General features: G+C 48.2%; 1 protein-coding gene, 1 long non-coding RNA gene and 1 pseudogene across 3 annotated transcripts; 1 reads left to right on the top strand and 2 right to left on the bottom strand.

Moving 5' to 3' along the window:
- Window positions 1-26417: 26417 nt before the first annotated feature.
- On the bottom strand, window positions 26418-29844 carry LOC119443770 (uncharacterized). Of its 2 annotated transcripts, XR_005190267.2 has the most exons (4): window positions 29749-29835; window positions 28451-28653; window positions 27901-28061; window positions 26418-26648 (listed from the first exon to the last, which is right to left on the bottom strand). It is a non-coding gene; the product is annotated as an uncharacterized LOC119443770 (long non-coding RNA). The 2 variants fall into 2 exon arrangements; XR_007465863.1 differs by having other exon boundaries at window positions 28451-29844.
- A 5896-nt stretch (window positions 29845-35740) lies between these two features.
- LOC119445349 (uncharacterized) lies at window positions 35741-39609 on the top strand (annotated as a pseudogene).
- A 6019-nt stretch (window positions 39610-45628) lies between these two features.
- On the bottom strand, window positions 45629-85336 carry LOC119445348 (protein RCC2 homolog). The gene is made up of 7 exons (XM_037709658.2): window positions 84961-85336; window positions 84795-84900; window positions 75779-75910; window positions 74365-74867; window positions 63115-63295; window positions 57835-58013; window positions 45629-46268 (listed from the first exon to the last, which is right to left on the bottom strand). Exons 1-7 carry the CDS (start codon window positions 85282-85284, stop codon window positions 46095-46097), a joined length of 1599 nt encoding a protein of 532 aa, XP_037565586.1. The 5' UTR covers window positions 85285-85336; the 3' UTR covers window positions 45629-46094.
- Between the last annotated feature and the right edge of the window lie 58843 nt (window positions 85337-144179).

Here is a 144179-nt window from a genome sequence, read left to right as displayed (position 1 = left end):
GCCGCGTTCCAAGACCAACGTCAAGAGTATTTTTTTTCTCCGGTCGACACGAATACAACCGAAAAAGCAAGTGTGCATGCGTTTCGGGCCTAATAGTTGATTCTTTTATGCAAGCATTGAAGCTGACGGATTTCAGAATAATTAGATAATGAGTTATACGCTAATTAATTTTTTTACTGAAACTCGCACAAAACAGCACATTGCTTCGTCTTCTTTCTTGGAATGTAATAGTGAGCGTCTCGAAATGATGCCATGCGCATTTGACGCATTTGCAGACAGTGCATCATAATTCGTGTCTGAAGGGGATGAATTTATTCACAAGACATTTACAGAAGTGTCATGAAACATAGGTCTGTCAATGATCTAGTAGGAAGTGAAATGTCCGCCGTTTTCTAGCACCTTATTGATGCGTGTGGGCATCGACTCGTACAAAGATTCAGTAATCTCCGGTCGACCGCGCAGGCTTTCCCATTCTTGTGCGATCGCTTGCCACAGCGTATCGGCCGTGCGGCCGCGGTTGGCTCGTGTGGACAGCCGTTTCTTCAACACGCCCCAGACATTTTCTATGGGATTCAAGTCGGCGCCACATGGAGGCCACTCAAGCTGGCAAACAGCATGTTCTTCTAGCAATGACTGGACGATACGTGCTTTATGGATCGGGCTGCGGTCGTGTTGAAAAAAATAGCAGCCGTCGCTGAAGGGACCGTCCAGCGCATACGGAACGAGGTGTCTAGTGATGACGTCGCAGTACCGTGACGCAGTGAAGGGCCCTTCCAGACGCACAAGGGGACCAAGGCCATCTTTGCTGATTGCTCCTCACACGCTCACGGAACACCGTCCACTGGATAGAACACTCTGTGTGTAATTAGGCAGATATCTGCAAGAAATAGCATACAATTGGGTTCCAGCGGCGCGTCTAAAAATGTTGTGATTCCTCTTGCGTATGAACTTTATAATGCTGTTATAGAGTTGCAATAGAAAACGTGCAAACATCATTAGATAGTACTGAAAGACCCACTGGCAGCTTTTAATTAGCTTCAGAGTAAGTAGTACTATGAAACAATCGTTAATGTTTTCAACATAATACCACTACAGAAAAATCTCGTAATGTCCAAAAGCTCATTTTACGTGAAACATGTGATGCAGAATTAGCTTCGTGAATTAACTGCCAATACACTGTAAACACACCTGCAGTTTAGTGGACGCCAAACCCGCTTCCGTTGGTCCCAGCGCGTGGAAAAAGTTGACTCGTCGCTAAAGATGACATCGCCCCATTTCTGTGTTGTCCAATCTTTCATTGCTGTAGCGAACATGAGTCGTTCTTGTAGCTGGCTGTCTGAGAGGCAGGGCTTCTGTGCTGCTACGAAAGACTGCAGGCCAAGCTCACTCAGCCTTCTTCTTACAGTCTCAGACGATACCGTGAGCGAGAGCGCTTCTCGGATATCCTCTGCACTTTGAAAAGGATAAGCCACGATGGCGGCCGTAATCAGGCGGTCCTCTTCCTCAGTCGTGGCCCTTGGACGCCCACTGCGCTCCATATCTGTGAATCTGTCATCGTCGCGGAAAGCTTGAATAATCCTATTCACGGCAGTCCGGCTCCTGTTGGTTCGGCGGCAGATTTCGCGCTGAGGTATTCTCTCTATAAATAAACGCACAATGTGCCTTCTTTCGTCAAGTGGAACACGCAGCGGCATCTTTCCAAATAGGCAATCACCACGTGGCCTGAAGCAAGTCTACTACGTTTTCAGCGACTGATGCGAAGATGCGCCTATGTGTGAAAGAACATTTTCTATGCATCCGCTTTTTCTTTATTTTTGATGACAGTGAAACACCTCCCTACCCTTTCTCTCAAGACGCAGAAGCAGCAACACTCATTGGACCAAGATGCTGCCAACCAAAGTGCGCCAATAAACGTCGCGTAAAAAAATCGTCGCAGCGCTTCGTCAAACTTATCTACCCACTGGCACACCAGTCGACAAAGGTTGCAGTGATTGCTCCGATACTGCTATCAAGCCAGATATGTGGCGGTCTTATCGCAGACAGCGCTCTGCGTCAACACAACGAACTAACAATGTCATGCACGGGAATAAAAAATTAACAGGCAGGCGAGTACCAAGAGGGCTCATATCCGGGAGAGCGCCCCTGTCGCCGCTAGGTGGCGTACCGCTAGGTGGCGCGGATAGGCAGTCTGGCACGCGCTCGCGTGGTGCGCAAACTTTTGTGGTTGACTGTACGTCACGGTTGCCACTCCTCGCGATCCTGGCATTTTCTCCGGCCAGGATAATGTCGACGTTGATGACTGGCTCGGCATGTATGAGCACGTTAGCCGAAACAACCACTGGGAACCTACCATAATGCTAGCAAATGTCCTCTTCTACTTGGGCGGAACACCTCGTGTCTGGTTCCGGACACACGAGGAGGAGTTCTCTAGCTGGGACGCTTTCAAGCAGAAGATCCGCGAGCTCTTTTGAAATCCGACCGGTCGGCAGCTGGCTGCAAGAAAAGAGCTTGCTACCCGAGTACAGTCTTCCACTGAATTGTATGTCTCGGACTTACAAAACGTGCTTGCTCTTTGCCGGAAAGTCGACGAGAACATGGTCGAAGTTGACAAGGTAGGCCACGTTCTCAAAGGGATCGCGGATGACGCGTTCAACTTGTTGATCTTAAACAATTTGTCCACCGTCGACGTCATTGTCAAGGAATTCCACCTCTTTGAACTCGCCAAAAGCCGCCGCCTCATTCCACAGTTCTCCCGGCTCCCTAACACGGCTGCGACGTCGTCCTGCGTCGCCCTTACCGCTTCACCCCCCTCCAATGAGATCGTCACACGTATTGTTCGCCGCGAGCTCGAGGCTGCAAGTGCTGCCCTGTTCCATCTACGCCCAGTTGACCCCACCATTGACGAACCAGCCCCAGCGATCTCCCTTATTCAGGAAGTTGTGCGGCTAGAATTTGCCAACCTCGGTTTTCCTGCTGCCTACTCCATCTCCCGACCTGAGCCCGACTGGTGCTGACAACTGCGCCTCACAGCGATCTGTATTTCCCTCCCAGATACTGCAACGCTACAGCGTGGAGAACTCCAGACGACAAGCCTATTTGCTTCCATTGGCACCGCATTGGCCACGTCGCTCGTCACTGCCGCACCTCCTGGGCATCGCCGTACTTGAGATACTTTTACCCGTCTCCTCGCCCATATATCGACACGCTCCCCGCTACTCGCCTCGCCGTATGCCTTCTACCACTGACGTATTCGTCGATGACAGTCGTCCCGCTCGCTGGCCGTGACCTCAACGCCGTCAGTCCCCGCCGCCGCAGCCACGCCGATATTCGTCGCCGACCAATTATGGACCCTCCCGGACGGAAAACTATACCATGCAGTTCCTGGGGGAAGCGCTGCATTCGTCGTGTCAAAATCCTCCGTTGACGCTCCCAACGAACCAGAACTTACTTGATGTCCACGCCGACGGTGTCCCTTTGACGGCGTTAATAGATACTGGAGCCCAGGTGTCCATAATGAGTAATAACCTCCGTCGTCGACTGAAGAAGGTTTTCAAGCCTGCTACTACGCGAGCCGTACGTGTCGCCGATGGCAGCACTGTTGCCGTCACTGGAATGTGTACTTCCCGGATAAGTATCGCCGACCGGCGCGTTCCAGTTCTTTTTACAGTGCTGACCAATTGTCCCCATGACCTAATCCTTGGACTCGACTTTCTTACGGCGCATTCAGCTTTGATCGACTGTTCTACCGGTACTCTTCGCCTCGAACTTCCTCTACTCGCCCATATTCGTGCTGAACTGCCGAACAAATTCAGTACGAACACCTTCGTCCGCGTGCTGCCTAAAACCTTCACTTTCATCGATTTGCTATCATCTCTCCCTGTTCCCGATGGTGATTACGTCGCTACACCTATTCCTGATGTCCTTTTGATGCGCGATATCACTGTGTCCCACTCTGTCGTAACCGTCGCCGATAACCAGACATGCCTCCCTGTCGTCAATTTTGGACTAACAAAGCAAATTCTATCCCAAGGCATATCAGTTGCAACGCTGCGTGCTATCGGAGATGACCACGTCACGGCCTTTTCAGTAGACGGCTGCTCCGATTCTTCGCCATGTCCACAGGATGCTATTTGCCTTTACGCAACCTTAAGTCCCATGATTGCTGTGGACCTATTGCCTGAACAATCAGCAGCTCTGTGTCGCCTTTTGGTTTCCTACAAAGATATCTTCGACCTCAACAATGGACAATTGGGCCAGACTTCAGTTGTTAAGCATCACATTAATACTGGTGATGCCAGCCCTATTCATCGCCGGCCATATCGAGTTTCTGTTTCAGAGCGTAAGGTTATTCAAGATGAAGTGCACAAGATGCTTGCCAAAGGCAGTTGAACCCTCGTTCAGCCCTTGGGTGTGGCCCGTTGTGCTTGTTAAAAAGAAAGACGGCACGTGGCGATTCTGCATAGATTATGATCATCTAAACTGAATTACCAAAAAAAGACCTCGCATTGACTACGCCCTCGATTGTTTCCACGGTGCCAACTACTTCTCATCAATAGACCTTCGGCCTGGTTATTGGTAAATTTCTGTGGATGAAAGGGACCGAGAGAAGGCCGCGTTTCTCACACCTGATGGTCTATATCAATTCAAAGTTATGCCATTCGGTCTATGCAACGCGACAGCCACATTCGAGCGTATGATGGACTCTTTGCTTCAAGGGTTAAAGTGGTCAACATGCCTTTGCTACCTAGACGACGTTCTCGTATTTTCGCCTACATTTGAGAGAGAGAGAGAGAGAGAGATAGAGAGCGAAAAGTCATAAGGGAAAGGCAGGGAGGTTAACCAGGCTGAGCCCGGTAGGCTACCCTACCGGGCTCAGCCTGGTTAACCTTGAGACACACCTTGAGTGCTTATCAGCTGTTCTTCAAGTCTTCCGCGAGGCTGGGCTTCAACTAAATTCCTCGAAGTGTCACTTCGATCGTCGGTAGATTACAGTCCTGGGCCACCTCGTCGACGCTTCCGGTATTCAACCAGACCCGGAGAAAATTCTTGCAGTCACGTCTTTTCCTGTACCTCAGTCTGTCAAAGATGTCCGAAGTTTTGTAGGACTCTGCTCCTACTTCCGAGGGTTCGTTAAAGACTTCGCTGCGATTGCCCGACCACTTACTGATCTTCTGAAGGAGGACGTGCTGTTTACGTGGGGTCCCGCTCAAACTGCCGCGTTTGCCCACCTGACCAACATTCTCACCACGCCACCTATTCTGTCCTACTTTGACCCGTCCTCTCCTACAGAGGTCCGAACCGATGCCAGTAGTCACGGTATCGGAGCCGTCTTAGCTCAATGCCAACAGGGACGTGATAGTGTTATCGCCTACGCTAGCCGCCTCCTCAAAGCAGCGGAGCGAAACTATTCGATTACACACCATGAATGCCTGGCTCTCGTTTGGGCGCTTTCTAAATTCCGCCCGTACTTGTATGACACGCATTTCTCTGTAATCAAGGACCCCCACGCGCTCGGCTGGCTTTCCTCACTCAAGGATCCTACCGGCCGGCTTGGTCGCTGGGCTCTCCTGCTACAAGAATATTCCTATGCGGTAATCTACAAGTCGGGCCGCCTACATAAAGACGCTAGCCAGTGGACGAACCGCCTGCCTACCCTGACACCGATGCCGAGGCTTTCGTTTTCTCGGCTTCTCAGCTACTACCCGTCGCCGACGAGCAACGCCGTGATGCCACATTGCGCGCCATCATAGATCGCTTGGAATCTTCGCCCTCTGATTCGTCCCTTCACTTGTTTGTTCTCCCGGATGGTGTGTTATACCAATACAACGTCCGCCCCGACGGTCGTGCCCTACTCCTCGTCATTCCTTGGCACATCCGGTCAGCTGTTCTCCAAGAACTCCACGACTTACCAACAGCAGGTCACCTCGGTGTCTCCCGCACCTGCGACCGTATTCGCCGACGATTCTTTTGGCCAAGCCTTGCCCGCTCCTTCCGGAAATATGTTGCGGCGTGGGATAAATACCAGTGCCGAAAAACACCATCGACGCTCCCTGCCGGGTGCCTTCAACCACTCGACATTCCTTCGGAGCCGTTCTTTCGCGTTGGCTTGGACTTACTTGGCCCTTTCCCTCTATCAACGTCTGGCAACAAGTGGGTCGTAATGGCGATAGATTACGCCACGCGCTACGCCATCACCAGAGCGCTTCCAACAAGCTGCGCCACAGATGTCGCCAATTTTCTTTAACGCGACGTGATTCTGCAGCACGGAGCTCCACACCAACTGCTCAGTGACCGTGGTCGGACATTCCTTTCTAAAGTCATCGCCGGCATTCTGTAGTCCTGCTCAACTAGGCACAAGCTGACTACGTCTTACCATCCACAGACTAATGGTCTCATGGAGCGTCTCAATCGAACCCTTACATTTATGCTTGCAAAGTATGTCTCGTCTGACCATACTGATTGGGACCCTGCCCTACCGTATGTCACATTTGCATATAACTCTTCGCGTCACGACACTGCCGGCTAGTCCCCGTTCTTTCTGTTGTTTGGTCGAGAACCCACATTGCTACTGGACACATCCCTTCCAACCGCCGCCGCACAGACCAGCGAATATGCACTTGACGCCATCAACAGGGCAGCCCAAGCTCGCGAAATTTCCCGCGCTCGCCTTCTGACCTCCCAAGAGAACCAACGGCGTTTGTACGATCGACATCACAGAGACGTTCACTTTTCTCCTGGATCTCTGGTACACCTGTGGTCACCAACTCGTCATGTTAGCCTGTCAGAAAAACTCCTGCCTCGGTACACAGGCCCATATCGAGTGCTGCGTGCCGTGACTCCAGTTACGTATGAAATCGCCCCAGTCAATACCAGTGCCTCATATGCCCCGACTTCCACTGACGTTGTGCCTGTCGCACGCGTAAAACCGTATTACCCTCCTGTTATCACTGATATTTAGACACACCGGGACGGTGCTTCTGCCGCCGGGGATAATGATACATGCATATTGCGTGTTTCGTCTGGAGGATGCGCGCGGGCGCCCAGACGAAGAAGACGAACTGCTCTTTGCTCTCGCGCTGTCGGCTGAACTGGCCAGCGCTGCAGCTATCCTTTGCAAATATACTTGTAAATAGTCTCTAGTACTGAATCCTTCGTTCGCGTAACAATATAAACAAGGTGACTGGTTTATTTCATCGAGGACACCACAAGCGCCACACATAACGCATAATAATAGAGAGAAAACGATAGTTCAGCAACTATTTGTAAAGCTCCTAATTCTTCCAGAAACGTTAACGTTGCACGACACATTACACATAACACGCCCCAGATTTTCGCCAGTATGTAGCCTGTGGGACGTAGAGACATTCTAGAGACATTTCTAGAGACATTCGGGAACATTGCGGATAGCAGCGGCATAATGCATTCGAGCACTCCATTAACTTCATCTCTCGTTATTACAATGTTGACTTTTTGAACACAAGTTTACCTACGCATGCATGCTGGCTATACTGCCCCCCCCCCTTTTTTTTTATTGCGATAGGACACTCCAAGCGCATTTTTGAGGTCGCCGTGATTTTCCGCATAAAGTTCAACAGCTACAAAATCGTCGCCGCGCACCGTACGCTGTGAGCGCGAGTGAAAGCGTGCGAGGGTAAGCCGGCAGCCGCCGCTTAATCTAGCGCACGCGGGAGAGGAAGGCGGCCGGAAGCACGTGGTCTTCGTTTGCGCGCGAAGCACGGGCAGGAGGCGACGGAGATGGTGGTGGGGGAGATGCGTTGTGCCTTTGCGGCTGCTGCTCACGGAGCTGCCGCGCGGGCGCTGTAGCTTGAAAGCGATCTACGATGTGGCTGAAGTGTGCGCCGCGGAAGTCTCATCTTCAAAGCGATCTGCGATGGGACAAAGTGCATGCACTGAGTGCCGGTAGCTTCGTATGCGCTGTGCTTTCGACGTTTAGTTCGCGTTGAAGCGAGAGCTAGCGCAAAGGTCAATTTGCTCGCTGCCGCTGGCGCGCTTTCTCACTCCAACGTTTTTACGTCTTTCCGCGGTCATCGAGCGAGATGTGTTCATATTTATCTGTCCGCGCGTGACACCGTGCTTGTTTATTTAGTTAGTAAGCGAATATTCGCATCTTTATTCGGGCGATAAAACTACTATCCTTACTTCGTATAGCTGTCTACTAATTTGCTATCGCAATCGACGCTTCGCCTTTGGGGCGAAACTGCTGTTAAAGCTGGAGGGAAAAAGAGTGTTTCACATGCAAGCAAAAACGCTCGCGATTCCTGTCGCCGCGGCGCAGAAACCTGTTTCGAGCGGCGGCGGCGACGCTAGCAGCTGTAGCGGGGAGGTTCGGGCAAGTTATAATTTCATCGCGGCGGCGGGAACCGATCCAGTTAGGAACCGATCAGCTCCGCTGTGTCTTTAGCCTTGCGCCACTAGTTCAAGCTACCCAGATTTTTTTAACAATTTATTCTCGGCCGCAGGTATATGACGATGGGGAAAGTGTGTTCCTAAACGCACTTGTAAGGCTTGCATGCGTAATTTTCTCTAAAGGCCACCACTCACGCACTCTGACCATTACCGGAACATTTTCTTCCCTTATTTTTACCAAATACCAAACACGTAGCTCGTTTAGTTCGCCGAGGTCTTCATGTAAACGTATCGTGCGCAGTGGAACGCATGAAAATAGGCAGAAAGTGATCGAATGCTACCCCATCTCTACATACATCGCCTCACCCGATAATTCCTGCAAAGGAATCGTCACGGGTCCTGACGCAGGGACTACACCAACTGAACTTTTAGACCACCTGCTGGCACCTGGGGTGGAAATCCTCCATGCTCGCATGATGGGGCAAACACCCACAGCCATCATTACAATTGATGGTCTCAAGGTACCGCGCTACGTGAGGTATTATGGAGCCGAGTACTGATGCTACATATAAACACCCCGAGAGCCCAGGTCTGCGGCATCTACCTCACAGTAGGCCACCGTGCGGTCGTCTGCCCCCTGCCAAGCATCAAGCGCTGCACCACATGTGGGACTGAAAACCCATCCAACACTGAGCCTCACCAGTGCCAGCCGCGGTGCATGACGTGCAAAGGCGATCACCGGACAACCGATCCCAGCTGTCCAAGCCGGGCACGAAAGCCAAGCAACAAGAAGCGAGTGCGCCGGGAACTCGAGAAACAAAAACGGCAACAGAATTATCCTCCGGCCCAATCGAGAAGGTGACGAAGCCGATCCCGGTCCCCATCCCGATCCCCATCTCGGGCGCGATCCCCGACATTTGTCCTTGCCGACAGTTCCAAGAACAGCGAGCGGGGACAACGATCATCTTCCTCATCACCACCGTCGTCACCACCACCGGCCAAGAAGAAGCCGTCACCAGTACCGCAACAGCTACCATCAGCAGCATCTGGAGGGCAAGCCGGACCTAAAGGGGTAAGTTGGGCGGAGGGCCCGCCACCTTCACTGCACAAATCTCCCTCAACCTCATCCGAACCTCATTGCTTACCCCAGCCACAATCCCAACAACAGGCGCCTCGCGTCAAGATCCCTCCTGAGTCTGTAACTGCAATGTGCCGCGACCTACAGCATGAGCTTCGACGAGAATGACAACGAGCTATACAGGACATGCGAGAAAGCATCCTCACGGAGATTAAGGAAATGATTCGAGCCGCCTTCGTCGACTTCCAAACCACGGTGCTGAAACCAATGCTTCGTGAAATTACCAATGAACTCAAGCAAAGCGTGCGAGAGCTCACGGCACAACCCCTTCTCTCTAAATCATCCTCCTCATCCTCACTAGTCGCATGCGCTACACCAACGTCAGCACCGTCACTAACGACAAGCGAGCGCGCTCGCGCATACGTTCGCCCAGCCCAACTACAGAATGATGGCTCCTAGAATGCAATTGCAAAATAGAACGGCGGGACTGACGCTGTGGCAGTGGAATTGCAGGGGGTACCTATCTAAACGGGGCTCACTGCAACAGTACGTTGCCGCGGCGTCAGAACCGCCGGACATCATACTTCTACAAGAGCCGGGCGCCACACTTGCTCCTATCAGTGGCTACGAGGCCGTAAGGGGCTCGCATGAGGCGAAAGTGTGTGCGCTCGTGTCCAGGAGTACATATGCCCAAATACTCTCACGTCAGATATCCCTGATCAAATCACCGAGATTGTCCCCACGGACGTGCGACAATATAGCCTGTAAATCTTAAATGCGTACCGTGCACCTCGTGCTCGGGGGGAGAATTTCCAATATCTACTCGCGGAACTCATCAAGATGGGCCCACAATCGGTAGTGTGCAGAGACTTCAATGCCGCACACCTGCCCTGGGGGTATCGCAGTACACACCTGCGGGCACCCGACTTTGGGACATCACACATAATCACCGGCTCACCCTCATAACAGATCATACCCAGCCTAGTAGCCAGGGAACCAGTGTCGAGAGAGACACTTGCCCGGATCTTACATTCACGAGAGGGCTCCAGGGCGAGTGGCTGAACACTGGCGAGAAGCTGGGTAGCGATCATCACATTCTCGTCATCCGCATCGTTCTCACGAGTTACAAACGTCCTAAAAAATATCACAGCATATCCACGAGGTGAACTATGGTGAGGTGGGCGAAGCTCCGGAGGTTATGGGTGATACCGTTAATCCTCCGAGAAGTTCGCCCGATAAAATCATCATGCAAACACGTGAGGTACGGTGAAGAAAACTTTTATTGAGATTTCAAGTTACCTTTATATATTACGCACTTGTGGTCGGAGAAGTGCACAGCTAGGGGTTCGAGTACCGGTTTAAGGGGAATGCCATCTCCCCGCACCGCGGGATCCTGCCGACGAGCACGAGCCGCAGCGGCCATCCGCGCCCGCCGCTGCGCATTGTCCATGCTCCACCAACGATCCGACACGTACGGCGAAGATCCAAGAAATGAGAGAGGCGCTCGCTCCCCGCGCATTCCCGCGCAGCCCGCGCAGCAGCCAATCGGAGTGCAGCGGCACTTCCAGCGCCATCTAGTGTCGATTCACACAAGCGCCATATTGCACACACTTCTATTGGACCAACGCCATCTACGAAATGAGACGAGAAATGGTGATGACGACACAGATTGTGTACAGCGCCATCTAGAATATCGTCCCTGAACTGCAGTTTGTATGTACTTCTATGAGACAGCGCCATCTATTGCATTATACGGGAGATACTGCCGTTTACTGCCGGGAGATACGCCGGACAACGGAGACGTGACAAGGTTAGACTAAGAGGAGCTACGCCCCTACAAAAACATTCACTTTCAAATTGGACCAAACTCCGCAAAATTCGCAAAGATCGAGCCACAGGAGATTAAAGCCCCCAAAATTACGCCAGCTGGCTCAGTGATTTACGTAAGAATTTTAATAAAACCACTAGCCGCATAACCGCCACGACGAAGACCTCTCAGGTTGACCCGCATCTCCTACATCTGTGGGACGCGCGCCTAGGTCTCACGAAACGGTGGAAGCGGCAAAAGCTCAATCGGAAATTGCGCCTCAGAATATCCCAAATCACGATGGTAGCCCAGGAATACGCAGACCAGCTGACCAGTGCTAACTGGCATACCTATTGCGGTAAGCTAAGTGGCACGCTTGGCACCACGAGGACCTGGGCCATCCTTCGGTCACTAATGGATCCGAGAAACACAAAATCCCATAATAACCAGTAGCTGCAAATACTCCTCCACCAGTACGGAGGAGACGGAGACAAGCTCCTAAAGAACCTTGAACAAAGGCACATCTTCCATGGCCCTCAGCCAAGCTATCCGGACTATCTGTATACAGAAGAAAATGATCCATTGGGCACTGACTTAACTCGCCAAGAAATCAAAGCTGCACTCGTAGACATTCACAGGAACACGGCACCCGGTGAGTACAGGATACGATACACTCTACTGCAAAATCTCCCGGATGAGGACCTGGAAATGCTCTGCGCTATGTACAATCAGCACTAGCACGCCGGTACTCTCTCTCTGGAATGGCGACCTGCCGAAATAAATTCCATGCTCAAGCCCGGGAAACCACTCTCCATCGAAAATTTACAGCCGATTTCCCTTACATCGTGTATTGGAAGGCTGCTTGAGTATGTAATCCTAAAAAGGCTGTAACCTTTCTTGGAGATGCAAAATTTCTTCTCCCACACACAGTTTGGATTTCGCCCCCATTTGTCCACTCATAATGTTCTTCAAATCAAAGAGGATCTCGTTCACCCCCCCCCCCATCAGGGCGCAAACAAGAGCTCTTTTGGCACTTGATGTCAAGGGAGCTTTCGATAACGTTTCCCATGATGTCATCCTTGATAACGTGGCCACTCCCACTGCGGCTCCCGCATGTACAATTGCGTACGAGCCTTTCTCAAGGACGGCGTAGCCACAGTGGGAATGGGTCCATACCGATCATCAGACGTTGAAATTACCGGAGTGGGCACACCGCAGGGGTCGGTGCTCTCGCCGACGTTATTCAACATAAATATGGCGAGGCTACCTCGGTTCCTGGAGGAAGTGGAGGGGCTATGCCACGCGATATATGTGGATGACCTCACTCTTTGGAAGAGCACCAGCTCGGACGGATTAATTCAGGACTGCCTACTGAGGGCGGTGGATATAGTGCAGGCGTACCTCACAAATGGAAACCTCGAATGTGCACCACATAAGTCAGAATTAATAATGATGCGATCCAGAAACATCTCCAAAATGCCAAGCCCAGGTATTGAAGTCACAATTGAAGGTAAACCAATTCCGACTGCACAGAGGGCCGAGTCCTTGGTTATCACCTCCAATCGAATGCCAAATCTCACTTTACGGTAGATCTCCTTGGACGACAGTGCAAGCAAATCATAGGTATGATGAGGCGCGTCAGTGACCGCCACTTGTGACTTCAGGAAGTCGACATGCTATGGTTGGTCAAGGCATGCATTATCAGCCGTCTAACCTACCACCTTCCATATCACAACCTGACCCTAACCCAGACCAACCGCATAAACACCATCATTAGAATAGCCGTTAAACAAGCGCTCGAAATTCCTCTCTATGCTTCTACGGAACGAACACTTGCTCTAGGGGCACACAACACCATCGAGGAACACATCGAAGCACACAGAATGGCACAACTCGAGCGATTAAGACTGACGTCCACAGGCAGGCATTTGCTTTCAAGGCTGGGCTACCCACAGCATTCACCCTCTACGCCAGAGCAAGTCTCCGTCCCCTCAAACATCGGAACCTTACTCACCATAGCACCGATACTAAGCAATAAGCATCCAGAGTATCATAATTGTCGCCGGAATGCACGTGTATACCTTTGGAAGTTCCTCAACGCCCAACCGGAGGGCACCGCCTATTACACCTACGCTGCCGAGAAAAACAAGTGTCGGTGGTGGTGGAGGATCAGGGTGATATCGTATCCTCGTGCAGCGTCCAAACCGAGGCTACGCTCACGGGGGAGACGGTGGCCATAGCACTCGCCATCAACCACATCGTCACTCACAGGAAAAGATCACCGAAACACGACCATATCATAATAGCAGACTCGCAAAACGCATGTCCAGCCTACCTCAGGGGTCATATACCCCAGGAAGCTAATCAAACTCTCACCAGCGTACGCAAACTCCCCGCAGCTCCAGATACCTCAATACCACGCATCAGGCTGATTTGGACACCTGGTCATGCCTCACTGTCAGGCAATGACGGCGCTCATGCGGCTGCCCCAGAGCTAACCTGCCGGGCCCCTGGCAGTGAGGCGACCAACCCAGATCAAGCCTCCCGCAATTTGCCCAACGCATACCCTGACACTCTACACTATTAGAGACTAGGGCGCTTGCGATATCATCCTCCACCCAAATCCTTCTCCCGGAATAAACCAACTCGTTTCCTGACCTCCTCCTCAACAAGTTCTCCCCAACGTTATACCCCACCACCTGCCCAGGCGGCGGTGCACCACCGAAGACGTTCCACGTCACGATTGAGTGCCAAAAACTACCAACCTATATCCCATTTTAAAATCCCCCAACCAACATATGCGCAGTGGGAGGCGATCCTCCGTCGCTCTGAGCCTCAGGTATGGCTGGCCCTGATTCGACGAGCAAGAGCGTGTGGCGGCAGCCATTGGGGCCCTGGACTAAGGGCCCCAACCACATTCACCCTTTCACTTTATAATAAAGTTTATTTCTTCTTCTTCCCCTTGCCGTAGCTTAATAGTGCGATGGTGCCGTGTCGAAGTGCAGAAGGAACGCAAGAATACGCCGAGAGCCCAAGAAACCAGGCTACATTTTAAAAAAATCACCGCCCCTTCAACTCCGTGAAGTTGGTCGAAAAGCGAAGCTGTGTATACACGGACTGTAATTACACCATCCAAGTCAAACTTCGCAAGCGGTCTATATTGTAAATATTTTGTTTCACCATTATTTCACCTCATTTTCGCGTTTGCGAGCTTCGCAGGGTGACTATGCTTTAAAAAAAAGTAGCAGTTTCGCCCGAAAGGCGAAACATCAATTGCGATAGCAAATTTGTAGAGAGCTTACGGAGTAAGGATAGTAGTTTTATCGGCTGCATAAACTTGGACACATTCGCTGACTAACTGAATAAGCATGGTGTCAGCGCGCAGAAGCAAACATGAATAGAACACACTCGATGACCACAGACAACCGCTGTCAAAAATTGGAGGACGCTTAAGCTATCGGGCCCCGTTCGCATCGCATTTTATTGCGATAGCAATTATATGGACACTTCAAAGCAGATTTCTGCCGTCGGCGTCACCGTCGCCGTCGCCGTGAGGTTCCGTATGACGTCAACGGCGATGAAATCGTCGCCGCGCTCCGGAAGCTGTATGTGCGAGTGAAATGGCGCGAGGGACGCGCGCTTTCACGGGGAGCAAACGCACGTCGGAGAGCAAACGCGCGTTCTGCGCCGTGCTCCCTGAAGGGCTGCAGAATTAAGCGTCTCTTTCCTCCTTTCCATATATAAAGAGCAAACGCAACTTTTTCCGTCGCGCGAAAGGCTGTGGGGGGACGGGAGGGAGGGAGGGGAGGCGACGTTTAGCTGCGGCACAAATACGTATTTATATAAAAAACGCCACGCGCGTTCGGTGCGAACGCGGGCAAAACGCCGACGGCGTCGACAACAGTTCTGCGCGTTGCTGGCTGCTGCTGCATGAAACTACTATCCTTACTCCGTATTTTACTACTATCCTTACTCTACTAATTTGCTATCGCAATTGGTGCTTCGCCTTTCGGGTGAAACTGCGACAAATTTTTTTCTTTATGAGTAGGCTTCACTGCAACACAGAACGTGGGAAAGCCGGCTTACAAAGACCAAGCTTATACCAATGCCCTTAGCTAGAGCCAGCTTCATTTTTAAACAGAAATGCATTGCTGGGAAGAAGTTTTTCCAGGGGCAATATAGTCTTCTTATATGAAAATGTGAAGGCCCTAAGACCTTTTTTTATTATTTTACTAATTGTTTGCTATTGCCCCGACGCGCGCGCGTGTCCCAATTTGACCTGCCGAGGATGCGAGCGCCAACTGGATAGGATCTTCGCAAGTAAGCTACCCGAGAGCGCTGCTGCTTGTATGGTGTAAATGCTGGAAAGGGGGTTTGAGTTTCCTCGTAGCATAATTTTGTTTCCTCGTACGTGGGACGTGGGATACGGAGATCGACGCTTCTCCGTGCCTCATCAAAATAAAGTTTTCTCTCTCTCTCTCTCTCTCTTCCTCGTACATTCAAATTACAATCCGACGCCACCATGTCTGTAGGTTGTGGTTAAGTCGTATACTTTATCATTTTTCTGACGGATTTTACTCTGAGAAATTCAATTTTTGTTCACTAACACCTTGCGCCACGCGGGGGGCCTGCGCGGTCGGGGTGGTTCGGGATTATTTTCTCCGCCGCGGACGCCGGCGCTTACGCCGACGCCGGAATTTCTGTGACACGGGGCCCTTAATGTCGCGTTAAAACGCTGGCGTGAGCAAGCGCGGCTGCAGTAGCGAGCGAAGGTTACTGTGGTCTGTCGCTTCAACGGAAACTGAGCGGCGAAAGCACAGCGCATACAAAGATAAGAGCCGTGTGGAGATCGCCTTGAAGATAGGGCGCGCGCGACAGCCGCAGCCGCGCAAAGTACAAGTACGCAGTTGGTGGCAGAGTAGAAGCTGCGCACCCTCCCTCCCGCGCTGCCTTCCCGCTTTCCTCCTTTCGCGTGGCTGTCACGGAGCGCCATATTTTCGAATGGTTTGGACGCTGATTAACGTTTTATAAACTGCGCAAGAAAACGAAGACACAAGAAGGAAAACACACACGACACCACGAGCGCAGTGTTTTCCTTCTTCGTGTCTTCGTTTTCTTGCGCAGTTTATAAAACGTCTAAAAGCTATGAACCAACTAGCCCACCAGAACGTCCTACTGCTGATTAACGACACGCCGAATTACGAGCGTCAAAAAAACGTGGGCTCCTGACTGTGCAGCGTATAATATATTCGACATTGACACGCCGAATTACGGGCGTCAAAAGCGTCGTGGCCGCTCGGGCTGCCATCTCGATTCCAGACGCGACACGCCGATTACGGACCCAGAAGTGTGCGTGTACGTCTGCGTGGTATGCCGGGTTCCACCTTGGCCCTTGACATTGGGAGAGAGGAGAATCTGCGGTTCTTCGTCCATGGTGAAAGGGGCTCGGCCAAGATTGTTGGGAGCAAAGAGCCCTGATTTCGGAGAACTCTACATAGCGGCAGTTTCCCTACATAGGGAACTAGGGAAAGGAGAGGCTATTTAAGCGCAGGTTTTGGGCCCTGCTGATTAGTCTAGAAGCTGAACCTATGCGCTGCTGAGAAGCCGTTGGGGGGCTAGTGCCGTCCAGTATCGCCTGGGCCGCCTGGCCACGTCGGAACTCCGAGGAACTTGTTGACGTACGAGACGTCAAACCAGCGTCTGAAACGAAGCTCACGGTAGTCCACCTCAAGTTAGCTCAACCTGCTTGAGGGAAGTCGTCAGATCTAGACTCCCGGGAAACCCAGCTCAGCAATCGCATCCACCTCGACAAGATCGGACCGCCAGCATTCTTCGGGAAAGCTTTGTGCACCGACTTCACGGTTTATGGACTTGCTGCTGCTGCCCGGCCATGCGTATGACATCGTTGGTTTTCTTTTGAACTTTGATTTCCTTTGAACTTTGTTTAGTGAATTACTGTTAAGTGTTACTCTTGTATATTTGATCCGCGCCATGTTTCATTTGTGTATCTACTGTTAATTGCTCGTAGTTATTTGTCTTCATCCTTGTGTATATTAAGTTCAGGTGTGTTAGTCTGTCATGTGTTTTTTTATTATTCTATTTTATTAATTTGTGTATATTTATCAGCCGATAAATCTCTTGTTTTTTTTTCTGTTTACTCCCGACTCTGACTCTTTTCACTGTGCTCGCTTGCGTACGGAACCAGCTTGTCTACCCCGTCGATCGACTTCGCGCCGACGACAAATCGGGGACAGCTGTGACAGTGGCAGATTGAGTCGCCAGTTCCCCTTGCGCCCGGTCGCAAGATACGCATTCGGTGCCGCAGCTAAACGTTGTCTCCCTTCCCTCCCATCCCCCCACTGCCTTTCGCGCGACGGGAGACGTCGCGTTTGCTCCGCCATGCATTCGCTCTCTGTGAAAGCGCGCGTCCCTCGCACACACGGTGCGCGGCGACGATTTTATCGTCCTTGCCCTTAATATGTACCCTTAATACGGAACCGCACAGCGACGACGACGGCAGAAATCCGCTTGGAGTGTCCATATAATTGCTATCGCAATAAAAACATGCGGCCTGCCGCGTCATGCCGGCTGCAATGGGAGCGATCGTCCGAGCCGTAGTTGCATTCGCGGCCGCTTGCCTGGCCCGAACGGCGGTACTTGCGGGGGATGGGACGTGTCGGCATCTACAAGCGACGGCGTTCCTCAAGCTTTTTCTACGACGGAGTCGCCATCTGTCAGAAGCGCCTCGCTTGCGTAGTATGAGGGATAACGCAGCGCGCTCCTCATAGGTTTGGCTGCCGGCGCTCAATAAGAACCCCATGCGGGAACCCTCCTGGCCATTTCCGTAAGTACTCTCCAAACGAGAGAAGTTTTTTGCTCTCAAAATAATAATCATAGGGCAAACAGAAAGCGCAGAATGCTTTACAGACGCTCTCTCTTTGCCGAATATATACGTACAGTGACCTCCCTCTGCGCGCGCTCGCCGCGATGTAGTTCCCCGGACCGGCTTATTGTGTGAAAGGTATAGGCAATCGCTGAGAGTAAACTATGTCAAATATGTTCTTATAGTGAGCTGTCTGTATAACCAAATAGCAGAATGAAGCCTCAATGCAGTGATCGAATGGGTTCGAACCGACCGGTTGCACGTCTGCATGCACGTCCACGCACAATATTTCGCTTTCGCTGCGAGTGCGTTTTAGCACCGTGCCGTGAGCTTCAGGCCGAAGCATATTAGCATATGACAGTACACATGCAACCACTATTGCGTGGACGCTATCAGAGCTAGCTGTTGAAAAATAATTTCGTTATAACTGTAGGGACCTAATGGACGCTATACGGCGACTCGTGATGTGCCATCGCGAAAATTCAATTATTTTTTTTTTTCTTTTTTCATCTTGCAACAGTCCAACGCGCTCAGCGTCTGTCGCCACTTTTTCTTCTTGTCACATCGAAGTGGTCGGCAGCAAATGTGCGGCCTTAGGTCCCCTGTATCTGCTTTTTGAACGTCGCTATATTGGAAATGACAAATAAAACTTCAGTACTAAAAGTTACAGCTTGAGTTCTATTGTGAAGAAACATTAGGAAGAACTCGGAAGCAATATTTTTTTTTTTTGAATTTGTTTAGAGAGTAACTAGTGTATGCAATGCAGTCCTGTACAAATGGTTGGGGGCCAGAGACCGCATTTTGTTAAGTTTTCACTGGTTGTCCGGATGATCTCGTTTTGTTCTCGCAACTTGTCGGCATGTTCTCGTTTTGAGTGCCCGGATAACGGCCTTGGCTTTTGGCTCAAGGTCATTGAAGGTCGCCGACAACGCGAGCTAAAAGCATTTCATGCTTAAAATCTTCTCACCTTCTTAAAACTCAGCAGGGCAAGTGGGCGAAGTACAGCCGTGCATTTCAGAAGGAATGGGATAAGGACCCCTCTTTCAAAGGTTAATTTTACTTTATGTGCATCTTTGGTTTTAAAAGCGTCTCGTGCTGCATAGTTTTGGAATGGAGTAAGCTTCTTACTCCATTCCAAATTTCCGAAGTTTATCCTGCACTCGAAGGCAACTATTGCATCTGCGAAGCATAAAGTCATTCAAAATTTAAAATACTGCAGTTCATAATGAGGATGTTTTAAGGTAGCGTCAAGGTGGCAATTAAAACTATCGACTTTGCAATGGGGACGAGAAAGAATATGGCGCAAGATAACGGTTTTGAGAAGTCGAGGAGGAAGAAGGGAGAATAAACAGTAATGGCGACCGTAACACTACATATCCTGGTGTTGTTACAAAGTTACAAAGAGGCACTAGCCGGCCGTTTTAATGGCTCTGCGGTACTTCCATTCATGCATCGAGACACAAAACGGAGAAGGCTGTTCCTCTTCGGGTTAGGGTCGGTGAGCGACGCGGACGTCCCCCGCGTGCGCCGATCCACGCTTCGCGAGACCGTCTCGCGTGGCTAGGAGCAGGACACCGGTATGGACGAACACGGATCGTTCGAACGCGCCACCGTTCGCGTGACCGTACACGTGAGCAGGGGCGGATCCAGGTTTTTTCTGAGGGGGGGTCAGCTTCTGTCAATGATGATGATGATGATGACAGTAGCATTTCTTATTTACCGAAATTCACCGTTTCTGCTTACGATAAACAAGCGTTTTATACGGCTAGCGCAACGCCTTAGCACACCGTGGTGGCTCAGTCAGCTCAGGCGTTGTGCTGCTGAGCACGAGATCGCGGCCGCGGCGGCCGCATTTCGATGGAGGCGAAATGCAAGAACGCCTGTGTGCTTGCCTTGTAGTGCTCGTTAAAGAATCCCAGGTGGTGAAAATTAATCCGGAGCCTTCCACTACGGCGTGCCTCATAATCAGAACTGGATTTGGTGCGTAAAACCCCAGAAAGAGGAAGAAGACCTGTAGCGAAGACAGGTATATCGGTTTCTCCAAGCTTATAGGAAAACGACGTTACCCAATACAGCCATGTGCTTGGCAGCTGTGCCTGATAATAGAGGGTGTTCAAAACTAAGCTTTATGCTTTTCTTAAAATTAGGCACTGGGAGGCACGCGAAGACCACCTGTTCAAATAAGTTATGTGGCCAGGGGTGCAGTAAGTGAGATGGTAATTATCGCTGTGAACAGCCCAGTTAACTAAAATTGAACAATTATTTTGTCGACTGCAGTAAGTGGGTATGCTTGTATTGAAAACTTAGAGGCAGTCGCGTTTCTACACAGTATCAGTGAGAAGAATTATTCTAGCGTGTTCGTGCTCCGAGATATCCGACTCCAAATTTCAATTGTCGTACTGCGCAGAGCTATCGAGTCGACGCGAGAACGGTTTATGCTTTGCGTAACCTCCTGCCACCACCTGACGACTGCACGGCCAGCATCGCTCATGAGCAGGGCCTCCAGCTTGCTGACACCTTACCTGACGGTTACCACCCTGGTGTTGGAGTTGAGCTGCTTATTGGGGCGGATCATTATTGGGACATAACAGGAAATGTAAAGCGCCTCTGTAAGAATCCCGTGGCATTTGAACATTTTTAGAACATTTCATTTCATTTTATTACCTTAAAGACCCCATGGAAGGGGTATTACATAAGTGGCGGGCACATACATAAAAGAAATTGAAAGCCATATTTTATTACAATGCAAGGCAATTTGTTACGGTGTTCAAAAATGTGGAGGGACAAGTTATGACTGTGATTTCATTAGAAAGGCCGTTCCAGTCTGTTGCTGCACGAAAAAAGAATGAAGACGAAAAAGTGACGGCGCGCAATTGTTGCGGGTGACTGGTGCGACTGGAGATGCGTGCCGGGGGTGTTAAGACCCTCAATGACAACCGTGAACACGCTACTAAGAAGCGAGAGCGGAGGCGGGGGCGCCTAACAATTACCTTCAATGACAACCGCGAAGACGCTACCGAGAAGCAAGCGAGAGCCGACGGGGGCCATTAACGACACCGTTCGAGCAAGTTAATTGTGATTACCACCGTGTCACCGACCCGACGGTGGCCACTCTCCACGGCGCGTGCCTGACTCACGCCATTTTACTGTGTTTCTTTACTTCTCCCTATCCACTTTCCTTTCCCCACTCTAGTCATTTACTACTGCAAATAAACCAGTCTCGAAACGGATCCCGAAGAGTGAACTTCTTCCTTCGTGGCTCCTGCGCGCACGGCCGACGCCGTCCAGCTAAGTTAACGCGCAGCATAAGTTAGCAGTCGTTCAAAGGCGACAGTGATTAGATTCAGTCCATCGGCGCGAGTATTCATCACAGGGGGGAGAATATATGGTGGCTTGCCGAGCGAGCTGTAAAAAAACTTGTGAAAAAGACTAAGACTAGCAATGTGGCGACGAGATGCAAGCAATGATAAACCGGATTCTGTTTTCAGTGCCGATATGCTGACTTCGTAAGAGTACTTAGAATGAATAAATCTTGCAACTCGATTTTGAAGCGATTCAAGTTGATGATGAGATATACTTGATGCGGGTTCCAAATGGGGGATGCGTATTCTAGTTTCGTCCTGACGAGAGACTGATAGGCTAGTAATTTTACATTTTGAGGGGCGTGGCGCAAATGGCGTTTTAAAAAACCGAGCGTTTTGTTAGCAGATGAAATGATGTTCGCAATGTGCGTTGCCCAGGTTAAATCACTACAAAGGGTTACTCCGAGATATTTGTAGGAAGGAACTAGTTCAAGGTAGGCGCCAGCAATTTGGTACGAGAAAACAAGTGGATTTTTACGGCGGTGGAAGGAGACAGTTTTACATTTATTACGGTTTAGTTCCATTAGCCTAATGTTGCACCATTCTTGCACACTTCCCAGGTCGTTCTCGAGTAGTAGCGCACCCAAGTTCTCTGCCAGGGGGGAGTTGACAGTTTGCCAATACCATCTAAACAGCACTAATTTCAATTTCTTCACGGGAAATTGTCAAAAAATGTGCTTTTTGCGTACTACGCCTCTTACATCCTATAGTTGCAGTACTCAAAGGCGCAAGGAAAGAAAAGGGGTTATACAAAAGGGTGGGTTAACTCGGCCTTCAGGGGGGGGGGGGGGGGGTTACAACCCCCGAACCCCCCCGTCGGTGCGCCACTGTTCTGGAGAGACGTGTTATCGGATACATTAATTTTACAATAAATTACGCAATCATCTGCAAACATACGGATTTTAGAAGATATATGTACATGCGTTGGTAAGTCATTAATGTAAATTAGAAATAGAAGTGGACCAAGGACGCCTTGAGCTATGCCTTGAGGGACGCCTGAGGTTACGGGGATAGAATTAGATATTTGATTGATGGGTGAAGTGTTGTCGTAAGATTTGTGCATGACAACATCAAACTTAAAGCGGCAGTATGAAATATTCGTTAGCATAGCTAAAAAGGTTTCTGCTGTTAATGGCACGTGTAGATGCTGCTCTTGATTTCAATAAAACATACAACACTTGGAAATCAGCTGTCAATTTATTTGCGTAGCCCAGGCAAGGACCATGCCCGGTCGTTCAGTCACCATTACGCACGCGCACTGCCCTCCGGCTTCTCCGCTCGCGCCATTATCTTGGCATGGCAGCTGCCGCCATCTTTACAGGCTGCGCGGTCGCGTGTTACGACAGCGGTTAGGGGTTCTTCGATTTTTTTTTTTTTCGCCAGCCATGAGGGGAAGGGGGACAGTTATCTTTGCCAATGCCTCCGCCCCGTTGTCAGACTAAACGGCGCACGCAACAGCCGCGTCACATCAGGGAGGAGCTTTGCGCCGATCCTCATTCTCTTGCATGTGTAATCACGCGAACGAGAATTAAAATTTGGAGTTGGATATCTCGGAGCACAGAAATATGCGAGAATTCTTTTAAGTGAAACTGTGTAGAAACACGACTGCCTCTAACTTTTGAATACAAACATGCACACTTACTGCAGTCAATAAAAAGTTAATTATTCAATTTCAGTTAATTCGGCTGCTGACAGCAATAATTATCATCTCACTTTGTCCCCCTGGCCACATAACTTATTTGCGCAGGTGGTCTTCACGTGTATCTCAGTGCCTAAATTTAAGAAAACCATAAAGCTTAATTTTATACACCCGGTATATCTAGCCTGTATTGTTTCTTAAAATAAAATTTGGGATGATCTGTTGCAGGTTCGCTATAAATGCGTAAGCACGGGTCCGTCATTGGAGCTCTGTTGGGACACCTTGATTTGCTTAAGGAGATTCTTTGTGTTCGGCTGAGACACCTTCGTTTGCATTGGAGCTCCAACGCGGCAACCACTACGCTGGTTGTTTACGATATGCGAATCACCGCGTATGAAGACTCGCGACGCCACCTACAAGAAGAACGATTTGGCGTAGTAGCCGAGCGCGTGAGCCAGCGTCTTCATGTTTTGTTTCCCACGCGACGTCATCCTTTTACACAAGGCGCGCATCTGCTCCCGTTTCTCTAACCACGCGACGCCATCCTAGGCCCGCGCGCTGGCGTTGGCCGCCGTTGCCGCTGCTCGAGGCTTCGCCCCGCTCCGCGAGAACGCCCACTCAGATAAAAGGATCCGGCGGCTTTGAGCCTCCTATGCTTAATGTACGACAATAAAACTGCGAAGTTACAATGAAAAACTTGTAGCGTACGAACGGTACTGTGCTCGTACTGGATATTGTCAACGTGTAACATGTGATCACAATGAGTGCCTGATGAACTGCTTAAGGTCACGGATCACTCTCTCGGTCATTCCATTTGGCTGCGGGTGATATGGATCACAGCGTCGTAGCGTACGTAACACCACGGCTCTCTGCCCACTGCTGGAGCTTCTTGCTTAGGAATGCGGGTCCACTGTCAGATATTACAACTTTCAGCTGTGAAAACATTGCTCGATCAAGAAGGGCCATAACACTGTTAGCGTCTTCTCCTCTATAGGTCGCGCTGCTACGTACCATTCTTGTGCGCCGATCTATTGCAACCAGAAAAGATTGCGTCTTGCGAACTCAAGGACTCTTCAGTTCAGCAAAGTGTAAGTGCACAACTTCAAAAAGGTTTCTCGGAATGATGCGACAAGAATAGTTCGTCGGGTCGCGGCCGGTACTTGGCCTTGTTAACTTAATTGACACAAGTGGCACGACTTGACGTAGTGTTCGATGTCCTTTTTCATATTTTTCCATGTGAACCCTTGAAGAAGTTTATTATACATCCACCAGAAGCCGTCATGCATCATCAGATTCAGGGAGTGGGGTCTCACACGTGCTCTTAATTGGGTCAAAGGAACGACAACACAGTAGTGCAAACAGTCAGAAGGGCATTTATTGCACCTTTCGTACACTAATGCATGCTAGCCGAATTGCTACGTATGAAACATTCACATGAGCGCGCGACAAATCAAGGAAGTCCGACTCACCGCTACCGGATAGCGAGCGAATATGTTCGCCCCCCATGCTATGAAACCATCGCCCAGTCGCTCACGTGTACGGTCACGCGAACGGTGGCGCGTTCGAACGATCCGTGTTCGTCCATGTATACCGGTGCCCTGCTCCTAGCCACGGGAGACGGTCTCGCGAAGCGTGCATCGGCGCACGCGCGCGGGACGTCCGCATCGCTCACCGACCCCAACCCGAGAACAGCCGTCTCCCTTATGTGCCCGCCGACAGTGTCTCTGGGGTTCACTGCTGCCGTCCGTTGGTCACAGCACCAGATAGGCAGATTCGACGGCACGACTTCAGCCCAGGACTCCGGAAACGGCGACGCCGAAGCCGGCACGAGCAAGCGTCGCTCAAGCCGACGCGCCCTGCTGACGAGAACCGCAGTAGCCGTTGGTGACTGCCGGCTCTTTTCCCAGCCGTCGAGGGTTGCGAGCCGGACATAGGCGGCCGCCGAAGTCGCTGCGCCGAACTGGCCACAGACATCTCGATCATTGCCTGGGGTAGCTCGATTGTAGTCCGGGGCAGCAGCGCAGATGATGTGCAGGTGACAGTTAACCAGGGGTGACTCGATCCGCTCACGCTGCGTACACTCAGCGCACTCGACAAACACTAAATTTAAAGTAGTGCAAGGGAGAGAATTCTGCATGCGCATCGCCCACGTGGTACGATGTTCAATTCGGCTAGCAAAATTTCGGGCGTCTATTCAGAGGCTAACCCAGGTAGCACAAACCCATCTAGAAGACGTCTACATTTGGGCTTGTTCAAGCCAGGAGGTTGTCTACTATCCGGCTTCTACAAGCCAAGTAATAGCCTTAGAACTCCACAAGCACTCCTGAAGCCAAGCTAATGCTCCCTCCGTATTCGTCTTGGGGAAGTCTTGGCAAGCTGTTCGTTAGACTATCTGTAGAACTTTTGTATAAAGGATTATTTTGCTTGCCGGAGAAATTATGCAATCCACCTTGCAAAAAAAAAGGTTAACTAATGCATATGTTAACCATGCACTAATGCAGATCGCTGGTCCTGATATGCTTTTCTTCTAACCAGTCTTGCGATTCAGGATTTCTAGGAAATGTAGATATATTGAATGTGACTGGCTTTAACTTCAAAACTAAAACACACCAAAGCTACTAAGCTGAAAAAGTTCAGTATAATGGTCTAAATTCATGCTTTTGCAAAGGCATAAATATTAAAAGGAGCCACATAGATTTCACAGTTTGTAATAAAATCTGTGAAGGTATAATGTTGAGAGGCCATGTGCGACATGCAATTTCTAGTGCTGTACACTTGCAAAGTGTATTAATGTTCTTGCAAGTCTATTCATTTCGGAAGAATGTTATTTCAGTGCATAAATGACATTGTTGGCATATGTATGTATACATGTTTGCATGTCACAGATGGGCTCTCACTATTATACCTTGACAGATTTCATTACCAAACTATGGAATCTATGCAGCCTTTAATATTTATGCCTTTGGAAAAGTATGCATTTAGCACATAATACTGAACTTTTTTCAGCTTAGTAGCTTTGCGTGCTTTTATTTTGAAGTTAAAGCCAGTCGCACTCAATATATGTACATTTCCTAGAAATCCTGAATCGCACCACTGGTTCCAAGAAAACAATAGCAGTACCAGTGATCTGCAGTAGCACACAATTAATTTGGGTATACTGCTAACACAAGCAAAATTCATGCAGCACACAAGGGTGTTGAATGAGGCACATTGAAAAGACATCTTGTAAAATGCCTCTTCTATAGCCAGCATTTCATAACAATGTTTAAGTGGCAGCAAAATTAGCAAAAAACAAAATTTTATTCTTGCAAATTATGTACATGTGTTGTCCTGCTTTGATTGTGACTAAATATATACATAGGAAATGAATGGCATGTAATGCCGTGCACTGATTGACTAGACTGCATATATTATGGATTGCATGTCTAGAAAAACTGAACCCACATCTTAACAGAACTAAGGAGGAAGAAAGGCATGTCAGCTGGCGGCAGGTCCAGTATCCTTTGAAGCATCTGCGCCAGTCAAAAAAAGGGAAAAAAGACCAGACTCATTTATAGTAAGGCCAGTAAAAGCCAAATGCTTAGCATAAACATGACTAAGAAATAATCTATACATATTAGAAAAGTTTGCGAATACACTTTGTTTTCTCTCGGTGACTACTGTTAAGGGCATGTAATGCGCACACCACTTTTAAACATTATAGGACTGATGCACTCATGATGCATAGTTATACTTGTTTTAAGCGTGGCCTTTCAGTGGCTGTCCTCACAAGACTGAACAATGGCATAAAAGAAACAAATACAACACATAAAAAACTGCTTAAAATCTGCAGGCATAAGCATAGTGCCAGAAGACAGGCATAATTCATTCTATAATTTAAAATGCCTTTTCACATTCACCTAAAGCATCTCCAGTGTCCTTTTGCTGCCTGGAAGTAAATATTTATATCTTTCTTTTACACTGCATCATGTAAGCAAGTGGCCCTGAACGCCAACTCTACTTGGGGTTCCCAGAATTTATTGTCTAAAGTAAAATTCTTCAGAATGTATACAAGTTTCCCTATGGCCACAGTAAAGCATGATGTCACAACATCATGCATAGATGGTCGTTGGAAGTTATCTGGTGATTGAGAACAGACTGATATAAGTAGAGTTTAGAATGCCAAGACAAAATGTTAATCCCATACCATGCACTTCTGATATAGAACCAACAGTCGATTTTAATAAGATGTAAACATGCTACATGATGCTGACTCAGTTAAAAACGTAAGTATATCTTAAATTTCTATATAAAAACTACCTGAACACTAAGCTTAATGTAACGTGCTGGCTTTTTATCCGCTCGCAAACTGCAATTCTTCAACCAGACAGTTGCTGCTTGGCGAATGGCATCGGTCATCACATTTTCCCACGTGGTATTGCTATGAATAGCTTCTGGAATACCAAACCATCTAGTCAAACAGTGCAAGTAGCACGTGTACACGGTATCAGCAGTTGTGGCTGATATCCGAACCATTGCTACATACGAACAGATCTGCAACTCATAAATAAGATTTGTGGAACATAAGTTCTATGGAACTGCAAGGGGGAGGAAGGCTTATAAAAGAAAAAGATGTCCACCCGACTTAGCTACACTGGATGGATGATATTTTTTTCAAATGTGTTCCCATGTTTTTATTAATTTTTTTCATTCAAAACAGCATGTATTTTGCGAGTAAGAGTCACTGCACTTATGCCCAGTCAAACAGCAGCCCTCTAAACTTACCTTCCATGACACTGTAGACATGCACGTCACTGAAGCTCTTTTTCCGCCGCTGGCCTAGAGTCTAGCTTAAGTTTCCACCCAAACTGTCTGAAAATCGTGGGTAGGATGCCCGCAGTAAAGCTTCTTAAGTACCAGCCCCCCATAACAGAGAGCCGTTGTGTCTGAAAAAAAAATTTGGAAGAGAACAAAAGGGATTCAAAGCCGAAAACACCAAATATACACACTGTGGATATTACAGTGGCTGCATGAAGGCGGGTATGAAATCCCCAGAAAAGGTAAGGCAGAACAGCAAATGACACTAGATGATTATGCATTCCAGAGAAATTACTGCAGCAATATTTACACACAAAAACTGCCAAGATGTAAACAGCCATAGTATAAAAAAGTATTAACTGAAACTACTGCGTATACAACTCAAAAACATGAAGCCACACAATTTGAATAAAACAATGAAATCAATTTAACATGCATATAAAAGGCATTAGTTACACCTGGCACGAGTTATTATAAAAATGTGCTCATGTAGTCAATTCATAAAGCTTTTACTTACAAGGTGTCATCAGCATGCAGGATTGGAGCTCTGCTCGGATTCTAATGTGGTCACGGTTTCTTTGTTCACCAAAGGCAGCTTGTAATCAGCCACTGCCATTCTGCCAGTTTTGTTGGGAACACCGAGAGCTGCTAGGAGCCTTTCATCTTGACGTCTTATAGTCTTCCCATGTCTGTTATTAGTACGTGAATGTCTGAAAGCACCTAAAAAAGATAGACAAGAGCCATGCACACTTTGACAGCTTGGACGGTAGCTAATAACATGTTGCAGGCCGCAACTTCTACATGCATGAGTATACTCCTATATAGCTGCACATGTTCGATCCTGCTCTGCTCGTTGTAAGTACTTCAAGTCCCATCCAAGCTTTTGGTAACTAGTGCCATCATTCCCTATCTGAGGTGCAACCTGGCTCAAGATTCTTATGTCACCGTGGTTGGTATTCTTTGCTGAAATCATGGCCTCACTGCACTACGGGTAGCATTCATCCATAGAAGTGCTTGCATTGGGCAGGCTGTCATACTTTGCTGTTCAAGGCCTTGGGTACTACAAAAATGAATCAAAGCGTATCTTATACAATGGGCAACAAGGGAGTTCGCACAAAGTCTCATTTTGTTTTTGTGCGCCGCTTTGCTTTTGGATAACGTAGGTACAGCGCAACAATTTTTGGAAGGAAACAATTAGACAGGAAAACGCTGGTACAGCGTACTACATAACGCAGGTATAGCGTTGTTTCCTGTCTCCGTTTCCTTACAAAAGTTGTTGCGCTGTACCTACGTTATTCAGTATTTACCAACTCGCCCAAATCAAGCTGTTGTTGCTTTGCATTTGTTCTTCACAAACTGAATGCAGCGGACGTATATAAAACGCACGTGCTTACATCTCGACGCAATCAGTCGGGGACGCAGATATATTATTCGCATAGTGATGCAGTTCTAAGACCATCAACGAAGTAATATAAGTCAATAAGCGGCATAGCTCGCGTTTATATAATTACAGCACCAGCTTAAAAAATTCGCAACTTTCGACCACGAGGAAACTAGGCGGCGACTCCGCGAGAAGTGGTTCCCGATGTAACAATTTTAGCACGGTCAGTCGATGCTAACTGCCGTGAATGATCCCACACCAACCAAAATGTAATCCCAACCTGAGGAGCTTATATATAGTGTCCGTGACATCGGACGTGCCGCGAGGAAATTCGAAACAACAGCCGTTGCATGAGAAACAATCAACCAAGAGGGTCATGGTGCTACAATCGTGTGACAGAGCTTTCAAAAGAGAGAAAAACTTTAACCACTTACCAAAACGAAGCTGAGCCATCAACGCAGGAACACACAGAGAATACGATGTGCACACGAAACCGACCCGTTGAATCCTTTGCAAAGTGCGGGCGCGCGGCCGTGCGTGACACGGCAAGCGCGAACGGAGACAATGCACGGCAGCATGGCAGGCGCGGGAGCTAGCGTTGGAAGCGGCCAAGCCATAGTAGCGCACCAACTGTTGCGCCGCACCATTTGTTTTGTTCACGTGAACTTATAAGTTCACGTGATATAGTTCACGTGAACAAAACTCGCTTTCTTGAGTCGAACGAGTAATTTCAATTCGTGTGAGGCAAACTAATGAGGGAAACAATGTGCGACACCTCAACACTACGGTTCACCAGGTTGTGTCGCTCAACGTGTGACAGGTGGCTTTGTAAAGCCTTAGGCCTAATTAATGCGTCGCTACCCTGACAACCGGCATCTAATAAAAAAAGAACATCACCGAAAATGTGCACAACAGGCAGCCGCGAGGAGACGTTAGCTCTGTGAGGTAGTCCTACCCCGCTCGGTGCACACAGCATCCGAGTTGACGGCGCCCGCCGTCCCAGACGGTGTAGGAGCGCCCGGTGCCAGGCTGCAATACCAGTCAGCCCGTAGCGGCACCCGTGGCCCGCGGCCACCCGGGTCCCTGAGCCGCGACTTCCGAAGTCAAAGAGATAGAAGAAGCTATTTACATAAGAAATTCGGACCACCCACGAGGCTTCCGTACTTACTCGCTTCAGGCTTGCCAATGTTCCGCGGGCGCTAGGCCTCGCTCTCCCAGGATGCAGACCACGTGGCTCTCGTACCGACGAGCGTACTTCAACAAAACACTCGCGAAAAGGCTTAGCATGCTGAAATGTTCAAACACGCTACAGCAACCGCCGCCTCGCTCAAGAAAGCACGCCGCCGACACTAGCGATCAAAATCCACGCTAGGACTACGCTTCGGTTGAAACATCTCGAACCGAGCAAAACAGTTAATATTATCGTCCGATGCCCCAAGAGGCCCCACGTTGGGCGCCAGATGTGGGGTCTCACATGTGCTCTTGGGACAAAGGAACGACAACACAGTAGTGCAAACAATCAAAAGGGCATTTATTGCACCTTTCATACACTAATGCACACTAGTCGAATTACAACCAATAGAACATTCACACGGGCGCGCGACAAATCAAGGAAGTTTGACTCATCGCGACCCGATAGCGAGCGAATACGTTCGCCCCATGCTATGACACCATCGCCTAGTCGTTCACGTGTATTGTCACGCGAACGGGGCACGCTCGAACGATCCGTGTCCTGCTCTTAGCCTCGCGCGAAGCGTTCGTGCGTGTTGGCCGCCGATCCCAAGCCCCAGAAGCGCCCTCGACCTTTTTCTCCCCAAGTCACCCCGCCGTTCGGCGGCGTTAGCATCGTGACACTCGCGCCATCTCCCGCAATGCGCCGCAACCACCACGACCACCGCCGGGCTTAGCCACGCGGAGAAGCCGGACTACAGGATACATGCGGGGAAAACAACATCAGGGGACGCGTGAGAGTCGCGCATCCCCACAAGAGAGAGCATTACTGTTGGACAAAGACGCCGTAAGGTCAAGAATTTATTTGGACAGCAACATGAACATAATAGACAAACGATTCAGTGGCTTCGCAAAGGGAACCTGGGTGCAATCAAGGCATGCCATTGGCTAGTGATACACTGGCACATGTGAACAGTGACCGCGGACATCAGATATGCGGTGCACAGTAACAGAGTAACAACCATGCCCGTAGCCATAAATTTTGTAGCGAGAGCTACATTGGCCGTATTCTCGCCGTGTCGCTGTGGCCGCACCGCGAGCTGAGCCGTTGCCTAGCAACCGCTCAGAGGAGCCCGTGAAACCGTGTTGCAACAACAGAGGAGGAGCCGGCGTTGCATCGTATATATATAGAAGGGGCGGCTCGGTGTGATTCGTCGGCAGATATGGAAAGTGAGTCAGAGAGACTGAAAGAAGCCAGGCTTCGTCGTCGGAATGAAACCAAGAGGAGGCAGCGAGCCGAGGAGATGGAGGAAGAACGAGCCGCACGCCTCGAGAAGCGTCGTAAGTACGAAGCGGCCAGGCGAGTAGATTCAGATGAGGATAGCACCCGAAACGTGTTCAAGTCACTAGACACAACCCCTTATCCTCCCACCTCACTGACCATCGGGCCGTCTTTGTGGCAATTGAGAAACAACAAGATGAAGACTTTCAAAATAAATGCTTACACTTTACAAATGTCTAGTCTTTAATGTAACCATAACTTAACGAAAGGTAACAACCAAACCTAAACACTCACGACGTGCGAAGCTAAACGATAAAGATGTAACCGTAGAGAGAACCAAGCTAAACAATAACATTCATTGTACCTCTCGCTACGCACACCCAGGCATAACTGAGTTAAGCCACAGCCAAATCTTTTTTCGGGGGGCTGAAGCCCTTGACTATTTGGGGAAAGCACCTATTTTGCAGTAATTGTTTTCGATAAAGCACGGAAAGATCAACATTTTGGGGGGGGGGGGCGCTTGGGCCCCTAGGCCTCCCCCCCCCCCCCCTTGGCTACGGGACTGAATGTAACAACACTTGATAATCATTGCACCGATACAACACCTCCCATCTGACAAGATCAGTATCTGTCATACGTCAAACGATTTTGCTTCTACTTATCACGTGCACTGGGCCTCGGTAGCACAGGTGAACCAGAATCACTCTGTTCCGATGATGAACTTTGGTCTTCACGTGAGAGTGCACAACCATCACTACAATCCAACACTGGCCGGGTTGAGGCGGTTGCAGGGAAACGCTCACTTTCTAGCAGGTCACTTGCAAGTGGTAATGGTACATAATTTTCTTTCACAACAGCAGGCTTCAAGCAAGAATGTCGCAAATGGTCCGCATGCACAAACCGCGTTTGTCCATCCACCATGCACCACAAGGTGATTGCCGATTTCACATTCACGACCTTGCCTGGTCGCCACTTTACTTGTTCCCCCCATACTGAATGCACAAACACACTATCCCCAACAGAAAATACTCTAGGTGAATGCCTCCACAATCCTCTTCAATTTGGCACTTACTGCATCATGTAGATTTGGTTTCAATAATGACAACCTTGTGCTCAGCTTCCTCAAGAAGAGCTCAGCTGGTGTTTGGCCGGCGAATGTATGCGGCATTGTTCTATAAGCGAACAGGAAATTATTGATTCTGTGCTGTAGTGACCTGGAACTTTTATTCCTCTGATCTTCTAGCAAGTGCTTTAACAGCGACGGCTTTACTGTTCGGACAGCGTGTTATGTTGAACCGTTCGACTGAGGACGATATGGCGGAGTAAGCGTGTGCTTAACCCCATCTGCCAAAAGAAACTGCAAACTCTTTTGCACGAAACTGTGGCCCGTTATCTGTGACTACTTCAGTCGGTAAGCCATGACTTGTGAATGAGCGTACTGTTTTGATCGTGCTTTGCGTGGTCGCTGGCGTCACAATTCTTATTTCCAACCACTTGGAATAGGAATCTACTGCTAAAAGCAACATCTCGTTTTCTTTTTGAGCAAAGTCTAGATGTACCCCCTCCCAACGTTAACAGAAGTTCTAGTAACGTTGCCCTCTCCCAACTGCTTGTGCACCACTTCCAAGATGAAAGCGGTGCCAGTGGACCCACAGATTTTGTGCCTTCACAAATTAAACACTGCTTCACAGTTTGTTCCAGGCAGTTGCCTATCTGTGGCCACCAAACCATTGACCTTGCAAGTGCCTTCATCTTTGCGATGCCATTGTGGTGCTCATGCAACAAACACATAACTTCACTTTGAAGGGCCTGTGGTATCACAACTCTGTTGTTCCACACCACACAACCGCAATCCACTGAAAGTTCAAATCGTCTCACGAAGAAAGGCTGATAAGGAACTCAACAATATGCGGCCATCCGTGCCATACCATTTCACGAACAGCACTGAGAATTGCATCTTTCACAGTTTCACGCTCGATATCTTCGGCAGTTAAGGGTAGTTTATTGACAGGCGAAAAATAAAAGATTTCTTCTGTCTCGTCACTGGCTTCTGGCAGTGGAAGGCGTGACAAGCCGTCTGCATTGGCTATCTTTGTTCCTGGTCTGTGCAAAATGCGAAAGCTGTAGTTTGCAAAAAAGAATTCCCCAACAATGCACCTGAGCTGCAGCTACAGCATTTGTGTGGTGCTTTGCCTCAAAAATGACAGTGAGTGACTGATGATCAGTGATTACATTGAAACCGTGCCCATATAGATATTTATGAAATTTAGTTACTCCAAAAACAACTGCAAGAGCTTCTTTTTCTACCTGTACATAGTTATGCTCGGTAGGAGTCATTGTTCGTGATGTGAACACTATCGGTCGCTCTACGCCTCAACCACGTGCCACAGCACTGCGCCTAGACCATAAGCAGAAGCGTCAAATGTCAGCTATATTTCCTTTCTCACATCGTACAGTTCCAAGTTCACGGATCAAATTCTTACAACTGAAACATGCATCACACTGGCTCGACCATTTCCATGTGCTACCCTTGCGCAACAGTTGGTGGAAAGGTTTTAGCACATTTGCTAGATCTGGCAGAAACTTGCGTAGTTTACTAGGCCCAAAAATGCCTTTAGCTGGGTAACATTACCTGGTTTTGGCGCTTCTCGAATCGCCTTTACCTTTTCCACTGTTAATTGGGTGCACGCCGCGCTTGTCCCGCTCGTGTCCCAAGTAGTAAACATTTTCTTGGAAAAATTTGCATTTTCCTGCATTTACACGAATTCCATGCTTACTAAGTGCTTGTAGCACTTGCTCGGAACGGTGATAGCACTCCGTCAGGTTTTTACCTGCAATCAACACGTCGTCCAGGTAACAGGCAGTGCCAGGGATGCTTCGTAAAACCTGGTCCATTACAGCCTGAAACATTGCGGGCGCGCTTGCCACTCCGTACGGCAATCGTCTGAACCTGAAAAGTTCCAGGTCCGTATTCACCGTGAGCAGTTCCTGGGCCTGCTCATCCAGCTCAATTAGCAGGTACGCTTTTGACAAATCCAGCAAAGTGAACACGGTTCCTCCCACCATTGACACGAATATATCCTCTGGTAGAGGCAGCGGATAGTGGTAGAGTTCAATACCCCGATTGACTGTGACTCTGTAATCCCCACATATCCTAATCTCTTTTCCTGTTTTCTTAGGCACGTTCACTAGCGGTGTAGCCCAAGTACTATGCCCGATTCTGTACACCACACCAGCTTTCTCAAGCTCACGCAATTCATTCTCCACTTGTTCGTGCAAAGCCCATGGTCTCGTCTTACAAGAGGTTGGCTGAGCATCACTTTTCATTTGGATGCTACCACTGAATCCTTAGATAGCACCATAGCCTGGCTCAAACACATCACCATACAGCTGTTTTAACGTCTTCTCGGCTTCCGTTGCTACCATCTTCCTGCCATCCTGCACGTTATCCACGTCACGCTGCAACTGCTGTACCGCATTGTGCAGGTCAAGTTTTAGCGTCGTTATCCAATCGCGACCTAAAAGCGCCATTATACGAGCTTCATTTTCTTGCTTTGCCATTATAATAGGCAGATCGTAGCTTCAGTTCTGATAAGAAACAATGACGTTCGCTGCACCTTTCACTTTGAGTGCAGTGCCATTGTATAGCCCTAGATGCACATCGTCTTCGGAACGTGGGTAATTTGGAAAATTTTCATCGAAGTCTCTTTCAGACTTTATAGTAATAGCGGCTCCCATGTCTAATTCCATCGGAATATCCTTGCCAATTACTTTTACTTAAAGCACAATAGGCGGAGAACTATGAATGCTGTTTGTCGTACAAACTGTAAGCAAGTCGGTTGCCGGCAAGTTCTCCTCAACTTTGTGCACAACCTTTGTTTTTCACATTTTCGCTACATGACCTGGCTTCTAGCATTTGAAGCACATTTGAAAAAAGTACAACTCATTGGCGCGTGCAGTGCGCTACATCTATGACAGACGCGAACAGTGCCTTTCCCACGTTGCTTCCTTGGACCATCCTGGGGGCCACGCTGCTCGTTGCCAGCGGTCTTCGTCGCATGTCGCCTGCCTTGCTTGGTGGGTGTTGTATTCAGTTTCGTTATTAATTTGAATTCTTTATTCCCCAGGGGGCGCTTTTGTTCTTCGTTATATATATGGTTGTATGTTTTGAATGAACGGTTTTAGTACATCGGGACGGCTAGAGTCTGACCCCCACCTTCGAAAATACCACACTAGCGACGAGGATGTTTTGAACGTACCCCCAGTCCCGCGGCACCTTCCGGATCTGCCCACCATGAGCTTCACCGGGCTTGCTCTGCCAATGTTTTTATGTCCGACACCCAGCTGTCCATCATTGCCATGGGAGCAGATGTTCAACGTGTACTTGCTGGCATCCGGAGCCGCTGCATTATTCTTTTGCATTGTTTAAGAGCAGAGGGCCAGCGTATTTATCAGACGTTACTTGCAGGGACCAGCGCCGCAGCACCGGCAGTGCCAAGTGCCGCAACACTCGCCAATGACAAGTCTGCCGTGACCCCTCCTGACGAATACGACACTGCACTCGCCACATTATGGCACCAGTTTACGACATTGTCCAACGTTATTGTCGAGCGTCATCGCTTTCACCGCCGCAGCCACAGCACAAGTGAGTCCGTTCATGACTTTGTTGCCGCTCTACGGGAGATAGCGTCACATTGTTCGTTTACCTCGCAAGATGATGCTCTTCGGGATCAATTCGTTGTCGGCGTAGCTTCCAATTGCGTATGTGAGCGGTTACTGCTCGAGGGTTCCACACTTTCGTTCGAGAATTCACTTCGAATTGCACTTCAGTTTGAGCAGGTGGCTGAAGAGATAAAGGAGCTTTCTGCTTCAGTCGAGGCAATTTCATTGCGGCAGCGTCATAAACCATCCTCGCATTCTTCGCAAAAAAGAAATTCACAGCCGGCAGCCCCTTTTCAGCATAATTTAACGAGGAGCGCGGGTGGCTCACGTGGGCTGCAGTGGAACCGCCCCCCTGAGCGGAACCAAGAACAGAGTAGCCACTCTGGTTCACATTGTTTCCGATGCAGCTCGCGGGACCACTTCGCATCAGCGTCGCGGTGCCAAGCGCATGGCAAGACTTGATCGTTTTGCGGTCGCAAGGGCCACTTTCAAAGGGTATGCAAGCGCAAATGAACTCAAATGCAAGGCCGGGTCCGTGAAGTTGAATTTCATAAAGATGTTTCGTCATCTAGCAGTGCTGAGCAAGTCTTGACTGTGCAGTAGCGGAAATCCTAGTCAAGTGCAAGTCGCGAACGTCACCTTGACATTCCTTGTTGATTCAGGGTCGTCTGTTTCAATCCTGTCGGAGCAAGAATTCAGTCGATATTTTCAGAGCGTTCCACTCCTGCCTCTCCGCATGTCACTCTGTTTGACTACTCTCAACGGCCGATTACCGTGCTAGGTTGTTTCCAGGCAGACGTTCGGCCGCACAGCGTCACTACGTTTTTATGTTGTTCACTGAGGAACTTGTCTGATCGGTCTTGACAGCATTAAAGCCTTGAATCTTTGCACTGCGGGTTCTGCTTTCAAGTGCTTATACACGTCCTTTTCTCCGCTGCCGACTGTCATTGACCCGCTGTCCTGTTCCATTTCGACACTGTCAGGCGCGCAGCCCCGTAACAAAGATCTTCCGCCAGCCTTAGCACAAGTCCAGTTCACTTTTCAGTCCCGAGTTGGGTCTTGCTAAGGGGTTCACGCATCGCATCAAAACGCAGCAAGGTGTGCAGCCTGTAACTTCCAAGCTTCGCCATCTGCCATATCCTCTGCGGTCACCAGCATCAAATGAGCTTCAGAGGTTGCTAAGCCTTGACATCATCGAGAGACTTGATGTTTCTGAATGGGTGTCCCCCATTGTTGTTGTTGCCAAAAAAGATGGTAGCATCAGGATATGTGTAGACCTTCAAGAGCCGAACAAAGCTATTGTTCCTGACAGTTTCCTGCTGCCCCACACAGAGGAGCTTCTTCACGTTTTGGTAGGCGCTGCACATTTGTCAAAACTTGACTTCCGCTTACCATTAGGTTCTCTTGTACCCTGACAGCAGGGATCTGACAGCTTTCATCACTCATGATAAGCTTTTCCGTTTTAAAAGAGTTCGCTTTTGGTTGATTTCTGCCCCAACGGCATTTCAGAAGATGATGGCGACAATCCATGACCGCTGCCCTGGCATGTTGTTCTACATTGATGATGTGATCATTTTTGGAAAGACCGCAAAACACCTTTCAAACTTAGAGACAGTGCTGCAAAAAATCAAGACTGCAGGTCTGCAACTAAATAACACGTCTCTCCGACATTCCAGAACTTGCGTTTCTAGGGCACAAGGTCACCACACGTGGTATCTCGCCACTTCCAGAGAAGGTAGACTCCATAGTTAACACACCAGTGCCAAGTGATGTTGCCGCCCTCTGTTCTTTCATGGGTCTCGTAGAATACTATTCGAAGTTTGTTTCACACTTGGCATAAGTGGTCGAGCATATGAGAGTCTTACTTTGCAAAAATGAGCCGTTCATCTGGTCAGCCGAAGCAGGCAGCAGTTTTAGGAGGGTCAAGAAAATGCTTTTGTCGTGTACAGTCCTCCAGATGTTCATCACTTCCACTCATTGTGTCAACCAACGCGTCCGACTGTGGGCTAGGAGCAGTCCTGGAGCAACAAAGTGGCCAAGAGCTCCGCACAGTCGCTTTCGCATCTTGTACACTGTTGCCTGTGGAGAGAAAATATTCAGTCGGTGAACGAGAAGCACTTGCATGTAGTAGTTGGGCATGTGAGTGGTGGCACACGTACCTTTGGGGTCGCCATTTCACAATTCGAACAGACCACCAGGCACTGGTGTCCTTGCTGTCGTCACAAGGACGTGGAAGACGCCCACTCCGAATTGCACGCTGGAGTGCACGACTGCTTTGCTACAATTTCACTGTTGAATACCGCAAGGGGTCCACAAACACTGTAGCAGATGCACTTCCTCGGCTGCCAGCACCTACCTCGGAGGCAGAGATTGCTAAGGAGTAAGAAATAGTCTCGTTCATTGAGCCAGCCTGTGTGACAAAGGAGAAGTTCAGGCAGGCCGTTCTCGACGATGGTTGCCTGGAAACCATCAAGTCATTCGTGCTGAGTTCCTGACCGCCAAAGAAGTCCATACCAGAAGAGGTGAAACCATTCTACCCTATTCGAGAAGAACTTTCTGTTGTTGACAACCTGCTACTGCGTGCAGAGTGCCTCGTTCCATCCTACCTCGCGGCTCTGATCATTGGCACCGAGCACGAGACACATCCGGGTATCACGCGCACTAAGGCGCGACTGCGTGAGCGGTTCTGGTGGCCACGAATAGATCAGCAAGTGGAAACGGCAGGAAAAACTGCCACTTCTGCCTGGAGGCAGATAAGTCCGCCAGCACATGACCAGCACCGTTGCAACCTGTTGAATGGCCCGAGCGACCGTGGCAGAAGCTTGGCCTAGACATTGTTGGTCCTTTGGATCCTTTGCAAATCTGCTCACAACAGCAGATTTGCTGCAACGCTTGTTGACTACCATTCTTAATGGCCAGAGGTACATTTTTGCAGTGAAGTGTCCACAAGCACCGCGAAATACTTTTTAACAAGTGTTTTTGCCCGTGAAGGCTACCCAGAAGAGATTGTTTGTGACAATGGTCCTCAGTTCACATAGCGTGAATTCATCACCTTCCTGCAAAACAGAGGCATCCGTCTTTCGCATTCTTCGATATACTACCCCCAAGCAAATGGGCAAATAGAACGGTTCAATCGCACATTGAAAAACTTCATTCAAGTCGCACTCCTCGAAAGACGACCACTCCGGTAAGCACTTTCTCGGCTGCCAGCACCTACCTCGGTGTACTCAGCATGCCACCACCGGGGTCGCGCCAGCAGTTCTGCTGCATGGTAGAATGCCCCCAGGCGCGGATCCAGGGGGCATGTCCGGATGTCCTGACCCCCCCCCTCAGATTTCTGCATCGCCCCCTCGCTGACAGGGGGATGACCCTGTCGAAAAAAAAAAATATGGCCACCAGCATTCTTCAAAAGTATTTTTCGCGAGTACCAGTGGTATCAGCCTTGTAGAAGTAAAGCTAGCTCGCTCACAAGTACAGTTGTATTCCGTAGGAGTGTGGTGTCGCGAAGTTGCCGTAGTTATTTTTTCTCATGAACACCTTGGACCTCCTGGCGCCTGCCGTGCCTTACTCGTCCCGTCGGTGGCGTCGAATGAACGAGGGGACGTCCCTTTTGCCAAACATGCCGAGGTCCGCTCGAGCGCCTTCGCGCCTGATTAACTTAGTTTCCCTTTGGGGTGTCAACGGTTGCCTCATTGGCTGTCATCGGTTCCGCGACCAACCTGCTTAATGAAAGAGATCTCTTGCTGAATGAAGTGTTCATATATAAATAATAACAACCAACAGCTAAACTAAGAACTACGCATAGGCAACTTTTTTTAACTGTAGTACTCATTGTGATCACAGTTACAAGTTTACAATATCCAGTACGAGCACAGTGCCGTTCGTACGCTACAAGTTTTTCATTGTAACTTCGCAGTTTTATTGTCGTACATTAAGCATAGGAGGCTCAAGCCCGCCGGATCCGTTTATCTGAGTGGGCGTTTTCGCGGAGCGGGGCGAAGCCTCGAGCCGCGGCTGCGAAGTCGGGGAGCGTGACGTCAGCGGCCAACGCCAGCGCGCGGGCCTAGGATGGCGTCGCGTGGTTAGAGAAATGGGAGCAGATGCGCGCCTTGTGTAAAAGGATGACGTCGCGTGGGAAACAAAACATGAAGACGCTGGCTCGCGCTCTCGCCTACTACGCCACATCGTTATTCTTGTAGGTGGCGTCGTGAGTCTTCATACGCGGTGATTTGCATATCGTAAACAACCAGCGTAGTGGTTGCTGCGTTGGAGCGGAGCGTTACGCCCGTATTCAAGAACGTTCCTCTAGACAACACACCACCACGACTCAAGAGAGAAGATGGCACCGCCATCCCTCCACAGAAGTGGTCACTGAGCTTCATGATCATTCACGGGAATTCATGAGAATTGTCGCGTCTTTATTCTCCATTATTCTGCGCAGTACGACAATTGAAATTTGGAGTCTGATATCTCGGAGCACGGACACGCTAGAATAATTCTTCCGACTGATAGTGTGTAGAAACTCGACTGTCTCTTTTTCAATGCAAACATACCCACTTACTGCAGTCAACAAAAAAATTGTCCAATTTTAGTTAATGGGCTGCTCACAGCGATAATTATCATCTCACTTTGTGCCCCCCTAACCATATAACTTATTTGCAGAGGTGGTTTTCGCGTGCCTCCCAGTGCCTAACTTTAAGAAAACCATAAAGCTTAGTTTTGAACACCCTGTATTATCAGGCGCAGCCGCCAAGCACATGGCTGTATTGGGTAACGTCCTTTTCCTATAAGCTCGGAGAAACCGATACCTGGCTTCGCTACAGGTCTTCTTCCTCTTTCTGGGGTTTTATGTGCCAAAACTAGTTCTGATTATGAGGCACGCCGTAGTGGAAGGCTCCGGATTAATTTTGACCACCTGGGGTTCTTTAACCTGCACTACAACGCAAGAACACGGCGTTTTTGCATTTCGCCTCCATTGAAATGCGGCCGCCGCGGCCGGTATTTGATCCCGCGATCTCGTGCTCAACGCCCGAGCTGACTGAGCCACCACGGTGTGCTAAGGCGTTGCGCTAGCCGTATAAAACGCTTGTTTATCGTAAGCAGAAACGGTGAATTTCGGTAAATAAGAAAGGCTACTATCATCATCATCATCATTGACAGAAGCTGACCCCCCCCTCAGAAAAAACCTGGATCCGCCCCTCAATGCCCCGAACGAGGCTGGATGTCGTGGGTTTCTCAGCACCAGCATTTGCGAAAGACCCAGCCAAGGAGTTGGCACGACTACGACGAAGGGTCTGGCGTCAACAGCAGAGCAGCAAGCACTACACGGTCAAAGGGGGGGCTGCCAAGAAGACGAAGATAGCCGTAGGCGACTTTGTCCGTATCAAAAAACCGTCCGTTCGTTTCAAGGGAGACTGCTCCTTTTCTTCACCAACTAAAGTGATCGAGAGGAGGGGACCAGCCTCTTTCCGACTTAAAGACGGCCGTACATGGAATGCCTCCAACCTTTCCAGGGTTCCGGGAAGGGGCACCTGTGAACCAGTGCCATGCTGCAGCCTGCCACGCCGCAGCCGGGGTCTCCTGGCGTACTGCAGCCTGCCACGCTGCAGCCTGCTGTGCTACAGCCGCCTTTCCCCAAGGGGCAGGCGCGGTCTCCTGGCATACTGCAGCAGCAGTCAACGAGCCAGTCGCCATCGGCGACAGTGCGACGTCCAAAGCGGCCGACCCGAGAGCGCCGGCCACCGGCCTCGCTCCAAGACTATCAGACCAACTAGTTGGCGGTTGTCGTGTACATAGTCTGTAAATATGTGTAAATAAGTACAGTGTGCATGCCTTAAGGTTTCCCTTGCTAATACTTACTAACAACTAATCACTAAAAATAAGGGGGGTAGTATGTTGTATTCAGTCTTGTTATTAATTTGAATTCTTTATTCCCCAGGGGGCGCTTCTGTTCTTTGTTATATATATGGTTGTATGTACTGAATAAACGGTTTTTCTACATCGGGACGGCTGGAGTCCGACTCCCACCTTCGAAAATACCACAGTGGGTTCACGATGCCAGTAGACGTCGGCAGAACTGGCGGTTGACCCTTCCGGTAGCATTTCGCGGGTGTCTTTCTGAGCCGTCTCCAAAGCGGTGGCGATTTGGCAGACTCGCTCCTAGGTGACTTCGTTGTCCGACAGGGCAAGAAGATGGCATCAAATTGAATCCGTACGGATTCCAGCAATCAGTCGATCCCGGAGCGCTTCTTCCAAAAATGTTCAAAACGAGCACATCGCAGCCAGTCTTTTCAGGTCGATGATGAACTGTATCAGTAATGCAGTGATTTGGGCTTGTTGGTATGACATCGTGAGGCTTATAGCATTTGAAAAGACAAGGACGAATGAAGAGGTAACGCACACAGGCGCTAGCTTGCAACAATATTTATTTCGAGTAAAGGACCCACACATATATACAACTGTTTCGCATACATCATCATACATGCGCCGTTTACAAAAAATACTTTACACACCATTATGCAGATAAGCTAGCTCTTTGCGGGAAAGGGCAATCGATGGTTGTGAAATACAGTCAGACACAGAAAACTGTGTCAGACTTTTGTGCGGTTCTTGTTTTCGCTGGTAAAAGTGATACCGTTCGGTAACCACTGACCGTTTTGGAGCATAATGCTTTCGGAGAGCTTCTGTAGCTTCTTCGTACTTGACCTCCGTTGTTTTTTTTTTGGCAGCAGCAGGCTACGCAGAGTCATGTGCGCCTTTTCACCGAGGATTGTTAAGAAGACTTGCAACTTCCTACTTGCATCTATTCCGTTGACGGTTGCATACAGGTCGAACCTTTCCAGGTAGACGTCAATATTGCCAGAGTCTAGGCAGAACTCGGCCAAAGATCCCAAGGTGGTGGTCATCACTGATGTCCTCGCTTGCCGTGGCGGCGGCATTGTTTCTGGTCTCGGTCATTGCCTCCGCACGAATGATCCCACCCTCGTCACCATGTTGGACAAAGACGCCATAAGGTCAAGTATTTATTTAGACAGCAACTTGAACATAACAGACAAACAATTGTGACTTTTCCTTATAAAGGTAGCCTGGGTGCAATCGAGGCATGCCATTGGCTAGCGATACACTAGCACATGTGAACAGTGACCGTGGACATCAGATATGCAGTACACAGTAACAACACTTGATAATCGTTGCACTGATACAACAATTACGTCACGCAGCCAGCCTTGGCAAGCGAACGCTCCATGAACTTGAAGCCAGTCCATTTGCTCAGTGGTGGCCCAGCAAGTGACCTCTTGCGTCAAGATCACAGAGAATCGAGATTTGCCAACACGTTTGGTGCCCGGTAGTTTTTAATCGATGCGCGCTCGGCTGCTCTGCCTGTATGTCTGGTCACATTTTTCTCTGAAGGCTTGTTACGCTTCAGTCATTTTCTGCAAGGCATATTTTCCGCACATTGGGCAACTGTGAGAAGTTCACAATGCAACGTCAGCACATTTAGGCTACAGGTATACTTCGGCCGAAGTAAGCAGACTTGCGAGCAGTAATAAGCAATATGTATTCGTCACATTTTTGGCCAAGGCCTTGCCCATGTGTATTTTGCCCTGTTATGCGAGCATTATTGATTTGCATTGTCGCTGAATCATTGGCAATTCGCATTCGCCACATACCGAAATAAAGAGGTGTGGATGAAATAGAGTACCTTCTTTCGTACCTGGCGCATTAACATTTCCGTGTTGGTGCTCCGATTCTTTTTTCGGTTTTCTTCAAATGCGAAGGCGAGTTGCACTTGCTACGTACATGCTGCGTATCTGCTGTTAAGATTTTTTTTTTAAGCGAAGCTTTACGTCTAGGCGAAATCGCCCGTGTACAGAAAACTATCATCATCAGCATTGGATCGAGTGTCGTCTTCCGCAGCTGGCTCGTTGGCGCCCATTGGGTTGCGCTCGTGCCACTGCTCCTGCGTTCGTCGTTTTCTTCCACAGCTGGCTGCTTCTATGCTCACCATTCCAGCATAGAATTTCACTTCTGTCATCGCAATGGGGAGGCCGCGTTTAGGGGGTATGAGCCATTCATTGTCTTACGTAACAGAGATTTAATTTTGAAGCATTTTAATTTCGAAGAATCGCAAGTGGCAATGTCGGGCAAATGCTGCTACCACACCGCCGAGCAAACTCGGGACATCGAACGCGACAACGGCAGACAGTCAGTGACGTTCTCTCCGTCGCAGCCAAACGTGTGTGTAACCTCATCAAGAAACACAAAGACTTAATCAATAATTGAGAAATACTTTAATGAACCCTCGGGATTAACCCAGTGATAAACACAGGGGCCACACATTTCAGCTTTGCTGGTTAAGCATCTTCCAGAGTAGAAGGGCTGATGAATTTTTTTGTTTAGATCTTTCAACATGGTGCCCAGGCCTTTAAGGTTACGATGAAAACAAGGTGCAGGGGAGCTGCAACATCAGATCTTACACTTTTTAGCCTAGCTTTTGGTTGCCTCAAGACGGAACTGTGGGTTGTGCTGAATAGCTTTTTTTTCTCCCTCTCGGACCGTGGCATATTTGTGCAATGTGTACAATGAGAAGTCATGATCAGGCTGCAAGAACACTTTCTGCTAAAGTCGTGCTTACCCAAGCAAAATTGGCCGAGTGCCGACCATCGGGCAGTGCTTGGCAGATCGCTAGGAGCCGATCACGTCAGCATGAAGAGCTTGGGTCGTAAAAAGGCCGACTTATGTTGCCAACCTCGTCGGTGCTGGCCTGGATGAAAAGGGCTGCACAATGCCGAGCGTGAAAGTATTGGCTGGCCAGATACTTCTGCTTCACTCTGGCCCGACGCTGCTGGCCGATCATGTAGGATACCCCGCTGCCTAGTTGTAGCCTGAAAGAAGTCGCCAACTTCATGTGCACCTGAGGGGGAGGGGATTGGGAAGCAAAAGAATAGAGAGAAGCAAGTCGTCTCAACCGCCTGTGGCAGTTGGGTCAGGCAGCACTCATGGCGAAGGAACCGGCAAGAGGCGGGTGCGTAGATGGTTGCTGTTTGGGGGAACTATTGGTGGACGGATGCGTTCAGTGGCTGCTTCATCGGTGCAGCGAAACCAAGCGTTTTGCTAGGCCCTTTCTACAAGCCTATGTTTGAGAGTAATCTCAAACAGTGGTTCACTGCGGCTGTGACAAGAAAAGAAAGCGAACAATGTGCTTTGAAAATTGTCTTTTATTATCAAAACATAAAATCTATTGTCCTGAGATCATACAATGAGGTCATGTTGCACAAACATGATGAGTGGCCAATCACGTTACGTGGCTATAAGCCAGTCACACACATTGACTAAAACAAAACTTTCTGTACAGTTTGCAAAACGGCAATGGGGAAAAAGAAGCAACAAAAATGGCAGGAGATTCTCACACAACCAGAAGGCAATTCAGGGCAGCTTATTGCTCACAACTTTGGCTACCTTAGGCACAAGCCATGACGCCTTTGCTTCCCACCCGATGCTCCCCCAGTTACAATGCCAATGTGAGTATTTGCTGGAAGCATGGTGGAATCGGAAAGCAAGCGAATGATTGGCCGCTGATCGTGTCGGGTGCCGGGGATACATGTGATGCCAGTGGTGGTGTATGTACAGCAGCAGCAGGAGGGTGTGAGCAGCAGCCGCCACTCCTCAAGGCTGGAACTCGGGCAGGCGGCGGATGCGGGCACGCTCCTCCTCGCTGTCGTCCCTCGCGATGAACACCGAGTGGCCCAGGCCACAGGCCACAGTGTGCACATGGATGCCCTCCAGCAGGCGCACCTCCTGGGGCGTCGTCGAGGATTTCTGCCTACCCTCGCCATAGCCCTGCGCCAGCAGACACTCGAGTGAATTTCACTTTTGCATCAAGGCCCACCTCAGCTATGAGAAAATGCAAAATGTAAAGGAAGATACGACCTTTACAGTGCAGACCGCATATAACGTAAGTCGCCAGAGTCGCGAATATCTGCACTATAAGCGGTACCGCACTATAACCAAAGCAACAACTTTCAAGGCCTGCACATACATGTGCACCGAGCCGCCATGCGTATGCGACAGTCGAGGAATGCAGCTAAAACGTTTGCATTCAATTTACAGTCGAATCTCGTTAATTCGAACCAAATCACGCGGCGTTGCAAAGACCGGCATTGCTCCGGCACCGCCATTGCTCCGGCACCGCCATAGAGTAAAAGCTTAGGAGAGAACCCTCAATGTCGCGCGCGAACGAAAAAAAAAAAAAAAAAAAAAAAAACGCGGCGGAATTTTCAACTTCTACAAAAGGCAAGGTCGCCGATTCTGCGTTGCACCGGAACATGCGTGTATGTGCAGACGTCTTAGCCACGCTACCGTAACCACGTGTAGTAAATGGCAGCGAAACCTTCTTCCTCCTTTATGCTTCCTCTACTTTCTAGTCACATGTTGACCTTGCACGCTGCGGCTACGGCGCGGAGGGAAGCAGTGGCGCTGTCCCAGGGCGGCCATCGAAACTACCCACGCCGGTAAACGCCCGCTTCCCGATAACGACAGAAACCGAAACTTCGGGAAGCTGGCGCCGGGCTGGCTGTAGCGGCGGCGGGCGTGCACGTTGACAGTCGAAAGTGAGGGAGCTATGAGGGAGGGCGAGGGGAGTCACCGAAGCGGCGGAGTTGCCGAGGCGAAATCCGCATCCCTGCCGCCCTCCTCCCTCACATTCCACGGTCTCCGCGTGCGCCCTTTGCCGTGTTCTGACAGCGTCGCCCGCTCCCTCAAGTTTCGTTTACTGCCGTTATCGTGAAGCGAGCGTTGGCCAGCGTTGGCAGTTTCGTGGCCCTCGCTATGCGCGCCGTGATATTTCACGACTCGCACTCAACATTCTGGTTCCAGCCTCACTGCCTGTTTGTTCGCACCACGTGCCCTTATCTCCTCCCCTTCGTCTCTCTTTCTTCCTCGAGCACTTTGGAGCGCTCGTTTGAGGGGAGCGTTCGCAGTCTCCGCTGACTTCCGTACTCCAGGATATAGTGCAGTCTGAAAAGACTGCACTATAAGCGGTTACTTTATAAGTGGTCTATACTGTATATATCCGGATCACTGAATACATACGCACAGCTTCAAACACGTTTTGTTCTTGCACGCCGACGCACTATCAGAACAGTGAACATTATGCCCCACAAGAAACAAAACTGAATGCACACACACACAAACACTTATGAAGATGCCAGGTAACCGCTGGAAAAGGACGATTCCTTTGGTACAATTTGATCAACATTAGTTCGGCATACTCCTGGGCCGTTTCACACATCTTTATTGCTTAGACAAGCCGGTGGGGCACAAACAAAAGCTGCTCACAAGCAGTAACTGCTCGCCTTGTTTGTCCTTTTTTTGTGTCATGCATAGCTTCATCTATTTGCACGATCAACTGTTCACTTTGTCATTAGCAAAAAATGTTTTTGACGACTTCTCTGGGAGTTTGTTCGCTTCGGTGTTCTGTGGTTTGATTTCTTCGTACTCCTGGCACTGCTCCAAGGCTCCGTTGCCGTGTCTTGGGTAGTGCTCATTAAACGAGTTAACGCCTTGGTGTGGATTTGCACAGTGTTCATGCCCATGTATCGGCAAAGTACAAACTCGACATCTGTATCAATGACATCTGTTTTTTCTTTTTTTTAAAAAACAAGGTTACATAATATTGCTTTCACGATGCAATGTCTCTGTGTGTATCGCCGTACTCTGCAAATAATAAAGTACCGGTAATTTGAAGCAATTCTCCCGATTTTCTACAACCTGACGTCACTATGTCGCATGCTACACTTCATTGCGTCATTACCATTCTGTGCGACTGCCTACTCAATTTTCCCAAATCAGCTGTGTTAACGTTGGTATTTTCCTAAATGTTTTGGGACATGCGCTGGGTACATGTAGACAAAATGCCTGCATTATTAGTCATTGCTGAAATAAATGAAATGCTTTTCAAATGGCATCTCAACGAGGTGGGTGCAACGAGGGTATTGCTTCTGCCACTTGACCTGTTTTAAAAATATCCGAGGTCTTAACCCTTTCAGGCACCAATTATGATCTTCAGAATCGTAAAAAGTGCACAGCTGCAGAAGAGTTTAGGGATTTTCAATTCATTGGCGGGTTTTGTCAAGTTTCGCTTTGCATGGACTCTATGCGAAAACTCCCTGCAAGAACATCACTTAAGAGAATATCAACTATTTCTTGTCTAGCAGGTGCCCAGCCACTCGAATATAATACCTGGTGAAAACATTGTGAAAACCATGAAAGAAGTTGTGGGAATCCTCGGGTCCCATAACCGCCGCACGGGCAGCGAACGTCGCGTCAAGCGCATGCGTGACAGGGAGAGTTGGGAGAGGGGAAACTTTCCTTTCGCGGCATGGAGGAAGGAAAAACACTAGGAGGGAGCGTCACGTGACAATCTTGAAGCCTAGTCAAAAAAAATATAGAGGAATGGGATGATGGGAAATAGGCCCTCACGTGATAGGCAAGCGGTAGATTTTACTCGGCTCGCTTGGGTGGCTTCGATTTCGTCTGCTGCGGGGGTTTCGGAATATGCGCACATACTCGGCGTGGCAAACGCGCGCCGAGGTTAATGAAGGAATTCGAGTGTGTGAAGCAGTTGAGTCTCGCCACCTAATTAGCAGACAGGCGCCAAGGCTGTTGCGAACGAAGGCGTCGGTTAACCGGCATTGCGCCGAACAACCCGGGAGGACCACCTCAAGGACGACTGGTTGCGTTTCGGTGTGATTTCAGGGAAACGAGGGAACCTTTCGCCCTGCAAACGTGTGAAGGCAACCAAGCCGCCCTTCCGACGACGATTCGTTGCGTTTGACGACGTCTTCAGGAAAACAATGATGCCTTTCGCCCCCGCAAAATGTGCACGCGATTAAGCGAGCGTACAGGGTCCGAAGCGACTGTCCGTGCGGGAAAAAATGCGTCCCGTCTTGTGCCCAAGGATGGACTGGCGAGCCGGAGACTCCGAACATATTTAGGGCCGTGCCGGCCCGTAGCGCAGTCGACACTGTTGTTCGAGATCTGCTCAAAGTCTTCGGCCTCTTAGCAGACCGGCGAGAACTCCCGTAAGCAGTAGGCGCACCTGCGTGATGAAGTGTTTTGTGCCAGGATGCTCTAATCGAACAGAAAATCGGCGCGATGGCCTGTCCTTCCATAGGTAAGCACAATGAACGTTTCTTTTATTTATGAAAATGGAACTGCAATATTCGCGATCGTTAGTGACTACGTGCTCGTGTGAATTATAACTGACGAAATAGTGGTGCAATACTATTCAAGCCATTTTTTTTCCAACTTTGTCATAATTCCCACTAAGTGTTAAACATTTATTTCTCTTTAAATTACTTTTACAGCTAGCGTACACTCCTAAAAAGGTACGATGTGAAACTATTTATTGTCGAAGAATTACATTTCCTGCTATAAAAATTATTATTGACTGAATTTGTATGTATTTCTTGTGGCTGAAAACAATCAAAATTGCAATAAAACTAATTAATTCAAGAAACCATGAACGATTAGTCTTCACATAACATACCAAGTTTTGCAATAGTTGCCAAGAACAACAATTTTGTAGAGAATATTCTGCTCGTAGTAACTCGGCTTGTACGTGAGTGCAAAGTTCAAACATCATGTTGCAAAGTTCAATCACTCCCCATGTTGAGGCTAAATATCATTTTCTTTTTTTTTTCAGAAGATATGATGTTGGTTGACATATTTTAAACAACAGGTAAATAACAGTTGAGATGAAATAACACAGTTTTACTTTAAATTACAGGAGTGAACATCATTTTCATTCATTTATTAGTAGTACCCTGAAGGCCTAGAGGCATTACAGAGGGGGCATTACATTACATTATGTATGTGTTACAGCTATATCTTTGATATTTTTGTGTGAAACATGCACTGCAAAGTTACTACAGCTCCATTTCCCCCGAGATTCAATTAGCTGTATGTGTATTTTACAAGCACACTTAGATCAAAGATAGTTTTCTACACAAGGGGATGCGGTGTGTAGAGAAAGCATGCACAGATCATGTGAGGTCTTTTGCATGACTCTGCAAAGGTTGTGTAAATGCAATTCCACAGCAAATGTTATTGTTGGACCTTAAAAATATCTGGTGGGTTATTCTTTAACTGCAGACGCTTGCAAAGGACGATGCGACAGCAATGAGTCAACCTTAAAGTGAAGCAGCTACATCCACGGGAACATAACAGCATCAAGTTGAGCCAGTAAGTTGGTGCACAGCTGTATGCAGCCATAATGCATGTTTCCAGTTTGATCATACCTTTTTCATGACTGTGGTAGATGTCCCCCACCATTCCTGAAGTGAAATATGCTTTTCTTATATTCAGGCAGGTCTCTCTCAAGCCACTATGGATATGGACATCTCTGAGGGCTAGTCTGATTGATGTGCTAGCAGAGGGTACTGCTACATCTGCTAGCGCGTCCTTGACTGATTCAGACATCGCTGATGAGCCTTCCGAAATCCAACATGTCCTGGCATGTTTGATTGTCGTAATGATCACAGAACTTGCTTAAGACATTTTCTCACATGTGTGCCTTGGTTGATTCATGTTCTGATCTGCTTTGCAAAAATCTGGTGTTTCCCTTTAATATATATTTTGGATTTCACCTTTAAAGTAATTATTTAAGTTTCAAAAATGAATATGAGACTGTCATACAGCTTTTTGTAAGATGTTTTTGACAGATTTAAAAGATCTATTAGTAATGCTCAGAATGAAGAGAAAGATAGAACTGTTCAACCTATCATTGGCCCTTTTTTGACACAGGTGACAAGCATACTGCATTCAAATTTCATTGTTAACACTGGCAAAAGCAAGTGCTAATGAATGAAAGCCCTATATGCTACATCATAATCTCATTTTAGTCAATCTAGGATAAGTACAAGATAAGGAAAATAAAACAAACTGCTGCAAAGCAGTGTTATGTAAGATGAAAAACCACTTTTTTTTTCAGTAAAGTTGGAATAAGGAAAACACACTCCTTCTCTGAATTATACTTCAGCCATGTCCTCTCATTACACACATAATTAACACCCTTGCTAGGCTCCAACATTTACAACAGTAATAAAATTTATAGCATGCAAACTGTGCTGGTAAGCTTTATCAACATTTTTTGGGACAGTAGATAAAAAATACAGTATATAGCCACAGCCACTGATCTCCCTAACAATGTCCTGCTTGCTGGTCATTATTGTGCTTAAATTTTAAATGAAGCCAATGGTGTCGCTATTAGTCCCAGGTTTTAGCTTCAACTGTGCATCTGGTGTTTCGTTTGCACGGTCAGCAATTTCAAGTTATGTTGCAGTAAGCAGTCCCTCCTCATTGCACTTGGTGTATTTTGTCCAGTCTCCCAGGCCAAGGCCCTCCAGGACGCTCAAGGGTGAAGCTTCTGCAGCACTGCCTACACACAACCCAGCGACACCTCGAACAGCAAGGCATACTATGGTGAGGATAATACTCGACCACTACAATTCTTACATACTTGTTTCCTTAGGTAACTGCAAGTGAAGTGGCATATATTTTCGTGGCAACTGTTTAATAGCTCAAGCATAATGAATGTCACTCAGTGAACTGCACTTGGACACTAACATTTATGATCATGGCAACCATCTAATTAAATACTGAAACATTCATATTTGTTCGCAGCAGTACGAGTTTCCTCAGCGTTTGCATTAAACACCAATTATCGGCCAATAATCCTTTTTCAATTTTTCTTTTCCATTCAAATGACACAATAACTAGACGACCAACAGGTTTTTCACAATTTTCTATGCTCTTTATATGTTCGATCGGTCACAATCAGCCGTGATATATGAGCTCAGTATATTTTGCCCACTTAAACTAAAAGGCTTCTTTAAAACATCTCTCATTGAACTATGCTACATTGGCCTCTTCTGTGTTAGTTGTTTTGTACTTCTACCTTTCCTGCCTGGGCCCAGATGGGCCTGCAGTATTTAGCAAATAAATAAACAAACAAAATTAAGTGGCACTAGCAAGCTCGTGTGGATGGCAGTTTTATGCCCCCACAGTTTTTAAGTTCACAAAAGTGTAAACGGAAACCGTCGTGAGCAATGTAATGACCTAAAATTAAGCATTATATTCTTCATAGCTTGCACAAGAGTGTATGCCACAACAATTCATTTGTTCTGCGTACGTGCTTTGTGTCATGTTGGTCGCTCATGCACCTGTTACAGCGCGTGATATTTTGCAGCCACAGCCAGCAGAAGACGCACCTGAAAAGGCCTTTTTGAGGCATGAAGTATGGCGTTACACAATTACAAACTGCGACCAAGAAGAAGATGAAGACTCTACGACAATCCCATCAACAGCTTTTTCAAAAGGTTGCTCATCTCGAAAATGTCATAGAAGATTTATCTGACAATCGCATTCTAGGAAATGAGGATGTCGCCATATTGCAGAGTCTTGGTGGGGCAAAAAAAGACTTGCTCATGCGTCAACTGCCACATAAATCTGGTGCCAGCAATGTCACCCGCTTACTCGCCAGAGCTCAGGCCATTTGCACTGACTTTGCATTTTTATTCCCCTAGAGCATACAGATATGTACGAGCTGTTTTCAACACATGCCTCCCGCATCCAAAGACACTGTAAATGATATCAACCCATTGATAGGGCTGCTGACTTTTCAAAAGAGGCAATGACTGCATTGGCTATCAAGGTAAAGCACGGCTCTCCACATTATGCAATGTGGTTGTGGATGAGATGGCCATTCAAAGAAGTAGTGTGGGATGGGAAAAGCTTCCATGGATATGTTGACATGGGCATTGATGTCAATGATGACAGCTTTCCAGTTGCCTAAGATGCATTTGTGTTAATGCTCGTTGCAATCAATGGCAGATGGAAGCTGCCGATTGGCTACTTTCTAGTGCATGGCCTTGGTGGTGAGCAGAGGCGCAATTTGGTGCTGCTAGCTTCACTCACGAAAAAGGTGCACACATTGTGAGTTTGACCTGCGATGGCGCTGCAGCGAATTTGTCATCGCTGCACAGCCTTGGCTGCAAGATGGACCTGACTGAGCTGGATGCTTCTTTTCCGCATCCAGTGACAAAAAAAAGCTTCTCTTTGCCATGTTGGATCCCTGTCACATGTTGAAGCTACTGCGGCACACCCTGGTTGATAAAAAGGCTATTGTGATACGAACAAACAGTTTATATTGTTGAAACACATTGATGAGCTGCATGAAATCCAGTACACAGAGGGCCTACATTTGGCAAACAAACTTAGACAAGCACATATTACCTGGAAAAGCCAGCCCATGAAAGTCTCATTGTTGGCTCAAACATTTAGTCAATCGGTAGCAGATGCTCTTGGTGACTGCAGAGCTCAAAAAAATTCAAAATTTTCAAATTCCTTGCCAACAGAAGAGTTTATCAGACATGTCAACAATGCATTTGACATTATAATTCAAGACATCCAAGGCAAGAAGAATAGAAAGGACCGCTGTGTCCTGAAAATGTGGCTCCTGTCACTGCATATGTCAAAGAACTTATGGCCTACTTTTGCTCGCTTAGGGAGTCTGCAGCTGGTAAACTAATCACAGGGACCAACCAAAAGACAGGCTTCATTTGCTTTGTGGTGTGCTTAGACAACCGTCCATACAACCACTTGGTTACAGAAAATGACCTATTGGCATATCTTCTGACTTCCAAGCTCAGTCAGGACCACCTTGAGTTACTTTTTTGCTGCAATAAAATCATTTGGGGGCTGCAATGACAACCCAACAGCAAAGCAGTTTGCAGCAGCATTGAATCGTCTGATAGTTTGTAATGAGGTCAAGGACATTGATGGCGGAAATTGCTTTCTATTGGAACACATCGAAATTCTCTTTGTACGCTCCTCTGAAAAAACCATACTCCATCGATGTAATTAACCTCACTGCTCCTCAGAGAAGCCCTGCAGCCAGTGAACCACTCACAGAAGCAATTTTACAGGATCATGGTTACTCTGCTGACCCAGGCAATGTGTCTGAGCTTGGGTGCCTGCGGCTCGCAGTACTGGAAGAATTGCTGCACAAGTTTTCTCGTGGGTGAATTATGTTCATGATGGCCCACACAATTAATTCCTTTATCCATCAACTTCAGCTGTCCCACCAGGTTTTATGTTAAGGCATTTATTTGTTTTTTGAGTGACTTTGTAAAGTGCATATATTGTTCAAGAGCGTTGTATGCAGATGTCAAACTTTTATAGAGGGAAAATGTGATACCTTATTGTAAATTCTGCAAGTACATGTTTGTTGTCTTGCTGAATGCTGTAGTTTGAATCACCTGTATGCAAATTATGCTTAAACAATTGTTCTGTTCAGCCCAAGCTAAACAGTGTGGACAATGACGGTAGGTTAGCTGGCCTACCTTTCACTAGAGTAAATTGTGTGATGACATGGACATGCTGTGAATGCTCTCAATGGATTATGTGTAAGCTAAGTATACTCTTGAGGATGACAATGTTTTTTTTTTAAATGTTTATCCTGTATGTCTTTTACCTGACCTTTGTGGAAATTTGCCACTGTCACCTGGAATACCGTTGGTTTTACTATTTTTTAAATAATTTAATGTGCTCACTCTGGTCATTTGCTTTACAATAGCCTTTTATGATGCCAGATTCACTGTAACCACAAACATTTGGTGTATACCACTCAATGAGTGTTTTAAATACCGTGAAATATTCATTCATTTGAGGTTCACAACGTAATAGAGCCGTCGCCTCTTAATATTGCGGTGTGTTGGCTCAGCTTCGACGGCGCTAATTTTTTTGTAGGTATGTGATACAGCATAAGCTTTGCTGTACATTTTACTTGAACCAAAATGCATTGTATTTTAATGTTGACATACTTAGTTTGTGGGTCTGACCTCACATCAATTCTTTCAACTTTGACTTTGTGAACTACCACTCTTTTTTTTTTTAGATTTCTGCATATGTATTGCTTACTTTTCTGACAAGCACAATCACCGAAGCCTTTCGATATTTGTGAGGACAGCGCAGATATAAATATTATACAATTATAGCCCTGTATTAAGCAAAACTGCAGCTACATTCAAGGACAGCTGATCCCATTGACCAGTTTTATTAAAGGTATCAATACTACGTGTGATAGTTTACTTTGTATAACATTATTATACAAATGCCCTGTGGCATAATACTGATACCGAAGAGCAGTGGCACAATAAGTTTTCCTACTTGCTGTTTATAATTTTCCTTCGTGTATTATCTTTGCAATGTACTTCATTTAAATTATAAATGTGGCTTCCTTCTGTATTTGTGTGAAATCTTCTGGCTTCTATAGGTACAATAAACACTGAATAAAGAATGAAACAATTACTGTTGTCATAAAAATGTGCTTTCCATAGTACAAGTACACCAGCAACACAATGAATCCACAAGTGCAAATGAATGCTGCCATTTTTCCCTTGCCGCTATGTATTCAGTTTTCATGCCGTTTCACACTAGCAGAGGAAGAAGGGTCCCCCTGGCAGTGTTTGATTCTAGGACATAATTATGCTGTGGGGCTATACTCGCATTCGGAAACAGCTGAATAAACTCTAGATAATGCACAAATCCCGTCCATTTGCTTTATTATATAACGAAAATTGATCCCCGAGGCGCGTCTCAGCAGCGTCGTTGCACCACAGAATCTTGCAAAATAGTACACGTAAATCTGAATAAACGGCGATTACTTCGGCGTTTAGAATGCAGGCTAATGCTATTTATTTCTCTCAAAATGAAACACGCCCACGAGAGCCTTTTATTAAGCGAAAATGCGACAAAAAAGTGTCCTTCAAAACATCTCGTTTCTTCCTAGGTGTAAGACAGCGTGACAAAAATTATTTCTCTCAAAATAAAACACACACGTACACCAGCCTTTTATTAAGCGAAAATGCGACAAAAAAAAAAAAAAAGTCATCAAGACATCTCGTTTCTTTCTAGGTGCAAGACAGTGGGACGAAAAATTAGCAAGATAATACGCACCACAGCTTAAGGTGCACAACGGCTGATTTGACGAAACTTGAGTACGTAGGAAAAATAGACCACACTCGGGCGTCTGGACGGGTTTCGAGCCGCGAGCGCTGGCAACTCCACTAATCGCGGTGGTAAGCGCAAGTGACGCTTCGAAAATTTTCTGTCTTCATGAGTCAGACGCCCCAGTCTTACTCCACGTTTCAAGGCATCGCATTTGAAGCGAAGAACGACGCGCGCAGTAGCAGAAAACCACCACCCGCATACGGGCCTCCAAGCCAGTGACGACAAGCGCCACTAAAAGTTACCACGTACCAAACAATCACGAATGTTCCGGCAACCTTGTGGGCCTTTTCCACCCCAACGACGCGCGCAGTAGCAGAAAACCACCACCCGCATACGGGCCTCCAAGCCAGTGACGACAAGCGCCACTAAAAGTTACCACGTACCAAACAATCACGAATGTTCCGGCAACCTTGTGGGCCTTTTCCACCCCATAAGGCACCGCGCACGGGGCCCCTGAGGGAGGGGTGGCTTCAGAGGAGGTTGGCTTGCCGAGGCTAGCGGAATCACGTGACGCTCCCTCCTAGCATTTTTTACCTCCATGTTCCGCGGGCGGCGCGCGGGAATCGCAAGCGCTATCAGCGCCACCGGGTGGGTCACGTGAGATCTCGCTGATATCGCCCGGGTCTCTTTGGTCTCTAGCAAGCGGCGACGGCGGAAGTCTCCGCCGTCGCTCCCGTATTCCCGCGCGTGGTTAGTCAACCGCGTTCTTGACGCGGCAAACGCCGCGGCCGTCCGTATTCCCCAGTTGGTATGTCGGAAGCCCTTCTTTACCTAGTGTATTATTCTCTTCGAGGGAACCCTCAGCGAAACTACAGCTAGCTGGCCTGCTCGAAGTGTTAGTTGCAGTCGTAATAAATGCTTTCCGAGTGTACACGTGGTTGTCGTCTATTGTTTCCTTGAGCTTGTACCGGACCGCGGTTGATGCGCAGGCATGCGCCAACCGCGGGGCTCAGTATGTCGAGGCAGAGGGCCGTTGGCATCCCCACCATATCCCGACAAAGTGAACCCGCCACATACAGACATACATCGAACATGAACACCCAGCCGTCTACCTTCCCACTCATTTTACTAGAACATCTTGCACAAGTTATTAAAATTTGCAGCGCAATTCTAATCAGAAGTGTTTCAAGATGTACTCGACACATTTTAAATACCATTACTTTTCACCAATGATTTTGCTGTTGATGCACTAATCTTGTCGTACACAATTGTGTACACAGCACCTCAAAGGGTTAAATGCCTACTCTGACTTGTGAGGTCTTCAATGATGTAAGAGCTTATACCGTATACTGCTGACATCAGGTGACAGCACTGCATATGGGACCAGACGTACCAACTCGCCGTAGGTGGGGTGTGGCCCCCACGAGATGACGCTCTCATCAGCCAGCACCACGATGCTCTTGTTGGAACAGCCTATGCCCCGGACGTGCCAGCCCGTCAGGTCCTGGATGGGCTTGGGGTACATGGTCGCCTCGCCACCATGGTTGTTCATGCCCCAGAAATAGAGCACCCCTGCAAGGCCAACAACCATCACAACTAGCAGTGTGGGGGCCTGTTGCAGGCTATTCCATACATATAACAATGAAAGCTACCGTGCCAGGTACAACCGTGAACAAAAGTATACAGACCACAAAGCTCGGTTGGTTTGTAATGAAGATGCACATTCAGAAACTAACGAGTGCACTGAAAAGTCTGCAATAGCAAGTTTCAACCGCAGTCCTGAATTTCAAGTTACATTTACAGGCAGGGAAGAAAATCAGCTTTATCCTGGAATCCCTGGTCCATACACATTTTCTCCAAGGAGTACGTCAATATCAGCATGCCTTTATGATTACAGTGCATGGACATTTGTTTCCCAACAACCTTCTGGGTGTGCACGCAGCTAACACTTCCCACGTGTGTCTTACTTTATGCACTTGTGGCACTGCTGCGGTGACCTCAGTCAACAGTTCTATACGTGTGCACTTTCTGGAGAAGCAAGTGAAAGGTAAAACATTGAAAATTGCCGTGTTGGACAAAGGAAGCTTTGCTAAGCTGTTGAATTTTCCCATCAGAGATGACAACCTTTATCCACTGCCCATGGCAGCCCTACACAGAGCCATGAAATAAAACCCCGAAAAGATGCCTACGGATTATATCAATGAGCAAGCTGTTTCAAGCATGCCGCAGCCCACGTTGCATTCTTCCTTAAGGGCCTTGTGGTATGAAAGCCACGAAAAGAGTTTGCCAATGTGGTCTGTGGGTGAAATCAAAAAGTGCTTTAGGGATTTAGTCGCTAAGAGATAAGCAGAGGAAATGCTAATGCAGTGAACTAATATTTTTGGTGAAACCTGCACAACATACACGGAGGAAGTGCTCTAGTTGTGCGAGGCTCCTGACCCTCCGACAATGGAAGAGGACAAGGAAGAATTGCTGAGGACAGTTCCTTATCAGGACCACTGTCTCAGTGTTTGTATGTGTGCCTACTAGTGTGCTGCCCCTAGAACAACAATGGCCAAGCAACTCCTTGGCATGTCATTTAGCAATGCCACACATTTCAACCCCTGAAAGATCGGCTGCCTGGCGAACTTCGCCAGTGCCCCTCCATCCGACAACCACTCAGCATGCAATGTGTGAAGGTAGCTTCCTCTCTCGGGCGCACTAACATCTTATGACCCCTCCACCACCACAACCTCTTGCAACTTTGCACCACGTCCAAGAATGCCAGCCCCAGCTATTGACGCACATCCCTGCTAACAGCTCCGCAACGGTTACTTGTAGAGACCACCTGCCATTTCTCAAGAATGAAATTGGTTACTATCCTCCTGCCCCGAGTGCCCCATCCGTTTCCACCACTGCAGCTTTGTGGTCACACACCCAGTTCTGCCCTCATCCCTGTCGCGTTCCACCTACACATTAGCTTAGGTAGCAATCAGCACAGATGCAAATAAACGCAGCCTGTCGCGACTGCACAGCTCGCCACTGTCAAACTGCTTCACACACGCTTATATTTTCCAACATAGTGCAGTAGCAAACCAGCCTGTATCGAAACTGCACCATGCCCCACATGTCTGCTACAATATGGCATTTAAATGGCCAATATTGTCATTCGTTGACAACGAGAGTGGACCAGGGAGACAAGTCGCTCTCAGCTTGCAGAACTTCTCGATTTTCACTCGCGAGCATGAATTACAAGAGGGGGGGGGCAATTGCGTTTTTGGCCAAAAAACAAATATCCAGATTATAGCAGTTTCAGGTTCCTTTACTATCTGAGAATGTGCCAATAAACTTTTATCCTCATCAGCGCAGTAGAATTGCTCAAAATAGTGTTTTTTCACAAGCCAGTGACTCCTTGCAAACAAAAATGTACAAATTTCCAGCAGCTCCGCCGCGCCCGCGGACTCACGGCGGTGCACTGTACACAGCTGCACGGGCAAGGAGGAATACCGCGCGCTGATTGATGCTCGCAATGATAAGAATCACGCACAAGGTGAAAAGAAGGCAGCGATGGTGTTTTTTTTTTTTTTTTGGTAGCTGCCGCAACTTTTAAAAGGGTTAATTTAAAGACTGGAAATAGTTCAATGTCAAGCGGCTAGGTTTATTCTAGCACGATATTCTCGCACAGATTCTGTCTCCGAAATGCTCAGTTTGCTCAACTTGGCTACGCTTGCTGAACACAGGCACATAGCCAAGTTAAAAGTTTTTTTCCCCCTCACTAAAAACACATTTAACACCAATAGTAAACAGTGTTTGATAGCACTACAAGGTAGAACGCTACGAAGAAGCAAAGATGGTACATTTCAAATACCTCAGATGCACATGGTAAACCTCTACTGCAGGAATTATTATACCACGTGGTAAAATTTTTTTTTGCTGTGTAATTGTATTTTTCATCAAAAGTAAGCATTGTGAAAAAAAAATTATGTTTATTAGACACATGGTGATAAAGATATCGGTATGTGCCAAATATGGCACATTGTGCAAATCCACAGAAACCTTTTCTGCATTAGGTGAAGTGAAAATGGCAACTGAAGGAGGCGCTATCTTGCCTCGTGAAACAGAACAAAACAATTGCTTCCTGAATTCAAGCACAGGTTGACTTTGCATTTACTGCAGCGCACAGATTATCTTTTTGTGCGAAGTGGACGCTTGCAGTGCTGCTATTGTCGTCAAATTCGGGCCAGTGTCCCACTTGGTTGGCTCGAACATCCTACACAGCGCGCCTCCAGCCAACAAAACATGCCTCAGATCCCGTTTTGGCGCCAAATACAAAAGCGCGCCAAAGTCGACCCTGCTTTACTACGATTTGCAAATGTTATACGCAATTGTTTTACTTACTCATCCATTCGATAATCATCATCCGAGTCCGAAAGGTCTGAATCTTCACTTCCAGAGGGAATATCAGTGCCAGTCGTCCTCTGTCGAGGCTTTCTCAACCCGTAAAATGTGCGCAAGTCCATGCTCTCAACTAGCTGCATCCATCCGGAGATTTGCACAGTGTGCCAAATATGGCAAATACCGTCTTGCGGTCCAAGACCACAGTTTCATACATGGAAAAAAATATATATATATTTTTATTCCTGTTTGCTGTTTATCCCTAAAATGAGAATATAATCTTTAAATGTCGTTGCATAAATTAAAAAAAAAAAAAATGTTCAAACCCAGCCCATAAGCCGTTTTTTCAAAACAAATGTTTTTACTTTGGAGAGCTTTTAATAATGGCAGTACAATTTTAATTCAAGATCAGGAAGGCTATGGGCCTTGTTTTGGGTGCACAATTTTCTTTGCCGGCTTTCTTGCAATAGCCTAAAAAAAAGAATAACTACTATGTGCCAAATTTGGCACGCTGTGCAATAGAGGGTTAACATTTACGCATTTTCTTTTTTCTCAAAAACCATTAAAGAATGCAATGAATTAGTGGTGTTAACATGAGAAAGCGCCAGTGCAGAACAATTTGAGAATAACTTAAAACTACATTGAAAGATGCACGCATATATACGCGCTCATCGCTTTTTTTGGGTGTGCATGAGCTCATTTGTTAACATTGCATTTATAGTCTTGTATTATTAATTGGAATATGTACAGAATATTTTGCTTATGTACGCTTATGTTTTCTGTTCACTTATTCATGTGCTGCTTTATTCATGTACTGTACTAATTGTAGAAGTGGTGCTTTTGACCCTTGCTGTAACGTCCGATAGGACAACAGTACGAGTAAAAAAAAGAAAGAGTGCCGGTATCTCACCTTTCAACCACTGTGGGGTTTTCCAGTTTCATGGAAGTTGTGGTATGAAGCGTAACGCGTCTCTTTGCACCGGCTTTAAATTTTTATACCTACCATTGCTTCTAAAACGGAAAGTTGCCGGGTCCATGTTGATCCAACATATGAAGCAAGTCACATAATAAATCTTAAACTGTACTACACCAGAAATTCAAGCATTTTCAAGGGGAAAGAATTATGTATAAACTCCAAGGGAGTTTAAGTATGCAGAAGCATTGTGCCACTTGATCATCTCCACGCAGCCCGGTATGGTCAAACTTCATCCGACCAGTATAAACCCTTATTGAACATTAACAACCTTATCGGACTAGATCCGGCCCTTATCAAACCTTATCAGAATTTCTCTGACCATTATAAACCATTATCGCTCTTTAACACCTTATTACTATTATCAACCGTGACGAGATCCATATAACTCGTCATCACTCCTTATTATCAAATCATTGACTGCTTATTTGTCTGCCTTGCGCGACACGAAGCCCATGAGCCCTCCGAGATCGGTGGCATTTCGATCCATGAAGGAACGCCCCAACAGAAGGTGCACCCGCGACCACCAAAACGCATCGGGATGTGGTGTGTTTGGCATTAAGTTTTGGCAAAAACCAGAATTTTGCTTATGTCTACAATGCTTTAAGTCGGCTCTACATGTGGTCTTAGAGATGGCTTTTATTCCATCATCACCAAATCTTTCAAAAAAAGTCTTTGTAGAAACTGTTCTGCTTTGATATTTGTTTTGTACCGCCAGTACAACACATAAATATGGTTCAGATATATTAACCCCCTGCAAGCGTGGGTGTTTGCACAGTGGGTAAAAGACTCGGCTTCCGAGCGTGAGGTTGTAGGTTTGAAACTGGCGGCTCGGAGTGATCGAACCTGTGGTGGTCATCCAGCGTGTGCGATCAGCGCATGCGTGCCCTGGGCGTACCATGAGACCACAAACTGTAATACTAAAGCTGCTCTGCATAGAGAGGCCTTTTTGCTGCGAGTACACTACAGCCTTCGTATGGTGCACTAGGAGAACTCTACGCATACCCTGGATGCCCCAGGGGCCAATGCTACATTTAAAATTGGAAGGGCTTTGTCTAGGGAGCTTTTGCTTACGTTTCGAGACAGCCTAATTGACTTCCTCAACGCCAGACGTTTTGAGAGAAGTCAAACATGGAGGTCGATTGTGCTGCTGGAACTTGGACATGCAGAGTCCTCGCACCACAGGAGGCAATCTGAAGCAAGCTTTACATGGTAAGCATTGGCACCTGGGCCCCCGAGTAGGTCCATTATGAATTAACTTGAAGCATAGCCTTACTTTTATGCACTGGCCTGCCTAGGCACTCTTGGTGGGTGCCACTGACTCACCGAGCTCGCTGACAGCCATGCTGAACGTGCCACCTGCATAGACTGAGCAGAGGCCCCGGTTGGGTCCCTCGAAGGCCTTGATGAGGCGGGGCACCATCTCGTCTTTCGGCTCATTGTGGCCCAGCCGCCCATAGCCGCCAAAACCCCACGAGAAGCACCGCTTGCGCTCGTCCAGGGCTATCTGCGCACACAGAGACAAGTGCAGGCTCACAAACCCCTTCCTCCACAGCCGCTCCTGCCAGTCACATGCAGGAGCTCAAAACTGGGTTTGCATGGTCCACCCATTCCGTTATACTCTCGACGACCATTCTCATCGTGCATGTCATTATGCCATGGCTTGCATTGCACACAATTAACACCCCAGCAAACCTACTCATATAATATAGAACACATAGCAATATCGAACGGCCCTTTGACCCACACAGTGGTGCCAGTGAGCGCATGTCTGTTCTGCTTAATCATACAATAAATAACAAAATATTACTACATAGTGCATAATCAGCTCATAGGTCTGTTTAAGGCACATAGACCTAATTAACAGTGCATGAAACGTAGCAACATAATACAACCTAAACTGTTGAAACAGATCAGGTGCTGCATACAAACGTGGGCAAAACGTGCAGAGTATACAGCCAAATAGGTGCTCTTAAAGAAATTCTGCAATTTACTTGCCAAAACCACTATTTTATTATAAGGCACGCTGTAGCAAGAGACTCAGGATTAATTTTGACCACCTAGGATTCTTTACGTGCACCCAATGCACGGTACACAAATGCTTTCGCATTTCCCCCCATCAAAATGTGGCCACCGCAGCCGGAATTCTATCCCACACCCTCGAGCATGCTTATGTGCTTAAAATAAAACTCTGCCTCCCAACAGAAATGAGATTTAACTTGGCAATGTGCACTTGGGAGCCAGACGTGCTAACCACTGCACTATCATTTCAAGTATTTGATACGTCGCCAGTGCCTCCTCGAAACCGCCACTAGCCAGGCTTAGCCGATCCAGCAAACACAAATGAGAATTCAGTTCATGCATTAACTTAACTTTCCTCTATCTGTAGAGACAGCATGACAATGGTCGAGATACGGGTTGCAATTTCGTAGCAATACCTCCCACTCGATTCTATGCCACTCTTGTTCACCGTTCATGGCCTGCTGATCTCTCTGCTAACGAAAAAATTTGACTAGTAAGCCGTTATACTAAATGGCTGTGTATTTCAGTCATGTTAAAACTTGGAAAAACTTGGAAGCGCAGCCGAGGACGGCCGAAAACTAGGTGGGGTGATGAAGTTAAGAAATTTGCAGGCGCAAGCTGGAATCAACTAGCGCAAGACAGGGGTAATTGGAGATCACAGGGAGAGGCCTTCGTCCTGCAGTGGACATAAAAATAGGCTGGTGATGATGATGAAAACTGGAAAAGAAACACTTCCTGCTCAATAAATAAAAGATTGATGCAAGACACATGTACACTATTAAACTGAGAACCTCACTGGTATTCAGTACAACAGAATGTCACTAATTCATAAAAAACATTAATTATGGAGTTTTACGTGCCAAAACCACGATCTGATTATGAGGCACGCCGTAGTGGGGAACTCCAGAAATTCGGACCACCTGGGGTTCTTTAACCTGCACCTAAATCTAAGTACACGGTCCAGCCTGGAGTGATCTAGACAACAAAGACCCGCTCGTATCATACCACGAAATCACTTCAAATCGTAGGTTAGCACGAAGAATTTTTCCTCCTCCTCACCAAAACCTCAAAAAAGCACAGGCCGTCACTTACAGACAGTTGCAGTCTAGGACATACATCACACCAACAACACTAAGCAAGATCAATCCTGACCTTCCTACTGCATGCCCACACTGCGGCCATGAATACAACAACTTCGAACACGTGCTCTGGCTGTGCCCTGCCAACGCGGGCACGGACTTTCCTGACCAGTCCTCCTGGGACTCAGCGCTCAGAAGTACAAAGCTCATCGCTCAGCTCAAGGCTGTCCAGAGGGCCCGGGCCGTCGCCGAAGGACTCTGTCTACCGGCCCCGACCTGGGTGGAGCCACCGGAATGATTATAGGGGCCTCCAGCCCCGTTTTAATTCTTTCTCCTCAGGACCTCAATAAAGTTCGTACTCACACGGGTGTTTTCGCATTTCGCCCCCATCGAAATGTAGCCGCCGTGGCCGGGCACTAATTGATTAGCTTCAGAGAAAAAAAAAAAAAAAATGCTTCATTCAGTTCAACACAACTTACATTGACAAAAAAGAACCGATATTTTCCAGGCCTTCATACACTAGAACTGAGCTGTATTGAGTGCTGGCATACTAATTTTGTGTTCCCTGTATTAAATGGGCCCTTACCAGGTCTGGCCATATTGAGCTGACCAGTGCAGCGCATACAATGCGCACTAACGATCGTGTCTGCTAAGTATTACATTGCTACGCACTGTGGAAAGAGCTGAAATTTCAATCCAAATGCCCTGCACCGTTCTCCTCGCAGACGCTGCGCTCCCAGCCAGAGAGCTGACGTATATGCACAAGTGCGCCTACGTACACGTGTCTGTGCTGCGACGTTGCTCACAGTGAAATGTGACTTCGAGAATTATTCGAGGCAACATGTTATTTGCGTGATCTGTTGCTTCAATAGACAAATTAAAGTTTAGAGAAATAATAAAGCACACAAACGTGTTTGTTTTACTTCGCACCGAAGCAAGAGATGTACTTCTGTTTAGTCTGCTTGTTCCCACGTTGTTAAGTCATGCGCGCATACAGCGAAACTTACTCATTTCCTACCATGCTCCAGCGTGCGATCATGTTCTGCGATTCGCTTGTGTCTGCCTTGGTGTCCATGTAGCACTGACTTATACTACTAGTCAGGTGTGCTTGTGAAGAGCGCGCAAACCGAGACAAACGCAACAGCTTGTGCACGACGCTGTCAGCGGAAGTGCGCCGTACAGCAAGAAAGCGAGGGGGAGGGGGAACAAAAAAAAAAAAAAAAAAAGGCAGGGCCCCATGACGTATTCATCACGCGATCCTCCAGCTCCGGTATGGGAGAACGCAGGGGAGGAATTTCGTTTGCGGAGGCTAGACGGGGCAAATGGAGAGTGTCTATGTTGGCAGTGAAGCTTGCCTCCTGGAATCACGGGTTCGCGGCACTGAAATACAGTAAAACCCCGGTCATACGATCCCGGCTGGTACGAATTTCGGTGCGATACGAATTCGTAACATTCCCCGGCCGAAATACATTGCTCGCAATACAAAAAAAAAAAAAAAAAAAAAAAAGCGGCTGTTCCGAACGCGTTGCCGCGCCGCTGCAGATCATACGAACACGTGAGCAACAGTGGCAGCCACCGGCACAGACACGCGGCTGCGCAACTTTCATTGGTCCCCACGTCGAGCGGACAGGACCACATCACAGCCTTGCCGATGCTTAGCGAGAAAACAGACGAGGACCACTGCAGCAACGACGACCGCGGCGCAGCCCCGACGGCCAAAATGCTCCCTGCACTCGACGTGCTCAGATGTTCAGTGGCGTGCGAAAATATTCGTGAGATCACGTGCGCGTACTTATACACCTTTCAGAAGGCGATCGTTGGACGATTTGGGCACGAAGAAAACGTACACGGTTAGTAGAACTCCGTTGATACGTTTTTCAAGGGACCGCGAAAAAAAAAAAAAAAAAGTTGCAGCTTCACCTGAAAGATGAAGCAACGATTGCGATAGAAAATTAGTAGACAGTTGTACGAATTAAGGATAGTAGTTGCAGTGGTGCACCGAAGGGGGGGCCCGAAGCTGAGTTAACCCCCCGTTTTGTTTAACCGCTTTTCTTTCCTTGCGCCGTTAAGTACTGCAACTAAGATGTAAGACACGCGCGCAATCGTCTGCACGCTTGCACAAAGTGCATTTTTTGACAATTTCCCATGAAGAAATTGTAATTAGTGCTGTTTAGATGGTATTGGCAAACTAAGGCAAACTGCCAACCCCCCCTGGCAGAGACCCTGGGTGTGCTACTGAGTAGTTGTACCGGCCGCATAAACTTTAAACATTCGCTTACTAACTAAATTAACAAGCACGATGTCACGCGCACACAGCTAAACATTAACACATCTCGCTCGATGAGCACGGACATTCGCTATCGAAACGCTGGCGTGAGGAAGCCCCACAGCAGCAGCGAGCGAATTGACTTTTGCGCTGTCTCTCGCTTCAGTGCAGCGCATACGAAGCTACCGACACTAGGCGCACTTTGTCAACATCGCCGATCGTTTCGACGATGAGGTCCGCGCGGGCGCGGACTTTGCGTACGTCGCAGATCGCTTTCAAGATACAGCACCCGCGCGGCTGCGTCGTATCTGCAATGTGCCGGTCGCTTGTTGCAACGTACAAGCTGGCTGCACCGCTAAATTTACGTGACCTCCACATTCAAACACAATGCAAGATGCAGGAACATTACAGATTGGCGATGTATCACAGGGAACTTAATACATGGAATTCATTGGGATTTAGGTCGGGACCGCGAAAACGCAACGTAGCAGCTGGTAAAACGCAGCAGCGAGGAGGGTATCAATGGGGTTCCATTATTAGAAATCTTTTCTGGTAAAAATAAATTCATTTTTTCTTTATTTTGTCATGTTTTGATGATACAAATTTCGGGTGATACAAATATTTCACGCGACCCCGCGAAGTTTGTATCACCGAAATTTTACTGCATTTCTATCTCGGCTATTAATGAACCAATTTGAAAAAATTCTTAGGGTGGAACGCTCCCTAGAGGGCCCCATGTAACAATTTCCAACAAATAACCAATATTTGCTGTGTGTGGCGTGGTGAGGGGCCCTTAACGAGTAGACTGTACTGTATAACTTGATTTCTATGTACATACCTAAGTTACTTATAGTTAGAAACAGTCTTGTAATGCAATGCTAGGAGACTGCCAAGCTAGTACAGAACCACACTTTCTTGCCCATAATTTGTAAGCATTAAATTCTGTGAGAAGTTTTCCGATATTTGATGTTCGGCTTTTTTTTCTGGCGATTCGATTCAATATTCAATTTGAAATCTACGATTCAGTATTCGCACACCCCTAATCGAAAGTGTTTCGGGCCCCTTTAAGCCAGCGAAAATTCAGTGTGCATTAATTTGGTGGCATGTTAGAATCGTGTAAATATGGTACTTCAGGAACAAGGAAGCACGCAATAAGGATGGTATTCTCATTTGAGGGAGAATGCTGCTGTCACAGTAAATGAGTTTAAGCTGATTCCCCCCCCCTTGTTTTTATAACTGAGCAATATTTTACGCCAGTACGATTAAAAAAAAGAAAAGAAAAACCAAATAGCAGAGTGCTAAAGCAGACACTTTGGCTCGTCTTCTAATTTTACATGCCATCCACGCACTGGCGTAGCAAGTTATTGGTCACAGAAACTTCAGAATACAAGCAAAAAGAGTAATCCTCAACTCGAATTTTTGTGGCTCTGGATGCCACAATTCACTCTCCCATGATGACGTCGTAGAGTGACACCAATAGGCGCACAGCATCGCTGTTACGTAAAGGAAGTTGGCGGGCCATGGTTACGGAGCCTGTCGATGGTGTTGCCACAGCCTCCGTGATCGGGCGGTCCAATCTTAGAAGCTGTGGTTACAGCAGCTTCAGCAAGTCGGCTGTTGGCACGTGCTCAGCATGTTGGCGCGTCGTTCCCACGCTGTGTGATAATCAGGCGATGTTACTTAAATTGGTTGCAAAGCATAATGCCATATTTTCCGCAATATTGTGAGAACGTAAATCGAGCATTACATTTTCTACCAATGATCATAGCGCCATTCACTGACGCCATGTCTGTTGCACAAAGTGCGTGAAATCGCCACATCTTAATGCTGCTATTAGTGGTGTCCAACAATCTTTTGTGGGAGACTTGCAGGGCCCCTAAACCAGATGAGCTGGAAAATTAATTGCACAGTGGGTGATTTGTACTAGTCCACAATGAACATAAAGCCACTAGAATTTCTTAAAATGGTGCAGTAATAGCAAAGTTACAGCCGTGTGATAAACGCATTCCTTTGCTCCACTCGGGCTCTCTCCTCCCTGCTCGCCAACTCTATGCAGTGCACCAGAGCTACAGGTTACGTCAGTATGCCAGAAGAAAGGCTCCCGCTTTATCCGCCCTCCGTGTGAAGCTCACCGAATGGAAGCTTCAAGATATGTTCGGTGGTGGACAACGGGCGAGCCCCCCTACGTTCTTGGAATGCACAGACAGCGCTCATCGACTGACCAATGGGCAGCTTTTACCCTGCTAACGTCACCTGGAATGCCCTGTTGACATTATGACGTGGCACCGGAAAGGCCAGGAGAAGAGCATGGGATTGTTTTTTTAATTTGTGGTGTTCCGAGAGCCTCTGCTGCAGTCACCAAAGATGATGGCCACGGAATTCTCTACACTAAGTGCGCATTTGTCTGAAATGTGTAAAAAAATGTAAGTGGTTTTGAGGCCCTTCAAGTGAACAAGCTTCCTGCCAAGGACCGACTGCAACTGAAGAGGAGTCCAATATGCACCTGTGTCCTGCATTGGTACCACTGTGCGGTGGTGGCTCACGAGGTCAGTGTTTGGGAAATAGGGGTCACGAGTATTCGGTCGTGTATGGCCCATACACAAGTATTCTTTAGTGAAATATTTAGGGGTGCAGCCCTCAGACGCAATGATACGGTAAGTGCATTGGCACCTGCCTGTGACAAATTTTTTCTGGCATGACGCATGTTGCCTCATGTGAAGCTAATGAATTGTACACAGCAGATAATGAGCATGGAAAGTAACCAGCGCACCGGTCGACTCGTTCAACAGTCCTCCTCTACTACAGTCTACCTTGGTGCACTCAGGATGGGCTTGAACTTACTGCTAGAACTTGGACTACTGTCTATGACATGGATAATAACAACGGACTCGATCTCGAAATAAATTCGGGTACGTATCTTTTTTTGGCATCAACTACATTATCAGATTGCTTTCTCTCGCGTGTGCTTTGGAACCAAAAGAGGAGAATGCGCCTTAACATAGGTACTAAATGAATACGACAAACTATGTACTGATATATATTACAGAAGGACATGAGACCAGGTTAGTTGGTGTTCCATTTCGTTAAACAGCGTGAAACAAGACAAAGAAAGGAAAAATGAAAGGCGGGGGGGGGGGACAAGGACACTTGTCTTTTTGATTCATATACAGTGCAGTCCACTTATAACGATGTCAAGAAGAACGAAAAATCCGATCGTTATAACATAACTGATCATTGCTATATCTTGCCTGCCGTAAAAATAAATAAAAAATACCTAACAGAACTATAGCTCCGAAACCAAATTTGCCACTCGTGCTAAAATACATGGAGAAGGCAGTGAAAAATAAAATATTTATTTGTACCGCTAAACAGCCTGTCAAGCATTAGTCGCGCTAAAATAGAAATCTGCACTTGCTTTAGTAGGAATTTCAGGTTCACAACCGTGGTGTGTATCGCATCCAGCTGCTGCACCGAACATTGGCGGCAATAATTCAGCTTGCATGAAATCAACAAGCAACTCGATCAAGGTCGGTGTCAGAGACAGGCGATCTTCAATCTCATCATCACTACCACTGCTGTCGTCGCCTCCGTCGCACAACATTTCTGTCTGCCGCAACAACGATCGCCCCGTTGGATATCTCATCGCAGAACAAGGCAGCACTTACTGCACTCGGAAACTCCTCCATCGAAGCACCACCTGTTTCATCGTCAGTAGCGACGTGCTCCCAGAGCAGCTCAGTGATGTCAGCGGCTTCCACTGTGTTGGTTTCACTATCATGTGGGTTTCGCCCAGGTGCATAAAGTCCGCCTTTTTCCGTTGATTGGCATGGCCCCTGCATGCAGCCGTCATGATCGCGGTACCCCTGCGCGAGCTCGTACTTGCGAAATTTGCAGCATTGTCTCAAGTGACACAGCATTGGGCTTTGTCGGCACCACCTTCGAGGCTGCTTCCGCGGCACATTTCCGCACTCGCTGAGAATAGAAAAAGCGAGCGGCGCTTTGCTTTTTGTATTTTCTCTCTCTTCTCTCGACGCATGAAGCACGATGCGGGCGATGCGGAGCGGCTGGCGCCATCTTGTGGCGTGCTGTACCAACTCGCGATGCTCCCCGTGCCTTTTACAAATCGGAGTGCAGGGGAGATGCACTACACGCACGGTGTAGGAATAAGCAAGAAGTGCTCACACTCTCCCCACAAAGCACGAAAGCGCCGCCCGCTCACGTCCAGATTATGTTTGGCTCGGTTACAGCTCGGTCGGCGCCATCGTAGAGGGCGCTGCGGAATGCGGTCCCAGCCTCGGCGGCAAGGCGTGTGCTGCCACTGCTTCGTCTTCCTGCTTGCATGTGCGGCCGCGCTGTTTTGAAGGCACGCTTTTTGTTTGCGTGCGTTTCATGAGCTTGTTCTTAGGTATTGTTGCCACGGGCCCTCAACACAGGTGGCAGCGCCCTTCTGAGGGGTGTTTGAAATGGCTAGAAAGTACTTCGTTCCGAACAGCAACTCTGGATACCAGACTTGTCTGGAGCGTGTGCCTTTATTCAAAGCGCCGTCCGACAGCGGTCGTATAGAGCAGTGGCACCGTGCAAATCTGAGGGCAGACCAACTCTACTGCATACTGACCATGTCTGCACCAACCATTTTTCAGAGAATACAATATCGACGGCATATTACCCGGAGCTCGATAAAAGGGTTCCCACCTTATTTCCGAACTGCCCAAACAACCTCACACGGTAAAATAAACCTCGAAAGCCGCTGCGGAAGAGAGAACCTCCTGTGTGCCACAGCAGTTTGTGCAAATTTTGCTGCTAGTACAAGAGATATACTGGGTGGCTTAACTATAATGCACCAAGATTTAAAAATATACAACTGTCACGTAGCTGGACAAAACCAAGGTAATGTTGAATGCCGCCGCTTGGAGATACTCGGATTTTATTTTTTGCATTCCGCCTAATTACATCAGTATTTTCATAATTTATTAATCAACTTTTCTAATGCTATAATTGGATAAAAAGTGTAAACGAGAAAATTGTGCAGCAACTTGGAAAACTCCTGATACAGCTTTCAGTTGCTCAATACGTGATGCAAAAAAGTGTTTTCCGAGCGTGAAAGAAACCCGTGAATACATGCAATTGCCATGCGAATGGCCGCTCGAGGCACTTTGCGTGTATTCGTGGGCTTCTTCCTTGCTCGGAAAAACACTTCTACGATACGTGTATTGAGCAATAGAAAGCTGTATCGGGAGTCTTTCATGTTGCTCTACAATTTTCTGTAGAAAATTGTAGAGGCACTTCTACGATACGATAGAAAATTGTCAATACACTTCTACGATACGTGTATTGAGCAATAGAAAGCTGTATCGGGAGTCTTTCATGTTGCTCTACAATTTTCTCATTGACACTTTTAATCTAATAATATTTGAGAAGTTGATTAATTAAGATTAATTATGTAAGTAGGCAGAATGTAAAGAATAATCTCAGTATCTCCAAGAAACGGCAACATTACTATGGTACTGTCCAGCTACGTGACATTTGCATATTTTTCAATCTTTGTGCACCCTGTATAATAAATACTGCTGTTTTCTGCGCAGATGTGTGCCTGATTTTCAAATTTGTGCCATCCTGGCTACTGATTTTTTTTTTTTTTTTTACAATGTGCATGCATTGTGTATAACACGCTTGCATGTTTTTATTCAACATTTTTCCATTGTGGTAGTGTATGAGAGTGTAAACTTCTGGGATGGTTATACCCTATTAAAATTATCAGGCTGCTTCATGCACAACTTTTTTCGTATGTGTCTTTGCAAAAAAAAAAAAAAAATGAAATAAAAGGTTTATGGGATTATCGTGTGGTGTGTGTACGTGTATTTGTGGACAGGCTGTAGCATGCATTGTCAAACACGCTTACATTGGCACATTCTCATACGCAATTAAAAAAAAAAAGAAAGTTCTATTTTTTTAGATCTTGCAAGAGCCACTCAGTCCTCAATGGACAAAATCAAAATGAATAATATACATGGTCTATGTTAAGTGGAATTGAAATAAAAAGGCATTTGCTTAGGTTTTCACCAGTAAACTGTATTAGTGATGCTGTAATCCAAGATAAGACGCCTGCCTTCGTCCCGCCTAATAAATTCCCATTTGAAAGAGTTTTTACATAGCTGATGTGCATTCTCATCTTCAGTTCTAGCCACGAACAGCCACTTTGCTCTAGTGCGTTGCACATCGCAAGCTTGCGCCGTTTCATCTCTTAATTTATATCGCGGCCACACTGAATTCGCGCAACGATGCTTGAATGGTTTTCTAAGTGTGAATGCAAGCAGCGATAAGCATGAAATACGACATTTTCCGGTGCATTCACCATTTTCTTCCGATCGAGGGGTAGCACGTGGGCTAACCCTTTTATTTTTTTATGCTTGGATGAACGGTTAGACCGGGTGAAACAAATTGTGCGCGCGAGCATAACTTGAGTGGGCTTTGAGTGCTGCCCGATCGATCCGTGTTCACGTCACTCCTTCACGTTAGCGAAGCATTAAGCCTGATACACTTATCACTTTAATCTGAAATAACGAATTTCATTCGCGCTTTGAGCTTTACTAACTCCACTATGAACGAAAATTTAGGGGAGGCAGAGCATAACCAAGCCGCCAGCGCCGCTAAGCTGGGACCGCTGACCGTGGTGCCATCTATCAGCTGGCAGCAGAGCTACTCGGTGCGTCCCCGCACTGCCAAGCATATTCTGGAGGCTCGCGCGCGCGCAGTGCCAACACCTAAATGTCCTTACAATGTGGCTACGCGGTAATAGTGGCAGATACAAACTCGCGCAGGCAAACGTTATGCCCCGTCTCGGCACTGTTCGTTTAAGGGGAATTTAACAGCAATGCAAATGTCAAGATTATTCTGCATGAAAAATGACATCCAGAAGACAACATTTTATTGTTATATCCGATATACAGTGAATGAAATATTCTTACATATGGGTTTTTTTCTCATAGCCCTAATGCATAAGTTGAGACTCATCGTTATATGTGGTGTCATTATAAATGGACTGCACTGCATTCGAGTATTCACACACTCCATTGTGAAGAGGCTGTTGCATTTTCAAAACAGGATGTGGCCCATGCATGAATTTTAGGGAAAATATACGGCAACTTCCCTTGAGTGTATACATCGCATGCTATGGAAACAAAGCTTACAGACTCTCAGATCACAACTCACCGTGTGGTTGAGCCCCGAGGCCACGTCAACAATGTGGACATCGTCGACAGAGACAACATGCCCCTCGCGGTTGCGGTCGATGAACACCTGGATCCGCCGAGGCACCAGCTCACACTTGAACTGCAGCTTGTTGCTGGTGACGAAGTAGCGGCCGTCGGTGTTGTGGCCCAGCTGGCCGTACTCGGGGCAGCCAAAGGTGTACACGTGGCCCCGACAGTCGACGAGCACAGAGAACTCGCCACCACACGAAACACGCACGGCTGGCCGCAGCTTGAAGGCGACACGCGTCGGCACATGGACGGAGGCGTTCTGAGAGCCAACGCCGCACTGGCCCATCTTGTTGTCCCCACAGGCAAACACCGAGCCATGGTCAGTGAGGAAGAGCGTGTGCGCACGGCCACATGCCGCAGCCACCACCAGCGAGTCCTTGAGCGTGTCCACCAGGGTGGGCAGGTCACGCCGCTTCAGGTCACACTGGCCCAGCTGGCCCTTGTCGTTGCGCCCTGCAAGACAACCGTCACCATTCACTGCTCTACCTTCCAACAATAGAGGACCACAGTGGAGCTGTTAAGGGGAGCCCCACCACGGTTCTTCGCGTGCGACAACACAGTCCTTATCGAATGCCAAAGAACAGCCAGCAACGCAACCTGCATCAGAGCCTCGAATTTGCTTGGAAACACAATTATTGCGAGTTATCGGCTAAAAGTTACCTTTCTATGTACCCGACTTGAATGGACAACTTTTTTGCATGGTTTATCTTAGCCAGCAATTTGTCATTTCTGTTTCTCACCTTGCATTTCACTGGTTCCACATTACAGGTCAGCTGGGGGGGGGAGGCAAGTCAATCAACTTTTTATGGGTATTGCGTCTGGGTCATTTTGCTAAGATAAGTTACCGTATTTGTTCTTATCAGTAAGTTCGTACAGTTCTTCTTGCACAATTTTCAAGAAAGAACGCCACACTCTATAGAAAGCTCGGATATAGCAAAGCTACATTTAACTGGAGTGGAGTTAACAGAAGTCTACTGCACTGTATAAGCAGTATGGAGTTCTATGCAAGGGTAAGAAGTGACCCTGTTATATCCGATCCTACGTTTTACGCAGTTACCTTCTAAGTGGTCTCAACTGCAACAGGTAGTGATAAGCCTGTGCACTGAGGAACGCTTTATGGTTCACAGATGAATTGCGAGTTAATATACTTGCGGTGGTGAACAGAATGAAACCTTTCGAAAGGCGTTCCAGCCCTGACTGACATGTAAATATATTTCTGCCACTTGACGAGGAAATGCAACTGTAATGAAATTTTTCACCTAATGAACTTGATGAATGCAAGAGCGACGTGGTTAATGAAAGTAGAAAGCATCTGTGCAGTTTTGTGCGGACAAAAATGAATAGCAAGAGCAGAAGGAACTGACCCCAGGTGTAGGCCTGTCCCTGTTCGGTGAGCAGCACCGTGTGGCAAGCCGAGCAGCCAGAGAAGACGGCCTTGACCCGGTGTGGCCAGGCCAGCCGGTGGGGGCCCCACAGGTTGCGCTCCTGGGAGCCACCTGGGTAACGATGACGATGCTGCTGGAACACTTGTTTGTGCCAACTTACAATGCTGCTGCACAATTCAGACGAGTGGTCCCTAAAACCCAGTGGTGTCTCCGGCTTCAGAAGCACATGCAGCTCCCAAACTCATAGCCACTGAGGTCTGTTAAAAGGACACTAAAGTGAAAAACGATTTCTTCCATGTTAGTGAATTACCCAGCTACAATAAAATATATATATATATATATTCTTACTGCAAGAAGACGCTAGGCAAGCAAGGAAGAATGAAAAAACTGTAGACGCATGGTGACGCTGCTCTAGAGCTCCTACACGAGCTCGCCGTGCATCTTGACGGCGTCTGCTAGCACCTAGTTTATTCTTTACTGTTAAAAATGGGCTACATTGCCTAAGGAGGCCAAAGACTGAACATGGAAAGTTCAAGGATTGGAACTTTCACTGAATCAATGAAGCTCAAGTACGAAAAATTATTTTGACATCAGTGACATCACACTGATGTAGCGGCGTTCGAATTTTGCTACAAAATAAGAAAAAATGTAACTTTTTTTCTTCTAATAATCAAGCTAAACTATGAATGACAATAGAAGGATGCTTTCTCTAAACTATTTAATGTTTCTCTTTCGTGTCCCTTCATTGTTACTCAGAGGCAACCGTCGCTGGGGCGTGAACTTGGACACAACCTATTAGTTGCACTGCCACTATGCCAGCAGTCTCTGAGGCCACGCTTTGCCAAGTGCTGCTACTGCCTGTTGGCGTGAGGGTAAAGAGGGCGCCACAATCACTGTGCCTTAGACAGTAAGAACAGGTGGTATCCAGACTGCATTCACCCTGATGCAACACACCATAGTCAACTTTGTTATCAGCTATTGACTAAAATATGCTAGTCATAAATGAGCCCCTGTGTGTAATGGCACACATGGTACTCTTACTACATCCTTTTACTTATGTTGCTTGTCCGAAAGCTGTGTTCTTTATTAAAACTAATGCTTTGGACACTTTATTCTATGACTTGGCTTTACCCAATGTTTACTGCTTGCAATATTCCTTTGATGTTGTACATAAGCTTGCCGAGTCACTACACAATGCTGCTTTGTAACTATGAACCAAACATTCCTGCGTGTGCAGCCTACTTGCGCACTAAAGTTAACACGAAAACTGTCAAAAAGCTCAAATTGTTACTCACTTATTTCATGCTTCAAGCATGCAACCCCCAAGTCAAGGGTCCATTCTGCACTCAAATGCGGGCCTGTGCAATGTACTTGTGCTGGCCAAGTTGGCCATAAAAGACAAGCCTTTGCTGTTTCTGAAGACTCATCCTCACTTGCGACACAGTGCGAGCAGATAGCGTCCAAATAGATCAAGTGAAATGACGCAGGCCGTTCAAAATTTCAATCCACATTATGTCTGCATTCTACGGTGTGCGTGATCACGTCATAATGAAGTACGAGTATAGGACAACAACTGTACACAAAAACCACTCGCAAAATAAAACTTCCTGAAATTGTGCAAAAGGCCTTCACCAAAAAAAAAAAAAAAAGTCAGCAACCACTGATTAAAATCTTTACACTCAAGAAAAGAACCTGCTTATCGATCCTAGGTGGAATTTTTTCCCTTGATATTTCTGAATAATAATAATTCCCCGCCAAATGCCCTAGGCCGTGAACTCAACTCTCTACAATTTCCATTTCTAAAGACGTAGCCTATTACTACACATAGGGAAGTACATTCCTAAAAGTTTTTTTTTTTTGCAACAGTTTGCCTTAGTGGCATTTAAATTTTAAAACGAAAGGTGATAATAATGTACAAGGAAAAATGGGAAAAACTGATGCTTAATCTCACGAGTACAAGCCATTTGATGGGTAATTTAGGGAAATTACACTTTGATATGTGTCCACTATTACAGGCATTAATTTTATTTTGTCAAAGTAAAATGCATAATTTGAAATTTTCAAAACAGAAACTTTAGCTTTGTTCACTGTCATTTTATTACCTGACAATGGTACTCTTATTTATAAGTAATTGGCTAAAAATTTTTTGGCATTCAACCTGCACAAAATATGAAAAAAAAAAAGTTCCAAATTTGAGAAAATGGCACTGTTGTGTGTTGAGCTGTAAATTACATGTTGCATTCCATCGAGAAATTCCAAGGATAGTACATTCGACAGCAGGACACCTAATAACTTGTATTAGATAGCTGATTTGCAATATATATTTTTTTAATGTAAAGCGAGAAAGCAGTTTCAATGTAGGATTCATCCAAACAGTTCAGTACAATGCTCCTGCGAAAGCACTGCACGAGTGCTGGAAGTGCATCTTTCAGTGCACTGTGATGCAGTTCTTCCTGTCACCTTTCCCAACTTGATCCGGTATGCGGGTGTTTCTTCGAGGAACCTTTTTCAAAACTCCCGTGACACGTGGAAACATTCTCAGGGTAATACTATTGTTGCTAACTTTGAGTTAAATAAATGAAATATACACATGTCTGTGATCTCAAAGAGAGTGAATCTTTGGACTGGCGGTCCACCCATGATAGTTTCATGTATCGTAGTCCACCACGGATGCCACTGGGTGCTGCGACAAACCCTCTCGCCGCTGAGACACTAAACTTATGAGCAGGGCTCTGGCGCCTTGGCTTTTCCCCGGTGTAGCTTCGAGCGCACTAGTGGAGACGAAAGGAGAGAGAAAGCCGCCCATCAGTGCGATAGCTTCCTCTAACCCTGCTCATTCTTAGAGAATTAGAAAAACATTTTCCGCCAGGAGTCGTGAGGCAACATACTTGAATAGTGAGGTCGTTCCACGAGTAGTCAGAAAAGTGTTTCATGGCCCCTTTAATATAGTCCCCTTTTTAGTCAGTTTCGGTGTCGCGCTTCTACTGTGTTGTTATGTCATGTCGCAGTATGTGGTCATGTGAGAGCAGGACTTTTCGATGTTTTGACTCTCTCTCCAGCTCGCTCAGTCGTCCTCTACGCTACTATGTTGGCTCCCACCACTAGTAGCAGCACACGAGGCAACCAAGCGAGCTGGAGCAAAAACATTGCAGTGTCCCGCTCCCACGTGATCACACTCCGCGACATAACGTCACAAAACAGTATTCACCTGGGAGTGAAACCAAAACTGGCTGTAGAAATGCTGTTAAATTAAATTATTTAATGCGTTCCGAGGTTTGTCACTATTTTTTCTAGGGTTTAGAGGTCTAGAACTTTCACTTCTCTTAAAAACATTTTCCACATAAATTTGTTGGAAGTTGAGCACTATGCTTTTCACCTCTTGTGTTTTTTGTGCTCTTAGTTTGAGCAATGCAATTCCAACAAGCCTGACCAGCCACTCTTATTTGCTGTGTATGTTTCTTAGTGCAAAGATAGTAGCGCCACTAGAAGCTATTTAGTTTTTGTTGCCTCCAACCGTGCAGCATGTTTACCCGACTTACTGGGGCCTTCAGACTACCAAATGTGAGTGCACTACACCGTCAACACACTAAAACGAGAGACGAATCTGGAAACTGGAGCTTTGCAGTGTCAGAGGAAATGCATGTCAGTGGTGCTGACACTGTTTCTACTTTAAATGTCATTGTCATAGTAGACTAATCCTTGACAAACAGTGGCACGAAATAAAACGACTCAACACCATACACAGAGTCACTGCAACGACCTAAAGCAAATTGCTCCCACAAGAAGGCGCCAGAATGTAAGCCTCCTTTCAGAAACCCTGGTAAAGCTTAAAATTTAAAGTGGGGCTGCGAGACACACAGACCATGCACCACATTTGGCAACAATGTACTGCTATGCAAAAACCCACCACAGCGAGTGGAACACCACTGGAAGAAGGCTTCTACTACTTGCGCTTCCCAGCTATCCTGCCACAGAGATTTTCTTTGAAGCCAGTTGGCTGCGATTGGCTCCCAACTAAAGCGGCGAAATTTCAGTGCTTGCAAGAATGGCCTTGGCGCATCAATCCCGCAAAATCGAACAAAAAAAGGCCAAACCATTTTTTGGAGGTTAAGAAGCCAAAGTTGTGGCTGATAAAGCTGCTGACTGGAAAAAAATACGAGATAAAACAATTTTGTGCAGCGAGTATTTCAAGAGAGATTTCTTTTGGAGCCACCTTGTTTAGTGTTATTTTATGTTGTGCCACATTTAGTGTTTTTCACTTTATTAAAGGTTAATTGCAAAATTAACGGTATATAACTATATATAAAATATATAGCATAAAAAAATATTGTAGCCCTAAAGCGCTGCGATTCCACAAAATCACCCTACAGCGTGCGAACGCTATAATTGCACATGCTGACAGCGGAGACAGTGTGCACTGGCAAATCCAATCGTCTCAAGCATATTTTCTTAGCACCAGTAGAGTGTACTAGAATGAAGGAGTGGGTCTAGCGGACGCCTTGGCAAGCGCCGAGGGCGAAACAAAAAACGTTGAAATTGCGGCGACGCTGCCGTCGCTATATTCTGAAGCTCCGGCCAATAAACATTGGCTCCGACTGTTTTGGTAGCGCCCATTGGCTGAGGTGAGCTCACTGGCTAAGTAGCTGTTGTCTGTTTGACGCACCGTCGTTATTGCATCGTTTGCGTTCTTTCCGACGCTCTTTTTCTATTTTATTTACAATAGATCGGTGGGGAATAATATCAGTGTTGCCACTACCGAGTATCTAAACTAGATGCAGCAGAGTGAAACGCCTGTCAAAGCTCCATGCAGTTGCGGTAGGGCCTCCGATGCGACAAGAGTCCAGCCATTCAGGAGAAAGCGACAGTGGTGCCACCAACTTTCCAATAAAAAAAGCCTCAGCGGAGAGCCTGCGTTGGACCCCGTTGGACCCCAATATAGTACACGCTAGCACCAGTAAACTGCTGTAGTCTCCCCAAGCCACTCCATCTTCTCCGTCACAACTCGTAGCTGGGCTCCTTCCTTCTGCCATGCGTCCTCCTCTGCCGTTGGCCACATAGCTCCTGATACGTTCCCCCCCTCGTCTTGGTTTACCGTTTCGGTTCCTTAACCCCCCCACCACTTTATTTTTCTGACGTCTTCTTTCCTGCATTTCTCCTTATGAACCTCGGCATCTACATTTTGAGGTATGACTTACGAGTATCTCACACAGCATTACTATGTTGGATGATCCAGTTACTGACCTGGACCTTGCTGAACAGCAGTTGCAACGCTGTTACATCGGTCGCACCATTCCGACTGTCCTCCAATTACTTGGTCAACCACTTCAATATTTAAAGGGCATCACTGCAGCACTAGTTAGTAGATGTCAAGTAGTAGCAGCAAGGCCAGAGCTCTAGTAGCAGCATTGTCCACCTTCTGGTGTCTGCTGCTCATCACTCAGTCCCAAAGGCTTGGCGTTGAGAGTGGCTGCAGAGTATATTAAGCGTTGATCGGTTCCCAGTGAAACAGCTGGTTCATCTTGTTAGTTATTCTTGCAGTCTGTGACTATTAAAAAGTTTGTTCGACAGAGTGTTGAAACAATTTTTTTTCCCGGTTTTCGTTTCATCGAAAACGGTTCACTTTCGGTTCAACTACGCGAAAAAATAACTGTTCAAACTGGTGCAAGCTCATGTGCATAACCGAAGAATTACGGAGAACAGCAGAAATTTATCTTGAACAAAAACTAGATGCTGCTGCTAAGCTGCACTGAAAGATTGCACCTGTTGTTTAACCTTCAAGCCGCACATAGTTAGAAAATATGCAGAACCGACATCAATGCTGGAAGAAGAGAAGCTGAGAGAGAGAGAGAGAGAGTTCCTGTTACTCTGCTCAACAGGAAAGGGAGAATAGGGAACTGAGGAGTGATAATGAGGACAGGTAGCAGGATGCAATTATATATACATGTTCACGTTCGAAGGGCCTGTTCACAGCTAGGCCTGTGTTAACTAAATATTCTAAAAGAGCCTCGATTCATTGGTATGCCCGGTCAAAGGCCCAGTAACGTTTGAAAGAGCCTTCAATGTAGGCCTGTGTTAACTAAATATTCTAAGAGAGCCTTGATGGGTACCGTCATTAACCTGTCCGACCAATGGCTTAGTAACACTTTTTTACTGAACGGCCTGTTGCTAATTGGCACTAATGAAGAGATCAATGTCTGCCATTCACAGTCATACTGGGGACAAGCAACAAGTATATGGGTGCAACTGTCTTACAGTACTTTGCACACATGAAATTCGGGCGAGTCAGCACGTTGGATACGATGCAAAACGCACATGTAGTCTGCCCCCCAATGCAACACGCGGAAAACCGTATTAACAGTGCTGCTACTTTTTAAATTCTTGGGAAGATGGTGTGTATTGGTGCAAATGAGGTAGCACAGTTGAGCCACAAGAGCAGGCAATGCATGGAGAAAAATCTTGAGAAAAAGTGCCCAAGATGAACCGAAAACCGTTATTTTTTTCTTTCAGTGTCATTTCAGAGTGAACAAATTTTTATGTTCCAGTTCAAGCAAAAAATAATGCGTCTCTTTTTTTTTGGGGGGGGGGGGGGGGGGGATTTAGTTCCGGTTCGATACCCTGGACATGTGGGAGCAGTGGACAAACGGCCAACCCCCTGGACATGGTAGCTTATTGTGGAATAGATGTAAAAAAGCTTGCAAACAAACTGATGCACTTCCTCATGGGGCTTCTGTAGGAAAGTGACAGTTTGCAATACTAGGTGATAGCATGTTGCATTTACCTTGCATTGTCACAGCACTCCAAAATAAAAACCACGCTTGGCAGTGATAATCACAAAAAAAGATATACGAGGTTCCATACCCCAGCAAAAAAAAAAAAAAAAAAAGCAAGCTACTGTGCAGAGAATGTTTGCATTAGATAGTTTTAGCTTATCCAGAAACTTCTTGCTGTTTGTACTATACCAGGTTACCAGAGAAAAACGTGAGCGGGCGGGTTGGTGCTGCCACCTGGTGGTACAGAGCTCCACCAGACAAACACGAGCTATTACTGCAGTAGCCAAGTGTGTTCCAATTTTCAGCAGCAGTGTAATCGTGAACAAGTTGCCTTTTAATTATTTTTTCAGCAAGGACACTCGTGTAACGCAGAAACATGTCTAAGGCATTGTGATAAGTAAGTACTGTCCATTATCCCTTTCAAAACAGGGCAGGTGCTTTAAGTGCCACAGGAAAAGTTGTTATTGCTCACTTTTGAAGTTCACCAAATCATGAACACTTTGCTTCTTGTTTATGGTTAGTTTGTGCAGTCCATATTGTTCACCAATGTCCTCTTGCAGCGGTCTGTGTGATGCCTACATCTGTCTGAGCCAAGCCAATGTTCATTCCCAAGCAGCTCGTCAGCTGTTTGTCGCTTCTGGGCCCCTTGGGTCGGTTTGGTGCCTTCCCAAGAGTCGCAGCGCATTTGCTTTGGTGGTGTTTTTACTGGTTGTTCAAGCCTGCACGCGGTGTTGATTGATGCACCCTCATCCCTGACTGAGCATGGCCAGTATTTTGTAGCGATGCGTTATTCTATACTAGTCTTATCATCCACCGCTCACGGCCGGCTGATCCTGTGAGTGGACCGCCGCTCTGACCACTGATCAAGCGCGAAAAGTGCGAAAAGGCACTAGCATAGGAAAGGCATCGCAACAAAATACTGGCCCATGTCTCTGCAGTGTGTTTGCAGAGCCGTTCCCACTTCTGCAGGTGTCTCTTTAATTGTTGCCTCTGACAGTTCGGCTTGGTCTTCAGTCGAATCACTGAGCACAAGGATTTCGGGCAGGGTGTGCGACAGGATATTTTGAGTACCCCTGGCATTCCTGGAGAATATGTGTTAATGACTCCTTTGGGGCACTGCACAGGCAACATATTTGCTCTGGCCTGAACAATTTGTGTTGCCATTGCTGTGTCAGGAGAGAACCTGTCCCGGCCTGAATGAGGAGGGCGCTTGCTCTATCACCTCTAAAGTATTGGTTAAACAAAGTGTCACCAGATTTTGCTACAAGCGTTGCTGCCATACACCTCTCCGGTGAACCAAAAATTGCATGAAGTTTTTGGACAAGCTAGATCTTTCTATTACAGGGCCTCATTAAGTGGCAAGCATGCTAAAGAGGCAAAGCAAGACGGTTGGGGCAGGAATGTGGTGGACACTTCATTGCTTCAAGAAACACTATTTTGCAACAGTTCTCATCTGCTTGAAAACTTCTTGTGACAAAATATAATTAGTCCTGTAAGTAGTGCAATATATATAATAATGCTACGAATAGTTCAGAACTAATTTAAGCAGAGGAACTTGCTAGCATGCAGGATTTTCAGAACGACAAGCAGTAACAAAATGAACAACCAGAGACTTAACCCACGTGAGAGGGACACAGAGCTCGGCAAAAACAATGAATGAAGGGAAGCAAGGGTTCAGTAGAATTAGTCCCGCAAGAACTGACATCTATCACTGTTTCTAGTTTGCTTCAAACACGTTCTTAAATACATTTCTAGTCAGCGTGGAAAATTGGCTTATCATCCTCCCTAGGTGCCAAACTAAATCAACAACGAACCCAAACATTATTCTAATTGTAGCTCGAGAAGTACTGTAGCACTGCCGTGTGTTGGGCGTGTTTGCACGCGAACATGGATAACATTTTAGCTCCCGCAGGCAAGAACAAAAGGGAGACCCCCCTTATGTCGCGAAGCAGCAACTATTATTTCTTGGCCTTTGGTTCACGAAACAGAGCATACCAGCCATGCTCATTTTTCTAGCTCAGATCGGGCACAGAGGCACAGGGATCGCAGCGAATAACGTAGCTTGTGTAAGAAGCCGCCAAAATAAAAATAAAAAGTACACCAAGCGAGTATTTCGAGTGGTGAATCCATACATGAAACGCGGCTTGCAATGTTCAAAAGCCACAGCGGTTGGCACCCTGTGCACGTGAGTACTGCGCCATGGCGCAACAAAGGAGGCCACTCACCGGCGGCGGCCGCCTTCTGCTTGTCTTTGGGTCTGCGGCCGATCGTGTCCCAGTTGGTGCCCCCGGTGAAGAGCAGCGTGCCGGCACAGCCCGTGGCCTCGACGCGCTGCGCCGAGAGCGGGGTTCACACGCTGGCCGTAGCCGACAGAAAAGGGGGGACACTCACGAATCCGCGCTTGGCCTTGTCGGCGGCGGCGTCGTCGCCGTTGGGACGCGCGTCGTCCGCCTGCTGCTCGTTGTCGGCCTCCGCCGCTGCCGCCGGTGGGCTCGCCTCGTCGTCGAGTCGCGGTCGCTTGGCCTCGCTCGCCGCTTCGCCGTCCATGTTCAGTCGTGTGCCGCTGCTGCTGTGCCGCTGCGACCGTTGTTCTGCACCCGCCGGAGGAGAGGACGACGCGATGAGCCCGCTCCGACGACCGTTGGAAATAGGCCGCGCCAGGTGGCCGCGCGTATGGACATCAGCGCGATGCCGGCCTCTCGATAGCTTTGACATCTCGTGTCGAGTTTTGATGCACCCATGCACGCGTGTTTATATTTTTGTATTCGCGAGGCGCGCCCGACGCTTGTATCGACAACTTCCTAATCGGACGGCCTTCCGGTCAGCAGTAGATCGGAATTTTTGTTTGCTTCTTTTTGCCTCGCAGAAAGCATATTATAATTTATTATTATTATTATTATTATTATTATTATTATTATTATTATTATTATTATTATTATTATTATTATTATTATTATTATTATTATTATTATTATTATTATTATGTGCAGGTTAGGTGGGAGAGGTTCATTACAAAAAAAGTCGCAGTTTCGCCCGAAAGGCGAAGCATCAATTGCGATATCAATTTTTTTTATGGGCTGCATAAACTTGGACACATTCGCTTACTTCGCGTACTCACTGAATTAACAAGAATGGTGTCAGCGCGCACAAGCAAACATGAATAGATCACACTCGATGACCTCAGACAAGCACTGTCAAAACGCTGACGCGAGCAAGCACGGCAGGCGAAGTGACCGGAGGTTGGTCAACGGAAACTGAACGGCGAAAGCGCAGCGCATACAAACGTCAGAGCCGCCCGAGTCAAAAAATAACCTTTGGACCCATTTAGGTTTTTCAAATGGTACCATTTGACTCCAAGTGCATTTCAAATGGTTCAAGTCATAGGCGCCGGCTACGGGGGTGCTCCGGCCGGGGCTCGAGCCCCCTCCGGAATTTCCCCGCCTCATAATCAGATCGTGGTTTTGGCACGTAAAATCCCATAATTTGTTCTTTTCATACTTTTGTGCTTTGATGCATACGCCAATGTATTTCTCCGCAAAGTTAGATAATTAATATCTCGACACTGGTGTCAGCCTGAGATTTAGTTCAAAGTGGATCCGCACTCCTCGGCTAGAATTTGCAAATTGCAACATGGGTCATAAGGCATAAGGCCATGGGCCATAAGCTAAAAACTTAATTGGTTGATTTTGTTAATTAGTCGTTTATGCATTTCAATTTTTTTGTGCAAGTAATGCCTGCCTCTTCGAGTAGACGAGCTCATGATCTAGAATTGTACTATCTGCCACAGACCACTTTAAAAATTTTGAAAACTGTTCGCTGAAACACCTTGTATATAGAATTCGCTCAGTAACCGAAATGATGCCAAGCTAGATTCACTCAAAATCAGAATAAATAGAAGTCTAGAAGTCATGGGCAACAGCGCTTATACTCGGACTCAAAGTAAAAAAAAAAAAAAAAAAAAAAAAAAGTGCATGCAGTTTGGCCGGGAAGGCGAAGCAGTATTAGTGATAGCGAAGTAGAGGACAATTACACGAAGGAATATTCTTGCCGTGTAAATCCGTGTAAGGATCGCACCCGTGTAAGGGCCGCACCCCTAACTTGCCAGCCAATATTGAAAAAAAAAAAAAAAAAAAAAAAGACATCCAACCGAGAAGCAATCGCGTTCCATGCGCTGATTCTGATCGGGCTCAACAGCGAATGGTCGCGCGCAGCGTACTTTCGCGCGTCGCTACTGGATGTCGAGAGGAGGCGATCGCGGAGGTTTACGGCGGATTTGATACTCGTAGTTGGAAAAATGAGGTCAAATGGGCCGGTCCCATGAAAGGCTCGTCAAAATCGCGACAGAAAAATGTGGGCCTTACACGAGTCTATACGCTAGTTATAGTGGCCATATAAATTGTAGTAAATATTCACCTAAAATTAAAATAGTAAGCATAATGGACATAGTGGACATAGTAAGCACGGACTATGTAAACCTGTAAATACCTCACTGGATGACCTAGAACACTCGCTTTCACAACGCAAGCATTGTGAAGAACGCCGGCAGCGGAGGCGAACGGTTCGTACAGCCGCGCGATTCACCGCAACTCTGAAAATTAGATTCATCATTATCTGCCTATTTTTATGTCCACTACTGACGGCCTCTGTGAGTGATCTGCGATGACCTCTGTCTCTTATCTCTACAACACTAGGGGCGCAGAAAGACAGCCCTGCAAAGAATTGACAGCGCGCATGAAGTTAGCAGCGATCCCTGGTCGCCCTTTATCATTGTACCCACCAATGATTACCAACAATTAGATATGACACGCGGGCCCCATAAGCGCCAGCCGCGCACAGTCATTCACAGCTACGGCAGGGCTAAAGGTGAAGACGCGTGCTCTCCTTCCCATTCGCGTTTGATTACGTGACCTACAACTAAACCGAAAATTGAGCGCGTGGGAAATAATGCCATCAAGCCGCCATCCTTTTCGGCTCGTTGTTCCGTGCTTTTTCCCGCACCCACAGGGTATGGGTCGCTCGTGTATATGGCTTTTGGATTTAATGCGGAACATCACGGCGACTACAACCGCGACAATTTGCCTGAAGTGTCGATATAATTGCATTCGCCATAAAGCTAGAAATAGAAAATTGTTAACAGAGGGTATATACATTCTCAGAAGCGTGAATTGCTGGGCTAGTTGGTTCATGTTCTAAAGCGAAAAAAAAAAAAAAAACCAGCGAAAAACCAAGACGCAGGACCAGAGGGAGGCAACCGGCGACTGTGTGTGTGTTTGCCTCCCTCTGGTCCTGCGTCTTGGTTTTTCGCTGTTTTTTTTTTTTTCGCTTTAGATATATATTCTCCCCGTAACATCTTTGGTGGAGGTGCTGGGTACGCTCGCTACAACACCGGGAACTGGATCTTCGCAGCGGACGGCGCGTTGCTGCCACCAGTATGACCGACCAAGCGACCCAATGTGAGCAAGGCCCATCACCGGTCATTCTCTTGCACCCTCGTGACCCCGGGACATTCAACGGCACAAGCGGCGTGGACGTCGATGAATGGCTGGCAATGTATGAGCGCGTCAGCCGCACTAACAAGTGGGACCCGACGATAATGCTTGCGAATCTCATCTTCTATTTGCGGGGCACTGCGCTACTCTGGTTCGAGACGCATGAGGCAGATCTGACAAGTTGGGATGTCTGTAAGCAGAAATTACGCGATCTATTTGGAAGACCTATCGGACGACAATTAGCGGCCAAGCAGGAGCTCGCAATTCGTGCTCAGACGTCCACAGAGCCGTACATCTCGTATATTCAGGACGTGTTGTCTCTGTGCCACAAGGTCGACAAGGACATGCCTGAAGCGGACAAAGTGGGCCACATACTGAAAGGCATAGCCGATGACGCATTCAATCTGCTACTGTGTAAGAACTGCTCTACAGTGGAGTCGGTCATCGCTGAATGTCGTCGTTTTGAGCTGGCCAAAAGTTAACGTATCACTCACCGCTTCGACCGACTTCCCAATACGGCTGCCACGTCCTCATGCGAAGGTTTAGCCACGCTTCGGCAAGCGCAAGCTCCAGAAAACGTCACCAGGATCGTCCTTCGAGAACTCGAGGCCATGGCACCCGTTACCCCTCATGACGGTATGCAAAGCGACAACCTGGCTCCAATTTCGCTAATTCAGGCCGTGGTTCGCCAAGAGGTCGCGAATATATGGGCATTTTACCCACCTTTCGTAACGGTCATGCTGCTACCAACCCGGTCGCCCCTGTCGTCGCTGCTGCACGACCGTCGCTGCTGCATTACAGACCGAACACGACCTTCAGGCCACGTTATCGAAATCCAGCCGATTGGCGCACACCTGATGACCGGCTCATCTGCTTCACATGCTCTAGGATTGGCCACATCGCCCGCCATTGCCGCAGCCGCTGGTCCACGTCCTATCGACCAAACACTTACAATCGCCCGGACCGTGCACCCTATGCCCCGTCGTTCTGTACTGAGGCCTCAAGTGCTGAACGTCCTCCTAGGGAAAACCGGATCAGCCGCTCACCATCGCCCCAGCGCCGTCAGTCCCGCTCGCCCCAATCTCGCCGCTCTCGGTCTCCCTTTGACCGCCTCTCGGAAAACTATAGCCAGTGCAGCACCCGGAGGTGACGCTGCATTTACGACCCGGCCTGAAAATCCTCTGATTGTCCCTCATACCGATGTAACCTTCTTGAAGTTCTGGTTGATGGTGTGGCAGTTACAGCTCTTGTTGATACCGGCGCACAAATTTCTGTAACGAGCTCGAGCCTCCGGCGTCGCCTCCAGAAAGTCCTGACGCCCGCGACTTCACCTAACGTCCGAGTAGCCGACGGGAGTACACCTGCCGTACTTGGAATGTGCACTGCACGCATCACCATTTCTGGTCGCCACACATCTGTTCTTTTTACTGTTCTAGAGCAGTGCCCCCATGACCCCATCTTGGGAATCGACTTTCTGTCCACACACGCGGCCCGACTGCTCCGCGGGCCTTCTCCGGCTAGAACTTCCTTCGTGCTCCGACAACGACGATGCCGGCCTGCCCCGCCTACGCTCCGTCGAGTTTCTTCGACTGCCTCCGCAAGCCGCAATATACGTCCAGCTTTCAGCCTTTCCGCCCCTACCCGACGGTGACTACGTTGCCTGCCCTATTCCTGAGGTCGCCATGACACGCAACGTCGCTCTACCCTATACGGTGGTGACAGTTACAAACAACGGCACCTCTTTTCCCATCCTCAATTTTGGCTACTCGACGCAAGTTCTTCCTCGCGGCATATCACTCGCTCATATCTGACCCCATTGGCCGGCCACACAGTTTCTGCCCTGACTTATTTTTCTCTCTCTCTCCTATCGCATCCCTTTACCCCTCCCCCGGTACAGGGTAGCCAACCGGAGATAACCTCTGGTTAACCCCCCTGTCTTTCCTTTACCTTTTTCTCTCTCTCTCTCTCTTCTGCCCTGACCACAGAACCTACACCGGATTTTTCACCGCCGTCATCGCAGTCAGGCTCGTCCTGCGACCACTTCGCCCGCATGATATCAGGGGACCTCGCTCCGGCCCAATCCACTGCCCTTCACCGCGTGCTGGTTTCCTACCAGGATATCTTTGACTTTGGCGACCGTCCTCTGGGCCAGACTTCCGTCGTCACCCATCGCATTCATACCGGCGATGCGAGTCCTATTCACCGACGGCCTTACCGTGTGTCAGCTCCGGAGCGTGCTGTCATCCAACAGGAAGTGGAGAAAATGCTGGGCAAAGGCATAATTGAACCCTCATGCAGTCCTTGTGCCTCTCCCGTCGTACTTGTGAAAAAGAACAATAGCTGGAGATTCTGTGTAGACTACCGCCACCTCAACCAGATTACCAAGAAGGATGTGTATCCTCTCCCGCGTATTGATGACGCACTGGACTGCTTGCACGGCGCCAGATATTTTTCTTCCATCGACCTGCGCTCAGGATACTGGCAAATCGTTGTGGACGACCAAGACCGCGAGAAGACCGCCTTCGCGACTCCTGATGGCCTCTGTCAATTTAAAGTGATGCCTTTTGGCCTATGTAACGCTCCTGCTACTTTCGAGCGCATGATGGACTCTCTTCTTCGAGTCATCAAGTGGTCCATATGCATTTGCTACCTGGAGGATGTTATCGTTTTTTCGACTATGTTTGAAAACAATCTCACTCGCCTGTCCACCGTCCTTGATGTTTTTCGCCGTGCTCGTCTTCTGCTTAACTCGTAGAAATGTCGCTTTGGGCACCGTCAAATCTGCGATACGGCCACCTTGTTGACGCTGCAGGCGTGCAGCCAGACCCTGACAAAGTACGCGCGGTTAGTCAGTTCCCTACTCCGCGGTCGGTCAAGGACGTCCGCAGTTTTCTTGGCCTCTGCTCGTACTTCCGTCGTTTTGTCCAGAACTTCGCGGAAGTGGCCCGCCCTCTAACTGGCCTACTCAAGAAGGACGTCGTTTTCACTTGGGGTTGTGACCAAGCGGACGCCTTTTCATCGCTCGTTGCCATCCTAACGAACCCACCTGTCCTAGCACATTTCGACCCGTCAGCCAGCAGGGACGTTCGTACCGACGCCAGTGGCCACGGTATAGGCGCCGTCCTTGCACAACAGCAGCACGGCCTCCACCGCGTGGTCGCCTATGCAAGCCGCCTTCTGTCACCGTCGGAGCAAAATTACTCGATCACAGAACGCGAGTGCTTAGCTCTCGTCTGGGCCATCGCAAAATTCCGCCAGCACCAGTATGGCAGGCACTTTTCAGTTATTACAGACCACCATGCGCTTTGCTGGCTTTCCTCGCTCAAGGACCCCACTGGTCGCCTTGGCCGCTGGGCACTCCGCTTGCAAGAGTACTCATTTTCTGTTTTCTACAAATCTGGACGGCTTCACCAAGACGCTGACTGCTTGTCACGATACCCGGTCGATCCCCCTGATACACTGGAAGATGAACCTGACACATTTGTTCTGGCCATTACAGACTTTGTCCACATAGCTGACGAACAGCGCCGCGACTCATCTTTGCGGCTTATTATAGACGGTCTCAACTCACCACACCCTGACCCTTCCCTACGGATGTTCGTGCTCCACAACGACACCTTACACCGCTACAACGCCCGGCCTGACAGCGCTGAGCTCTTGCTTATTTTGTTCCCGCGCGTCTTCGCTCTACTGTTTTGCGCCAGCTTCACGATGCACCGACGGCCGGACACCTAGGCGTGTCACGCACGTAAGATCGCATCCGTAGGCGCTTCTTTTGGCCTGGTCTCTACCGTTCTGTGCGACAGTACGTTGCGGCTTGTGACCTTCAGCCCCTCGACATCCCTGATGAACCATTTTTCCGGGTGGGACTCGATCTTCTAGGGCCTTTTCTCATGTCAACCACGGGTAATAGATGAGTTGCAGTCGCTAATGACTACGCAACGCGGCACGCTGTTACACGAGCGCTTCCCACCAGCTGTGCTACTGATGTAGCCGATTTCCTTCTTCATGACGTCATCCTGCGCAACGGTGCTCCTCGTCAGTTAATCACGGACCGCGCCCGCGGCTTCCTGTCTAAAGTAGTCGACGACATTCTTCGTTCTTGCAAGACCAATCACAAGTTCACCACTGCGTACCATCCACAGACAAACGGCCTTACTGAACGCCTGAACCGTACTCTCACAGATATGCTTGCTATGTACGTGTCTGAGGACCACCGAGACTGGGACATTAACTTGCCTTTTGTGACCTTCGCCTACAACTCTTCTCGTCACGACACAGCTGGCTACTCACCTTTTTATCTACTATTTGGCTACGACCCACCATTGCCTATGGACACCATACTTCATCCTCACGCAAACACATCCTCTGCCTATGCTCGTGATGCTCTTGCCCGTGCTGACATCGCCCGTCAGGTTGCCCGCGATCGCTTGTCGGTTTCACAGGTCTATCAAAAATGTCTCTATGACCACCGACACCGGGAGGTGAACTTCCCTCCAGGATCACTCGTCTTGCTGTGGTTCCCGTCACGTCGCGTTGGCCTATGCGAAAAACTCCTCTCCCGTTATGCTGGCGCTTACCGAGTCGTACGCAGTCACTAATGTGACCTATGAAATCGCTCCGCTAAATCCTAAGTCGGCATCTGCAACAATCGCGAGTGACATAGTCCATGTCTCGCGCCTTAAACCGTACCACTCTCGGCCCGGGCCCTAATTGCACCGGGACGGTGCTTCTGTCGCCGGCGGGTAATGTCACGAGCGGCGATCCTGTGGTCTGTGCTTGGACGATGACGCCGACGACGGCGTGGCTTTCTGGTGTGCACGCGCTATCCTGAACCATTGCTGTAGCGTTGTGCGCCTTACCTTGTAAATATATCCATATTCTCCCCGTAACAATATATATATATATATATATATATATATATATATATACACACATGGGTAGGTTTCGGAAAGCTGGTCAGGCCCCAGCCCCCCCCCCCCCCCCCCCCCCGGAAAAACGAAAACTTTCCGCCTATGGTTCAAGTGAAAACTTTTGGGTACACCAGTTGAACTGTCCAATTGGCTTCGCGAAGACCAATTGGTGAGTCTGATTGGGTTCGCGAAACCAATTAATTGGTGTGTCCCATTGGCTCCTCGAGTTTCCATTTGGGTAGCTGCATGGACACTTATGCTTTTCATGTTCCCAATTGGGCCGTGAAAAAGTTCGTTGGCTGGTTCATTAACAAAAGTGTTCACGCCAGATACGTTCCGACAGCGTCAGGCATTAAAGATACGTTGCCAGGTCATAAGCGGAAAGTTTTGATTTTTCCGGGGGGGGGGGGGGGGGGCTTTTCTCCCAGCTGCCCTGATCACCCATGTAACCCATATATATATATATTGTACCGGAACACATCGGCACCAGCTCTGTGCCAGCCAGTGTGTGGAAGAAGACGTTGACGATCGTGTGGTTCGCGCTAGGTCGGTTTTCAACGATCCGGCTTGTTAACCCGCTTTATCAAGTCTACCTGCAAAATACTCTTGTTGCATTTGGTGGAGGTGCTGGGTAGTCCCCTTCAGCGTCCTGGAACTCCGCAGCCGTACGCTACCATCTGCCTTCACAATGACCGAGAACGCCGGACCCTCGCGAGCTTCTCCCGCTCCCACACCTGTCGTGTGCTCTGGGGTGCTTCGTCAGCGTGGTCCTCCACTCTTCAGTGGCACTGACGATCACGACGTGGAAGACTGGCTGGTCGAGTATGAACGTGTTAGTGCACACAACAAGTGGAATGACCGCGACAAGTTGACTCATGCCATCTTTTATCTTACCGGCGTGGCCCATCTGTGGTTCAAGAACCACGAGGCTGATTTTACCACCTGGTCAGCTTTCAAAGAGACCCTCGTTTCGTTTTTCGGTCGGCCAGCGGTGCGCAAGCTTCGCGCTGAACACAGCCTCCGCGGACGATCTCAACAAATTGGTGAGACCTTCACAAGCTACATTGAGGATGTCATCGGCCTCTGTAGGCGAGTGAATGCGTCCATGTCGGAACCTGACCGAATCAAACACATCATGAAAGGCATCGACGATGACGCTTTTCATATGCTCGTGGCCAAAAACCCACAGAGCGTTACTGAAGTCATTGAACTTTGCCAAAGTTTTGACGAGCTGCGTAAACAGCGCATCTCCACACGTCGCCCTGGAATGCAAACGGCTAACCTTTCAGCTTTGGCTCCCAGCAGCGCTGGTTTTGATTACACCTCGTTGCTGCCTCAAATTCAGCAATACGTACGTGAGGAACTTGCACGTCAGCTCTCTCTTGTGGCATCGGTCACTGAGCCTCTCCCCCCACTGGACCAGTCGCTTCGTCGGGTTATCCAGACGCAAGTTGCTGAGGCCCTCCCGTCCCCCGCTTCGCCGCCGCACGTTACGGCGCCGCCGCACGTTACGGCGCCGCCGCAAGTAACGGCGCCGCTAACTTATGCTGAGGCCCTTACACGATCTCATGCCCAACCGACGCCAGTCCCATCCAGCCCAGCCACCAACTTCTACACTCCGCCAAGTCCGGTACGGCCAGTTTACGTACCGTTCTCGCATCCGAGACCACCTCTAAACCCCTGGCGCACTCCGGACAACCGGCCAGTGTGCTACGCTTGCGGTATTCCGGGACATGTTGCGCGCTTCTGTCGCCGCCGCGGACTCTATTTTCGCGATGGCGCTCCCAACCTTAGCCATGTCCCTCAGCAAGCTACACACCGTCTTACATCTGACGCCACGGACTCGTATTCACGTCGCCCCGCCTTCAGTTCACGCCGATCTCCTTCTCCCCCCCGCCGTTCCCTTTCCCCCATGCTTCGACGTTCCAACCATGACCAGGAGGAAAACTAACAGCCGCAGTTCCTGAGGCAAGAACTGCGCCGTCGTCGAAATTTGCAAGGCCTCTTCTTTCGCCGCCTAACGAGATTGTAGTGTTTATAGACGGTGTCGCGACGAACGCTCTTGTCGACACAGGAGCAGCTGTTTGTGTGATTAGTGAGATTCTCTGCCGCAAACTGAACAAAGTGACGACTCCGCTTTTTGATATTTCGCTACGCACAGCGAGCTCGCAGCACGTCAAGCCTTCGGCCACCTGCACCGCTCGTGTTTTAATTCAAGATGCGCTCTACATTGTCGAATTTGTCGTCCTTTCTCATGCATCTCACGCCGTTATCCTGGGCTGGGACTTCCTTTCCGCGCATCATGCAGTGGTCGACTGCGCACGTGCACAACTCGCCTTGTCTCCGTTCTGTACCGCAACCGACGATGACCCTCGCCCGTCTGCTAAAGTGGTTGTCGCTGCTGACGTCATCATCCATGCCTTCTCTGTCGCCTTAGTGTCCGTCACCTGTGACGCTGTCCCCAATTCAACTGCACTTTTTGTACCGTCTGAGGAATGTGCGCGTCGCCGGAACGTTGTCTTACCGTTCGCAGTCGTCTCACTTGATGATGATTCCAGTGCAATTTACGCGTGTAATCCGTTTCCCTGCCCTTCAACTCTATTACATGGCGAATCTGTTGGGCGTCTCGACACTTTTGATGCCATCTTTCCGTTTGATGCGCCTTGCGATACGACCCCACTGCCTATCGATGCCGTCACTTCTGCCGCCGCTCCCGCCTCACCAGACCACGACGTCTTGTTGCGCAGCGTCGATAACGCGCTCCCGCAAGCTCAGCGCAATCAGCTCGTTCAACTCCTTGACCGTTTTCGGAACTCTTTCGACCTCGGCCAACCTTGTTTGGGGCGCACGTCAGCGGTTGTTCACCATATTGACACCGGTCACCATGCTCCACTGCGTCAGCGTCCCTACCGAGTGTCACAAACCGAACGCAGCGTCATCAGTGAACAAGTCAATGACATGCTGCAACGCGGCGTGATCCAGGAGTCACACAGTCCTTGGGCTTCTCCGGTCGTACTGGTGCGGAAAAAGGACGGCTCAATCAGATTTTGCGTGGATTACCGCCGACTAAACAAGATCACACGTAAGGATGTTTATCCTCTACCACGAATAGACGATGCTCTCGATTGTCTACAAGGTGCCGAATTTTTTTCTTCCCTGGATCTTCGCTCTGGATACTGGCAAGTGCCGATGGCTGCAGCGGACCGTCCAAAAACGGCTTTTGTGACCCCTGACGGGTTATACGAATTTAATGTGATGCCCTTCGGCCTGTGTAACGCGCCTGCGACTTTCGAGAGGATGATGGATTCTATCCTCCGGGGACTTAAGTGGCGTACCTGTCTTTGCTACTTAGACGACATAGTTGTCTTTTCTCCCAATTTTGCATCTCATCTCGATCGCCTCGAGCAAGTTCTTGAGTGTCTCACGGCCGCTGGTTTGCAATTAAACTTGAAGAAATGCCATTTTGGTGCCAGACAGCTTACGATTCTAGGCCACGTCGTTTCACAAGAGGGAATCCTACCAGACCCCGCCAAACTGCGAGCCGTTGCCGAGTTTCCCAAGCCAGCCACTCTTAAAGAGCTCCGTAGCTTCATCGGCTTGTGCTCTTATTTTCGGCGTTTCATCCGTAATTTCGCCTCTATTATCGCCCCCTTGACTCAGCTACTTGCCAGCAGCGCTGACCTCTCGGCATGGAATCCCGATTGCGACGAGTCATTTACGACGCTCCGCCGGCTCCTTACGTCCCCTCCAGTACTGCGCCACTTCGATCCCAATGCGCCTACTGAAATTCACACGGACGCTAGCGGTGTCGGTCTTGGTGCCATCCTCGCCCAACGCAAAGACGGCTATGACGAGTATGTCATTGCATATGCCAGCCGTACCCTAACAAAGGCAGAGTCGAACTATTCTGTAACGGAAAAGGAATGTTTGGCAATTATTTGGGCAATCAGCAAATTCCGTACTTACCTTTACGGACGCCAATTTGACGTTGTGACTGACTACCATGCCTTAAGCTGGTTGTCTTCTATGAAAGACCCCACTGGCCGCCTCGCTCGTGGGGCTTTACGCCTTCAAGAGTATGACATACGTGTTATTTATCGCTCGGGATGCAAACATTCAGACGCCGATGCCCTATCAAGTTCTCCGCTGCCGTCTGACCTACTTTGTTTACAAACTTCCACCTGCGATTCGTCGTCCCTCAGCATCACCGACATGCCGGCCGAGCAACGCAAGGATCCCTGGATCGCTTCTCTGCTTGACGTTCTCTCTCACCGTTCGCTTGAATCTGTTTCACGCACCATTCGTCGTCAAGCGCATCACTTTGTCGTTCGTGAAGGCTTGTTGTACCGCCGCAATTACCTAACCGATGGCCGCAGGTGGCTGCTTGTTATCCCCCCTCATCTGCGCTCGGACATATGCACCGCCTTCCACGATGATCCTCAATGCGGCCACGCTGGCGTATTCAAGACCTACTCCCGCCTACGCCTGAGTTATTACTGGCGCGGCATGTATCGATACATTCGCCAGTACGTGCGATCATGCCTTTCGTGCCAACGCCGCAAGACTACCCCTCATAGCACCGCTGGTCCTCTACAACCTTTACCGTGCCCTATACAAGACCATTTGACCGTGTTGGCATTGATCTTTACGGTCCCCTCCCCAACACTCCTGCGGGCAACCGGTGGATCATTGTCGCCGTCGACCATCTCACACGGTACGCTGAAACATCTGCGCTGCCAGCTGCCACCGCGATAGACGTCGCTCGCTTCCTTCTTCGCCGCCTCATTTTGCGACACGGTGCGCCCCGTGAATTATTAAGCGATCGTGGCCGCGTCTTTCTCTCAAACGCTATTGAGGCACTGCTCCAAGAATGCCGCATTGTTCACCGCACCACCTCTGCGTACCATCCGCAAACAAACGGCATGACGGAGCGTTTCAACCGCACCCTTGGAGATATGCTTGCGATGTACGTGTCCGATGATCACTCCAATTGGGACCGGGTGCTCCCCTTCGTCACGTACGCCTATAACTCTGCGCCACAAGCTACCACCAGCTTCTCTCCTTTTTTTCTTCTATATGGACGTGAACCATCCTGTTCCATGGACACCATTCTCCCTTACCGACCCGATGTCTCTGAAGCCTCGCCCGTTTCCGAAGCGGATGCTTATGCTGAAGAGTGTCGTCAACTGGCTCGCTCGTTTACCGCGCAAGACCAATGTCGCCAAAAATCTCGCCATGACAAATCCGCATCTAGCGCCCACTATTCCCCGGGAATGCTAGTTTGGCTCTGGGTTCCGTCCACTACTCCCGGCCTTTCGACCAAGCTTCTCTCGAATTACCACGGTCCCTACCGAGTAGTCGAGAAAACATCTCCGGTCAACTACATCATCGAGCCGCTCGAGCCATCTTCCGACCACCGCTGCCGAGGGCGTGAAACAGTTCACGTCACTCGGCTGAAACCGTGCTACGACCCTCCTGTGCTGTCAATCCCCTAAGTCACCAGGTTGGCTCCTTTCTGCGTGGGGAGTGATTGTGCCGGAGCACATCGGCACCAGCTCTGTGCCAGCCAGTGTGTGGAAGAAGACGTTGACGATCGTGTGGTTCGCGCTAGGTCGGTTTTCAACGATCCGGCTTGTTAAACCGCTTTATCAAGTCTACCTGCAAAATACTCTTGTTGCAATATATATATATATATATATATATATATATATATTGTAAAGAGCATACAAGAAGAAGTTGAAAATAGGAGGAGGAGGAAGTCTTGCTCGGCCTGATTGCGCGGTCACCATCATCCATCTCCTGTAAATAAAGTCATTTCTGCACAACTCTCCGTAACAGTTGTGGTGGAAGGTGCTGGGTAATCGCCACCCGAAGACGGAGGTTATACCGCAAGTTCTTCGTCGAAGCCGCCGCCTTGCTGGACTTCCACCGAACCCAGCGGAGTTGGAGATGTCCCGCGACGCGGAAGAGCAACGGCCTGTCCCAGCCTCTGCCGGTTCTGTCCAGCAACTACGAGATGCGCGTCCCTTCACCGGAAAGCCGGGCGAAGACGTCGATGAATGGCTCATCCATTACAAACGGGTGAGCACCTACAAGTGGAATAGCACTTCTCAGCTTTCCAACGTTGTGCTCTTTCTCACGGATACAGCGTTGGTGTGGTTTGATAACAACGAGGAGACATTCACAACATGGGAAAGATTTGTTTCGCAAATCAAAGAGCACTTCGGTGACTGCGTGACGAAAAAGAAAAGGGCAGAGCAGACGCTTTCACAACGCGCGCAAGTGCCGGGCGAAACATGCATGACCTACATTGAGGAAGTGCTAAAACTCTGCAGGATGGTGGACTCTGGCATGTCAGTCGCCGAGGACGTTTATAGCTTTCTGATCGCTAAAGACAACCTGGCCTCCGTCGCCAACGTCATCCGGCACTGCCGCACGTTCGAGCAGCTCAAGACGAGGCGCGTTACGCCGAAGTTTGGCTGATTAGCCAACGTTACGACCGTTGCAAGCATAGATAACGACCAGTCGCTCGACCTTGCTTCAATGATCCGTCAAATAGTTCGAGAAGAGCTCAGCCTGCACTCACAAGTGACTCACCGCAATACTTAACACCCATGCTCGTCCCCAGCTGTTGAAACAACTGTTTCATCCTTCTCCGACTATCCAGCGGATTACGGACTCCCGCCTCGACAGCCACCACTTGTCTACGAAAGCGGCGCTCCCTCTGACGCTCGATCACGATGGGCAGAGCCACGGTATTATCGCCAAGGTCCCGTGACTTATGGTGCCGGGACGCGACCAGAGCAACGTCGACCCTACTACCAGGACCACAATTACGACCGATACAACCGATCCCAGCGAACACCGGAGGCGAGTTACCCAAAAGAGAACGAACTCACTCACGGCCTCAGAGAGCAAGCATTGGTTTTGAAGAGTATACAGTGAACCGTGACCCTCCCGTGTGCTACAGCTGTGGTTTCACGGGACACATAGCTCGTTACTGTCGCCATCGCCGTCAGTCACGAAGGACACCGCCGGTGTTCTCGCCGCCTGGAACTCGTACATCGCATGACCCATGGACCAGTTCACTTCCCACGGACCGTTTCTCGCGCGAGATCAGACGCAGCGATTCGCCAGCGTCTGACCGCAGCCTGACACCCCCAACTAACCGTCCTCGTCGTTCTCCGTCCCCTCGACGCCGTGCATCTTCGCCCCCGCCGGGAAACTAGCATCCGCGGCCGATGGAGGTGAGGTCGCCGGACGGTCTTTGGATGAAATACCTCTGCCTGCTGTGATGATCAAAAACAAAGTGAATGTGCTAGTTAACGGATTGCCGACCACTGCTTTAGTTGATACTGGTGCGAATGTGTCTGTCATGAGCCTCGCTTTCAAGAACCGCCTAGGCCACAAAGTTATGTTTTCATGGGACGATGCCGTTACCTTTCGTGGAGTGGGCGGCGAGTGGCTCCACCCCCTCGGTGTTTGCGCTGTAAGCGTTACGTTGGCTGGGAAAGTGTTTGTGTCGGAGTTTTTAGTCCTGGCTCGCTGTTCGCACGATGTAATTCTCGGCATAGATTTTCTTCAACACTGCGGCGCTTCTGTGGACTGTGGAAATGGTGAAATACATGTGAATGAGGTGCTTTTACCCGCGCTTTCTGAACAAAGCTCGTGTGACGAAGAAAGGGATGCACTCAATGTGCTTGATGAATTGCTTGCTCCCTCATGGTGCCTAACGCCCATTCGTGTTTGTGCGACTACTGTTGACGCTGCTTGCTTTGACCTCGTGATTATAGGCCCCTCAGCATTAACTGTGCTAAAAAATGTATACTCCTGCCTTGCTCTGTCGTGTGCATGACGAGAGGAGTCGCAACGTTGTGGGCGCTGAATTGTTCCGCCACGCCAGTAGTCCTGCCTCGAGGCATGAAAATTGCCTTTTTCGATGAATCTTCATGCAGCTCAATAGCAGTACTCACAGCAGAGCCCGCTCCTGCTTACTCTCCATGCGATTATCGCCCTTCTGAAGAGCTGATTCTCGGTATGATCAGCAAGGCTCTCTGCACATCTGAGCGTCAAGCACTGGTACAAGTCCTGTCCGGACATGTTGCTGCATTCGATTTCACACACGGAGATGCGCCACGTGATTTACCATCATCACGAGCTCGCCACAGAATAGATACCGGCTCAGCACGCCCCATTCCCCAGAAGCCCTACCGCGTGTCATCCTCCGAGCGCAAGGTTAACTTATCGCAGAACAAGTTAAGGAAATGATGAACAAAGGTGTTGTTCAAGAGTCGTCCAGCCCATGGGCAGCTCCAGTAATCCTCGTCCGGAAGAAAGATGGCTCCTGGAGATTCTGCGTAGATTACAGACGCCTAAACGCTGTGACGAAGAAGGATGTCTACCCACTACCGCGAATCGACGACGTCATCGATTGCTTACACGCTGCTTCTTATTTTTCGACGCTTGATCTACGATCGGGGTATTGGCAAATACCTATGGAACCTAAAGACAAGGAAAAGACCGCATTCGTGACCCCATATGACTTATTCGAATTTAATGTTATGCCTTTTGGCCTCTGTAATGCTCCCGCCACCTTTGAAAGATTCATGGATACAATATTACGTGGCCTAAAGTGGGAGATATGCATGTGTTACTTGGATGATGTTGTAATCTTCGGCCGCACGTTGGAAGAACATAACGCCCGCCTGAGCCTTGTTCTGAGTTGCATCGAGAAAGCTGGACTAGCTTTGAACTAAAAAAAGTGTCGGTTTGGCGAGCGTCAAACATTGGTTCTGGGACATTTAGTCGACAAGGATGGCGTCAGACCCGATCCCCGTAAGATTGAAGCAGTCAGCTCCTTCAAACCACCTCAGACAGCACGAGAACTTCGCTCCTTCATTGGTCTATGTTCCTATTTTCGTCGTTTCGTACCCCGATTTGCCGATATTGTTCACCCGTTGACATCTATTCTGCGACAGGATGTAGCCTTCACATGGACACCGGAGTGTGACACATCATTCTCGCAACTAAAGTTTATACTAACGTCTGCACCCCTCTTGCGTCACTTCGACCCATCTTGGCCGACTGAAGTGCACACCGATGATAGTGGAATCGGAGTAGGAGCGGTACTTGTACACAGTCACAACAACGCCGAAAATGTCGCTGCATATGCCAGCCGTTGTCTGAGCAAGTCGGAGCGCAATTATACGGTTACGGAGCAGGAATGCCTGGCAGCTGTTTTCGCCGTGCAGAAATTTCGATGTTATCTTTACGGAAGACCATTTAAGATAGTCACCGATCATCACTCTTTATGCTGGCTGGTTGGCTTGCGTGATCCCTCAGGTCGACTCGCGCGCTGGGCGCTGCGCCTTCAGGAATATGACTTCCTGGTGTCTTACAAGAGCGGACGTTGTCATGCCGCCGCAGACTGCCTTTCTCGCATTCCTCTTGCGACTTCCGACTGCGAAGCTGAGAATTTTGATGACTGTCTCGCTGCCATTATTCGTACGTTCCCCGACGCGGCAGACTTTCAGAGAGAGCAACGCAATGATCTCAACCTGGATCCGATGTTTGCCGCCGCTCATACTTCTCAAGGCAGCGGTCGCTTCACCATTCGTGATGAGTTGCTCTATAAGAACAATTAATTCGGGAATGGAGCATGTTTTCTTCTATAGTTGTTCCCGAGAGTCTCCGCTCCGACGTCTTACGCGCCATGCAGGGGCGGATCCAGGTTTTTTCTGAGGGGGGGGGGGGGGTCAGCTTCTGTCAATGATGATGATGATGATGATGGTGATGATGATGATGGTAGCCTTTATCATTTACAAAAATTCACCGTTTATGCTCACGATAAACCCGCGTTTTATACGGCTAGAGCAACACCTGTAGACCGCCGTGGTGGCTCAGTCAGTTCAGGCGTTGCGCTGCTGAGCACGAGATCGCGCGATCGCATCCCGGCCGCGGCGGCCGCATTTCGATGTAGGCGAAATGCAAAAACGCCCATGTGCTTGCGTTGTAGTGCACGTTAAAGAACCCCAGGTGGTCAAAGTTAATCCGAAGTCTTCCACTACGGCGTGCCTCATAATCAGAACTGGTTTTTGCACGTAAAACCCCGGAAAGAGATACCTGGCCGATACCTGGCCCTATAGCTAAGCCAGGTATCGGTTTCTCCGAGCTCATAGGAAAAGGACGTTACCCAATACAGCCATGTGCTTGGCGGCTGTGCCTGATAATACAGGTTGTTCAAAACTAAGCTTTATGGTTTTCTTAAAATTAGGCACTGGGAGGCACGCGAATACCACCTGTGCAAATAAGTTATGTGGCCAGGGGGGCACAAAGTGAGATGATAATTATCGCTGTGAGCAGCCCAATTAACTAAAATTGAACAATTGTTTTTTGTCGACTGCAGTAAGTAGGTATGTTTGTACTGAAAACTTAGAGGCAGTCGTGTTTCTACACAGTATCAGTCGGAAGAATTATTCTAGCGGGTTCGTGCTCCGAGATATCCGACTCCAAATTTCAATTGTACTGCACAGAGTTATCGATTCGACGCGAGAGTGGTTTATGCTTTGCGTTGCTGTGGAAGGGAGGCATTTTGAACATTTTTAGGGCATTGACATATTGATGGGTGAAGTGTTGTCATGAGATTTGTGCATGACAACACCAAAGTTAAAGCGGCAGTATGAAATATTCGTTAGCATAGCTAAAAAGGTTTCTGCTGTTGATGGTGCAGTTGTTGCTTTTGATTTCAATAAAACTTACAATACTTGGAAATCAGCAGTCACTTTATTTGCATAGCCCAAACAAGGACCATGCCCGGTCGTCTAGTCACCATTACGCACGCGCACTGCCCTCCGGCTTCTCCGCTCGCGCCATTATCTCGGCATGGCAGCTGGCGCCATCTTTACAGGCTGCGCGGTCGCGTGTTACGACAGCGGTTACAGGTTCTTCGATTTTTTTTTTTTCGCCAGCCGTGAGGGGAAGGGGGACAGTTATTATCTTTGCCAATGCCTCCGCCGCGTTGTCAGACTAAACGCTGCACCCAACACCCGCGTCACATCAGGGAGGAGCTTTGCGCCGATCCTGAATCTCTTGCATGCGTAATCATGCGAACGACAATTAAAATTTGGAGTTGGATATCTCGGAGCATAGACATATGCGAGAAGAATTCTTCCAAGTGAAACTGTGTAGAAACACGACTGCCTCTAACTTTTGAATACAAACATACACACTTACTGCAATCAATAAAAAGTTAATTATTCAATTTCAGTTAATTCGGCTGCTGACAGCGATAATTATCAGCTCTCTTTGTGTCCCCCTGGCCACATAACTTATTTGCGCAGGTGCTCTTCACGTGTCTCTCAGTGCCCAAATTTAAGAAAACCATAAAGCTTAATTTTGAACACCCGGTATATCAACCTGTATTGTTTCTTAAAATAAAATTTGAGATGGTCTGTCGCAGGTTCGTTATAAATGCGTAAGCACGGGTCCGTCTTTGGAGTTCTGTTGGGACACCTTGATTTGCTTAAGGAGATTCCTTGTGTTCGGCTGAGACACCTTCGTTTCAACGCGGCAACCACTACGCTGGTTGTTTGCGATATGCGAATCACCGCGCATGAAGACTCACGACGCCACCTACAAGAAGAACGATGTGGCGTAGTAGCCGTGAGCGCGAGCCAGCGTCTTCATGTTTTGTTTCCCACGCGACGTCATCCTTTTACACAAGGCGCGCATCCGCTCCCGTTTCTCTAACCACGGCCGCTGGATAAAAAAAAAAAATGTCACAGTTTCGCCCTAAGGGCGAAGCAATGAATGCGATAGCAACACAGCAATGTCATACGAAGTAAGGTGAGCGGCTTTGGTAGCAATATGAATTGTAGTAAACATGAGCTGATTAAGTAAGCAGGTGTGCTGCGGCGTAAGTAGACCAACATGAAGAGAGACTCGATGACCACGAGAAGGCGCGTGTGAAACGGTGGTGTTGATAAGCGCTTCCCGTGGGCATCGCGTGCGAAGGGACACACCTGTAGCGCTGCACTGCCGACCCGGGCAGCATTGCATGCGTAGCGTGCGTTGGAAAATGTGGCCCGACTAGTACTAACTGAATGAACAAGCGTGGTGTGAGCGCGCACAAACAAACATGAATAGATCACACTGAATGACTGCAGACAACGACTGTCAAAACTCTGGCAGCAAGCGCATACGCCGCAGCAACGAGCGAAGGTACGTGCGGTCTATCGCTTCAACGGAAACTGAGCGGCGAATGCACGGCGCATAAAGGTCAGAACCGTGTGGAGATAAGAGACGGTGCGGACGAGCAACGAGCGCGGTTGTTGGCAGAGTAGAAGTGCCCCCCCCCCCCCCCCCGCCTCCCCCGCTCCCTCCGGCGCTGGCTTCCCGCTTCCTTGCTTGCGCGTGGGAGATTGAGTGCGTTCGCTCTCCGTGATAGCGCGCGTCCCCGCACGCTTCCGCTCGGGCATACGGCGCGCGGCGAAGATTTTATCTATAGGGAACCTCACGGCAACGCCGACGGCAGAAATCCGGTTGAAGTGTCCATATAATTGCTATCGCAATAAAAGGGTCCAGCGGCCGTGCTCTAACCACGCAACGCCATCCAAGGCCCGCGCGCTGGCGTTGGCCGCTGATGTCACGCTCCCCCACTTCGCAGCCGCTGCTCGAGGCTTCGCTCCGCTCCGCGAGAACGCCCACTCAGATAAATGGATCCGGCGGCTTCGAGCTTCCTATGCTTAATGTACGACAATAAAACTGCGAAGTTACAATGAAAAACTTGTAGCGTACGAACGGTACTGTGCTCGTACTGTATATTGTTAACGTGTAACTGTGATCACAATGAGTGCTACAGTTAAAAAAAAGTTGCCTATGCGTAGTTCTTAGTGTAGCTGTTAGTTGTTATTATTTATATATGAACACTTCAGCGAGAGATCTCTTTCATTAAGCAGGTTGGTCGCGGAACCGATGACATCAAATGAGGCAACCGATGACACCCCAATGCGGAACTTGATCAGGCGCGAAGGCGCTCGCGCGGACATCGTGCTTGGCAAAAGGGACGTCCCCTCGTTCATTCGACGCCTCCGACGGGACGAGTAAGGCACGGCCGACGTCAGGAGGTCCAAGGTGTTCATGAGAAAAATTAACTACGGCAACTTCGCGACACCACACCCCTACGGAGTACAGCTAAGCTTGTGAGCGAGCTACCTTTACTTCTACATGGCTGATACCACTGGTACTCACGAAAAATAATTTCGAAGAATGCTGGTGGCCATATTTTTTTTGACAGGGCCATCCCCCTATCAGCGAGGGGGCGATACAGAAATCTGAGGGGGGGGGGGGGGTCAGGACATCCGGACATCCCCCCTGGATCCGCGCCTGGCGCCATGCATGACGATGCGACATCTGGGGCGCGATCTTGTACGCGTTCCAAAATGGAACGGAGGCGTTCCGTTCCATCGAGCCACACACGATTGGTCAATTTGGACGTCGCGGTTGAAATTGGCCAATCGTGTGCGGCTCGATGGTACGGAACGCCTCCGTTCCATTTTGGAACGCGTACAAGATCGCGCCCCTGGTCATTTCGGTTTCGTGCGAACGCTACACCGCACACAAGAGCGATTTTACTGGCCCAACATGTACCAGGCAACCAAACATTATGTCGCTAGTTGTGAAACGTGTCAACGTCACAAGCGACCAACCACCGCTGTACCAGGTCCCCTGCAGCCATTGACACCGCCCAGTACACCTTTCGAGCAAGTAGGCATTGACCTTATGGGTCCATTCCCGTTATCTAACAATAAGAACCGTTGGATAATCGTTTGCGTGGACCATCTCACACGGTACGCAGAAACTGCAGCCATACCCTCTTCCACCGCTGCATGTGTGGCACTCTTCCTGCTGCGTTCCGTAGTCCTTCGTCATGGCCCGCCGCGTGTTATCATCAGTGACCGTGGTCGCCAGTTCACTGCGGACGCCGTTGAAGAGCTACTTCGTCTGTGCACTTCTGAGTTCCGTCACTCCACACCGTATCATCCACAGACCAATGGGATCGTTGAAAGGACGAACCGAACACTGACCAACATGCTTGCCATCTATGTTTCCTCCAATCATAAGAACTGGGACGACGTGCTGCCCTTCATAACCTACGCATACAACACGGCAAAACATGAAACCACGAACTACAGCCCATTTTATCTCCTCTATGCAAGGCTACCACGCAGCCCTCTCGATACTTTCTTAAACTTTATTCTGCACGACAACGATTCTGTGTCAAAGACTGTGTGCCTCACTCAAGAAGCCTGCCGAATAGCCCGTCTGTGTACTATGGCCTCGACACACCGTTCAAAGGACCGTTACGACGAGCGTCACGGGCCTGTTTCGTTCGCCAAAGGCGACTTGGTGCTTCTTTGGATACCGCAACGCAAGCGGGCCTTGTGTAAAAAGTTCCTGTCCCACTATCGTTTGAGTGAACTTTGTTATGTAATAGCTCGCCTCCTGGGCAATGCCCGGCGATCAAGTGGAACGCAAGTGACTCATGTTGCTCGCCTGAAACGTTTTTACCCTACTGATGCCTCCTCACTCGCCCTACGGGCTTCGTCTGCTTGTGGGGGAACGTAACGAGCATACAAGAAGAAGTTGAAAAGAGGAGGAGGACGAAGTGTTGCTAGGCCTGATTTCGCGGTCACCATCATCCATCTCCTGTAAATAAAGTCATTTCTGCACAACTCTCCGTAACAATATATATATATATATATATATATATATATATATATATATATAACCTTTAATAACAGTTGCACTGGAAGCTTCGTGTGACCTCAAAAGATTGTTCACTGAAGTGACGGGCTTATATGAGTATTTGCAAGACCTCAGAGACAATTCAGTTTTACAGCCTGAGTCCCCTCGCACCGCCAAGAGACTGGCGTCTCTTGCTTGAGCCATGCGACAAGCGGATTCAGTTAAACAAGTTAGAGAGATACATCTGTTTTGTGCGTATTAAGTAGCACAAGTACACATATATGAAAAAGCAATGTAACGCCTTGTAAAAGATTTAATAGAAAAGATAGAATCAAGAAATCTTTTCCTGGCCAAATGTCAGTTATTGAGAAGATAAGACATAACATATATAAACATTAAACGATATATAACAATTTTTGAACACAACTTATGACTAGAATTATTATAGCATAATTATAATGCGATTTCATAACGCCATAGTTTCATTACATGTCAAAGCATGCCTTATGCCACTGGTTTCGTTTATTTTCCGGAGGCAGAACAAAGGATTATAGAGTAAAATTATCAGGTGCCCAAATAAATAAATAAGACAGCGATATCTCACAAGCGCAAAAGGACTCGATAGCAAATATAGGAACAACGTGGATTGTGTTATTGAGAGGCAAATGCAGCATACGACGAATAAAAATTAACAAGGAAAATGCACAGATAGACTAGGGAGTTTTACAAACAGCGCAACCGCGCGTCTTTTCTTACCCAAATGCCCTCACTCTGTTTGCGCTGTTATGGACCCCGGCCATTTTCGTTCTCTTGTATAACTTTTTGTGTTGTTTTCTAAGCCAGGTGGTTTGCTTTGACTTGTAAGTTGGTGCCTTTCTCTCTCCTATTAAAGACATCAGTTCGTTGTCTGATGTGATGATTTCACCATCATTGAAAAAGTGTTCGCTCGGGCAGTTGATCGGGAAATGAAGTCGTCGGCAATCTTAATAAAATTGATTTTGCGGGAGAGTTCTTTGTGGGCGTGAAAAAATTGTCAGAGGGTTCAAACGGGCCTGTCCAGTCGTCGATCGCAAGTACATTTTCAGTCGCCGAAGGCAAGAAAAGGACCTCTCGGATGTGGTCGACGAGACCGGTATGGCCAACGCAATTTTTTTAGCTTGGCCATTTCCGGCAAAAGGTTTCGCAGGTGTTCGCCCTTGCCCCCCGTAAACTTGTGCACGACGTCCCCAAATGTGTGCAATGATGCCGACCTTTACTGGCTTAAAATGTGAATCAGCATATCTCTGCAAAATCAGGCGTCCTGGTTCAAAGTCGTCACCGCAGAACTATGTTAGATATGCTTCGTCTTCAAGGCATGCTGGCAAGCTGCTCAATGTGGGACTTATGCTGCCACATATCAGGTGGATACCTGTTGTTTAACGAAGACAGCACTGTGTCAAGTACTTCATAGAACCTCTGGCGGTACATGTCACTCGCTGATGGAAACACGTGAGCTGAGGAACCTTCTTGATAGCGGCGTGGAGTCTTCTTTCGCCTAGCGGCTAGAACACACGGGTCCTCAACTTCTACTTTTCCTGCCTCTGCCATACATATGCGGGTCACGCGCTTCATTTTGGAGTTAATCTGCGCCGAGTTCAAGCTTGGGCCATCCGAGATGGCTGGTCCCTTCGCGTGCGCTGTCTCCCCGCGCGCCTAGTGTTATGTTTCCGCTGGTGCTTATACGGTGGAAAATACGCTTCCTTTTCAGCGTCAGACGGGTTCTGGCGAAGTACCGATAAGCGAGGTGCCCAGTATTGGTTTTGTCGTTGGTCCTCATGCTATGTTTGTAGCCGGTGCACATTGCAACGTCCGCAGCCGCGGTAGAAGCGAGCTCGACGTCTGTTTTCTATTTCGCCTTTTACTGCGACAGCAATTGTACCGACACCCCAGGCAAATTTTCGCTGTCGTCGTCGCCGTGATATTCCGTATAAAGTCCAAAAGTCATATGAGTGAGCGACACTGTGGGCGCGAGAAAAAGCCCGTAACACTGAACCGAAAAGGATGGCGGCTTGATGGACATTATCTTCCCACGCGTTCAATATTCAGTTTAGTTGGAGGTCACGTGATCAAATGCACGCATGGGGAGGAGAGAGACCAGGCGTCTTTTCATCTAGCCCTGCCGCAGCTGCAAATTACTGTGTGCGGTTGACGCTTACGCGGCCCGCATGCAGTATCAAAATGTTGGTAATCATTGGGGGCGCAATGATAAAGGGTGAGCAGATAGGGCTGCTAACTTCATGCGCGCTGTCTTCCTTCTTAGGCTGTTTTTCCGCGCCCCAAGTGTTGCAGATCGCATAGCCTAAGTTAAGAGACAGGAGTAATTGCAGATCGCTGACAGAGGCCGTCCTGTAGTGCGCATAAATATATGCAGATGATGATGATGAATCTCATTGTCGGAGTCGCGGTGAATCGCATGGCTGTACGAACCATTCATCCCCGCTGTCGGCGTTCTTCATAATGCCAGCGTTGTGATAGCGACTGCTCGTGGTCATCCAACGGGATATTTACAGGTTTGTATACTTGGTCCGTGCATTGCACGATGTTTGTTATTTTAATTAGTGAGTAAATGTTAGTACAATTCATATAAGCGATATAACCAACGTACAGACTCGTGTGAGGGCCGCACTTTTTTTGCCGCAATTTTGACGAGCCTTAGAAGGGACCGGGCCATTTTATTTAATTTTTCCAACTACGAGTGTGAAATCCGCCGTAAACCTCCGCGATCGCCTCCTCTCACTATATATAGTCGTGTAGAACTTTAGAACTTTGAGGGGCGACATTTGCCCCTCAAAGGCGGATGCACACGAGCATCCACCAATGGGCGTGCACTCTAGACTGACGTCTTGAGCCGGACGGCCGGTGACCCCGCCGACGGAGGACATGGCAACCCGCGCTTCGAGCTGGGCCGAGTTGCATCAGCGGGACTATTTCTTTAGTCGCGGTGGAAATCAGCTGCTGCGATTCAGTAGTCAGGGCGGGGCGCCTCTCCTGTCTTCTTAAGTTATAACCGACATTTTTTTTATATAGTTCCGACGCGCGAAAGTAGGCGGCGCGTGAAAATTCGCAGTGGAGCGCGATCGGAATCGCGCTGAACGCATTTGCTTCTCGGTTGGATTAAAAAAAATATATATATATATATATATATATATATATATATATATATATATATTTGCTTTCAAGTTGGGGGTGCGGCTCTTACACGGATTTATACGGGAAGAATCTTTTTTGTGTAATTGTCTTGTGCGTCGCTATCATTAATACTGCTTCGCCTTTCCGGCAGAACTGCAGCCTCTTATTTTTTTCTTCTTCTTCTGAGTCCTAGTAGAAACTCTGCTGCGCATGACTGCTATTGATTCTGATTTCGAGTGAATCTGGCTTGGCCTCACTTCGATTACTAAGTTAATTATATATGTTTATGGCCTCTGCATGTACGTTGCAATGTTTCCGTCCTCAATATATGTTGTAAATTATTATAAGCTTTTTTTTTTTTCATGAGTCGCTAGCATTACCTACTGGAAAGAGAAGCAATGCCGAGACATATATCATTCACGTGTATTTCACACACCGTTGATAAAAGACTCTGCCGAAGGGGTCACTGAAGTCTGCAGGTCTTTTTCTGTGTCAAAAAAGTGTGCAACGCAATCTGTAGCGAGTTGAACCTACAGCAACATATTGGTTCTCTAGACATAGGCTATCCATATAACAGAAATAATTGTTGGTTGGCTACCTCTTTCTCTTTCAAAATATCATAAATTTTGTCCCATGCACCACATTAAAATATAATGTGTCTGTGCATGGTGTTCACACTGGAAATTAAAATAACATGTTGGAGTGAAAAAATACGTATGAGGGAGCCGCCATTGGTGCTTCTAATGCGCTTGTTTTCCTATTGCCAGGATTTTCAGAAATAAAACGAAAGTATGAATAAAATCCGTGCACGTCCACGTCAACAATGACGCTGTTAACTTTTAGCCACAATAACATTTAAAAGGGATACGGACGCAAAATCTGAAAATTTTACGAAAATGCTCAAAATGAATCCTCAGTGTGTGATTACACCGAAAAGAAGTAGTCACCTAGCTCATTTTTGAGCCCATGGCATTATTTTTGGCGTTTTTCTGAACGCGCGTCTCGCCGCCCGACCCGTCTGAAGACGAGGTCCATTCCAACTTGGCAAGAAATATTACCGCTTACGGTTACGAGCCTTGCGCATCAAGCGACGAAGAGCAGGCGGCCGTGGAAGTGCCGGTCATGTTTTCGCGAAATGTAGCGCGAAGATTTCGCTCTGCACCAGACACTTATGCAACAATTATATTGGTCATTTCCTCGTGTAAATTTTCGGCAGTGGCGTAATCGTGTTGTTGCCGAAGATTTACGCCAGCAGCGAACTAGAATAGAGCACTGCACGGGCCTGATTTTTCGGCCCGAGCCCGGCCCGGGCCCGCTTTACGAGGCCCTAGCCCAGCCCGGGCCCGTAATACAAAGCCCGAGCCCGGCCCGGGCCCGGGCGTACATGACCGAGACCAGCCCGGGCCCGGCCCGGGCCCGTGGTTCCAAGCCCGTGTCCGACCCGGGCCCGTGTTACTGAGCCCGGGCCCGACCCGGGCCCGGGCGTTCATTACTAAGCTTAGCTAGGGCCCGCGTGTGCATGACCAGGCCCGGCCTGTAAGAAAAAAATTCTTTTTTTTTTTACTTACAGATTGTACCGTATCTGTCAGCCTCACCTTCTCGAGGTTTAATCAGCTGCAGTATATAATAAAAGCCCGAAATCTTTGTTTCTCCCACGGGAACATCAGTAATCCGGCCCATTGCCTGTGCTATTTTTCTGGTGGTGCGCATGCACTTACCTTGATTTGTACGATATGGTTCTATGATGTCATTTAGCATGCAAATATACAGCGCGTTTCAATTTTTAAAGATTGCCTGTGGCAGATAGCACAGTTATAATCCTTGATCTAAACTACTCGATGAGGCGGCCATTACTTGCAGGAGAAATCAAAACGCCTAATTGAAGAATTACCATAATTACGCTAATTAACGTTTTAATTAATTATTTTGTGGCACATCTTTCAATCTACGAATTATAGCTGCCGAGTTCGCAAGGCGTATCCACTTGGAACTAATTCTCAGGACTAAATCAGTTTCGAGATAATAATTGTCAAAGTGTCCGACGAAAGCAATCAAATGAAATCAATTTATTGTGCAGTTTACATGCTGGACGGTCATTTTGGACTAAAAGCTACATATGTAGCTTGACGTGACCCATAAGACCAGGCAAGGCAATAGAACAGCAAACAGTGTATACACATGCACAATAATTCACATATATTTCCAGCTATCGCTGGAATTCCTCATAGACGAAATAGCTATGAACGGAAAGACAAAGAATATTTGCCTCACGGTGAGTTAACAAAATGGGAAAAAGTTGTAACAGAATGCATTTTAAACAACACTACAATAACAATACTAGCTATACAAAACAACGCAACACCAGCTATACAACATAGCATGAGACTGAATTTTACAAGATCAACATTTGCTAAGAAAACGAAACAGGATTTACATTATACACTCAGAACCATACACAAAGGCAGAATAATAATCACATCAGATACATTACAAGCGACCAAAGTGTCATCTGAGTTCTTTCTTACTGAAATTACCGCCATTTTCGTATCTGTTCAAAGTGAATGGTAGGTAATGTATTAACGACTGATGCTTATAGAGTGTTCTGAAGTATGGAATTGACCGTATCTCAGGATTTCTTGTGTTCGCATTAATGCGACGACGCTCTAAGGAGGCTAATTGTTTTATGTAGTTCCAAGCTAATTCTGACATGGATGGCCTAATGGATGGTCAAAACGCCTAATTGAATATTTAACATAATTACGCGAATTAACTTTTTAATTATATATTTTACGGCATATCTTTCAATCTACGAATTATCGCCGCTGAGATCTCAAGGCGTATCCACTTGGAACGAATTCGCAGGACTGAACCAGTTTCGAGATATTAATTTTCAAAGTGTCCGACGAAATGCATGGGCGTTCCAGCTAACTTTTTGAGGAAAACGCTGTTTCATGCATTGAAGCACAAAAGTAACTGGCCTTAGCGCTAAAATATTGCAATAGTATCGACACTGGTAATAGTGCGATCGCAAAAGCGGTAACATGGAAATGATTTGAGGAGTGGTTCTTTGTATAATTTATTTTTCCTTACGCGAAACAATGTTCGTTTTTGCGGAAAAGAAAAAAAAAATTAGCGTAGCTTGCACTGGCGGCGCAATGCTAAAGAGACAGCGGAGATGATGGGCACCTAGCTAGTCCTGGCTTTTGGGCTAGACTAAGCACTACCAAGTCATCCCCAGAATTTCCCGGAATTTATTTATTATTGATTGATTATCGATTAGCTATTGATTGGCTATCGGTTGTCTATGGCAAGATATTGGCCACGTATTTGGGATAGGCTAAGCACTACCAAGTTATCCGAATTTATTGATTATTGATCTATTATCGATTAGCTATTGATTGGCTGTCGATTGGCTATCGTAAGGTATTGGCCACGTATTTGGGCTAGACTAAGCACTACCAAGTCATCCCCAGCATTTTCGGGAATTTATTGATTATTGATGGATTATCGACTAGCTATTGATTGGCTATCAATTGCCTATCGATAGGCAATTAGTCCCCACCATTCTTAGCTAGACTTATCCAGGCTCAGCTTCGCTAGTTCACAGGTGTATGTGCCATTGCGCTTGGACCCTTTCTGCACTGCTGCCAGGATCGGCCGATATTTTTGGATTCAGCGGACACATTAGGCGCGGCTGAAACAGCTCCCCTGTTAAAAATGAGAACTTCATCTGTTTTACTATTTTCTTTGATAAGATATAGTCATGTGATAAGATATACAGTCAAGAGAGCGGTGTGGATCTGAGAACAAACGGGGATAACCGATATTCTAGTTGACATTAAGCGAAAAAAATGGAGCTGGGCTGGCCATATGTAATGCGTAGGATGGATAACCAATGGACCATTAGGGGAGCGACTCAATCCCCACCAGAACACACCAGTGTTGCCAGATCTCGTCTTGTGCGGTTCCCTAGATTTGCGAGGCGGAGATGTCCCTAGTGAAGTCACGCGACTGCGTGCGCGCTCGCCTTCTTATCGCCTCCCCCTCCTCGTACGTGCGTGCGCCAGATTTCAACATGTGTGCGCGCAGGAGATGAACGTGGGGGCAAGGTTTACACTTGCAGCTTATTCTGAAGAGAAATGAAACTATGTTGCATTTATTTATGAGAAATCTAAGTTAGCACGTGTAACGACAGGGTAGGTGAGCCTCAGCTAGGCGACTGGCCACGGCCGTCTGGTGTTGAGCGATCGGGCAGTGACGAGACGCTCTCTCGAATCGTTCTTGACGCCTTTTACAGGGTCCCCCCCCCCCCCCCCCCCCCCATTCTCAAAATTATTTTCTGTTACGTTAGTCACTGTCGCACTCTTCAACATTCACCTCATTTTTGAACGGCGTGGCGGCGCCTAGCATTCCTAGATTTGTTTCTGCGTGGACTTCAAAGCCATTCACCTACCTGCCCTCCCACCTGTATGTTGTGGCGGTTTCTTAGCTGCCCTAGGTGGCCCAGCCCACCCGTCCTTGACATATCTTGCTGTGCGTAAATCAGCGTTCTGTAGGTCGTTCGATCTTGTTGATGCTCAAAACATTTCGCAAATGTAATGCTATCTATTCCGCAAGGCAGTTGCTAAGCTTATGGTGGTGCAGTTTATTTTGCAATCAGAATGTCATCAGCACTGCACGGTTCCAGCTAGCAGGCTGACCTGAACCGATTATTGTAAAAATTTTGCACGTCTGAGAAAACTCAATCTCGGTTCCGTTTGTGCCTTTGCATACTCTGCATCTCATAGCAGCACACACTGCGCGACTTATCGATTCACAAGTTCAAATAAAGTCTGCCTATAATCTGCGTTGACAAACGCGCTCACGATCTACAGGTGCATTGCAACAGTCGCCTTACTTTTTCGACCTGCCACGCGGACTTCCCGTAGCTCTAACCAGCAACAGCTTACTGGTTCAAGAAAACGGAAAGTTCATGTTTCTAACGTGACTTTTTGGAATCATGAGGTTAGTGGGCGCACAGATGTGAACAGATTGCGCAATTTGAGAACATAGAAAGAGCCTGAAGCATTACGGCGGAGCGAACTAAATTTCTGGTCAAATAAACACACACACACAGGTTAATGCGACCAACCGATTCCTTATCACGCACAATCGACCACTTGCATACACAAAAATACGCGCATTGGCGGGTCCATCATTAATCATATGGGCAGCAGCGAAAAAATATGCACAGCGAGTTTCACTTCGCCTGTTCAACTGGTCGACTTAACTAGGGAATTTCGGCTTCCATTCTGGGTAAATGAAAGAGCTAGTTTTGGTGAGCAGCCCAGAGTTGCCAGCATGATGTTTTCTATACCGCTAACTTTGGGCGATGTTGTGGTCGGTATTTAGTCTCGCGCGACCATTAGAGCTACAGAATGGATACCAAGAGAAGGGAAGCAGGACGGCAGAAAGCTAGGTGGGGTGATGAAGTTAGGAAATTGGCAGGTGCAAGTTGGAATCAGCTAGCGCAAGACAGGGTTAATTGGAGATCGCAGGGAGAGGCCTTCGTCCTGCAGTGGACAAAAATATAGGCTGATGATGATGACAGTCATCTTGCACGTGTCACTTCACCTTGGCACAGAATGCACTGAACCGTGCAATGCATAACAGTCGCGTGTGCTCGAAGGCCCACTTAAGCCCTTCAATGAGCGGGCCCGAGTCTGGCCCGGGCCCGTGGCTTCAAGCCCGAGTCCGGCCCGGGCCTGCGGCCTCAAGCCCGAGCCCAGCCCGGGCCCGCGGGGTCAAGCCCGAGCCCGCCGACAAACGCTTCGGACGGCCCAGCCCGCGGGCCGGGCCGGGCCCGGGCTTTCGGGCCAGCCCGGGCCCGTGTAGTGCTCTAAACTAGAATACGCTTGGTTACTGCAATATTAGCTGCTTTTGTCTGTTTGAGCTCTGCGCCACCAGGTGGCAGCACCACACAGGCCGCGAAAATTGAGGCTTTTCCTACAGCAGTCTGGGAATATAAGGAACTGGTAGAGGTTATGCAGCATGAAATAAGGCGGACACGGCAAAACTATTGTTGGATTGGAAAGAGGAAACCACGTAAGTGGTGGAACAAGGAAATTAAACAAGCTATAGAAGAGCGTAAAGAGGCATCTAGGGTTCATCGAGAAGCCAAAAAGTTGGGTTTAAAAGAAGAAGAGGTGCTCCTTAGATGGAATACATACCGAGAAAAGAAAAGGGTTGCGAGTGAGCTCGTGCAAGAGAAAATCAAATGCGCAAGTGAACGTTGGGTGCATAACATTCACAAAAAAGACAAAGGCGCCCCAAAAAGATTCTGGAACCATATAAAAGCACTCGGAGCTCCAACTAGAAACTCGCAAACGGCTATAAGGGATGAAGACGGTAACATCTATGAAGGCGATGATGCGCTGCGGTACATCACAGACGTTATCAGGCATAACTTCGGCACGAGAAAAAGCATAGTTCAGACAACAGATCCAGCAACAATAGAGAGGCCTGAGAGATCAAAATTTCGCATAGAAAGCTTTTATTGGAAAAAGGCAGCAGAAAATGTCCCTAACAACACGGCAGCAGGACCCGATGAAATCCCAATACAGCTAATCAAAAACCTCGGTCCAAAAAGCAAGGCACTGCTGACTAATGCCATAGAGCAAGTGATTAGAACAAAGAATATTCCCGATGGATGGCGTGAAAGCAAGATGAATCTCATCTACAAAGGCAAAGGAGATAAGGATAACACGAGCTCGTACAGGCCAGTTACAGTAACGTCGGTGATATATAGAATGGCAATGCAAGCCATAAAATTAGAACTGTCGAAGTGGGTGGAGGAAAACGATGTATTGGGGGAACTACAGAATGGGTTCAGGCCAGGCAGACGCTTAGAAGAAAATATGTTTGTACTAACTCAGTGCATAGAGATTTCAGTAGCTTAGAAAAGACCTTTATGGATAGCATTTCTAGATATTAAAGGAGCTTATGACAACGTAGACAGGGAATTGTTGTGGGATATTCTTCAATACGAAGGCATAGATGACGATTTCGTGGAGCTGCTAAAGGAGATATATCGAGACAACCAAGTACAAGTGGTATGGGAAGGCCGAAAAGGAAATGAAATGGTGGGAATTCACCCAGGATTGAAGCAAGGATGCCCTCTGTCACCATTGTTGTTCACGCTTTACGTCAAGGGTATAGAAAGACGACTGGAAAACAGCGAATTAGGTTTTGATTTATCCTACATGCGTAATGGACAAATGGTGCAACAGAAGGTCCCTGGACTGATGTACGCAGACGACATTGTGCTACTAGCGGACAATAAAAAAGATTTACAGATACTTGCGAATATCTGTGGGAACGCAGCGACAAATGTAGGCCTTAAGTTTAGCACAGAGAAATCAGGGATTATGATCTTTAATGAACACACGAGTAACTTCGTGGTGTCAATTCAACAGCAAGTAATACCCATAGTGAAGCAATATAAGTACCTCGGCGTACACATAAACGAAGGAAAGAATTACTCAAGCAACCACCAAGATAATCTGAAAATAAAGGGGAAGCGGAATGCAGCAATAATGAAACACAGAGCACTATGGGGCCACAATAAGTATGAGGTGGTGCGTGGAATCTGGAAAGGAGTAATGGTGCCAGCGCTAACATTTGCAAATGCTTAAAATCGGATATATTGGCGGGTTTGGAAGTTAACCAAAGATCAGTAGGCCGGTTGGCTTTGGGAGCACACGGTAATACGACAAATGAGGCAGTGCAGGGTGACAGGGGTTGGGCCTCTTTTGAAGTCAGAGAAGCACAGAGCAAAATTAGTTTTGAAGCAAGGCTCAGGAACATGGATGAAAATAAATGGGCGGCTAAAGTGCACAAGTATCTCTACATGAAAAGCGTGGACACAGAATGGAGGAAGAGGTCAAGGAAGTTGGCAACCAAGTACAGGATAATCGAAACTGTAAATAGACAACCAGGGGTCATCAGAAAGAAAGTGAGAGAAATAGAGACCGTGAATTGGATGCAAAGAATGGAAACAAAAAGGACAATGGAGATTTACAAGAATGAGAAGAAAGAAATTAGAAGGGAAAATTTGTACGATAACACAAAGGGCAGTGCCTTGCTATTTGAGGCTCGAGCCGGTTGCCTAAGGACGAAAACATATCGGAACAAATATTCGGAACTAGATGAGACATGTGTATGCTGCAGTAAAGATCCAGAGACCACTCAGCACATTCTAATGGAATGCGACGGGATCCACCCAGCGAGAACCGTAGGTAACGTGAAACTCCCAGAAGCGCTTGGGTTTAAAGTGGAAGGAAACAAACAGATCAGCCGTAGAGATCAGCAAGAGACGATTAGAGTACTGGTGGAAAAAAAGCAGGGAAAAGATGGATACGACCTGATCTCTTAAAATCATAGGCAGCGGTAGAAGGTCCATTTTTGAAAAATTAAAATAATGAGAGGTATACAAAAATGCTAGATAAAGAACATGTATAATATACCTGATTAAATCAAGCAGGCTAGGTGACTATTTGTCGCCGCCCCGTTTCAAAGGGGACGCCAATAAATCATCATCATCATCTCACGTTTACGGTTCCGCCCGAACGCCACAACGCCCGCGTTTACCCGATTACCGGACAGCTAATAGGCAGCTGGGTATGCAAAGTTTACGCACCTTCTCGTCGCTGGGAAACGTGTGCGACGGCGTGTCACGACCGACGATGCTGTTATAACAGCAATGTCTGTGCCTTTCCTTCCCCCGCGATGAACGCGTCAACCGAGCGACGACCACCGAAAGGCGCATGTAAGACGCACCACCTGCGTGGAACGCCGACGGGGATAATGTTTCAGACGGACCACGTGCGAAGATCGCCGAAAGGGGTGAAACAAACGCTGCAAGGGACCGACACCCCCGGAAACACTGCGACGGCTGTGGCCGACCATGGACGCGGGTGGGTGTTATGACGCCAAATTTCAGCTTCTGCCGGCGGCCGCTTGGAGGCGAGGTGCAACAGAAAATCGAAAAAAAAAAATGTTTCTCGGTCTTTTTTTCAAAGCACTCATAGGCACCGACCAAGTGGGGGGAGGTGCTTCGGGGCTCGGGAAATGCCGGAAATGGCCAAGCTAAAAAAATTGCGTGGGCCATATAGCGGTCTCGTCGACCACACCCGAGAGGTCCTTTTCTTGCCTTCGGCGACTGAAAATGTACTTGCGGTCGACGACTGGGCAAGCCCGTTTGAACCATCTGGCAATTTTTTCACGCCCACACAGAACTCTCCCGCAAAATCAATTTTATTAAGAATGCCGACGACTTCATTTCCCGATCAACTGCCCGAACGAACACTTTTTTAATTATGGTTAAATTATCGCATCAGACAAAGAACAGATGTCTTTAATAGGAGAGAGAAAGGCACCAACTTACAAGTCAAAGCAAACCACCTGGCTTAGAAAACAGCACAAAAAGTTATACAAGAGAACGAAAATGGCCGGGGTCCAAAACAGCGCAAACAGAGTGAGGGCATTTGGGTAAGAAAAGACGCGCGGTTGCGCTGTTTGTAAAGCTCCCTAGTCTATCTGTGCATTTTCCTTGTTAATTTTTATTCGTCGTATGCTACATTTGCCTCTCAATAACACAACACACGTCATTCCTATATTTGCTATCGAGTCCTTTCGCGCTTTTGACATATCGCTGTCTTGTTTATTTATTTGTTAATATGTTTATTTATTTGGGCACCTGATAATGTTTACTCTATAATCCTTTGTTCTGCCTCCGGAAAATACACGAAACCAGTGGCACAAGGAATGCTTTGACATGTAATGAAACAATGGCGTTTGGAATCACATTATACTTATGCTAATAATTCTAGTCATAAGTTGTGCTCAGAAATTCTTATATATGGTTTAATGTTTATATATGTTATGTCTTATCTTCTCAATAACTGACCTTTCTTCAGGAAAAAGATTTCTTGATTGCATCTTTTTATCAAAGCCTTCGAACGCGGCGTCGTCTCGGACCAGGCGTTACGCATCCTCCGCAGCGCGGATCAGAGTACCCTCAAGCACCACACCGTCATCTGGTTCCCCGCCCATCTCGGCCGGGTGTCGGGTGCCCCGCCAAACCTCAACGAGATCGCCCACGACGCAGCGCGTGCGCTTACTGACCGCGCCGTCCCAGGACAACCCCATCTCGCCGAGTTAGAGACCAACCTTGATGCACCCATAACGTACAATGAAATCACAAAACACTTCTACCTTGGACGCCGCATCTTTCCGCCCCCACACCCCAAACTTAACAGACCGCAGGCGCTAACCCTACGCTTATTACAAACAGACACGTACCCAAACCCCGCCAATCCTGACGCGTACCCCAGCGACATGTGCCCCTCGTGCGGATACACGGCGACACTCGCACACATGCTCTGGGAGTGTAGAAACGCTCATCCCGACTCTACCTCGGACAAGTGGGAGAAGTCTTTCAGATGCTCGCTTCTCGCCAACCAGCAATGGGCCGTTCAGCAGGCTCACGAAGCGGCCGCCAGGTATTCCCTGTCGGTCCCTACGTGGGAGACGCCCGCTACGCCCTAAGCGCGTCCTGCAGGACCCAAATAAAGTTTGTCCAGTCCAGTCCAGTATTAAACCTTTTACAAGGCGTTACATTGCTTTTTCATAGATGTGTACTTGTGCGACTTAATACGCACAAGACACACATATCTCCCTAACGTGTTTAACTGAATCCGCTTGTCGCATGGCTCAACCAAGAAACGCCAGTCTCTTGGCGGTGCGAGGGGACTCGGGCTGTAGAACTGAATTGTCTCCTACTTATATGAGCAAAAGCTCATATAAGCTCGTCACTTCAGTGAACAATCTTTCGAGGTCACACAAAGTTCCCAGTGTAGCTGTTAATATATATATATATATATATATATATATATATATATATATATATATATACATGGGTCGGGTTCGGAAAGCTGGTCAGGCCCCAGCCCATCCTGGAAAAATGAAAACTTTCCGCCTATGGAGCAGCTTGCTGTATTCGTCATTTTCAACAGTTCAACGTTTGTTCCCGACGCAAAAAACCACCAACCAACTTTTGTGTCCGTATCCCTTTAAGGGAAAATGTAGAGGTGTAAGGAACGAAGCGACTGCGCGTCCGCCGGTTGTGGTTTACTGAACCAACTGGTCAAGACGGCGCCAGCGCGAGCCCTCCTCACACGCGTTTTCTTCTCTTCGTCGTCTTCAGTTTTCATCACACTCCCGCGGCCGCGTTGTACGTGTGCGCCTCCAGGAGGTAAAGCCGTTGTATAGGACGTCGCCCTTGCTGGCCGTTCGATAGTAGTATCAGGAAGGACCGCGCAATGCCGTCTCTTCCTTGAAACGCCTTAACGACGCGGCCCATCTTCCATGCCATAGGCGGAGTGTTTATGTCCTCGACGACGACAAGCTCGCCGGGCCTTAAGTTCGATGACGGCACAGGCTTGCTGTGGTGAGCAACGCGCAGGAAAAGAAGGTATTCCTTCTTCCACTGCTTCCAAAGCCTGCGAAGTAGCTGTTCCCGATGCCGAGCGCGTCGTCGAAGGTCAGGTACATCAGCATTAAGAGCAGGGTTTTCTTGTTCTGTTGGCAAAGTGCACGAGACGCTTGCCGACTAAGAAGTGTGAGGGCGTCAAAACTTCTGTGGATGTGACGTCATCCTCCAAGTAGGTGAGCGGACGGCAGTTAACTGCCGCCTCAACTTCAGCAAGCACGGTGAGTAGCTCGTTGTAGCTCAAGCTGCTCCGTCCCAGGCAACGCTTTAGTGCATCCTTAATTGTGTGGATTACACGCTCCCAGAAGTCTCCCCACCACGGCGCACATTCAACAATAAAGCGCCATTGGATTCGGTGAGAGCTGGCATAATCCTGAACGTTGTCTTCGAAAAGGGAGCACAAATGCTTGGCGCTGCAGCGGAATGTTTTCGCGTTGTCAGAGTGCACGATAGCAGGAATTCCACGTCGTGCTGCAAAGCGTTTGAAGGCTAGCAAAAATGCTTGCGCTGTCATATCTGTGGTCAGCTCCAGGTGTACTGCCCTCGTCACAGCACAAGAAAAAACAACGATGTACACTTTTACAGTGGATGGTAATTCAGCATGACAATAGAGTGGCCCGCAGAATTCCCACCACTTCAAACGGTGTTGCTTCACTAATTATTTCCCTTGGCAAGGGTGCTACAGGGGCAGCTTCGGGAAGTAGGCGTCGTCGGCGGCATGCTAAGCACGCTTTCAGAACGCGCTTCACTGTGCGACACCCCTTGAGGATCCAAAAGCGTTCCCGAAGGACCAGGAGGGCGAGTTGAACTCCTCCATATAGTCTTACGTGTGTTGCATCAACCAAGAGGTCGGTGAACCGGAGATCTGCAGGAAGCAAGATCGGATGCTTCAATTCCTCTCGGTCGTTAAGCTGCTGCAGTCGGCCTCCTACACGAAGCAGTCTGTCGCGGTCGAGAAACGGCTGTAGCGTCAGCACATTGGAGGTGTTGGGAACTCGTTGTCCTTCCTCCAAGGCCATGACTTCGATTGCGAATGCGGAATGTTGGACAAGCCTCAACCAATACATCTCCGCCTGGTGCAACTCTGACGCCGTAAGTGGTCCGGTACAAGATGGCGTGTTGTGCGAAGCGTTCCGACGAAACCGCATGATCCAAGCCGTTACTCGCAGTAATCGGGATATGCGTTCAAAGCTTGCAACTTCAAGCAGTGACTCGTGTGGGGGCGAAGGGGGTTCCACTACTGCAGTGGGGCAAGCGGCTATCTCTTCACTGGTCTCGCTAGAAAGGGCCTCCGGTGAAGGAGCAGAACAAATCTTCGCAGGCCATTGCAAATGAGGCTGTGACAACCACGTAGGACCGGTCAACCAACAAAACTTGCGCGTCAATTACTGGGCTGCTACTCCACGCGTGAGCAAATCTGCTGGGTTGTCGGTGCCTACGCAGTGCCTCCAAGAATACCCCGAAGTCAAGCGTTGGATTTCGAGAACACGGTTTCTCACGAAAGTCTCCCATCGTTTCGCGTCAGCAACAATCCAGTGTAGGGCTATCGATGAGTCGCTCCAAAACACGCCCTGACAGCTGGATGCTTCTGGAATTCCTCGGAGGTAGTTCCAAAGCCTGGTAGCCAAGAGGCACGCAAGCAGCTCTAGGCGTGGCAGCGAGGTAGTCTTCAGCGGTGCGACCCTGCACTTGTTCATGAGCAGCTGAACCTGAAATGTTCCTCCTCTGATCTCGTAGCGCATGTAGACGGCTACGCCGTATGCCAGTGGGCTTGCATCGCAGAACAGGTGAAGTTCAAACGGTGGAATCTGTCGCGGAGTGTGACAGATGACCCAGCGTGGAATTCGCAGCGAGGAGAGCGTCGGTAGTTCGGATGTCCAGCCTTCCCACTGTTTCTCGACGTCTTCCGGTAATGGCTCATCCCACGGTGAGTTCCTACGCCACAGCTGCTGGAACAATAATTTCGCTCGAATGATGAACGGAACCATGAGACCTAAAGGATCATAGATTCTTGTAAATGACTGCAGAATGGTGCGTTTCGTGGCTGAGTGCGCAGCGACATACTCGGAAACGGCTTTGGTGGTAAGCACGATATCGTCAGCTTCGCGGTCCCATACTAAGCCACGTAACTTTGTTGTTGCTTTGGCTTCTCCAAAGTTGTCGAGAGAAGTGTTGTCCTTGGGGAATTGACGGCAAAGAACGCTGGAGTTGGAGCACCACTTTCTCAACTCCATACTTGCGTCTGCTAAGATGGCTAATGCAGCACGGTAGATTTTGAGGGCCTCTTCTTCAGTGGAAGCTCCTATGACGAGGTCGTCCACGTAGAATGATGTCTTTAGGCGTGTAGCTATTATTGGCTGAGTCCTTTTCCACATTTCGAAGTGATGCTGCAAAGTAGCAGATAGAAGGAAAGGGCTAGACGACGCTCCGAAGGGCACACGAGTCATTCGCCATTCGACAATGGAAGGTATTTTCCCCTCGTCGCCGGGCAGTCGGTCGACCCATAGAAAGCAGAGAGCGTCGCGGTCTTCAGGTCGAATTGAAATGTCAAGGAAAGCCTTCCGGATGCCCGCTGTCAGGATAATTGGGTTTATCCTGAACTGTACAAGCAGTTGCAAGAGCTCGGCACCAAGTTTCACCCCTTTGTCCAAGATATCGTTGAGCGATGACTCGCCACGTTCATGGGAAGAGGCGTTTAAACACTACGCGTATCTTCGTATATATATAGTGATAGCTTCCCGACGGATGACTGCATGCTGAAGGTAGCAAACCGTCGCTTCGGGTTCTCGAGAGGCGTCGACACGTTCGACGTGACCTTCTGTGAAGTACTCACTGATGGTGCGGTCATACTCCTCAAGTAGCTCCTGGTGTCCTTCGAAGCGCTGAAGCTGGCGTCCAGGGGCGTAGCCAGATATTTTTTTCGGGGGGGGGGGGGGGGGGTGCAAACTTCTGCTTTCCTCTACGTCACGTGATTGATAATAAATATCGGTAGTTTAAGCAGACTCTATACATGTATATCAAAGACATGGGACCGCACCCCCCCCCCTCGCGTGTGCGTGTGCTTGTGACGAAATGAAGTAAAAAGTAAAGTAAGCTCAGTAAATACAGTAAGTACGACAGGTACAGTGGGCGTTTGGAGCAACGGTCTCTCATCGCGCCACTGAATGGACCAGTCTTCGAAAACGCATCATTGAGACGACCCGTGCGGTCGGAGAAGACATTAATTGTTAATGTCCGTTAAGCGTAGATGGCGTCGTCCTCGTCGGGGCGAAGTGCGTTTCAAAAGTCAAGGACGGCTATACGCGTGAAAATGCACGTGTGACCAGGCTATACGCGTACTCCCATAGCAATAGCTTGTTCGCTGCGTCTTTGCGCTAGAAAACTTAAATACGCGCAAAAACACGTAAGGCTTTTTTTTTTTTTTCGAAGCTTTCGTCGCCCTGCTCCCTCATACGAGAGGGTTTCATTTCCTGCAGCAAGTGCATGGGCCGCTGTATCTTCCGCTGTGTGCGAGCGTGCAGCCGTCATTTGCCTTTACGGCAACAGATTCGGAATTGTACAGAATATTTCACCGCACAGCACAGATATGGCATGTGTACGCATTTTAAGTAGTGCGTGCAACTAATTTCTGCTTCACTTACGCCGGTGCAAACAGGAAGCGGCCTTGTACCTCACAGAATCTCGACTGATTGGTGTACTAGTGATGCAGGAATGAACTCCGGTCTTGTTCAGTGCATAGTGCACATAATCAATTTCTCAGGACACGTGAACTCCGACGAGAACTGTCAGCGCATGCAACAAGAGTTTACATACGCTGTACTGCGCACAGCAGTAATCATGCTTGTCGGCTGTCTGTTTCGTGCATTCTGTTGCGAGTCGGTGGAATTTCACTGCTGTCATTAATCCCTTCGTGTGTACATTGCTGGTTTGGGATTCCACAACAAAACAGCAACTACCAGATTTCCGTAATTGCTGGTTTGGGATTCAACAACACAACAGTAATTACCAGCCTTCCGTAGGGGTGCAATCGCAAACAAGAGACGTTTCTCGCGCAGACTAAGCCTACGTTCACACTTGGGAAGCGGCAAGCGGGCGGAAAGGCCAAAGCGGCCGGAAAATTTTTTCCGCGCCTGTTCAAGTTGTTCAAATTTGTTTTGCTACCGCCGCGGCCGCCGCTGCCGTTTTCGTCCAGATCCATCTCGTCTGTGTACGTTTGTCGGCGTGGTGGCGCTCATTATCGCATTATTTCGAGCGGTATGTTCATTAATTGACCCACCCGTCATCAAAAGTGATCATTTTGTGCAACTTCGCGTGTCATTTGCGACCTTCGGTAAATTCCTCGTTGGTGTTCCGTGATATCTCCTCACACGGGCGCGGTAGCGCTGAGTCACAGGTTGGTACCTAGGCGTGATTATATTTCTTTAATAGCTTTTATTTACAAGTTGTAATAACATTTCATCATTTCGTATTATTGTCGGCGCCTCCAGGACACCAAAGCGGCAACGGGAACACCAAAGCTAAAACCCGGGCTGGCCCTTGTGTTGGAGCTCGCCAAAGCCTGCGCGTCCTACGTGAGACCAATCTATCGTCGCGACGAGAAAAGCACCCCGCGACTTCTGCAACATACCGTACACGTGCGAGGAGAATTATGGAGCGCCAACGAGGAATCTGCCTAACTATTGTCTGCCGTACAAGTGGAAGAAGAAATGGCTTTTATACTTCTACCTACTTGTTTTCTAGAAATCGACAATGAATAAACGGAAGATGTGGACACCTCGGAAACGGCGATGGTGGTTTCGCCTGGCTTTGCAAAAGCGCGAGAAGTTGGGTCACGCCAAGGCTTCGTTGCCGCACCTCCGGTCGCGCGACGTTGAATACTATCGCGAGTATTGCTGACAGTACGTTTTAGTACCACTCTCGTCGTAGAGCAAGGGGTGGTTCTTGATCGCGTCGATCAGCATTGCAGCCTACACTTTTGGTGCCATGTTCAATTTTACGACCGGTTGTTTACATGCTAGTGTGGCTTCCAGTGAAGCACAACGACTTTCCGCCGCGTTTCCGCTTCGCCATGGCGAAAAAATCGGCCCGAGACCGATTTAGCTCGCAGCCTGTTTTTCTGCCTGTTTTGCCGCCTAGGCGGGCTGATTTTTGCAAGATTTTGCCGCTTCCGACAGCTTCGAGACCAAGTGTGAACGTAGCCTAAGATGCTGCGCGAGCGCGGCCTAACCGGCACCTGAAGGGAAGCGGCGGAAATGTATACCGGATATTTCGACCACCTGGGGTCTTTAACGTGCACCTAAATCTAAGTAAACGGGCCTCGAGCGTTTTCGCCATCATCTAAAATGCGGCTGCCGCATTTGTTGCTTCATTTGCTGCGCATTTGTTGCTTCAGAATGCGGCCGCCACATTCTCGCCCAAAACTTCACAGTGTCAAAGCCTTGACAAACACCGTGACAGTTTTTTCCATATGCAGACATGATTCGCTGTAAATTACCAATCCAAACGGAAACGCCCAGGAATGAAATTGTGGTAGTAGCACGGGTTTCATCAATTATGTCAGCGCGAAGCGACGATAACAAAGGGTGGGTAAGTGGGGGGGGGGGGGGGGGGGGAGGGTGCGGAAAAAATTTCGGGGGGGGGGGGCGTTTGAACCCCCCCCCCCCCCCTGGCTACGTCCCTGCTGGCGTCTGAGCCGTTTTTCGGCGACACTTCGATTGGTGCTAGTCAGTCTTACCTGGTGCCTTATCATGAGAGGAACCAGGTAACGTCCAGCTTCCTTGTGCACGTATTGTGTGAACTGAGTCACTGCCGCTTGGTCACAAACGTCGGCGGTATCCTGAGGGTCGGTGATCCCTATTGCATCGAGTCGCCACATCTCCGTCGGGTCAGCAGTGTCACGTTCGGCTTGCCCATTCCGCTCACACGCAAGAAATAGGGCAGATGCGCTGGAGTTCCAATTAGGCAAGGCGTTGGCGGGCCTAACTGGGTAAACACCTTGCACCAGCCAACCGAAGACCGTCTCAACCACGCCTAGATCGCTGCTTAGACGTTATATTCTTCCGGTCACTATGCGCCAATAGTAATCTGGTCCTATAAGGACACTGATTGTCGGTATCGGCCGATCGCCCAGTCGATTCTCATCTGCGACAAACATCTTGCGTTCACGCAACTGTGCGAGGAGATCTTGTCCGATGCCTGGAGTCTTCACGGTGCAGACTTGCTGTACCTCCAACGCGTCTACGGTGACGTTGCGGGAGTCGAACCGACTATGAAGTTCGAGCTTGACGTTTCGACAGCTGTAAGGGCGGGAACACTTAGAAGTGCCAAACGTCCACAGAGAGAGGTCTTCTGTCCCGAGGGAAGGCAGGTCGAGCCTTTTGGACAGGTCGCGTCGAATAAAGGTTCTCTGGCCGCCGGTGTCAAGAAGTAGTCGAACTAACACGGAATGGTGGTTTCCGGACGCCCAAACTGTGACCGTTTGCATCAAGACAGGTGCAGACGTGTCACTACTAGCTGGAGCCCTTGTCACTGGCGGCTTGACACTTTTCGTTGGATCATGGTTGACAAGTGGATCACCGGTCTCCGGAGACGGGTAGTTGCGATCTTAGTTCCATATGGCGCAAAGTACGGAAAGGTGACGTTTAGAGCATAACTTGCACTTGAGCCACGTGGCGTTGCGGCACATTCGTGCTACATGGCCCTCTCTGCCGCATTTAAAACAACAGTTCTTTCCAGCAAGCCGCCGTGTGATCTCGTGGGCTGACAATGTGGCGTGGCATTCCTTTATGGTGTGGTCACCGGTTATCGCACAGTACACAGCAGGGATGCTCGTTCGATGCAGATCCTGCGGCCAAAGCTAATGCTGACGGTACCGGTGGTGGTAGACAAGGTCGGCATCGCCCTTGTCCCGCGGAGGTAGTTTTCGGTAGGCATCTTGCATGGGAGGCGTGGCTCTATTCTCTGCTCTCGACTTGTACCTGCAGGAACTTCATGACCTTTCGCACCTCCTTTTGCCACGACCTCGGAGTAGTCCCGTCATCGGGCTCAGTCTTCTTCATGCGTTGACGGTAGAGAATAGCGATATCTTCGGGAAGCGATCGCTTAAGGACACGATGAAGGATGACCGCATATTCTGACGCTGGAACCCCGAGGCTGTCGAGGCAGCTTGTACGAAAGTGCACTTCTTCGTAGAGTTCCCGCAGCTGCGATACCTGAGAACAGCGATCAATGGGCGCGATGGCAAGTAAACAGTCGATGTGGTTGTCAACGAGAGTGGTAGGACGGCCGAACCTCTCTCGGAGCATTTTCACTGCTACAGCGTAGTTCGCTTCCGCCAGACGCACACCTTCGATTGCACGCTTCGCTGTTCCGGTTAAGTAAGATCTTAAGTACAAAAATTTCTCGATGTCGGACAGCTCGCGGTTGTTATGGATCGTGGCCTCGAAATGTTCCCAGAAGCCCTGCCACTCGCGAAGTTCACCGAAGAAAACAGGTACCTGTATAGTTTCGGTAGGGCAACTCGGTGTAACGGTGCTCGGGAACTTGCTTGAGTGGAGACGCCTTGGGTGGCGGTTTCGCTCAGAACGCTCTGTGTGGCGCCGTCTCCGGCTCTTGCAGCAGAATTGAGAATGAAGCGGACCCGGCTCATGGTGTTGCGGATCTTGTCGTGGTACTCCAGAGCGACGGTGGCTTCCGCCTCATACTCGTCACCGTCGTCCATGAGGTCGGCAATCGTCTCGTTGAGCGCTGTATAGCGCCGAGTCCTTGTCCTGCAGGTCATCCAAAATAACTTGCAGGTCGGATGGCGAAGGATGCTCGGCTTGTAGCGCTTCGGTAGCGGACGAGGTAAGCCTTGTAGCAGCGGCTCGAAGTACGCCTCTGCTGCGTCGCAGTCGATCCACCGTCGCTGCAGGACGTCAGTATTCTCCCGGGTTTCACGGTACCATAAATGTAAGGAACGAAGCGACTGCGCGTCCGCCGGTTGCGGTTTATGGAACCAACTGGTCAAGATGGCGCTAGCGGGAGCTTTGGTTTGGTTTGGTTTGGTGCCTATAGATATAGCACAACCCACTACGGGGGATTGGTGTCCTAGCGGGAGTTTTGGTTTGGTTTGGTGCCTATAGATATAGCACAACCCACTACGGGGGATTGGCCATGAATCGGGCGGCAGTGGGAAGAAAAATGAAGGATACCTAAATGGGATTTTCTTACTTAAGAATGAGATAGATAAAATGAATTATAATCGTTAATATTAATTTTCATGCTATAGCATCTTAAAATTTGAAGCAAATATTTTTGTTGTCTTGTGAAAAAAAATTAGCATGACACTCTCCTTGTTTCCATTACAAAATTAAATATGGCATCACATACGTTCCTATTACAGTGTCCTAGTGCCGACGCCCCCAGAGATAGAATGATAGGTAACGTAATGTTCAATCCAAGTTGGCGGAGGGGACCTTCTAGAAGTCGTTTTCTATGCATGGTGAACCTACGACACTCTATAAAGAAATGATCCATAGTTTCGGGTTCATTGCAATAAAAGCATTGAGGGGAAGGCGCCAAACCAGACCTATGGGAATAGAAATTAAGCCTTGGTATTTGGCAACGCATTCTAGTAAACGATACTTCAAATTTTCTTGTTGAACACCATCTGCTGTGCCAAGGAAACCTAAGGTGCTGAAAATCAGTGTTATTGAGCACACATAATTTGGCCTGTTCTTATTGGACAGAAATTTTTTTAAATTTCGCAGAAGTGACGTATGCCGAAGGTCTTTGGATCCTCAGTACCGGGCCGTTAAGAGATGCCGCTGCTAGTGCGTCTGCAGATTCGTTTAAAGTGAGCCCCACGTGCCCTGGCACCCATACCAGATGGATAAGGCGTAAATGTTGGGGGATGGATGAATGAAATTCTCGGAGAATGATAGATGAATTGGGCACTGATAAAGCGGAGCAAACAGACAAGGAGTCGGTTAAGATTACGGCTGAAGTAATAGATGTGGGAAGTTTTCGTAGAGCTAGGACGATCGCTAATAACTCCGCCTGAAATAGCGGCGTAAAGTCGGGTAGTCGAAGGGAGAAAGACCAATTTAATGATGCCGAAAAAATACCCACTCCTGCCTTCTCTTTACTGACAGAAGCATCTGTGGCTATTACTGCATTTATTTGGAGGTTCTCGAGGTGGTCATCTAGCAAACTTTTTAGGTATCGAATAGGCAGGAGCCCTCCTCTCACGCGTTCTCTCCTCTTCGTCGCCTTCAGTTTTCATCAGAGGCAACTCAAAAGAACCCATAACAGGACTCCGGTACTGACATTGTAAAAGTGGGGTGGGTGGGGGCAGAGCCCCCCCCCCCCCCCCTACCCCGCTTCTAAAATGTTTCCCGTTGGGGGAAACACCCCACCCCGTTCTCAAAGTTTCCAGGGGGGGGGGGGGGGGGCAGAGAAACTCCGGAGGGGCTCGAGACCTGGAGCCCCCCCCCGTAGTCGGCGCCTATGCGGCTGCCTTGAAAGAGTTTCTGCGACATTATTTGAACAAAACCATTATGATTAGAGATGGGCTAAACGGCTCACTTCAGTGAGCGGCTTGGAACGGCTCTGCTCACCGAAATGAACCCGTTCATTTGAACGGCTCAACGGTTCACTTAAACGTGCAACCTGTGTTATGCATACTCTATAGTTATTTGGCTTTGAAAAAAAAAAACATATGCATAATTGAATAATCGTGTTATTGGTATTTTCGCTATGTTTAGAGATTATTTTTACATATTTTAAAAGCATGAATTTTTAGTTCTAATGAAACATTCTTTTCTCATATTGAGGATAAAATGCTTATAATACTGTAACAGGCAGAATGCGACGTATTTTTCTCAGAAAAGAAAGTAACTTCATCGTCATTACAGGAGCTTTTCTGTTTTTGTGGTACTTTAAAATCAACTTTGGTCAAAATAAGAACACAAAATTATTGTACACCTTTCAACTTTATTCATTTATTCTCATCTGCAGGCTCACTATAATATGAGTGAGCTGTAACGCCATGCAAAATGAATGTCGAAATAATCTCTTGAAGTACAACACAAAAATCATACTAAAGATCCACAAAACTACCGCACGTACCTTTCGTTTTTTTTTTTTTTTTTTCTTGAGCGCACGCGTGATACTGGTGATCATGCCATCATGCGCCAGGACAAAAACAAGAAAAATAAGAAATGAAGTTCTATTACAAGACAACAGTGGGCATGTTGGAGCAGCAGGGATGCAGCCGGCCATAAACCCGTTCCTTTTCTTGGTGCAGTTCGCTGCACTTGCGTCAGGAAGGACCAGCTGCCCGGAAAAATGCCCGACGCAGACCAGCCGACTCGCTATGGCGCTTTCGGCTCCGCACTGCACAACTGCGTCGCCGGACAAACTTCACGCAACTGGAAGGGCGTCATCCATATCTGATGCATTGTGAGATACCCAATGTCCTGCTCTGTCGTCTAATGCTCGATGCGCGATACCGGAAATGTTCATCTACGCACGAGTTCTGCCTCCTCATATCGACGCTTCACTATCGTCAGTGCCATCACCCCTACCGGACTCTTTAAAACGCCAGCGGCTTGCTGAAACTTCCAGTGGGCATGTTGGAGCAGCAGGGATGCAGCTGGCCATAAACCCGTTCCTTTTCTTGGTGCAGGTTGGTGAAGCTCCTTCTTATTATTGTAAAAAATTGAATAATGCATTTCTGTTGCTCCTACCATGCCCCAGTGTTCTTTACACTATTACTTCTGATTGTTTCAATGTTATCAAACTATACTAATATTGTGTGGGGACATTGAAGAAAACCCTGGCCCCGATGACCTGAACTTACCACCGGAGTTAGCAGTTGTTGCTAAAACTATTGTTGCACATGTTGACTCGCGTCATGATGAACTAAGGATAATGCTTGACAACGTCAAAAAAAGTCAGATCGCCCTATAGAACAAACTGTGTCTAACATTAACACTAGACTTGCCATCGTAGAGGACCGCGTAAATAATTTAGATGAGTGCCAAACTAATGGCCTGCAACAAGTAGTTGCGGAGACAGTTCGCGAAGAAAGTGACGAGCTTCAGAGCAGGCTAGACGATTTTGAAGACCGCGCACGTAGGGAGAACCTAATTTTTTAAGGTCTTGCTGACTCGTCAAGTGAATCCTGGGCTCAATCGGAGGAAAGAGTTAAAGCTCTTGTATGTAGTAGCTTAGGTATGCAGTTATCATCCGACAGTATATGTAGAGCCCATAGATTGGGAGCATTCGTAGCTACTAAATGTCGACCAATAATTGTAAAATTTACGAGCTTTGAAACAAAAGATGCTATATTTTCTAATAAGGGCAAACTTAAAGGCTCAGGTGTAAGCATTTCAGCAGACTTTTGCAAGGCGACTCGTAATTGCCGAAAGAAACTTACCGAGTATGGCAAGGCAAGCGGACAGCCGTTTTCCTTGCGACACAATAGGATGTTCATAAACAAAAAATGCTTCATGTACTCCTCGCGAACCGATACTGTGTACGAAATTCTCCAGATTGCAGATCGTTCTCCGCTTTCGTCAATTGCTTCTACGTCACGGCAGGATAATCCACCAAAGAGATAGCACAAGTCTTCTAAGAGGGGCGTGTCTACCGTAGGCAACATATCTTTTGTCTTTACAAACATTAGAAGTGTCATTCACAAACGAGATGATTTGTCTTCTATCGTTGATGATTGTGCTGCAGATGTGGTTGTACTGACAGAAACTTGGCTTTCAAGTAAAATCGCTGATAATGAAATTTTACACTGCCACATAGATTATAAATTCTTTAGATCTGATCGAAGTGGAAGAACAGGCGGTGATGTGCTTATTGCAGTATCAACGCGTCATTTTTGTCAAGTTATACCAGTCGTATCTCCACTAGAAATTGTGTGCGCATGCGTTCGTTTCGGACATCACGAAGTAATTATTTGTGCCTGTTAACGCGCACCTCAGTCTTGTTCCACGTTCTGTGATTCTTTACATGACGCTTTAAATAACATTCTAGTACGATACCCAAATTCTCCCCTTCTAGTTTTAGGTGATTTTAATTTCCCAGATATTTCGTGGGATAGCAACCATGGCTTTATTTGTACGCACACTAATGAAAGTTCTAATTTTGTTAATCTCTGTCACGATTTCAATTTAACCCAATTAGTAAAAAAACCTACGCGAGTTTCTGCTACCTCATCAAGCGTGCTCGATTTAGTCCTTAGTTCAATCCCAGATGTGTTTTCAGCATTTAAATATTTGCCTGGGCTAAGCGACCATTGTATCCTTCACTTTGTTTGCAACTTTCCTTTCGAGCGAGCACAGGAAAACCATGAGAGATTATGCTAGCGCGAATAGCGCCGCTATTGACGTCGAAATGCAATCTTTTTGTGAATCGTTCCTGCGCTTCTACACGTGTAGAAGAGAACTGGGAAATTTATAAAACAAAAATTGTTTTCGCTTATCGAGAAATATGTGCCTTTGCGTAAAATTCATTCCGAGTTTCGCTCTCCTTGGTTCACTCCGCTGCTCAGCCGTCTACGAAACAAGAAAAAAAGAACTTACAGAAAAGCAGTATCAAGTGATAAAGATGACCGATGGGCAGCTTATCAAAACTGCGTCTCTGATTACAAGCGTGAACTTGAAGCAGCCAAGCGCAATTTCTTTTCAAGCACTCTTCCTTCGCTGCTTCGAAATAAACCGCGTAAATTTTGGGAAGTGGTTAACGGCAAACCAAAACAAGATATACAATTATTTGAGACGGGGAATGTCATACCATCTGATATGTGTTGTGTTGCTCTGCATAACGTATTTAAATGTTCGTTTTCTGATGATCAGTCTTTTTCATCACCCGTATTTAATAACCTCTTGTTTCCCACGATGGATCCCATAATCATTGACTGGGTTGGAATAACAAAACTAATAGAGAATCTAAAGGTATCTGCACCCGGCCCTGATGAAATAACTGCTCAGTTTTTGAAATGCACTGTGACCCACTCATCTATCGTTTTATCTAAACTTTTGAGCATTCTTTAGAATGCGGTGTGCTGCCAAACGACTGGAAGGCGGGGAAGGTGGTGCCTATTCCAAAACAAGGTAACCCTTCATGCGCTATCAACTACAGACCCATTTCGTTAACCAGCATTCCCGGGAAACTTCTGGAACACATCATTTTCTTTAATCTCGTACTTTTTCTTGAATCTAACATCTTTTTTAGTAAATATCAGCATGGTTTCCGAAAAAAAGTTTTCATGTGAGACACAACTAGTTAATTATGTTTACTAATGACCTGTTCTCATCTCAAGACCGAGGTTCTTTCATTGATTGTATCTTTTTAGACTTTGACAAAGCCTTTGACACAGTATGCCATCGTCTCCTTCTTCTTAAATTAAGCAGACTTAACATTGACCCCTATTTACTTAAGTGGATTGAATGCTTTCTCGACAAACGAACTCAATTCGTATCTGCTAACAATTCCGTTTCACCAACCTGTTTTGTAACTTCTGGCGTGCCCCAAGGCTCAGTCCTTGGGCCTCTTTTATTTCTTATTTACATTAACGATCTGCCGGAGAAATTGACCTCTAACATTCGTCTTTATGCTGATGACTGTGTTATTTATCGTGAAATACCTAACCCAGATGATTCATTTTTACTTCAATCTGACCTTAACACCATTTCTTCGTGGTGTAACCAGTGGTTAATGAAATTAAACGTAAAAAAATGTAAAATGATGAAATTTTCTCGTGGTAGTGCTCTTTCTACATCATCATACAAAATTAACAACACTATTCTGTCCTCTGTCACTTCCTATAAATATTTAGGTGTTCACATTACTAACAACCTGTCGTGGCAAACTCACATTGAATACGTGACAAACTCCGCCAATCGAACACTATTTTTTTTTACGTCGCATTTTTTCTCGCGTGCCCTCTTCCCTTAAACTTACATTATATAAAACGCTAGTAAGATCTAAACTAGAGTACGCTTCATCAATTTGGGATCCCTCTACAGCACAGCTAACATACTTACTTAAAGCCATTCAGAACCGCTCTGCACGTTTCATTGTATGCAATTATTCGCGCAATGCCAGTGTATCTGCAATAAAAACTAGCCTTCATCTGCCAGACCTATCATCAAGAAGGAAACTCGCCCGATTATCACTCTTTCATAAAATGTACTATACGAATCCAGAAATAAAATGACCTGTTTATATCACCCCCCCCCCCCCCCCCCCTGTATTTCATCGCGAATCGACCACAACGTCAAGGTACTGGTACCAACTTGCCGCACGAACCTTTTCTTCAATTCATCCCTGCCCAAGACAGCATCCGAATGGAACCACCTCCCCGCCTCGCTCGCCAGCAATCCGGTTCATTCATCCTTTCAGACTGACACTCCTATCTGTAACGACATCAGGCATTGAGAGTATGTTAAATAAATAAATAAATAAATAAATAAATAAATAAATAAATAAATAAATAAATAAATAATAAATAAATAAATAAATAAATAAATAAATAAATAAATAAATAAATAAATAAATAAATAAATAAATAAATCATTCGCCTCGTTTTATTGGCGTGCTAATGACACACGCTCAGGAAATGCAATGAAGTGGATGCCATGGGCGACATTTTCATGACTACGCTAATTAGCACAAATGAAGACCAGGACGTAAACTGTACGTTCACCTGTTGTCTTTAAAAACACAGAAGACCATCTTCGAAGTGTTGTTGCACCAGCGCACGATGTGCGATCGGTGAGAGTCGTGAGACATCGTTCGAACAGCAGCAGGCAACGAACGGTACCATCCTTTGCCAATTAAGACTTCTTTACTTCTCCCCTCGGTGGCACCAGGACGCACAAAAAAACAAAGGGACTGCTGCGCACACCACACTGCGAGCGAGTAAGAATAGCGCGAGTCTGCCCACGCCGGCCACCACTCATCGGTTAGAAAACGAAATCTCGAAACCCAGCAGAAGACAAGGCTCTGACGGCACGGCCCGGCACGGCCCACTAAACGAGCAGAACCGGCTTCATCGTTCTTCAAAAGAGTGGCTCAAAAGATCCGGCTCGCTCCTGAGCGCTCTCTAGGAACAGTTCCTCACGGCTACTACTAAGTGGTTCGTTTGGAAAAGAAAACAGTTTCGCCCTAAGGGCGAAGCAATGAATGCGATAGCAACACAGCAATGTCATACGAAGGTGAGCGGCTTTGGTAGTAATATGCATTGTAGTAAACATGAGCTGATTAAGTAAGCAGGTGTGCTGCGGCGTAAGTAGACCGACATGAAGAAAGACTCGATGACCATGAGAAGGCGCGTGTGAAACGGTGGTGTTGATGAGAAGCGCTTCCCGTGGGCAGCGCGTGCGAAGGGACACACTTGTTGCGCTGCACTGCCGATCCGGGCAGCATTGCATGTGTAGCGTGCGTTGGAAAATGTGGCCCGACTATTACTGACTGAATGAACAAGCGTGCTGTGAGCGCGCACAAACAAACATGAATAGATCACACTGAATGACTGCAGACAACGACTGTGAAAACACTGGCAGCGAGCGCATACGCCGCAGCGGGCGAAGGTACGTGCGCGGTCTATCGCTTCAACGGAAACTGAGCGGCGAATGCACAGCGCATAAAGGTCAGAGCCGTGTGGAGATAAGAGACGGTGCGGGCGAGCGACGAGCGCGGTTGTTGGCAGAGTAGAAGTGCGCCCCCCCCCCCCCCCCTTGCTCCCTCCGGCGCTGGCTTCCCGCTTCCTTGCTTGCGCGTGGGAGATTGAGTGCGTTCGCTCTCCGTGATAGCGCGCTTCCCCGCACGCTTCCACTCGGGCGTACGGCGCGCCGCGAAGATTTTATCTATACGGAACCTCACGGCGACGACGACGGCAGAAATCCGGTTGAAGTGTCCATATAATTGCTATCGCAATAAAAGGAAAGGTTGGCGCTATCTTCTGCAGCCCTTGAGGGAGCACGGCTCAGCGCCAAATTCCTCACGGCTCGCGGAATGAGAGAGAGCCGGCTTTCTCTCTCAGAAAGAACCGCCGCTCACTTTTTGAACCACGTACCGCTCGCTCCTGAGCGGAACTCGCTCAGGAGCGAGCCGGATCTTTAGAGCCGCTCTTTTGAAGAGCGAGGGAGCGGTGGTGAGCGGCGGTTCTTTCGGAGAGAGGAAGCCGGCTCTCTCTCGAGCCGTGGCGAACCGTTCCGTCTCTTCTGCTGGGTGCGATTTCCGCGCCTTCGGTGCGAGAAAGCAACTGCCCTCTCGCCCTTCCTCGCAAGAATCGCCTCCACCCCCTCGCCTTCGGCTGTCTTTTGAGCCGCTCTTTTATTGCGATAGCAATTATATGGACACTTGAACCGGATTTCTGCCGTCGGCGTCGTCGTCGCCGACGTCGTCGCCGTCGCCGTCGCCGTGACGTTCCCTATAGATAAAATCTTCGCCGCGCGCCGTATGCCCGAGAGGAAGCGTGCGGAGACGCGCGCTATCACGGAGAGCGAACGCACTCAATCTCCCACGCGCAAGCAAGGAAGCAGGAAGCCAGCGCCGGAGGGAGCAGGGAGGGGGGGGGGGGGGGCGCACTTCTCTGCCAACAACCGCGCTCGTCGCTCGCTCGCACCGTCTCTTATCTCCACACGGCTCTGACCTTTAAGTGCATTCGCCGCTCAGTTTCCATTGAAGCGATAGACCGCACGTACCTTCGCCCGCTGCGGCGTATGCTTGCTGCCAGCGTTTTGACAGTCGTTGTCTGCTGTCATTCAGTGTGATCTCTTCGTGTTTGTGCGCGCTCACACCACGCTTGTTCATTCAGTTCGTAATAGTCGGGCCACATTTTCCAACGCACGCTACACACGCAATGCTGCCCGGATCGGCAGTGCAGCGCTACAGGTGTGTCCCTTCGCACGCGCTGCCCACGAGAAGCGCTTCTCATCAACACCACCGTTTCACACGCGCCTTCTCGTGGTCATCGAGTCTCTCTTCATGTCGGTCTACTTACGCCGCAGCACACCTGCTTACTTAATCAGCTCATGTTTACTACAATTCATATTGCTACCAAAGCCGCTCACCTTACTTCGTATGACATTGCTGTGTTGCTATCGCATTCATTGCTTCGCCCTTAGGGCGAAACTGTGACATTTTTTGAAGAACGAGTGAGTCGTGGTTCAAGTGAGCGGCGGTTCTTTCGGGGAGAGAACCGGCTCCCTTTCTCCAAAAGAACCGCCGCTCACTTTTACTGAACCACGGTTCACTCGCTCTTTAAAAAGAGCGGCTCAAAAGATCCGGCTCGCTGCTGAGCGACCCACCTCTAATTATGATAAGTAAGATTTTACTGTCTTAAGTGCAATGCAATATAAGAATTACTATTAATAGTGCATGCAAGGGAAACTGGCTTTATAGATCGAGTCTCTATAAAGAAGTATTACCATTGAGTGTGCCAAAAGCTTCGGTGCCGGCAGTCTTTAGTGGCGTCGTTTTGAGGGCGAATAAGAATACCGACGTGCACGACGTTGCGTAAGGGTCAGAGCTAAGGACTCCGTGGTTTTAGCTGCTTACTCCTAATATATGAGGAAGAAAAGGATGTGCAGCTTCCGGACTGGACTGGATTGGACTGGACAAACTTTATTTGGGTCCTGCAGGACGCGCTTAGGCTGTAGCGGGCGTCTCCCACGTAGGGACGGACAGGGAATAATACCTGGCGGCCGCTTCGTGGGCCTGCTGGACGGCCTATTGCTGGTCGGCGAGAAGCGAGCTTCTGAGGGACTTCTCCCACTTGTCCGAGGTAGAGTTGGGATGAACGTTTCTACACTCCCAGAGCATGTGTGCGAGTGTCGCCGTGTATCCGCACGAGGGGCACATGTCGCTGGGGTACACGTCAGGATAGATAACGTGGAGTTTGGCGAGGTTTGGGTGTGTGTCTGTTTGTAATAAGCGTAGGGTTAGCGCCTGCGGTCTGTTAAGTTTGGGGTGTGGGGGCGGAAAGATGCGGCGTCCAAGGTAGAAGTATTTTGTGATTTCATTGTACGTTATGGGTGCATCCCGGTTGGTCTCTATCTCGGCGAGGTAGGGTTGCCCTGGGACGGCGCGGTCAGTAAGCGCCCGCGCTGCGTCGCGGGCGATCTCGTTGAGGTTTGGCGGGGCACCCGGCACCCGGCTGAGATGGGCGGGGAACCAGATGACGGTGCGGTGCTTGAGGGTACTCTGATCCGCACTGCGAAGGATGCGTAACGCATGGTCCGAGACGACGCCGCGTTCGAAGGCTTTGATGGCCGGTCTGGAGTCGCTGTAGATGACATCCCGTTTGCTGTCGAGCACAGCTAGGGCTATGGCTACTTGCTCCTCTACTTCGGGCTCTCGAGTGAGGATCGTGGCGGAGTTGAGGATCCGCTGCGAGGATGAGACCGCGACCGAGGCGAAGGCTCGGTTGTTGCGATAGGCAGCGGCGTCCACGAACGAGACATCGTCCGTTTTCATGTCTATGCGCCTGAGAAGGGCGGTCGCTCGCGCAAGGCGCCTGCCTCTGTTTAGGTCGGGATGCATATTTCGCGGAATGGGAGCGATCGTGATAAGGTCACGGATCTCGCAGGGGACCGGCGTCAAATCTGGGGGATTCCTGGTCATCGAGGAGAAAAAGCCGAGCTCGCGCACAATGTGGCGGCCCGCCTTAGTGGTCGTGAGTCGGATCATCTGCGTTCGCTCCTGAGCCTCGGCGATCTGTTCTAGCGTGTTGTGCACGCCGAGCTCGAGGAGTTTATACGTGGAAGTGGTGATAGGGAGGCCGAGGGCTCGTTTCACAACCTTTCGAATAAGGGCATTGAGTTTGTCGCGCTCCGCACGTAGCCAGTTGTGTATGGCGGCGACATAGGTAAAGTGGCAGAGAACAAACGCATGTACAAGACGCAGTAGGTTGTCTTCTTTCAGGCCGTGGTGCCGGTTGGCCACTCTAAGCACGAGTCGTACGGCATTTTCAGTCTTAGTCATTAGTTTCTGCACCGTTAGGGTGTTGGTTCCGCGGGACTCGATGATCATACCCAGCACCCTGATGGAGTCTACCCTGGGAACTATACGACCGTCTCTTATGAGGAGTGTGATGTTCCGTTTGGCCGGGGGTTTCCACCCTTTGGGCTTGGCGCCACGGCGTTCGGGCAAGTACAGCAACAGCTCCGACTTGGTGGGGGAGCACTTGAGACCGGTGTGTTCGATGTAGGAGTCAGCAGTTTCAATGGCCTCCTGCAGGGCGGATTCGATGAAGCCATCTGACCCCGCGGAGCACCAGATGGTTATGTCGTCCGCATAAATGGTGTGATTTAACCCGTCGATCTTCGAGAGTCGTTCGGAGAGCCCGATCATCACTAGGTTGAAGAACGTCGAGAGGACGGACCCTTGGGGGGTTCCCCGCTGCCCGAGCTCGACTTCCTCCGAACACCAGATCTCCTGCGCAGAGGACGGCCCTGCGCTGGGTGAGGAAGGAGCGGACAAAGTCGTAGAACCGACGCCCGAGCCCGAGGTCTGCAATCGCCTTCAGGATGGACGAGTGGGCGATCGTATCGAATGCCTTTTCTAAATTGAGGCCGAGTATGGCACGGATATCCCGAGTGTTTCCTCCGTTGAGAATCTGATGTTTTAAGAGTAACATGACACCTTGAGTAGATAGCCCAGGTCGGAAGCCGATCATGTGGTGCGGGAAGTAGTCGTGGACGTAGCTTCCGGAGCTACGTCACTTGAATTTCCCTTCAGAGACAGTGGTAAAGAAAAGCGGACACCGACCACGGAACTAAATATTTTAAATAAATCAAACGAGTCGCAATTCGGCTCCCGAGAGTCCTGCGGTCTGAATGGTCACAGGTGAAGTTTGCATGCAATATATATATATATATATATATATATATATATATATATATAATAGGTGGTGCAATATGTGACGACATGAAAAAAATATTCGGCAAATGTTGTCACTGAGCATGCTGAAACCTTTGGCCATATCACTAACTGGAATAACGCAGTACTGAGCGCAACCGGATGGCACGCCTCCATCTGGAATCGTTGCACATTCAAACGACTGCACAAACGCACACAAACTTCCACTATAGGTGAAGTTTGTATGCAATATTATACAGGGCGTCCCAGCTATCACGCAACACGATTTAAAAAAAAAAGAACGGCGTTACGCGAGCCCATCCTTGTGCGTATTGTTTCCAGTACAGTGGAATAGCCGCCAGTAATTGTTTCGTTACTGAGTTTTAATTAATTAATTGTAATTAATTATCTAACTCGAGAAGTACTGTCCTAATTATCAAAGTGTCAATGAGAAAGTTGTAGAGCAACATGAAAAACTCCAGATACAGCTTTCTGTTGCTCAATACATGCTACATAAATGCGTTTTTCCGAGTGTAAAAGAAGCCCGCGAGTACACGCAGAATTGCCGCACCACTGGCAGCTCGAGGCACTTTGCATGTGTTCGCGGGCTTCTTTCATGCTCGGAAAAACACTTTTATGTATCACGTATTGAACAACGGAAAGCTGTATTGGGAGTTTTTCACGTTGCTCTATAACTTTCTCATTGACACTTTGATAATCAGGACCGCACTTCTCGAGTTAGATAATTAATTACAATTCATTAATTAAATCTCAGTAACGAAAAAAATACTGGCGGCTACTCCACTGTACTGGAAACAATACGCACTAAGTTTGCTTCGAGTAACGCCGTTCCTCTTTTTTAAAATTGTGCTGCGTGATAGCTGGGACACCCTGTATGTCTAAAAAAAGGTGCGTAAGCAGTCGGGAGTATGCCGTCATTGCGATAGAGCGTCTTCGCAGTCGTTTGAATGTGCAATGATTCCAGATGGAGGCTCCCGTGTGGGAGTGCGTGCGCAAAAGATATATGCTTGAAGGGGTCGTCAGTGCTTCCGTCGTCGGTCCCGTGTCAATATTTTTGTGCTTGCTTTCAGTGAAGACTGCAAAACTTCACCACATTGGTAATCTAAGCGGTCCACTATGAAGCAAGTCCCAGGCCTGCGCGGCACACGCAGCACAGTCACAGCGTAAGCTGGTGGAGCGGCTTAAGAGTAGCAATTTCGGCACCACACACCACAGGGTCTTCGCGGTGTTGCGAAGTCCGAGGTCCGAGCGGCCGCGATGGTTCCATGGATGGTGCCGTGCCAGGTGCCGAGAGAAGGAGAAGTCCAGTGAGATCAGAAAACGGTCTAATATACAAATTTACATGGGATATTTTACAAGAAGGGCTCCATGATATTAGAGCCGTCTACACGCTAACATCTTTGCATGTTCTAGCGTTTACATCTCCGAGCGTCCAAAACACTCAAGTCGCTCTCTTTCTCTCATTGGTTTCACTCGACTAAGGAATACACTTTAGTTCTTAGCCAATTACCACCTTCGACCAGTTCGCCATATCCCGCACATGATGAGCCCCACTGAGCGCAAGACGGTTTGCAGTCGTCTTGGACCAGCCAAAATGAACTAGAACGTCTACAACTATTCAAGACGACTGCAAAACGTATTTTTATGTACGTCTTGAGTACGTTTTGCGAAAGACGCATAGAAGACGTCTTGTTAAGCTGTTCTGGGCTATCACCTTCCTAAGACGGCTAGAAAACGTTTTGTAAAAACGTCTCGAAGATATCTGTGCGGATCCTTATTCAGATATATGTATAAAATATGCATTTCGGTTCTTTCCGCTGCTTTATACGGTTGTTATATATCTAGCACCCATACTGGCCACAAAGCTTGTACTTAAAAAAA

The sequence above is a fragment of the Dermacentor silvarum genome, chromosome 3 (assembly GCF_013339745.2).
Source record: "Dermacentor silvarum isolate Dsil-2018 chromosome 3, BIME_Dsil_1.4, whole genome shotgun sequence".
NCBI classification, from domain to species: Eukaryota; Metazoa; Arthropoda; class Arachnida; order Ixodida; family Ixodidae; genus Dermacentor; species Dermacentor silvarum.
This window is presented reverse-complemented; position numbering and strand designations above follow the sequence as displayed.

Bases quoted from the DNA above. Each gene is read 5' to 3' on its own strand.
- LOC119445348 (XM_037709658.2), bottom strand. From the start codon at position 85,284: ATGTCAAAGCTATCGAGAGGCCGGCATCGCGCTGATGTCCATACGCGC. The intron at 74,868-75,778 runs GTCAGTTCCTTC...GTTGTCTTGCAG, and splicing joins GGGACAGGCCTACACCTGGG to GGCGCAACGACAAGGGCCAG. The intron at 46,269-57,834 runs GTACGTCTGGTC...CTGCTGGCGCAG, and splicing joins ACCCCACCTACGGCGAGTTG to GGCTATGGCGAGGGTAGGCA.